General features: G+C 40.1%; 2 protein-coding genes across 3 annotated transcripts; both read right to left on the bottom strand.

Moving 5' to 3' along the window:
• Nucleotides 1-8,379: 8,379 nt before the first annotated feature.
• On the bottom strand, nucleotides 8,380-9,669 carry LOC134207131 (odorant receptor 10a-like). Its single transcript, XM_062682853.1, has 3 exons — nucleotides 8,803-9,669; nucleotides 8,655-8,744; nucleotides 8,380-8,592 (listed from the first exon to the last, which is right to left on the bottom strand). The coding sequence occupies exons 1-3, from the start codon at nucleotides 9,667-9,669 to the stop codon at nucleotides 8,380-8,382; spliced, it is 1,170 nt and encodes a 389-aa protein (XP_062538837.1).
• Nucleotides 9,670-52,071: 42,402 nt separating this feature from the next.
• Nucleotides 52,072-112,144, bottom strand: LOC134205212 (protein obstructor-E). Of its 2 annotated transcripts, none has more exons than XM_062680259.1 (5): nucleotides 111,867-112,144; nucleotides 76,369-76,578; nucleotides 64,097-64,285; nucleotides 63,815-64,025; nucleotides 52,072-52,188 (listed from the first exon to the last, which is right to left on the bottom strand). In XM_062680259.1, exons 1-5 carry the CDS (start codon nucleotides 111,907-111,909, stop codon nucleotides 52,134-52,136), a joined length of 708 nt encoding a protein of 235 aa, XP_062536243.1. In that variant the 5' UTR covers nucleotides 111,910-112,144; the 3' UTR covers nucleotides 52,072-52,133. The 2 variants fall into 2 exon arrangements, with proteins under 2 accessions (XP_062536243.1, XP_062536242.1); XM_062680258.1 differs by lacking the exon at nucleotides 52,072-52,188 and adding an exon at nucleotides 62,805-63,578 and having other exon boundaries at nucleotides 111,867-112,143.
• Nucleotides 112,145-144,179: the final 32,035 nt, after the last annotated feature.

Genomic DNA, 144,179 nt, shown 5'->3' with positions numbered 1-144,179 from the left:
ACACTAAACATAACACTATATCGAAATGGAAGCTTTGAACAAGTTCATGCTTTGATAAAGTTCATTCGTTGCCAATCAAGAAATGATATAAACACTTTAATTAAAAGTGAGATTGTCGGATTAAGGCAATAAGTCCAACAACAGGTTAAACCACTCTGTGAAAATGCATTGAAATGAACACGTTAATGTCTTAAGAACAAATCGGTCATATACGTATTTACCTGATGGGCCACAGGTCCTCTTCGATGGGCTTACGCAAAATGGAGTGATCTGCGACAATGGTACCGCTTCTTCGTACACCAGATGTCCTAATCAGTGACGGGAAATGTCATTTCGATGTCATGGGACTTATTTGCTAATAACTTTTTTCACACATTATTCACAATTTCGTTTTATATATAAACATGTAGCCCTCAAATGACCCTATAACTTTTTCTAATAGGTCATTTCTCTAAATCTGATACTGGCGGCGTGAGTGCCGAATTAGTGTCAAATGACATTAATGTCATGACATTCCGTGACATTATTTTAAATTCACTCCCATGGCTAAGACTTTGTATTGAGAACAATGATCTGTTCTACAAAGTTCTAGGATCTTTTAAGCATTATATGTTAATCAAAAAATCCGAATTGTTAATAACTTCTGAAAAAAGTTATTAGCAAATTAGTAATTGCAATCCCACGACATTTTTTTGACATTTCCCGTCACTGGTCCTAATCACTCCCTCGAACACTATATTGAACAGTAGTTTCATGAGTGAACCGCCCTACTTTAATCCATCTAAGATTACAAATGATGTAGAAAAGAGCATGAGCATGAGCATGAGCATGATTGACCGCCCACGGTTGCTACTCCGTTATTGCCAGGCCAGCTGCAATTACACAGAGAACCAACAGATGATGTTTGGGGCTAACATCATCCTCAATGTGTAAGAACTGGTGACCCAATATAAAGCAATACCAGCGCCGGCCGTGTCCGAATGCAGGTCAATTAAGGAATGGGTAGGAAAATGTTGACGTGATACTCGCTTTGATGGAAGCCGACGAGTCATCTGCACTTCCACGAGAAATCACTGGGATGTTGGAAGATATGGGGTAGGGCATGTAGCGGGGTTCGTCTTGGTAAACGGCATGCTGTGTATAACGTGTAGTTTGACTATCGCGCATTAATTAGTTCAATTACTAACCGCACTAAGTAGAACAAAAACAACGTGCTCTCGAGACCGTTCTGTTTTAAACAAACATAAAAATCTGTGGCCTCGAGACCGTTCTACTTTTTAAGAGAACACTATTTTAAAAACTATTTTACCTTCATGGTATCGCGACAAAGAAAAACTAATACAATGCTAGCCCGGTGGCTTCTGCATACTGAGGATCGCGCTTCTACGACCGAACCGACACACTCTCAAGAACTGTATCAACTTTCATTTTTACCTGGATTGTCCCGAGAAAATCTCGCACAATGTAAGCTTGGTAACTTTTGCATACCGAGATACGCGTAACTTGAACCGAACCGACGCGCACTTTAACACGATCTTTCAAGCACTATTTCATGAGATAATAAAAATCTATCATAATTACTTATAATAGCTTCGTGATATATTGCATTATCTCAATAACCCCGTGAAAACTCATACACAACTTATTTAAACCAAGAAAATAAAACTTTACATAACAACGTTACTGACACCACTTCTAGACAGAATGTTTATAAACACTTAACTCATTTTTAAAACATACTTTCTTTTTTTGTATAATCCTACAACGACCACAAATCAGGAAAATAATCGACCTTTAATTGTCCAGAAACGTATTCATAACAACGAAACCTGTTGGGTTAACAATTCTTTGATTAACTTATATTTTAAAATTTTTCGGTGTATAAGGTGACTGGTCAGATCACATGCACTAAAAAGTAATAATTTGCAGTAATGATTTTTGATTATCAGAAAAAATTCAACAATTCGGAAAAATAGCGAAAATCACAAGATGAGTACTCAGAGTTATCTAGGGAGATGAGAGAGCATTGGGTTTATATTTGTAAATATCAGAAGGAATATATCAGTTATTTTGTACCTACTATTTATTGGCGGTTTGTTGCTTTTTAAGCATTTTATTTGCATAAAATTCTACCCATACCAAATACTTTACAACAGAGTCACGATCAAATAATGTGTTGAACTGTGTTTAATTTTACATTTCGTTAGAATTTATTTACTTCCTATTGAATAATTATGGAAACTAGTAGTTTCAAACTACAATGAAGAATGGCGCGGTTGGAGCGATATGTTGTGTGCCAAATGTTCTGTACATTTTAGCGAATCCAGCCAGCTATTGATAACAACATGGTGATATTTTGTAGCAAATCTTGAATATGAATAAAACATTGTTGATTGCTGTTTAAAGTCGGCCAGGATTTAAAGTATAGCATTGATAGCCAGACAACGGGTCCTGTTTGCTTTTTGGTCGTCTTAAATTACTGTTTTACGATTTTTTTGTGTTTCTTAATGAGATATTTATGATTTTAGATGTTTGTGATAATAAGATATAAAGTAGACATGAAGTGCGTTCACCTTTTAATGAGTGTTTTATGTATGAAACTAGTGTAGAACATTATACCGTACGAAGATGATTATCAACAACAGAAGGATCCTCCTGTATGTATTCTACTATATATGACGTCAGTGTGATTTTGGATGTTCAAATCTAGGATTGAGCTTTATCCGTTTAGTATTTGTAATAGATTGAAATGTAAATTTTAACCCTCTAAAAAAAGCGTTTGTTATCAGAAAAAGATCTGATTTAAAAAAAAAAATTAAACAAAATAGAGAATCGCTGGATGCGGGATGTATGATTATATGTTGGATTTGAAATAGATATGTTGATTATCTGACCGGTTCAAATAAGCAATTATTCAATTATATAATGATTGCATTCTGATCAGATCAGACTGTTGGGAATTTTTAAATTGTATCGGGTGATAGTAAAACTTTGTCACTTCTAAATGGTTCCAATACGGAAAAGATTAAAGAAAAAAGCAATACATATACAATACAAGAAATAATATGCACATAACTTGAAATAAGGTTAGCATGTAAGTCATTAAGTCAATCATAAATTATCCGACCAATCGAAATAATTTTGTATATACTTGATCTAATATGAATTTAAAAGCACTCACCGATGCTCATAAATCCTTTTCATACCAAACCTCTATCCGTACCTTTTCGTCCAATGGCAATGATTCCCAACTCACAGGTTCGTTCATTCGGACTCCAGTGCACCACGATGCCAGCCTTATTGGAGAAACGCTCATTCCCAACGGACAACCGACGATGCTGGGATGATGTTTTCAAGGCCAATAAAATAAAATGGCACGAATGGCATAACCGTTGCTAGATATTCCATAAGATTGTTTCGTTTATTCTAGGCAGTATTTCCGCTGGACGGGTTCTGCCAAAATCCCTCGAATTTCGTTGATTCCAGAGACAGAGGTAAAATGAATTTAATCTTCTTCATTTTATTCGAGTAGAGCAATTAAAAATGATTTGATTCTTGAAGTTTTGTAAGTTTGATAAGGATCAACTGCTTCGGAAAAGGCTTGCAAAATTTTGAAATTTGGCGGATCAAGAATAAAAATTATCAGCAGCAGAAAAAAACGTCAAGCAGCAATCGTTGCCTACTGTGATCTCGATTACAAATGATGTAGAAAAGAAAGGAAAAAAACATCTGCAACCCTTACACTGGATTTCGATCAGGGATTGAACTTATCATTTCATTATCATTTAGTATTCAGCCAATAACTTATTCCAGAGGCGGAATTTCAAAATGCGTTGTATGGCGGACTTCTAGCGCTGATTCCCCTCTACAACTTTGTCTAAGGGTTCTTTGCTCTATGTCTAATATTTACAGCGTGAAACGTTAGGAACACTCAATATACTAAATGATAATAAGTGTTATTATCATTTAGTATATAAAATGATACTAGCGTTTCCCGCGGTGAATATTAGACATAGAGCAATGTGCACTTAGACAACGTTGTAGAGGGGAATCAGCGCTAGAAGTCCACCATACAACACTTTTTAAAATTCCGCCTCTGGAATGAGTTATTGGCTGAATACTAAATGATAATGAAATGATAAGTTCAATCCCTGATTTCGATCCGTTCAATGTTACCCAAATCAGTCGTATTCGTATAAGCTTCGCCCGGAAACCATGTTCTATCATATTTTGCCATGATACTTTTAGTTTAACTAAATTCTATGTTGCTATGTTGCAAATCAAGTGATGTGCCTGTATGTGGTACTACCAGAATTCATCAAGGAGTTAAACATTTGATCCGTCGTTGATCGACTGTCATGAAAGTGCCTTTTCGTGAAGATGGGGTAAATGAGGTAATTTGACATAATATTCTCAATCCAGTTGAAAACCGGAATTGGGGGATAGCGAAGTTGGATTTTTCTCAAAATCCGTACGTTAAACCTAACTTCGGAAGTGGTGCGCTGTTTTTATATCGCGATGCGCTATTCAGCGCACCACTTCCGAAGTTAGGTTTAACGTACGGATTGTGAAAAAAATCCAACTTCGCTAGCACCCAATTTCGGGTTTCAACTGGATTGAGTATATTGTGCAGAACTTCGTAACGCTGCTCATTAAGGTGGTCTGTCCCCGCAGCTTTATTGTTTTGACGTAAAGTACGTCTAAGGGGAAGACTCGGATACCGGGTGTAAAACGGAAATTTCCCAATTTGAGGCCGTCACGAAATTAGGAAAGATTTCAAACGCTTATAGCGTCTTTATCTTTTGATCAATCCATTCGGAAACTTTCCAGCAGTTTGCTAATTCAATCGATACTATTCATTATCATCGTTAAGCTATTGAAAATGTCTTTTCAAACCTGATTAAAAAATCTGAAATAGTCAATCCCGTTCATGCATCCCCAACACGGACATCACATCAGATTGATGTAAGGCAGCGGTTCTCAACCTTTTTCTTGAGAGGTACCCCTTCGAACTTTTGCCTATATTGAGGTACCCCCTATTTTGTTCGCTCTTCAACAGACAGAACTAACTGCGCTCCAAAAAAATGTCTGAAATGTTCGTAATTCCGTGAAAGTTTCCAATGTAATTTACGTTTAGACATAATTACAACTTTGATGGCATTTGGAGTCTTCCGAGCCTCTTAAATAAGGCTTCCGAGCCTCTAAAAAGGAGGCTCAAGATCATCTTGAAAAGAGGCCTTCAAGCCTCTTGAAAGAATAATTTCGAACCTCTTGAAAGAATGTTTCCAATCCTTTTGAAAGGACGCTTCTAAACCTCTTGAAAGGAGGGTTTTCGAAATCCTTGAAAGGAGGCTTCTGAGCCTCTTAAAAGGAGGCTTCCGAGCCTCTTGGAAGGAGCCTTTGAAAGGAGGCTTCCGAGCCTTTTGAAAGGAGGCTTCCGAGCCTCTTGAAAGGAGGCTTCCGGGCCTCTTGAAAGGAGGCTTCTGAGCCCCTTGATAGAAGGCTTCTGAGCCCCTTGATAGAAGGCTTCCAAGCATCTTGAAAGGAGACTTCCAATCCTCTTGAAAAAAGGCTTTCGGAGCCTTTCGAAAGGAGGCTTACGAGCTGCTTGGAAGGAAGCTTCCAAGTCTCTTGCAACGAAGCTATTGAGCCTTTCAGAAAAATGCCTTCATGCGTCTCGAATGAAGTCTTTCGAACCTTTAGATTCTATATTACAGATCTGAAACATATTCTTAACATATTATTCAACATTTTGTCTCGAACAGGTGGATTACATTGAAGATTGTCTATTCTACGTTTTGTCCCTTTGTTTATTTTGTCTCACAGCCCTATATTTAGTGTACTGGTTGGGGTAAGCAGGATTCAAAAGTCTTTGATCGATCGCCATTCATGTTATGTACAATGCAAAGTTTTAGAATAAAAAATTATTGAAACTTTATCAACAAGTTTGTATTGAAATTGTTATACGTCCGCCATTACGCATCTTTTTCCGGGGTACCCCCTAGGGCCAGCGAAGGTACATGTACCCCAGGTTGAGAACCACTGATGTAAAGTACGGGCTTTTTAAGCCCACTGCATCGTTTCCATGTGTATAAAAAGCCTCGTGTTGCGCTACCGCGCGTCGTTTTTATTCAGGATTGCACGGAGAGCGGACCAGTGCATCCAGAAGTGGTCCCACCGACAATGGCTGGCGCAGCGGTGGTAGACCGGATGAAAAGTGGTGGAGCTCGGTGGCGTCCGTAGCGCCGAATCATCGGATGGCGGTCACTCAGTCCAGTGGTTGCTGTTAGTGAGGCACATAAGTGGAAATAAATCGGTTCTTTTCAGGACCACCATTATATTTGGGAAGAAGGTTAAGTAGAAATAATTTTTCTAAAGTGCAACTGCAAGGAAGTAGGAACTTATTTCCCCAAATGATCCACTTATTAGTGTTATTTAAGACTTCTCGTATATTTCTTAACCCTTCTGAACGAACGAGAAAGGCACCATCACCGCTAGATGGATTAATCAGGGTTTTGTCTAATAGATGTTGATTTGGATGTAATTGAAGAATTTGCTCCGTATTCTCAATACACAGATCCGTTACTACGAAACCATTTTCATGCTCTGTATTTTAATGCAATGTTAGTCGTGGGATCCACGTGTCTAAGTTCACGTTTTCTGGATCAAGGCCATCGGACTTCTTGGAAAGCGGCCGCATTCATTCCAACCTTCTGCAGTTCACGAGGAAAAAGGCTGATTCGTCCAGGTTTTTTTAGGATCCAAGCAAAACATTATTTTATCTTCTTTCTCTAACTAAAGCGATATAGCGATATACCATTTATTTGTCGCAAGATACAAAACAGATGATGCTTCAGCCAGTCATCTGACGACCCATGGAAACGTGAGATAGGAACTTGTGGGGACCAGAGCTGTATTGGACGCTTCTTCCTTGAAATCAACCCACAACAGGACCTATCGCAACATTTTTGAAATAACAAACTTAACATGGTTTATGTGGAAATCCTCAAGTGGTCAAAGTGAAACCAGCAAGCTAACATGTTTTTGCTGAACATTGTAACTTTCTATCTCTTATAAAACAAAAGTTATTCAAATATTATGATTTTTCATAGGTTTACAAGTTTTTATCACAGCATTCGAGAAGACTCTTGTCGACGAAAGTTTTCAATGTCAGTAGAAAAATGAAATGAGCGATTTTCAGCATATCGTAAGAAATTTGCGACTTTTTGCAATTAAGGGAGTAATCACAAGTGGAAATACCTCTAAGAATATGTATAATTTAAAGAACTTTTGTTGTATGTGAGATGGAATGTTACAATGTTCAGCAAAAACATGTAATTTTGCTTGTTTAACAACTTTGTAGAAGAGACGGAAAATAGTAAAAATCATTGGAAAGAGTTAGAATGAAAAATTAGATTTTTATGGAATTTTTACATAAAACGTCTTAAGTTTGTTATATATAAGAGATCGAAACTCGGGATGTTCAGCAAAGTTGCTCATATTAACATTTGCTACAAGTTTGCGGAAGACACTACGTGTCTATCTCATTCTGGTGGAAAAATAATTTCCTCAGCTAACTTTTAGGGGGATTAATCATCAAACTGTTTTTATCGAAAGATGCGCTCCTAAATATCTTGAACAAACCCTATATCCAAAATCAACAGTTTTCGAGTTTTTGTATTTCGATCGTGAAAATGATGAAATAAAACACTGTGCATAGTAAGAAACAGTTCTCCTCAAGGGCCATGTTGCTATGATGTAACGCTCTTGGAGAAGATAAGAGACGATTCAAAGTTGAGGAGCTCGGGTGAGATCGTGGTAAGACCAGTGGTGGAAAACTGTGAATCTGTTCCCCAAGACAAAAGCCTAGCGTTAAGGCCCTTCGACCAGCGCGCAGCAGTGTCTATAACGTGGATGTGACTGAGCTAACAAGAAGGGTGGTACCGGATAATGACTGTACAGCAACGAAGGGTGTCCAGTCCATTGACATTGGCCATTGCAAAAATAGCGAAGCTAAAAGTGAAGCAAGCACTATGTCCGGATGGCACATCTGGATTAGGCCACAGCGCAATCCGCCGTCTTTTAAGCATATTGGTATGCAAGTTAGATACACTGAAAAAGAACTACATTTTTAACGGGCTAAAGATACAAACAATGGCAAGAAAAATGATTTCCAAAACTGTTTTCAAGAATTATCTTGATTGTCCTCTTTCCGACGTTCCGAGTATTGGAGTATTATGGCTTCAGCCTCACGACATAAGAAATCGAAAATGGTATTTAACTTCGATTAGAACCATCTTTATTTTCTTTTAAGCTTTGCACTCATTGGTAGACATAAGTAAAATAAGTGATGAACCAATGCAATCCTGAAAACCTATTCTATTCGACTATGAAACTATACAACATAGTGAAAGACGAATAGATCATCCGCATTATTTCGGTAAATGTTTCCACGTTCAGAGGACCCAAACCTCGCACAGACATTTCAATAGGCATTTGGGTTTTGTACAAAAGGAACTGAAATGTGCGCTTATCAGAGTTTGGAAGTAAATGCCATGGTGCATCGTATACCAGAATACGAATTCTTTCATTCTAGAAATAAAGTTTGAGTTAAGTTTAAATGTATTATATACTGTGTGTTAAATGCATTTTACCATTAGCTGAATTAGGGTTCCTAGAACGGCATAAATGAAGAGCTGAAATACTGATGCAATGAGAAATCCATACGTTGCGTACCAATCAGACTAAAATGATGAAAATACGGAATTATCTAGAACTGCAAAATTATATAAACGTATATACCATTAATGCGAGAAGTAAATTCAATGAAATAGTTACAATGCAAGATGCTACTTGCACTACACAAATACTTTCGTAGCACATTTTTAGGGAAGTTAGGAAATCAATAATGGCCCTATGACTGACATATAGTTCACGCATCTCACGGCGACAAAATGCCGCGTAATCCTTTGTTCTGTACTTGGCTTCGATGGAATGAAGTTTGGTAGCGAATGAATCGAAATGAATTTGTAGGAGGTCTGTGTACGTCAAAATGTGGAAAATAAACATCATGAATGCCGTATCAGAGGAAAGAGCGCCAAATAAGCCATACACTTCAAGAAAAATGTGAACCATATTGGTGAACCCATAGCCGTATGCTGAGTAGATATCGATGCCAGGTACCAGAAGAGGGAATATGGTAACCTTGGTATCTTTCAAGAAGTACATGTAAGCTGGGTAAAGCGAGAAAAGGAAAATCGAGGATAAGTACAACATTGAAGTCACTTTCACCAAAAGGAGTAGTTGGGTAACGTTTTTTAAAACAACACTTTGTTCTCTTTCTGTTCCATGAAGATATTTGAAATAGATTGATTCCTTCAAATTGGTATGATTTATGTGGTACTGATTTCGGTTAGCCATAGTGAAAATCAATTTCAATAAGCACTGGCAGAAAAAACCGCCAAATGACATTGCCATCAAGACTTCCGTACTTCCTTCAGCCGTAATAAGCGAGTTCACGGTTAACACAACGTAAAGCGCCATCAGAAAGAAGGTGAAGTATGTTCGGAAAGACTTTTTATACTCTGCACCCAATACGTCTAGTCCAATCACTGAGCAAAGACCCCGTACATATTTCGTATACAGCATGAATTTGTCCAAAGCTTCCATTTCGTGAAAGTGATATGTTTACTGCGTAGTTCGACCTGTTGCACTGGATACGACCTGAAACAAACTGCATAGTTTGCGTTTGAAGTAGAAAGAAATTGAAAAATAATGAACTTTTTTGCTGGACATGTTTCAGTGGAATGCAATTAACCGTATTTAATATGCCACAAACGTATAAACTCGCAGAATATCATGAATTTCTAATGAAATATCATGGCTCAGATTAGAATTCGTTATTTACGGTGCTAGCCACAGTATGTCCTTCGTTAGAGTAACATGGTGGTGCTGAAAATTAAATGAACACTTATTTTTATTGAAAGTGTCGTTCTGATTCGGATTACAAATATCGATTTGATTCGAAAGCGGAAAGATATAATTTTAGTGCAGAAAGGATTCCTTGCAGCTGATGATCTTTGTTGTCTTTTGCAGCGCTGACATGATTAAGCAGTTCAGTAAAGCATCCATCATATTTCATCAACAGAAGCACATACACTTAATTTCACCAACATAATTTTTTTTTTATTCTTTGTTTGAGTGATTCTTAAGGTTTACAAAGTTCCTCACTTTCCACCAACATCAGTCACCAACAAAAAAGTATATATGGGAGATTGGCAGCGAATTGTACTGTTTTAAAATAAGATTTTCATTCAAACGTATCTGTAAAGTTACTGTAATGTACAATAATCTATTTTTCATCTTCCTTCCATCAATATCAAAAATATTCTTGAGTTCGGGACTTGAGATGTAAAAAACATACTTCCTGATGGTCACTGGAAGTATACCCCTCAACCCCACCGCGCGGTACTCTGAGCGTTGACGTTTGGCCTGTTAGTAAACCGGGATCCAAAGTCAATTGCCCACGCGTTGAAGTCACCTGCTACTGCTAACGATTTTAAAGCAGTTAAGACCACCCAAGTGTACTAAACTGTATTCCATCGTGGAGTACAGTAGCAACTTCAAAGGAAACACCGTTTACCTTTGCTATAATGAAACCCTAAACGTCAGGACAAGACAAGTCCAGTCCACAAGTCCAGATGGCCACTGTTCTGGACTTATCCGCAATCCAACTGCCGTTTCCAGCAGGGATGGGGTATTGTTCGAACAGTAATAGAACATCAGCTTTACACTCTATAACCGACTGCTGTAGCAGCAGTTGTGCTGCCTCGCAGTGGTTTAAGTTTGGGTGAGTTACTTGCATATCTGGACCCTTCTAGAAGCCGAACAGGCCTGAACACTGGTGACGTGTATGGGGAACAGATCAGATGCCTCGGTGCCGTCTGACAGGTGCGAGCTTGATGGTCATCTGCTCTACACCTATGGCATAGCTTACTACGATTGGGTCCCATACAGTCGAATGACTTATGATTATAACCAAGGCACCTGTAGCAGGCCTGTGGCGTATGTTCAACAAACATACCGACTAGCACACCTTCAGTTCAGATTTTCCCAGCATCTTCTTGGCGTCAGCCAATGGTACATGGAATGAGGCCAGCTGCACTCCCACAAAGTCTTCCCACAACAGAATCTTGGAGTCCTGGATCTCACCGTTACCCTGATCTCTTGACGCGCCTGTCAGAAAGACCTTCGCACTAGAAGTCTATCATGCAACACATTTTGGAATTCAGCTTCTGGAATGAGTTATCGACAAACTACTAAATGCTTATAACTTGTTATATAAAACACATTTGATCTGTGAAATGAACGTTCTTTTCGTAGTTAGAATTCTTTGCAAGTACACCGGTTTTCTAACTAATTATCCTCTTCGCCTGGTTAGGGTACTTTTGTAAAAGAAACTCCCTCTAGGGTCAACAGAAACTGTATGCTAAAATCGTGCCGCGAACCTGCCGAATTTAACCAAGCTATTGTAAGGGCTCTCACTTGAACCCCTTCTTTCAGTACTTCCTCAGTCAACTTTTTAAACTCAGAACTTTTTTGAGCAGCGAAAATCTACCACCTTTCCACGTTCAACGGATGCAGTTGGCATCCCCTCCTAGGCCAGAAAGCTTCTCGTCACTTCTCATCTCCTTCAAGACATCGGCGTAGCTTTTATCGTCAGACTTGCGATAACCGCTTCACCTATGACACTTGGAAGGCTCACCCTGTACAACAATCCTGGTCATCTGCTGCACCTCTTATGGCTCGATGTTCCCTCCTCTTTGTCTTTTTAGGGCTTACGACCTCTCTTCAAGTATCTTCTCTTCTCGGAGGTACTATCTTCGGTTGAGCTTACTTAGCTTCGGAGTTGCACCGCTGGCTGGTAGCCAGGAGTTTACGAAGTTCCGCAGTCTTGCTCTCTCTGCCAGCCGCTTATTTTTAGTAAGGAGGCAGATCTATATTCCCAACCCCTTACTGGCCTCCAGCAGTTAGATCACTACTATAGTTAGAGCGGCTATCCATAAAGGATATGATTGCGTCCGTAACGTCGGCAATCACCTCCATTTTCTGTCCCCCGCTTTCATCGTGGTTGATCATCACTGTCTTGATGACCCTAGTTAGAGTAGTGCCGTAACTTTCCTTTGATTTACCGGACGTCACTCACTAACGCAGTTTTTCGTCGAGAAATGGTTTTGCAGAAAAAAAAAGTCTAATGAGAGATAACTATTTTTCCCTCACTACCAATTCCGAATTCTCACTTTCTTTGTATTTTTCGTGCCATCACCAATTGCAAAAAGAGTAGCCGTTATGAAACAAACAACGTAACTCTCATATACAGTCGATCTGGGGATTTAGCTTTAGTGACCGATTTAAACTCCGTTGCGATTATATTTTTTTTTGTAATTGTTTACCGAACATTTTCGCGAACAGTGTGAATGTTTTTCACTAAGGTACCCCGGGGCAAGTGGGACCTAAAAAAACGCTAGTTCAGCAAAAATGTCAACGCATACTTTGAAAACAAGGTGTTCCAGAACTTCAACCATGGATACATCATTATATGCTTCCGTTGTTGATGTGTAGACGTGTTGGAAGCCATATATTCAATTACAAAACATATTGATAGGGAATGAAATAAACTCACCTGTATGGCCCACTTACCCCTTAAAACGGGGCAAGTGGGACCTATTCTGTTTTATACTGTCGAACCAAACTATTTAAAGGAATATATAATGTTCATATTTTTTCTGAGTCGTAGTATTTTTTGATCATGGACGAAGGTTGGTTGCTTGTCGATCTTTTGTTTTTGTAACAAGAAAGAAAACATTATATAGCAGATATGAACACAAGGCAACAGCCGATGTACTGTTTAATTGGCTCTTGTCTTGCTTCCCATTAGATATCTTTTGTACCAAATGTTTTAGGTGGAAAGGATAAGCAAATCTTTATTCACCATTCGAATGAATATTTCTCTGTTTGGAACACAAATTTTTACATAAATCAGTACTTCAAAAGAAACGTTTTTATTAAGGCGATGCGCAGGTTGTAATGCAATATACACATAATGCAAAGTACACATTTGTTAATTAACTATACAATATATTAACAACAAAATCAACGATATCAAAATGCATCTGATTCAGATCTATGTGATATATGAATGTTGAAGTTATTTTTCACTAGACTGCGGTCTAAAAACAGTTAAAATGGCTCTATCGAAAATGTTGTTCACTTGCCCCACGTATGTTGAAACTCGAGGGCAAGTGAAAATTGCAGATTTTGGCTTTAATTAAAACGTTTAAATCGTTTTCGACGTCAATCAATTATTTAATTGCTCAAACTATTCACCTTCCACATCTATAATAAATTAAGAAACGACTATTCTGTTGGAAATCCATTGAATAAAAATAAAAGCAATAGCTTTTACCGATAGTATAAAGTCATGATCATGCAATAGCACTAGCATGGTGTCTCAAATGGTTTTAATTCCAAATATTTTTGTGTCGGCTCTATTCGTTGATAGTCCTGCTTCATCTTTCTAGAACATTGTTACCACTAACAACGTTTATCGATTCATTGGCAGCCATAGTACCCACTTACCCCGTATTTTCACTTGCCCCGGGGTACCTTATATACTACAAAAAAATATTCTCCTTCAACCCGAAAATCGCTTGATTTTATTTCATCGAGAAAATTTAGATTTATTCAGGAGATCGTAACCTTTTTCAGGCGCTAGATTGCACGTTCTAAGATTACGATAGTAATGACGACTTTTTTTACCAGTTCATTTATTTGATAGGCTCAGTCGTGTGTGACACTTTTCGGAGTCACAATTCTCAAGTATGATATTTTTTACAACGCATATCATCTAATTTTAACAGTTAGTTGGGAGGGAACATAGACCATAATACTCTCAGCGACTCAAGGTTAAACATTACTTAATACAGGATGGAAGGGGTAGGAATTCAACTTTAGGTTATTTTAGTTGCTTGGCGTTTGACATTGAAAACAGTTTTGCGTGGCGTCGCGCTCGATTTTGGTTCGTCAGGGAGCATCTTTCGGATGGCCAGCAAGGATGTTATCGATCATTTAGTAATTTGCGTTCGATCAATTAGTAGATTGTCAATAACTCATTCCAAAAGCTGAATTTCAAAATGAGTTGAATGGTGGACTTCTAGTGCGAAGGCTTTTCTACAACTTTGCCCAATAGTTCGTTGTTTGAATTCCACTAGTAACGGAGCTATAGCTATAGTTAGGGTAACTTAAACTAAATGATAACAAAATTCCAATCATTTAGTTTAAGTTACTACAACTAGAATTATAACTCCGTTAATAATCGAAATCTAACAACGGAGTATTAGGCAGAGTTGTAGAAAAACCTTCGCACTAGAAGTCCACCATACAACACATTTCGAAATTCAGCTTTTGGAATCAGTTATGAACAAACTACTAAATGATCCAACGCAAACTACTAAATGATCGATAACATCCTTGATGGCCAGAGCTTCGTGGTACACGGTACACGGTACAAAGAAACAGAAGTAATGAAGACTTCGTCATGCATAATGTGGACACAAAATTACACTTGTTTAAAAATTCTAAATACAGTGCCTATCTGTTTTAGCAAACAAAGTAAACACTAAATGTTCGCTTCAGAAACAAACATTTCATCGAAGCACAGGAACTTTTCCTTAATCGTTTTGATCGCAGCAAATTGAATTCGACGGAGTTTTTTTTTCCATTGTCTCTTATCAGTGCCATTTTTTACCTTCAAAGTGGATATCAAGGTTTATATTTTGGACTATGTACGTATGTTAAAACAGGATCGTATTTTCGGGTCTTGAAACTCTAAAACATTCTTGGTACATACTATCAAAACCGGGTTTTTACAAGTTTCAATTTCGAACTGAACTTATTCGAGAGTTAGCGGGTATTTTTCTGAAAAGCTTTTATTATTGGCAGTCAGTATTTGACTGAACAACGGAATGAGGAACTGAATATCGTAACCAGAATTCACGGTAATATTGATTGGGAAATTTAACTGAACATTTTCTTGATATATTGTCTCAATTGAATCCTTACTATCAATGTAAATTCATCATTAATGAAATAATTCTTGCTGTCTGCACCATTGGTAATCTTTCATTTAAGAACTGCTAACTTACGTTCCCGATATTCAATTTCTCTGCCTGCCATTAAGCATCAGTTGTGCTGAATGAACATAATTGCCGGGATATTCTATAACATTTTTTGAAAGTCTTCTTGTAGATTTTCACGACCTGACAGTGAGGGAAAATAGTAATATCTCACCAGGCCTTTATCTGACCCGCAAAATGATTTCTCGGCGAAAATATGCATGAGAGTAAGCATTTTCTGCTCGTGAGTAAAAGTGAGCATTAGCAGTCATTAAAAAAATTCTTCAAGTTTCATTCAGTCTCAGTGTGTCAGATTCGCTGGATGGTAATGCGTCATCCGTCCTTCTACACTCAATTCCACGCACCAAAAGCATAAAAAGGTTGGAAGCAAAGATCTAACAGCTAAATACGGCAATCTAATCTCATCACTTGCTTCCCATACAGGCTAACAAGTCTGTTCACGTTTTCATATAGCAGAGATCACCCAAAATACGTGTTATCTTTCCCCCACCTATTTGTAAGGACGTGGCCGTGGCTCTTGTTGATAAATGAAATACACAATTGCAATGTAAAAATGGTGAATCAATCTAAGCAGCGAACCATAAGACTTAGTGTCCGCTTTCATATAAAGCTTCGAAAACTTACCATACTGGCCCTAATTTGCCCCATTGCACCTTAATAAATATATAATCAATGTAAAATATGACGTAGAATACTCAACAGCTTTCCAAACTCCTTAAAAACCATCTGTGTTTTAGGGTCAAACAAATCTGAAAAATCTGTGATCTGCATAACTAATCTTGAATTAAATCTGTGAATCCTTTCAAAGTACAAATATACAATGACAACAAAAACTTTTAGAAATATTATGAAAATCAAGCATAAGTATTAAATTGCAATCTTGTTGTATTTTTGCTATGCATGCAAGCATGAAGTATTTATGCCCTTATTGGTGGGGTAATCTTCACTTCCTTAACTTTTCAATGAGGGACCGACTGTTTACTTCGATGACATTTACTTCCAGGGTGCAGCAGCTGTAAAAAGTGTAGACATCAACCTTCCGTACACCATGTTTACGGTACTCGTGACTGGGTGGCGATACTGGCATTTCTATCTGTGTTGTTAAACCTGCTACTCTATGTTTTGAGATTTTCATAATTTTCACCATGAGCTCATGGAAGAATGGTAGTTTGAAATCGATAAAATGTATGGAAAAATCAGGTATTTTGCAAATTTATGGAAAATGGTGGTGTTTTAGAAGAAAGTAGTGATAAGGAATGAAGTATGAGGTGAAAAGATTATCTCCTGCACTTAGTGTGCACTGATTAGTAGTTTTATAGTGATGAAATTTCGATTTTACTACCATTGAAAAAACGCCATCTCTTGCATTGAACGTTTTGACTGCTACCTTATTGGACAGAGCTTCAAACCAAGACAATTTGCTTTAAAAACACGCATGTCATAGCTAAAGTACGAAAGGCCCTCTATATTATTCATTGAAAACCAGCTGACGTGTACTTTTTCTACTGCGATGCATAGATTTATGGTTCATATCCTGGCTAATACGTATCGATAAAAAAGATTTTTGATTCCATGAAATGCGTTCTCTGTATCATGACGATGTTAATCATCTTATTTATTTATTTATTCAGACTAAGGCCGAAGTGGCCTGTGCGGTATATAAGAGTCTTCTTCATTCGGCTCGGTCCACGTCGCCAACCACGCAGTCTACGGAGGGTCCGCAAGTCATCTTCCACCTGATCGATCCACCTTGCCCGCTGCGCACCTCGCCTTCTTGTGCCCGTCGGATCGTTGTCGAGAACCATTTTCACCGGGTTACTGCCCGACTTTCTGGCTACGTGCCCGGCCCACCGCAGCCGTCCGATTTTCGCGGTGTGAATGATGGATGGTTCACCCAGCAGCTGATGCAACTCGTGGTTCATTCGCCTCCTCCACGTACCGTCCGCCATCTGCACCCCACCATAGATGGTACGCAGCACTTTCCTTTCGAAAACTCCCAGTGCGCGTTGGTCCTCCACGAGCATCGTCCAGGTCTCGTGTCCGTAGAGGACTACCGGTCTAATGAACGTTTTGAAGATTGTCAGTTTGGTACGACGGCGAACTCGATTCGATCGGAGCGTCTTGCGGAGTCCAAAGTACGTAGGATTTCCAGCCACTATGCGTCTCCGAATTTCTCTGCTGGTATCATTTTCGGCAGTCACCAGTGAGCCCAAGTACACAAATTCTTCTACCACCTCGATTTCGTCACCACCGATGCAAACTCGCGGTGGGTGGCTCACATTGTCTTCTCTTGAACCTCTTCCTATCATGTACTTCGTCTTCGACGTGTTGATGACTAGTCCGATCCGCTTGGCTTCCCTCTTCAGTCTGATGTAGGCTTCCTCCATCTTCTCAAAGTTACGTGCCATAATATCTATGTCGTCGGCGAAGCCAAATAGCTGGACGGACTTATTGAAAATTGTACCACTCGTGTTAATCCCTGCTCTTCGTATTACTCTTTCCAAAGCGATGTTGAATAGCAGACACGAAAGACCATCACCTTGCAGTAACCCTCTGCGCGTTTCGAAGGGACTCGAGAATGCCCCTAAAACTCGAACTACGCACATCACCCGATCCATCGTCGCTTTGATCAACAGTGTGAGTTTATCCGGAAATCCGTGTTCGTGCATTAGCTGCTAGTCTCGATCGATTGTATCATATGCGGCTTTGAAGTCGATGAATAGATGATGTGTGGGCGGGCACGTTGTATTCGCGGCATTTCTGCAGTACTTGGCGAATGGCGAACACCTGGTCTGTGGTGGAGCGTTCGCCCATAAAACCCGCCTGGTACTGCCCCACGAACTCCCTTGCAGTTGGTGCCAGTCGACGGCATAAAATTTGGGAGAGTACCTTGTAGGCGGCATTCAGCAATATGATTGCGCGGTAGATGTTAATCATCTATGGACCTTATTTTCATTCTCAAACTACGAATAAATAATTGAAATCAGTGTCTCCTGCTGATTTACAATATACAAAGACCTCTAATAGTCTATACCCCTAACCAAAAGAATTTTCATCTGTTTTTTTTTTTGAAAATTTGTATTTTTAAGCAACTCATCTGAAGAATGCATGTAAGTATTCAGTGTTTACTACTTAAGTTTTTAAATCTCATTTGAAAATGATCACAAACTGCGCTACTTGGTGCTATAGCTTTATGTATTTTATTGAAAAGTGTATGAAAGTATCAAAAGTTACAACTCAATTCGCGATATTTAAATATTAAATATCATTGTAATAATTTCACAATACTACAAACTTAAAATAAATCGCAGATTTCTGTGAAATTTCACCGAAATCTCAACAGCAGAACTTTTCAGTGAATAATTTTACAGATTTTCGGAAGGAAAAATCGTGGAAAATTTGATGAAATAATTGCCGAACAATTCTGCTGTTAAGATTTCGGTGAATTGAAGCAAAATTCACCGAAATCTGCCAAAATTTTTAAGTGTGTAACAAAGATATGTTGATGTGGTGGTTTGATAGTTCAACAGGTTAATATGTTTGCTTCGGAACTGCATAGATTATGTCCAGAGTACACTTAATAAGAATAACTTCATCATATATAAATTTAGAACAATAGAACTGCACTGTGAAACAAAAAAATCTTTCTTTGGATTTATATAAAAGCAAAATTTTCAGAAAAATCTTTGAAATCTATTATATTTTTTCAAAGATATCTGTGATAAAAAAATGTCGAAAAATCTTTGAAATTAAGATAAATCTGTGAATGTGGTAACATTGTTTGGAATAAAAAAAAAACATAATTTGCATCATTGGTTTGCCATTTTGACTCAAGCCTAACTTTTGACAAGGGCCGAAGCAAAAACACCATGACACTTTAAAAAAATAGAACTTGAAAACGGCTTGTTTTGATGTCGTCGGCAATGTTTTAGGTAATCATTGGGACTATGTGAATAAAATAAAAACTGTGAAAAAAAGATTGATCAATCATTGAAAAACAAACTTGAAAATTGATTTTCTCAAAAACGAATTTTTCAATATTTTTAAATTTTCATATATATGTTGTAGCGTGTTATCATATGTGTACTTTTTGGACTATAAGTCATAATAGAGAAATTTGGACAAAAAAGTTATATTTGTTTTAAATAAGTTGGTTTTTCAAAAAAGTCGAAATATTTTTTTTTACGTTTTTATCGACTTGATTTTACGAAAGTACGTAAAATTTTCCATGGAAAAGATGAACAGTATTTTTTTTCTAAGTGTTACCGTTTCTGAGATTCAGCGATTATTAATAGAATCTTTCAATAGAGGCACTGATCAATTGAGACGGCATGGAAAACGAAAGGGGCTGACTAGATTTACTATTCGGCGTTCAAAAGAGTGAGACGAAATTTATCGGCACTGCTGGTTGCATTTCGGTAAATGAGTGAAAATTGACTATCTGCTCACAGAAAAATCTTTCAGATAACATTGCTTGCCGATGTAGTCGGCAATAAATTTATAATTAAAATTTGTTGTCATTGCTACTCATCCACTTCAGCCGAAAACCCCTCAATAAAGAATGTTCGTGTGAATACTGTCAGGTGGTTCTTCTAGTTGGTAACGCAGCAAGAGAAAAGAATTAATAATCCATCCACTGCAAACAACGCCGGGATCACCTGGTCTAGCAGCATTAGCACTCGATTTCCGGCACACGGAATCGACGGTTTAACCTGAACGGATTTAGCAAATAAAATAATCATCTTTCCCGACATGTAATGGATTTTTTTTCCCGAGAATCTGGGAAACCGAACGAAAACTCAAGTAAGGCACAAGGGAAACAGCGGTTCGTGAGCTCAGCCATACTGAACTCGCTCAAAAGGAGTCGTCAAATATTTACTAGCAATTTTGATCAAATGTAAATTTGCACACTCCGCGTCCTATAGAGGTAAATGTGAAAACGCTCACGAGCGAACCGAAAGAAATCCAATTGATTCTCGGCAGTTTTGAAACATTCCGCTGCTGTACTTTGATTTCCATCGGTACAGCTTTGGTGCGATTCCTCTGATGGATTGGTGCGGTAGTGCATCAAGAAAAAGCGAATGGCGTGACGAATGGGAACAAATTGAAACGTAAATAGCATTTACCTACTGATGTAATGGACTGATTCATTTTTTAATCGATTGGTTGAAATGAATTGAAGAAACTGTAGGTCTTCATAACGTAGGCTTCAAAAGCAATCATATAAAAATTATGGAAAATTTGAATTCAGCTTGTATGAGTACGAAGACAAGTGCAAAGCAAACACGTGGCAAATGCGGGTATTTAAATCTGTAGAATGGAGGGTCGACTTCAGTCGTTATATATAACGTCAAAAGGGATCTCACAGTTATCATTAGGGGATACTTTCATTTTGGTTGCAATGAGTTTGTTATCGAATTGTAGAGCAACGGATGTGAAAGGATTATAGTTTTTTTTTCGTCTCTTAACTGTGAGTGAATGCCGAAATCCCTGCTTGTTGCAATTACGACTGAACATAATCAAATTCAATAGTGATAATCCAGCCTTGAATTCAGTGCTAAAATGTTTTCTTTGCATAAAAATGTGCAATCATGCGTACGCCAAACAGTACGAGTAGAATAAAAATACAATTCATCCAACCATGCTCCAGAAAGACTGTTACAATGCTTAGATTCTAAGAAAAGTGGTCAATTCGAAATAAAGAGATAAAGCAATGTTATATACACTCAGAAAATGACAGAGGTGTAATGGAATCACGTTTCAAATTTAAAGCGTAGAAATTATTCGCTTTTCTTTTAGTTAACTGAACTAACTCTCTTTTATTCCACTGGCTATGTGACAGGTTAAGTTTATCACTGGCTCCCCTTTTTTTCTGTCCCTTGTCGCCGCAAATCTTCGTCGTGCAATCCAAAACCCTTTTCTTGCTGCAAGAGCAGAAAGATTTCCGGTTTGCTAGCGTCGTGTACGTGATAGTTTGCTTTATGGACAAAACAGAAACAAGATATTTCCGTCGAAGTGCAAAAGTTGAGAGTTGTGCTAAATGGATTTCCGAGACAAAGATTCCAGATTTAAAATAAACTTTTTTTTCAGAAATACCAAGAACAGTACAATAACCTTTGAAAATGTTTAAATTGAAGCAAACTTTGATAAACACGCAATCTGTAAACACAGTTAATCAAAAACATCGTCATTCAACCAAACAAGATTAGTTAAAAAGTAAATCATGCTTTTAATAATTCAAACTAAAAAGCTAACAGATCCATTACATTTTCCGATGAATATCACCGTTACCATGGAAAATTCGCCGGCGATTCTCTATTACCCATTTCATTTTATTACCACTTTACAAGCGGATCCCCAGAACGAAACGTTTTTTTAGCCTCCCAACCGGAGGCCGCCCATTTGATGCCCGGCATCAAATGGACTAGAAAAATCTTCCCATCATCGAATTCAATGAAACGCGATACACCCATTAATGTCGGTCGGTTTGATTATTAACAGCACAAAAAAGAAAAATCACAATAAGGCTTCCGGGATCAGCCTAAACGGACCTGGTCGTTAGCATTTATGGATTCTATGATTGATATTTATAGAAGCTTTCTTTTCTTCTGCTTTGTGCACTCCTTTAGGGTTTTTTTTCGGCTCCCATCTGGTAAAAAAAAATTTCAAAGACGGGTGATTTTGATTGAAAGGTTATGAAGGATTATAATGGGTGAATTGTGTTAAAAATGTGTGGAAGTCTACCACTTGGAAAATTGGCTATTCATTGGAAGTTACTACATATTTGATTCCTTTTTCGAAGGTAGTGTGTGTGTTCAGCCAGACATTGCTATTATTGGTGTTTAATTAGGAACAAATTCTACAATTAACACCTAACCAGAGAATGCAACATTTTATTTCAATCTTGCTTTAATTCCACGTACAGTTTGCCAGAATTTACGACACTTGCACAGATTGCATTAAGTTAACGGCAGGTCCACGGTCACGAGAAAATAAGAACTGGTTATGTGTTTGCGTCTACATTGATTCTATTCTTACATTCTCATCAGGGAACGATTCATTATATACAGTGAGTCCAAAAAGTATTCGTCTAGCTGTGTGTTTTCTAGAAAATGTCAAAGATAGAATCTAGTAAGCTCAAAAAAATAAAACTATCGATTACATTGTGTAGCAAATTAATCAATCCATCTCTATTGTTAAAAATCAAACAGAAAAATAAAACAATAACAAAAACAAAGGTAACAAAACATAACAATTCATTAAATACGGGCTCAAAAAGTATTCGTCCATTCATGTTTAGCGCGCATTTGAAACGAAAACAGGAGTTGTAGAATGGTATTCAATATTTCGTTGGATTCCCCTGTGTATCTATTACGGGCTGTAGTTCTTGTGGCATGGAATTGACCAAATTAGCCGTAACGGGGGACGAAATATTCTTCCATTCTTCTTTCAATACTAATTTCAATTCGTTGTTGTTGGAAATATGACTTTCACGAATTTCATGAAAAGTTTGTCGTCCAGAACCTTCCAATGGAGTTAAATTGGATTCATATCTGGGCTCTGAGGAGGCGTTTTGAGTTGATTGGGGTATTATTTATAGAGTAGCCACAGTTAATACTTTGGGCTGTGTGCTCGAGGTAATTATCACCCCGTAAGATGTATGTTCCCTGTAAGCCCAATTTCTCAGAACTGGCGTTCAAATTACTTTCAAGATGCGGATGAACATTTTGTGATACGTAATTCCTTCAATAATGTGACATTTTCCCACACCGGTTGCACTCAAGCACCTCAGAGACTATGACGGAGCTCCCAACATGCTTTACTGCTCAAAAGAGATTCTGCGGCTATATCTCAATATTCCTTTTCCGCCATACCATACATCGGCCATTTGATCCAAATATGCTGTACTTGCTTTCGTCAGATAACATGACTTGATTCCGAAAGTCATCCTTCTTCCAGCGATATTTTTAGCTGAAATTGAGCTGTTTTTGATAATTTGATGGCTCACTTGAATTTTCTTCCGTGATACTCGCCCATTATACCCATACTTTTGACAGGTATTTCTGTTCGAATTGGTTCATATCTGAGCACTTCTTCTCTCCAACTCACTTGCCTATATGGGTGAACTCGTTTTTAAGGATTTATTTATTTTCCGCACAATAAATCGCTCATCGTTATCAATTTACCATCGCTGACGACCACTCTGTTATTTGTTTTGATAGATTTTCTGTGGCGCTGATGCGATCAATCACCCATTAAATGGTTGAATTTTTGCTACCCTTGGTCTACCCGCATTTCTTGCATAGTCATAAGTCAACTTGTACTAATTATGCAGGCGTAGATTTTTTTTTCATTTGGACTCATCTTTTTACTTTTCCCACCCATGGTGCTTCTATTTTCCGCGCCAAGTTCAAACAAAACAAAAATATTATTTGATCTGTCATTGAATATTGACAAAAATGTTGCTAGACATCACTAGAGTGTGCTAGTGTAACTACATGCGAATAAAACTATTATATTCGTGTTTCACTCGATTATTCTCTGAATAGACGAATACTTTTTGAGTGAGCGAAATTGACGAAATTTGGATATTCTCTACATACCAGAAAAAGTAATTGAAATTTCTATTTGTTTATTTGTTTTTGAATAATAATCATGTGTTGATAAGTTTTCTACCAAATTTAGAAGAAAGTTTTTTGATTTCACTTCTATCACGCCTAAGTTTTACATTTTGCTAAAGAATATGCAGCTAGACGAATACTTTTTGGACCCACCTTTCTGAAATAAATGATAACAAAAAAATGGCCAAAGGCATTTCACAAGGAAATTAATGTTCACCACGCTAATCAGTATGCCGCCTCGAAAACGGCCGCCCTAGAACATGACGTATGTTATGGTCGGCCTATCATTTCTCCGTGCCTTGCACTTAATGGAAAGAAAAAACACTCTTTTTATTATTGATTTATTTATTAAGACTCAGAAATTTTTGAAAACCTTTTATAATACACGATTATCTACGATACGCATCTTCTTTGACTGACCTGATGGATGTAATTCTTCTACTTGGAGATTTCAATCAACCTGGTCTTAATTGGTCACCCTCTGGCCACCGGTTTGCGTTTCTTGATTCGGGAAATTCGACGACTACTCCTGCCAGCCGTCTTCTCATCGATGGAACTGCTTTGCTTGGATTAAGGCAGATTAATTTGATACCAAATTCTCAATCACACTTCCTGGATTTGGTGTTCGTGAGCGAAAATTCAATTCCTGACTGTACGGTCATCGAGGCATCGGATCCCATCGTTCCTCTTGATAATCATCATCCTGCTCTAGACATTACTATTGCAAATAGCTGTCATGTTAGCTTTGACGATAGCTCAGATATCGATGGCTTGAATTTCCGCAAGACTGATTTCCAATCACTCCGACGCAGTTTGTCCCGATTCGACTGGAGCGTATTGAAAGACTTGGACATCGACTCAGCAGTTAACCGTTTCAACTGTTTTCTACGGGACTGTGTATCTGCATCCGTACCGAAGCGCCAACCTCCAAGAAAACCACCATGGACGAACGCTACTCTACGCAATCTAAAACGGGCACGCGCTAGGGCTCTTCGCGCTCTTGCTAATCGTCGTTGTACTATAACTAAAAGGAACTTCTCAATTGCCAGCAATTGTTATCGCCGCTATAACATGCAACTTTACAAGCAGTATGTGTGTCGTATGCAGCAGAATCTTCGGCGCAATCCCAAGAGGTTTTGGTCGTTTGTTAATACTAAGAGGAATGAAATCGGTCTACCGTCAAGATTATTCCTTGACGACAACGTTGCATTGAATGCTGAGGACAAATGCAACCTTTTGCTAAGCACTTCTCGTCCGTCTTCGCAGTAGCTTCGCCGTCTCAAGCTGACATTTTGGGTGCATTAGGTGATGTACCTGACGGCGCTTTCGGCATCGACCTTTTCACGTTGAGACTCATATGGTTGTTTCGGCTATTAGTAGAATCAAATCATCATTCTCTGCTGGTCCTAGCGTAATTCCTTCAGCAGTGTTAAAAATGCTCCGATATTTTGGCCACCCCTCTGCGCATACTATTCAACTTATAACTTCGTCATCAAAAATTTCCTACTCAATGGAAATGCTCCACCATGTTTCCGTATTTAAAAGGAGACAAAAGTGACGTAAGAAACTATCGGGCATTACATCACTCGGAGTTGAATCGAAAGTGTTCGAGTCGCTGATCTATGAGAGATTGTTCGCTGCATGCAAGAATTATATCAGCCCATGCCAACACGGATTCTTTCCTGGTCGATCTGTGGAAACGAACCTTGTAAGCTTCACTTCGTTTTGCATGGACAACATGTGCAAAAAATTTCAAGTTGATGCCGTGTACACAGATCTCAAATCAGCGTTTGATAAAGTCAATCACGACATACTGCTAGCAAAATTAGAAAAACTTGGATGCTCTGCAACATTCTGCAACTGGCTACGTTCCTACCGTTGTTTTTCGAATGGCTCCGGAGTCCCTCAAGGAAGCACGCTTGGTCCATTACTTTTTTCACTCTTCGTGAATGATGCTACCTTCATCCTGCAGCGTGGAGGACTGCTGTTGTTTGCGGACGATCTTAAAATTTACCTCGTTGTTCGAAACCTGGCGGACTGCCTAGAATTGCAAAAACGTTCAAATATCTTCAATGATTGGTCAATGATTGCCATCGCTTTCGTCGCACTGTAGATACCATGATCTTCGATTATAATATTGCAGGTACTACTCTACAACGTGTCGACCATATCAAAGACCTCGGTGTCATATTGGATGATAGGTTAACCTACAATCGTCACTTATCTACTACTATTGACAAAGCGAATCGCCAGCTCGGATTCATGTTCAAAATTTCCAGTGAATTTCGAGATCCTTTGTGTTTCAAAGCACTCTACTGCTCATTAGTGCGGTCTCATTTGGAATTTGCTTCAGTTGTTTGGAATCCTTATCAAGCCGTATGGACGGCTCGTTTGGAAGCTGTCCAGCATAAGTTCGTCCGCTACGCACTACGCCATCTCCCTCGCTCAATCTTCCACCATACGCTGATCGTTGTCGCTTACTAGGACTGGATACTCTTGGCAAGCGGAGGAATGTGGCTCAAGCAGTTTTTATCGCTAAATTATTGCTCTCTGAATACGATGTGCCAGATTTGTTGACAAAGATACAACTTTACGCACCCTCTCGTACACTCCGGCCTAGAGATTTATTGTATGAAGCAGTTCAAAGCACGAACTATGCCGCCAACAGCTGCTTCGTCGCTATGATTCGTCGCTTCAACGAAGGAGCCATTTATTTCGACTTCAACATCAACGCATCTAGATTTCGGTATTGTTTGACAAGATATTTTAATGATTGACAATGTTCCAAATAGTAATTAAGTTTTCATGTAGACCATACAGTCAGATGAAATATAAATAAATAAATAAATAAATAAATAAATAAATTAGACCGGGACAAATTTTATTTTTTTCTTCTGTCTCGATTTTTGTGACTTTATTTTATTGAATGGGGGGGGGGAGTAATAAAATATTGGAAAAATAATAAAATATCGAGCTTTCCCAGAAAATTCTTTCAGAAAACTAGTAAGTTTTGCGATTTTATCAATTTATTCATTTATTTTTTATTTTCCACTCCCTTCGTTATCGAAACAAAGCCTGTCTACGTTAAATTTTGGACACCCATCTTCCAACGTGATATTTAAACATTTTTACCAACCACTTAGACGATCTTTTTACATGACAGCTCAATCTCTTCGCTTTACTGCTGCTTTCAGTATGTCTTAGCTCTCGTCCAAATTGACGAAATGGCAACAAATGAATTGAAGATTATCGAAATGTCCGGAATTTAACGTGGACAGGCTTTACTAAAAGGACAAAAAAAAAGAATTAATATTTGTTCCGGCCTTATTATAAATGAATAATTAGTAAAATGTTAAGTTATTGTTAATGCGAGAACTTTTCTGCCTAGGAGTGTTTGCATTGAATGATAGTGGGTGGAATGTTGGATTGCCTTCAAGTTCACGGTTTTACAATCATTCATCAGTAGCGAGCAGCTTTGAATTCCGTAAGTACGCTGAATGAAATCGGTTATCTCGATCTGTAACGTTTTTGCCCTTCTACATTGATTTTTTATAAAGCAACGTTCTTAGCATTCACTTGTTCGCTATTTTGGTCTAAACTCGAGCAGTTCTTGCTCTATTTTCAAAACATTGAATGTCAAAGTGGAGGGTATTCATTATTTTCAGCCTTGTCGTCAAAAAAGAACATTAAATTACATTGATAATGTTTATAGGAAAAAATTTCATATAAAAACAAGTGTATGCTCAATTTCGCGATAATTTTCAAATAACTACACATCGGAACAAAATTTCAAACTTATTGATAACAGAGTGGAAAAAACTATTGAAATACATTTTAAGAAAATTTGAGAAATATGGAGCGGGACCATTTGGGCAGCACCCCCTATTCCCGTCCGCAACGTTAATAACTCGACCGCGTTCCATCCAAATGGCTTGATTTTTTGTACATCACTAGATATCGACAGAAGCTAACCATGTACTAAAAGAACAAGTAATTCGGTTGTAATGCGCTCGAGTGAGTAATGACTGTTGTAAACGGGAATAGGGGGTACTGCCCAAATAGTTCTCTACCCTATCTGATTGTCTTTGAAATTGTTAATATATTCACACAATCCAAGCTGTATGTTGTATGCTCAATTTTGCCATTGACTGTATGTCTCCTGCTAATCAGTAAGATCTTTCATAACTTTTTGACGTAGGATTACGTCTTTCCGGAACATTGGGGGGTCATTCTGCAGTTTTAAATTTGAGACCGTCACGAAAAGTGGTCAGGAAGTATGGGCTTATAACTCAGCCGTCTTTCAACCGATTTTAAGGATTTTGGTGTTAATCGATCGACGAACTCTTTAAGATTTTGCTCAACTATCGAAAAAATGCATTCAAGGTGCTGAACTATTGAAAAATGGAATTTTACTAAGCACTGAAAATCGGTAAACCAACCAATCGCGTATGTGCATCGCAAGCACAGACATCGAAATCGTGCATCCTACGGGCTCGACTCCAATCCTTCAACTAGATTTTCTCGGATAGCGGGCACAACGATGACGCCCGTAGCAGCAGTCTCAGCAGAAAGTGGAACATCGAGAGGCCATCGCCAAAAGCAACAATCTTCGGACTATCGTTTAGTTACTGTTAGTGGCGCATTTTGGAAAGAAAATCGGTTCTTCTCAGGACCAAAATTTTATGAGAAGAAAGAGTTGATTGCAAAAATGGCAGCGATTACGGTCCCCGGATACCAGTGGCGTCACGAAAGGCGCATTGTGGATCAAAATCGATTCTTGTCAAATGTACTATTGAGAGGTAGAGCCAAAATATTTTCTTCAAAGTGCACATCTTAACCGCTTGGCGACGGTAGAAAGTTGGAATCTGCTATCTATTAAAAGTGCGGGAAGTAAACAATGATGACGTCTCACATCATTGAGTTGCGTCAAATGAGATTTTCCCAAGATTCTGATTTCGGTGTACTTGCTGTTTATTATTGGAAAGGCGCGTCATTGGAAACAAAATCATCTTTTTACACGAGAGAAGGTTGAGCCGAGACAAAAATCTGCAAAAAATGCAAATCATAATCGCTTGGTGACGGGCAAAATTCTTTGTCTGTAGCAGCCGATGCGCTCCTTGCATGGAGACGTTGCAAAACAATGTATTAGAATGGATGACGTCTATCGTGTTCCAGCGGCAAATCCTTAATTGGCTGACAGTGGCATCAGTAGTGGAAATTCATTTCGAAATTTTGATTTCCGGCGTGCACGGTACTCCTCTCCTCTTTGAGTGAGACTGTAGCCCTGAAAAGGACCGTTTTAAGTGAAGCTACTTCCTCGTTCATTCACTAGGAGCTGACTTACTTGGTGACGACTTTGGAACTCTCTGAAACGGCGGGCTTGGGCAGCTCGACACGCACGAAGATGTCGTTTATGAGGCTGTTTATAATACTCGACGCCTTCGATGAGACGCCCATGATGATGTTTCTCCTCAGCCTTTTCACCGCTGGTGATTTCTGGTTGGCGCTGCGATGTAATTGTCCGGCCGATTTTCCGAGAAAACTAGATTTCGGCTGGTCAGAATACGTTTGCATGGAGTCTGAGGCCCCGCTCCTTTGGAAGCCGTATCATTGGCATCGGCTTGCTTGCTCCACCTTTCTTTCGTTCGATGCCACTGCTTTCGTACATAACCAGGGTCTCTACTTCTCCTTCTTCTTCTTCTTCTTCTTTTACTTCTTCAAAGTGCAAATTATAATCGCTTAGCGTCACCAGCAGCGCAAGCGCTCTTCGAAGGGGGATGCTGTGAAAATTGATTCGCATGGATGGTGTCTATCGCGTTTTAGCGGTAACTTATCGAGTGGCTGACATTGGGGTCAGTGGCAATGAAATGAAATTTTCTCTAGATTCTGCTTCGGTTTTGTCGCTGCTTGTGATTAGGAAGGTGCATTACTGGAAACAAATGGGTTGTTCTCAGAATCATAATTTCACACGAGAGAAGGAGCCGAGACAAATATTTTTCAAAGTACAAATCATAAGCTCAAAGTACAAATCATAAGCAGCAACACGCTTGTGATTGGATAGGCGTATTGTGGAAAACAAATTGGTTCTTATCCTAACCATCATATTACATAAACACATGCTACTTGAATTTTATATTATTTTGCTATTGTTGTTTATAGTACACTTGGTCATAATTTTTCATTTAATCTTTTATGTTTCAACATGTCTTAATGTACTTGGTACAGTCATTTTAAATGCGAATGCATCTGTCAATTATGTATATCTATCTATCAATAAGGATTAATGTTCCCGTGTTACAATTTCTTCGAGTAGAATTCAACTTAATCCGTGCTGATACAGTTGTTAACTCTGATCATGAAGATTCCGACGCCCGTGAAAATGTTGTGATGCAGTCCGCAAGAGCAGATGTCGATGATGAGCGTGGTGACGTTGAAGAAAACGTGTCTGCTGTCGCTGATGATGGCGAACATATTTTCTTCACTTTTAACACAAGACAAACCCAATTTCGATCGGGCTGATCGGGAGTTCCAGAAACGATTCGTGGAAAACGATTTTGGTTGCGCATGTGATGTGTGAGCTAGAATCTGGTTCAGAAATGATTTGAAACCAATCTCCAGCTCAAATGCTGCCGTGTTACTTACGACAAATTATTTCGAAACGGTGGAAGGATTTTCGGCGTGTGCTACGTGTCGAACAAGCCTGAATCGCGGATCAATTCCCACATTGTCGCAATCAAATGACTTTACATATCCCAAGTTTCCGAAAATTTGCCTCCGCTGTACTCACCCACCACAAGACTGGTGTCTCCCAGGATCAATTTCATGCAGTTTCGTCGTTTGCGGCATACTGCAGGTTTGTGGAAAAGTTATTTTACTTAAAAATTTATTACATCAAATAAATATATGATTTTCCTAATCTATTTTCATTTACTTGCAACAGGTAATTTGGCAATTATCGGCCAAATTATCAACATTCTAGTCGACGTGGCCCAGATGGTAGGCGTACTTCCTCGCAAACTGGATGACGACTATGCTATCAACGTGTGCATTCATATTACACAAATCAAGTTACTTGTCCGGCTACGTGAAGAAAGGTACCGTTAAAGCATGGCTGGACTATCTGGTTACTACACCGCTCTACAGGCGGAATGTAATTGTTTTCAATGAAGAAAACTTGGCTTCGATCGGACAAACAGAGCAGACGGATATTTCGGAGGACCGTAAGGCAGTATTCCTTAAAGTCGTCGACGAGATGAACGAGATAGAAATGATGATTGGCTAACAACATACACTCATGTGGAATGAAGACAAGTGTCTGGAACTTGCACCGGCACAAAATCAGAAACCGCTTTCCATTATCTATGATGAGTTTGCTGAGGAGTTGTTTTTCCCCGATATTGTCGGTGTAGCACCAACTTAGAATTCGGAAGTCAGGACTTCCGAACCGAACTTTCTTCCGAAGTTTTATATGTCAAACTAATTGATGCGTTGTTTAACGCATCTTTAGGCGAATCCAGCGCACTACTTCCGAAGTTGGGAAAGTTGCCTGTATCTGGAGAAAAATCCAACTTCGGTATAAACGTTCTAACTTTGTTCCGGATAGACAATATTTATCTTGGACATCCGAGATGCTTCAACCGTGAAGTCATGCGGCTGCGGGTATCGGAAGGATTAAACAATACCTTTAAATGCATGGGCACTGCCAACATAACAAGGGCACAGTCCGCAATACCGCAATATCAACGCCAGGGAACATATTCAGAATTTCAAAATAAAATCTTTTACACTTCACGCAATCTTACGTCCAATTGGCGGTCGTGTCTCAGATACAACCTTCGACTTTTTTTTATTTCAATAATTTCTTCTAGATCCTAGTGTTGTCCTACACTCAGTGCAACAAATTCTGCTCTTTGATTTTACTCCATCTAAACGATTTTATAGTTATAACTAAATATGTGAAACTAATAAAGAGATATTTGATTTTTTTTAAATGTCACGTCAAACCATAAAAAATGCACGCCAGAGCCGCATGAGCGCGCGCACTGATAAATACACTGGAGAGTGAGAATCATGGAAAGTGTAATAGATTAGACTGCTTCTATCACCTTTCTTGTCGTGATTTATGTTAAAAGCACACCATAAATGTATTTCAAACATAAAAACGCCAATGCCTACTTGGCATCGTTGTTGAAAATACCTGTGAGAATCAATTCTCAACAGCAAACTTGTTTGTATTGCTAAAATTCACCATTTTTCTGAACATATTTCAGTCTAGGGTAACCGTAACATTAGTGGAGGGAGCACCAATAGTGGAGGTAGTGGGTGCTTTTTGTTAGCAAATTTATTAGTTTATCTATTGGTAAAAATATTAAAGCTGTAAATTTTCAATAGTTATCAATTTTTAAAAAATATTTTCTTTTGTGGATCTACTAATACCTCCACTATTGGTACCGTTACCCTATAACACAATTGACTGTACCCTACACAATAACGTTCAATGGTTCCTTAAACATGTTTTGATTTCGAAAATTTGTCTCTGATTTCACAAGATAGTTCGCTCTGAAGTACCTATTTCCTTTTGTTTCCAAAGTCGAGTATGTATTTTCCAAAACAACAATAGAATCCTTTATTTTTAATAGAATGAATTTGGGAGTGGTGAGATAAAGCACCTCATCATGAAGGTTTGTCCATAAATTTTGTGAATATGACGGCGAAGTCCTCATTGATGGAACTTTGAAGTTCACTTTTCCCATTATCTTCAACAACAAACGGTCGTTACCATTTCTCGAGAAGGTGATGTGTTTTTAACGTTGTGCAAACAATAAATATAAATACAGGAAAGTCCTTGGCAGGCAAGAGTGCTCCGCATACGAGGAGGGGCAATTTTCCAACCTGGGAATAAAATCCTCATCCGAAATGTGAGTGCGTGTGATATGTGAATTGATGGCAAAGTTTATGAAAAGTAATAAATTCTACTCACCCGCATTTAATGCGCCGTATGTGTGAAAGAAGGAAGATAATGTAATACAAAAGATTTCCACCAAACGACACCAGTGAGTGGTTCATTTCGTTACCTTCCTTGTCGACGGTCGTGCAGTTAACGGTGGTTTGGATTGTACAAGAAATACGCAGTCTGGCTCACCACTTTTCCAACCATTTGTTCGTTTTTGCCAGGGTTGTGCGATATTTATGCTGCATAGAAAATGCTTGAATTCATTCAATGTTTCTTTCTTGTAGAACTTTGGTTTTTTCTATGATTAGAGAGGAATATTATGTAAATGGTGTTGATGATTTGAGCTGGACGATCTATCCTCATAATGATTAATGTCAATTAATTCAAATTAACTGTTTTGTTTTGAAAGCAAATGTTTTTATCTAGTGAAAAAGACTTATTATAGATGTCTTAACAAATATTTTTAATTTGGTGGTCCGACAACATGTTAGCTGCCATCCATTTTGAACTGAACTAAGAGTTCAAGCAGGGCAGCAGGGACTATGTCCAAGGGCTTAACGATCCCTCCCCAGGTCATCTGCGAGTTGTGGGGCTTGCCTAGGATGTGGTGGGGTTTGACAGTGAGCCCTGTTAAATTCCTATAAAAAGCTGCATGTATCCGCAAAAGGCCTCACCAAAGCGACCATGTGCCGCTCAAAACGCACAAGCCCAAGTCCTGGTGTTAGGTGGGACGCTAAACAGCCCTGACACGACGGCCCTCCGACGAGACAGTAGGTTTGCGCAGGCCCAATAAGCCGCCTGGAAAACCAATAATTACGAACAATATAAGAGATAATGCGACTCGATATAATCGGCAAAGACCTAGGTGACGAATAAAGGATCACGATTGAAAGCTTGGAACATGGAACTGCAAGTCGCTAGGTTTCGCAGGTTGCGACAGGATGATCTACGGTGAATTACATCCCCGCAACTTCGACGTCGTGGCGCTACAGAAGATTTGCCTGACAAGACAGAAAGTGTGGAAAAGCGGGCATCGAGCGGCTACCTGCTACCAAAGCTGTGGCACCACCAACGAGCTGGGAACCGGCTTCATAGTGCTGGGTAAGATACGCCATCGTGTGATTGATTGGCAGTCAATCAACGCAAGGATGTGCAAGCTGAGGATTAAAGGCCGTTTCTTCAACTATAGCATCATCAACGTGCACTGCCCACACGAAGGGAGATCCGACGACGAGAAAGAAGCGTTCTAAGAAACAAAAAATCAAATCGACCACGTTCTAATCGACGGTAAATGCGGTGCGAATATTGAATCCGACCACCTCGATGCAGTATGCCTGCGCTCAAAACTCTCGATGGTGTACAACACTTGTCGAAGTCGGACGCCGCAGCTTAACATTGGGCGGCTACAAGATGGTAGACTAGCCCAAGAATACGCACAGCAGCTGGAAGTGGCACTTTCAACGGAAGAGCAGCTAGGCGCAGCGTCTCTTGAAGATGGCTGGAGAGATATTCGATCCGCCATTGGTCGCACCGCAACCGCTGCACTTGGGACGGTGCCCCCTGATCAGAGAAACGACTGGTATGACGGCGAATGTGAGCAGTTAGTAGAAGAGAAGAATGCAGCATGGGCGAGATTGCTGCAACACCGCACGAGGGCGAACGAGGCACGATATAAACAGGCGCGGAACAGACAAAACTCGATTTTCCGGAGGAAAAAGCGTCAGCAGGAAGATCGAGACCTTGAAGAGACAGAGCAACTGTACCGCGCTAATAACACACGAAAGTTCAATGAGAAGTTGAACCATTCACGTAAGGGCCACGTGCCACAGCCCGATATGTGTAAATACATAAACGGGAACCTTCTTACGAACGAGCGTGAGGTGATCCAAAGGTGGCGGCAGCATTACGAAGAGCACCTGAATGGCGATGTAGCAGACGAAAATGGCGGTATGGTGATGGACCTGGGGGAACGCGCGCAGGATATAATTCTACCGGCTCCGGATCTTCAGGAAATCCAGGAGGAGATTGGCCGGCTGAAGAACAACAAAGCCCCTGGAGTTGACCAACTACGGGAGAACGCTCCATCACGAAACAGGTGTTCGCCATTCGCCAATTACTGCAGAAATGCCGCGAATACAACGTGCCCACACATCATCTATTCATCGACTTCAAAGCCGCATATGATACAATCGATCGAGACCAGCTATGGCAGCTATTGCACGAACACGGATTTCCGGATAAACTGACACGGTTGATCAAAGCGGGTGATGTGCGTATTTCGAGTTTCAGGGACATTCTCGAGTCCCTTCGAAACGCGCAGAGGGTTACGGCAAGGTGATGGTCTTTCGTGTCTGCTATTCAACATCGCTTTGGAAGGGGTAATACGAAGAGCTTTCAATAAGTCCGTTCAGCTATTTGGCTTCGCCGACGACATAGATATTATGGCACGTAACTTTGAGAAGGGGAGGAAGCCTACATCAGACTGAAGAGGGAAGCCAAGCGGATCGGACTAGTCATCAACACGTCGAAGGCGAAGTACTTGATAAGAAGAGGTTCAAGAGAAGACAATGTGAGTCACCCACCGCGAGTTTGCATCGGTGGTGACGAAATCGAGGTGGTAGAAGAATTTGAGTACTTGGTCTCAATGGTGACTGCCGAAAATGATACCAGCAGAGTAATTCGGAGACGCATAGTGGCTGGAAATTGTACGTACTTAGGACTCCGCAAGACGCTCCGATCGAATAGAGTTTGCCGCCGTACCAAACTGACAATCTTCAAAACGCTCATTAGATCGGTAGTCCTCTACGGACACGAGACCTGGACGATGCTCGTGGAGGACCAACGCGCAATTGGAGTTTTCGAAAGGAAAGTGCTGCGTACCATTTATGGTGGGGTGCAGATGGCGGACGGTACGTCAAGGAGGCGAATGAACTACGAGTTGCATGAGCTGTTTGGAGAATTATCTATCGTTCACACCGCGAAAATCGGACGACTGCGGTGGGCCGGGCACGTAGCCAGAATGTCGGACAGTAATCCGGTGAGAATGGTTCTCGTCGAGGAACCAACGGGCACAAGAAGGCGAGGTGCGCAGCGGGCAAGGTGGATCGATCAGGTGGAAGATGACTTGCGGACCCTCCGTAGACTGCGTGGTTAGCGACGTGTAGCCATGGACCGAGCCGAATGCCTAGCAGAAGGTGGAAATTGTCTCGACCTCCCTAGGCATAAAAGTATCATCGTGTTAGCCTCATGATATACGAATGCAAAAATAGTAACTTGACTTAGATAGAAACCTTGCGGTTGATTGCTATTGTGTGGCTCCAAATGGCTGGAGCGAAATGCAACGACAGCAGCTCTCCATCGCACGCCACCGAGATCTGACATGAAGAGGACGAGTCATGGTTTGCTGCTCACCGATTGACACGCTGAGGTGTTAATTTAATTTACTCAAAACCCACATTCTCAGAAACAGATTAAGATTAAACAGAAGAAACAGATTAATTCCTTTAAGGTTCAAGGATTTTCGGGTAGCAAAACCCCTGCGAAATCGGAAGTAAGTGAATAATGAAATCAATCATTATTGTTGCACACTTGTGCTTTGTAAAACACTGAAAAGGATATTTGTATTTAAATCTGCTCACATCATGGGCTGGTAGGGTGGTTCAAAAAATCTATTTTGCTCCACAGTGCTCATCTGATTCTTTACCATGTTCTGCGTGTCCTCTGAAAATTTGAGCTCATTTGGATTGAAACTGATTTAGCACAAGCCGTGGCAAGTTTGCATGCAAATTAGTATGGGGAAATTTATTTTTTCATTATACTGTTAATGACGCTTCCCTATCAAGCGCATGTTAAAAGAAAACCTACATAGCTAAAAGGAATACTCAACAGCTTTCACTCAGTGAAAACCGCGTCTTAATTAATCGTTCCAATAATTAGTAATCGAATTTAATCTATACCGTGGTTTTCTGGAGCTAATTGCATAACTCATCAACAGGCAACATTGCTGCTCGTGGCGCGAAAGATAGCACACACAAATTCAGGCTACTATGTTGCACTGCACATTTCAGTGATGCCTTAAAGAAGTTTAACGATCATGACTAAAGATTCGCAACCTGTCTTAAAATCGATTACTAATTATTGGGACGATTAATCAACATGCGGTTTTCGTTGGGTGAAAGCTGTTGAGTATCCCTTTTAGCTATGTAGGTTTTCTTTTAACCTGCGCTTAATGGGGAAACGTCATTAACAGTATAATGAAAAAATAAATTTCCTCATACTAATTTGCATACAAACTTGAAACGGCTTGTGCTAAATCAGTTTTAATCCAAATGAGCTCAAATTTTCAGAGGACACTCAGAACATGGTAAAGAATCAGATGAGCACTGTGGAGCAAAATCGATTTTTTGAATCACCCTAATGGGCTGGCCTTCTGTATTTTGAGACCTCAAATATGGCAGAATATCGCACATCCTTGCTTCCAATCTTATGTGCCTTCTGCTTTGTGTGTATTGGGACAGCCAGCGGATATGGAACAGGAAACGCAGGGTGGCGTAATTGTAAACCCAATTTGAAACACATTTCCCGAGCATATTTTGATAAACAGCACACTTGAAATAATAAACAATGTGAGCGCAAGCATGGCGAAGAATGGTTACGGCGACGATATGCACAGAGAAAACACAGTCATCAGATACGTTTTCTTACGGAATGTTTTGCCCTCGCCATCAAAGAGCCATATCCTTCGAGCGGCGGCTGCGGTTTTCCAGAGTGGTACTAGAGAAAGAGGCAGTATCGTTGAGCATTTCTATAATTTTGCGGTTATGTAACGCGGTTTCCGTAGAACTGACTAGACACAAGCAAGCTCATACGGTTTGGGATGCTTGGATTCTTGGATGAAGTTCGTTCGATGGTTCGCCTATAAAAGGTAGATTTTTTGGAAGTTTACATAACTATTGTTTGTGAGGAAGCTTGTTGGCTTTATTAGATGCTTTTTACATTTAAAAAATCTGCATGTTGTGAAGTTAGCTACTAGAAGTGAGCTGTACCCTGCGGCATTTAAAATTTCTATGCCATGGATATTGCCACGTTGAAACCTGTTCAGGACTCGAACTTCAGAGAACACCGTTCAATGGTTTTGAAAAATAATACAAGCTAAGTGTTACTAGTATATGGTTTGTTGAAACATATGTGATTGTAATTAGTAGTTAATAGTAGTTAATCAACACAAAAATAAATCTATTATGTTTCATATACTTTAAAAGCTGTTAAGAATTAAAAAAAAAACGTCTTAGAAAAACTTGTACATCCGTTCTGCAATTCAGCGTTACTTCCGATGAAAGCGAGGCAATTCCGTACCGATGCGAGTTTTATTGGATTTTCAAACTGCAGACGAGTCGTACCTACGATGTGATACGATGATCCGCTTTCTGGTTTGTTTTATTACATTTGGTTGTTATTGTTACCAGCTTGAACGGCGTGGAAGTGCTTCTCGTGGAGTTATGGTAGCGAGTGCAGATCGGGCCGGGGTGCATGATTGGATGACGGTGCGTATAATCGAAATAAAATACGCCCGTGCTCCTAGGTATTCTTCCTTCCATTCTCAACCTCGATTTACCGTGGAAAATTCTTCCACATTCTTGGATCAGATTGTTTCACCAAGTGCTTCCAGAGCGCTATAGGCGGTTTTCATATGTGTGAGCTTAGGTGACGGCTGCCAATCGAATTACGGCAGCAGAAAACGAACGGAAATGGATTTTGCTGTAATTGTTTTTAGAACTTTGTACGAGAAAGATTGTGCGGGCGTTCTGCGAACAAGCAGTTGTGAAAATTAAATCTGATTTACAAGTAAGGCAAACGATAGACAATCGCATCGGTCGGAAATCGGTGTAGAGCGGTTTGTTGATGTTATTTTGGAATTTGATTCTATCAACCGAGTTGAAGAACTTAATTAGAAAACGTGTCAATCGATAAAAGCGAGGAATGTTATTTTCATTATATCAAATTTCAAGAAAATCCATATATGGTAGTCATTATACATTTTCGAGGTGAGTTTCTTCGTACTTTTTGTTAAAGGTGATTTTAAGTTGTTTTATGCGCCTATTTATAAATCTACGACAAAAGGCCGAAAGACAAAAGGTCGAAATGACAAATGGTCGAAAGACAAAACGCTGAAAGGGACAAAAGGCCGAAAAAGACAAACGGTCAAAAATGGAGAGAATCAATTTCGCACAATACAAATTTTATTCATTTCTTAAATAAACAAGCTTTTTTATCTCTATTCATAATATTGTTGGTGTGGCAACACCCTCGCCAGTGATAAAGGCTCCCCCAGACCTAAGTTTTATTTATCTAATACATGCATTCATCTCTAAGACTAGGTGTTCCGTGTTTTCTTACCACTAGCATCATTATTTGCTATGTTACATTTTTAGTTATTATTAATACATTTCAATTGCCTCTGGCAGTTAGGATATTTCCTCTGGTTGAATTGAACCATGAAGGAATTACAATGTTTCTACTTAAACTAAACTTAACCTAATTTATACTAAGGGTACAAGGAGCTAATCGTTGCAACAGAAGATTGCAACGATTTTTGTCTAAAATTGGAAATTATTTTGTTGGACATTCGCTGCAATGTCTCAATATTAGAAATTCTATGAAGTTCATTGGTACTATACCACGGAGGCAACTTAAGAATTATTTTCAGAATTTTATTTTGAATCCTCTGAAGTGCCTTCTTTCTGGTAACGCAGCAACCAGTCCATATTGGCACAGCATACAACATGGCAGGTCTAAAAATTTGTTTGTAAATCAAAAGTTTGTTCTTAAGACAAAGTTTTGATTTTCTGTTTATAAGTGGATATAGACACTTAATATATTTGTTACATTTGGCTTGAAGACCTTCAATGTGATTTAAAAAAAATAATTTTTGGTCCAGCAGAAGTCCTAAATATTTGGCTTCGCTAGACCAATTAATTGGAACGCCATTCATAGTGACAATATGTCTGCTAGAAGATTTCAAATAAGAAGCTCTCGGCATATGTGGGAAAATTATAAGCTGAGTTTTGGAAGCATTCGGGGAAATTTTCCATTTTTGCAAGTAAGTGGACAAAATATCTAAACTTTTTTGCAAGCTACTACAAATGACACGAAGGCTTCGCCCTTTGGCTGAGAGGCCTGTGTCATCTGCAAACAAAGATTTTTGACACCCTGGTGGTAAATCAAGTAAGTCAGAAGTAAAAATGTTATACAATATGGGCCCCAGTATGCTGCCTTGGGGAACACAAGCCCTTACAGGTCATCTATCAGATTTAGAATTCTGATAGTTTACCTGCAGTGAGCGATCTGATAAATAATTTTGGGTAAGTTTAATAATGTACAGAGGAAAATTAAAATTCATCAATTTTACAATCGAACATTCATACCAAACACTGTCAAATGATTTCTCTCTATCAAGAAGAGCAACTCCAGTTGAATATCTTTCAGATTTGTTGAAGCGAAATAAATTCGTAACTTTTAATAACTGATGAGTGGTTGAATGCCCATGGCGAAAACCAAATTGTTCATCAGCAAAAATAGAATTGTCATTAATATGAACCATCATTCTATTTAAAATAATCTTTTCACACAGTTTGCTTATTGAAGAAAGCAAACTGATTGGGCGATAACTAGAAGCCTCAGCTGGATTTTTGTCCGGCTTCAAAATTGGAACAACTTTGGCGTTTTTTTCCATTTATCGCGAAAGTATGCCAATTGAAAACATTTGTTAAATAAATTAACCAAAAAGGATAAAGAGGAAGTTATTTGATAAGTATGTAGAAAATACCATCATCACCCGGTGCTTTAATATTTTTAAATTTTCTAGTAAAAGATCTCACTTCATCCAAATTAGTTCCCAATTAGTTAGGTCAAAAACATTCTCTTGGTTGAGAATGTCTAGAAGCTCCGTGTAACCTGATCCTCAATTGGACTAGTGAGACCTAGACTAAAGTTATGGGCACTCTCGAACTGCTGAGCAAATTTTTGAGCCTTTTCGCCATTTGTTAATAAAATTTTATTTCCCTCTTTAAGCGCTGGAATTGGCTTTTGAGGTTTTTAAGAATTTTCGTTAATTTCCAAAAGGGTTTCGAACTGGAATCCAACTTCGAGACATTATTCTCAAAGTTGGTATTTCTCAGAATAGCGAAACGTTTTTTAATTTCATTTTGCAAATCTCGCCAAATAACTTTCAACGCGGGATCGCGAGTTCTTTGGTATTGCCTTCGCCTCGCATTTTTAAGACGGATCAGTAGCTGAAGATCATCGTCAATAATAATGGAGTTGAATTTAATTTCACATTTAGCAATTGCAATGCCTCTGGCTTCGACAATTTAATTAGTCAAAGATACGAGAGCATTATCAATATCACTTTTGGTATCGAGAGGAGTATTAACATCAAAATTCCTATCGATCTACGTTTTATATAAATCCCAATTAGCTCTATGATAATTAAAAGTAGAGCTGATTGGATTGTTAATGGCTTCTTGTGAGATTTCAAACGTCACAGGAAGGTGATCAGAGTCAAAGTCAGCATGAATTACCAATTGGCCACACAGCTGACTTGAATCCGTTAAAACTAAATCAATTGTAGAAGGATTTCGATGGAAGAAAAACAAGTAGGGCCATTGGGATATTGAATAGTATAATATCCCGCAGAACAATCTTCAAATAAAATTTTACCATTGGAATTGCTTTGAGCATAATTCTATGAACGGTGTTTGGTATTGAAGTCACCAAATACGAAGAATTTAGATTTGTTGCGAGTTAGAATTTGAAGATCAGCTTTCAACAAATTCTTTTGCTGCCCATTGCATTGAAAAGGCAATTGTCCAAAATTTGTTTCAACAGAAACTCCCAAGGTTTCAAAAACTTTGGTTTCGAAAGTAGAATGTAATTTATGTTTGATACGTATATTAATGACAATGGCAACCCCACCACAGGCGCTGTCAAGACGATCATTTCTTTAGATAAATTTGAATTGATGAAGACCCTAGGTTTTAAATAAGTTTCAGTTATAATGGTAATATGCACATTATGAACTGATATGAAGTTGAATAATCCATCTTCCTTACCCTTTAAAGCAGTGATCCCCAACGTGCGGCCCGCGGGCCAAATGCGGCCCTCCAAGCATCTTCCTGCGGCCCGCGAAGTATTTCAGAGAATACACTACATGTGGCCTATTGTTAAGCATTTCATGACAAGAGAAGCTTTTCATTATGCCCATTTTTTCGTTGCATTTGGGAATTCTGTAAGTATATATATATTGTTAAAACACCATATAAAAATCATGAATCGTGCCATCATCATCTCCTATAATCCGCATAACTCGAAAAGGGCTGGATGGAATTTTTATTCCTTCATTGCTAGATTATTAATTCCAGGAAAAACCGGAAATTATCAAGTATCATGTCATCGTATTTAAAACTACGAAAATTATAGAAAAAAATCAAGATTTTTTCAAACTCCTATATTGATGAAGAAAAGGTTTTAGAAAATTCAATTGATAGGCAAAAATGAAAACAAGGCTCAAAATGCAGATTTACTCGATTTCTATTCAACATTGCTGGCATGTTTCACCTGGCTCCGAAACCATTATTGAAACATGCTGTCGTTATTTGCGCGACACGCGACGTTTTAATGCATAAGGTTATATGATCATTAAAAAATATGTAGTTTAGAATACTTTCTGCCAACTGAACCGAAAAGATGGAGTTGCAGAAGAATTTTCTCTTGTCAAGTCTGAAAGAGCAGTCGGAAACGTAAACATGCCTTTTCATGCAAATTCATCAACAACTAGGACCGCACCCAGCTAACAACCACTTGGAACTGGTGGCGCTTCGCGCCTTCTATCGAACGGAAGTGGAAAATACCACCAGAAGTCTCTAATCTTCCTGAAATCAGCAGAAGAAGTCACTGTTTACGTTTGCGACCAACTTTTTGCATATACAAACCTTACGGCTCCCAAGATGAATCGATAAGGGCGGAAAAATGCAAATCGGTCAACCCATTCGTGAGTTAAATCGTCAGGAAGGGAACCTAAACTCATTTTTATTTATATAGATTTTGTACTATGCTTTGAAATTCTGCTTGAAATATTGAAAATATATTGCAGCCCGCTTCAACAGTTCAAAATTTCAATGCGACCCTTGATAGTAAGCATGGTGGGGACCACTGCTTTAAAGAGCGGGCATTCCAATTTAGAATTTGCAAAGAATTATTTGGATCCATTAAAACGAAGTCCAATAACAATTCTTTGAGTAAATTTGATACCAACCTGAACCTGCTTCAGTTTTGGTATTTGCTTTGAACATTGCATCAATCATGTGATGCAATTGTTCATTTAGAAAATCAAAGTCGAAAGCAGACATGCTACCTGAGTCGTCAAAACGAACGTTATTTCCCGTTGAAGAATGGGTTTGAAAGTCATTCATATCATCGTCGGTAAATTTTCAGAAATGAAATTTTGCCTGCCTGCAGCGATGCTAGCATAGGAGGGCGTGTTTGAAAAATTAGAATTCGACGAACTGCTCGTTACCCGGTGAGAGGTAGGAGCAAAATTTGTTCGTTGATTGTGGTGGGTATGAATTGCTCGACCGGTAAATGATTGCGGATTTTGAGCGTTTGAAATATGTTTACCCGGCGAATTTGGGATCCTATTGGAATTTCCCGTCATCAATTTTGCACGGGAATTCAAAACTTTTTTGCGTGAAGGGCATTCCCAGAAATTGGATTTATGATTGCCCCCACAATTAGCACATTTAAATTTATTGGAATCTTCTCTCACAGGACAGGCGTCCTTGGCGTGAGAGGTTCCACCACAAATCATGCATTTAGCATCCATGTGGCAATGTTTAGTTCCGTGACCCCATTTTTGGCACTTGCGGCACTGAGTGGGGTTTTGGATATTTCTCCCAGGCCTGCGGAAATGTTCCCATGTAACACAGACATGGGACATAATACAGGCCTTTTCCAAACTTTTCATATTATTTAGTTCACTTTTGTTAAAGTGAACTAAATAAAATTCTTGAGAAATACCCCTCTGGGAAGTACCAGAGCAGATTTTTTTCATCTTAATTACTTGGACTGGTGGAAATCCAAGTAATTAGAAATTTCAATTTTAATCTCATCCAGTGATTTGTCATCACTGGGGAGTCCTTTCAAGACGACTTTGAACAATCGCTCAGTTTTGTCATCGTATGTGAAGAATTTATGGCGCTTCTCAGTTAAATACTGAAGAAGACGTTGGCGATCGTTAAAGGATCCCGGCAAAACGCGGCAGTCACCATTCCTGGCAATCTGAAATAAAACCTTGACCCCCTGAAAGTTACTCAAAATCTCATTCCTAAAGCCAGAAAACTCGGCAACATATACCACAATTGGCGGAATCCGTTGTTTCTTCGCATGAATCGAATCACCTGGGCTAGAGGTAGATTCGATTTTCTCAAATTCGTCATTAATCAAATCGAACTGATTGCCGTCATGCCGAACGTCGTTATGGATTCGGATGAAAACGCGAGTTTAAGTTAGTAGAGAAGAGCTGCTTTAGTTAAAAGCCCGTCGCTGCTAGAAACAATTAGAGCCTTGTCTATTGATGATCATCTTTCGAACCCCATACAGTTTTTTCAGGACTATCAATTATGATTCAAAAAGTTTCGTCAACCGCTGAGTTTCAGAATTATTCGGTGTTTTGTACTTTGCCGAAAATATCTCTTAAATTAAAGCGACCAGATATTTTTTGGGCCAATTCGGGACACCCGTGCATTTTTTTTATTTCAATGCATATCAAATCGTTTCAAAAGAGATTTTGCTCCTACCTTCTTACAACATCCAGTATGATGCTAGCTACTCGATTTCATAGAAACAAATTCCCTGATGAAGGGTTTTAAAAAAATATTTATTGAGAGATATTTCACAATCTGATCTCGTGGAAATGCTGTTAGCTGCGACTTCGACCGAGTGTAAGTATTATGTACAGGGTTGTGGTTTAGATAGTGTCGGTACCGAAAATTCCGAGAATACCGTTAATTTACAGTATAGGAAATATCGGTGCCGAATACCAATAAGAACCGGTACTAATGAGCAAGAAGGGTTCATTATATTGGTCGAAGGCAAACACAACTTGGTTAATAGCAGAGTTTTTGATTTTTTCACACTGATCAATATGATAACCACAATTTGATAATGTTAACTGGATTTCCAAACGTATCTTCTTCGGTAAATTTTCACTCAAGCTTTCTAAACTGGGAATATACTGATCTTTGACAGACGAATAACTTAACTCCAATAAAAAAAGAAGATATTCAGGAATGGTGGAGGAAATACTGAATATTACATAATCGATAAATTGTTGGACACAAGCCGATGTCAGCAATAGATTTTGTATGTTGATTTGATGCACAGTCGTAAAATACGCAGTTCAAATTCCATCATCGATAAAAATACTCCAGTACCGGTACTTTCCCGGTACTACCGGTACTCGATCTCTCAGTACCGTAATACCGGTACTACGAAAAAGGAGTCGGTACTAGGAACTCTAATTGTGTAGCTGTTCAATTTCACCTCCAGACGGTGAAACTCTTCAATAAGCGAAACATTTTACCTAGTATTGTCCGTTTTTACGTTTTTTGTTTAAATTGAGCATCAAAATCTTTGCAACATGTTTAAAAAAATCCTGAATAACAGTGTAATCCAGTGTAATTGGTTGAAGACGGTAAAATTGTCTCGTCCCTAATGTCCCATTTTTGCTAGATTCTGTGGCTAACTCAGATCCTTTCGACTCAGATTGTCATGACACGTACTTTTCAAAAAATCTTCAGATATTTTTGACTTGATATTTTTGATGTTCACACATTTTCAACACCCTCTAGGTTATTTAATTATTTTAGATTCTTAAGATATCAGCATTGTCCATGCTAAACATTTGATGACCCTTCAGAGTGCTCAAATTGATACTTGTAAATAATTTCCTAAATTGTCTAGATTTTTTAAATCATTTTAAAGTTTATTCTACTACTATCGAAGCTCTATGAAGAATTCTCATACAAATGGATGGACAAAAATATGTTTTCAATAAATACTGTTTCTATGCAACATATACTGTGTGAAGGATCATTATAGGACTCTTCATAACCCTTTGAATCATTATGGTTGAAACTATGGTATGATAGAATTTAAGTTATATCTATGCTTTGGTTAAAATTTCAGCAAAAGCGGTTCACGTGAAACCGAGATTTAAAGACAAGAACACCGTCTTCGACCAGAGGTCGCACAGACTAAACACTTAAACACCTAGCATAAGACAACGGACAGGACACATAACACCCAATTGACCAGTGGAGAATTGTTCCACCACGAAAAGTTTCCTCCTACGATTGATCTCGCTAACCGCACGGCCACGAGGCCCACCATCTAGAGCTTTAAAATTCCAATTATTTTATCTAGGACGGCCACGAATAATTTTGTACGATTGTTTGTTTTGTGTTTCGGTGTGTTTTCTCCGGTATTCTCCTCAAGGTAACTTCAACATTCACACAAATTATTTACAGTCCATTACACATTACATTTGCTACCAGTGCAGTGTTGTAAAATGTCATTTGCATTCGTTTGTATAATTTTCCCAGAACTTTTTTCAGAAGGTAGCTATCAATTCATGTTGTATGACGAACTTATAGCGGTTAAATGGGCCTACAACTTTGTCTAACGAGACTTTGCTGTAAATATGTAATCTGGGGCGTGGGAAGCAAAATGTCATTCAAATGACATTATGTCAAATGACACGTGACATTTTGGAGAGTTTTCACTCTCCAGCCTTTGATGTTATACTTAGAGCAATGTACCCTTGGACAAAAATATAACCCTACTCAAGCGTTATGAGTACATTCAAAATTATGGAAGAAATTTTGCTTCTAAAGAAAGTTATGAACAAATTAGTCAAATGACATGCAGATGACATTTTACAAGCCTGTTTGCTACTCAAACTACACTTTATTGCACGATATTACATTTATTCTTACTAATTAAACATATATTCTTGGGTCAAGTTTCCATAACATTTGGTTTCAGACTCCGTCTGATCCGATCGGTGACTATTATGGTTGACTTCGTGTCGTGATAGCTGATAGGAATGCACATTTGTTGCATTGCTCCAAGCGAGCTCATTTGCAACGAGGGGTGCATAGAAGATCCATAAACATTCTCGCCCGCCCTGAAATAGCTGGGATTTCTGAAACAAAAAAAAGACACTCTTGCACAGATGGACGGGTTTGGCTAGTTCCGCTATGATCTGTTCTCGGGGTATTAGCATCACTGCTCGCTTGACACTATTTTCCATTGCTTGACAGAATCCACAATCATCTGATCTAATCATTCCTTCTCTCTTTCGATAGTCTTGGGTTTACCGGCTTGCCATCTTTGCCACATCCGGGTAGCGTACTTGTTTAAGGACATGGTAACGTAGCTTGAGCAGGTTATATTACGGACATACATCACTGCTTCTTGCAGTGCACTCTTTCCTTTGTCTATCTGTTGGAATGCTGAAGCTTGTCCACACTTCCACACACAACCCATCCGAACACAGACTCAGTGAGCGGCCGAAATATGACCGTTTGAAGAGTATCACATTTTCGTGACGATTTTCGATTTTTCGCATTCACTCAGTGTACCCCAATGTAGAAAACACAGACGTAGTGACACGACAAAAACTTGCTCTGATACACATCCTAAATGCACATCAAATCAACACGTAGGTTTCAAAAGGTTAATTCAGTCGACCACCAAATTGCAAATAAAAAAAAATCGCGGTCTAGAATATGTCGACAAGTCTCGCCTTACTTTATGTTTCACGCAAGCAACATACTGATGTGCACAGGGTGGCATGTAGTGAGTGAAATGAATATGCATGTTGCGCGACAAAAGCGTTAATACATTATTTTATCTATCGCCAAAGAAGTGAGTGGTTATTTTCCGAATTTACATCCTGATCACATTAAAGACACGGGCTGGAACTCAAATAAGCCAAAATTAAGTTTCTGAGGGTGATCATCAATACTTTCCCAGGATACGAACTTCTGAGGTCCATTATATGGCCCGGATAAAAACCCTACCCTAGAGCGCTTTGGTGAGTGTAAGTAGAATTTTAGGGTTCGTTGCTTATTCTCCGACCAGCCAGCAATTCAGGCGATAGTCCCAAACTAGGTTATCACATTTTTCGTAGTTTTAATAAACTACCTACTACCTACCTACTAGAAACCTACACCCAACCGACGGATGTTAGATTTTCCAACAATTCTGTATAAGAATCTACCAAAACCTGTATAAGAACTGGGCATATGCAAAATTGTTAGATTCTTATACAAATATTGTATTAGAATCTAACAATTTTGTTAGCTTTTCATACAATATTTATAAGAATCTAACAATTTCGCATATGCCCAGTTCTTATACAGGTTTTGGTAGATTCTTATACAGAATTGTTGGAAAATCTAACAACCGCCGGTTGGGTATACTAATTTCTGTGAAAGGCTAAACAGTAGATTTTGCATAATAAAAAACAGATCGCTTAACTTCACGTAGAAGTAACACACTCAAACCATTAATTAGTGAAACAGTTTTTTTTTAATTTTGTTTAATGGAAAATTGAATTTGAATTGTTATTTTTAATACATATATGTACATAACGAACATAAACAAGGTGGGAGGCTTACGGGCAAACACTTCAATTGTAAATCGACAATGATTCTTGATTTTGATTGAATTGATTTTGAATTGACAATAACTAGGGCTGGTTGGTTGGTCGAAGGGGCAGGTTACCCGAGAGTCTTTGTGAAAGGGCTTTTGGGCGCAGTGATTACATCTATAGTTATTTGGTGGGGTATTAGGTCAGCCATGTAGGTAGACACAATTTCTATCTGATTCCCCAATAAAAACAGCATTGAAGTAAGAATAAACGATATCAAACGTAAGCGTACGTTGGGGTGGATAAGAAAATAGTGAGAGTTATAAAAGGTCCCCAAAAATGTAAAAAAAGTCTGGAAACAAAAGTAGAAATTATTGAACGTTCTTAAATAATACAAAATTATTCACGCTCCCCTTTTCCACATATGAACATTTTCCACTGATAAATTTCATTCATCGACCGAAACAGAAAGCCAAAGGTTTAAGCGAAGCTACTTTATCTACATCGACGACTACGATGAGAATCCTGCGAGTTTCGTCATCGACCGCCATGTTATCCGTCGACCGAACCGTGAAGCAAAGCCACCCATTGCATTGGTCAATTGATCGAGCCGAGACCCCTTTCCTATTGTTTATGCAGTCGAATAACTATTTGGCATTGTAGGCAGTCGGCCGTTGTCAATCACTATACTTACCGTGGGTAAATAATTTATAATCTAACCTCCAAGCTTCCTCGATCGACTAAAAGAGGCCTTGCGCGCCCACCCCGTTGGCTATAGACCAATGTCTAGTAGGTTCCTCTTCTAAGACCTGTCGACCGGAAACGGTGTCATCCGAAAGCAAAAGTAGCTCAACTAGAGCCCCAGCCTCTCCTACTAAAATAATTAATAAACAAAACTCAAGATCCGACACTCTGGAAAAGACGCAAAACAAACACATTTCTTACACGAAAATAAAACATTGTACTATCGATTTATATCGCATTTGTCTGTTGATTGTTGATACAAGAATCGGATCAGGATGTGTGATGGAAGGCAAAACGGGCGCTAGAATTGTACTGCCTTCACGGTGCCCCGGTAGACCGTTATTATAAAATAAAAATGTCCATCAAAACCAAGTACAGGGCTCGATTCCTGTGGTAATTCTGCACCTCCGGACCAATTTTTAAAAAAATCCTTAGAAGGAATCTCGAGAAATCTTGATTTGAAGTTTTTAGTTAAGAAATTTTAAAAGAATCCATATAAGAATCCAAAAATATCACCAAAAACCCTGATTAATCCGCCTAGATAGATGTCCTTCAATTCTTCTTGAATCTGCCAGTCGGAAGTAACCACCAGCTTTGCAGGGTTGCTGTCCAGCATTCTTGAAATATGCCCTGCCCATCGTACCCTTCCAGCTTTAGCTACCTTCTGGGTACTGGGTTCGCCGTAGAGCTGGGCGAGCTCTTGTTTCAACCTTCGCCGCCACACACCATTCTCTTGCACAACGCCAAAGATGGCCCTAATCACGCGTTGCCGTTATTAGAACTATAAATATTTACAACTGACTTATCTTACCAAACTGATTTAAGTATGTTTTTGTATGGCGAACTTGCTCGGGTTTAGTATAAATGTTGCTTACAATGTTTAATAGAATGAAAGGTAAAAATTAATTTTAATTTAGTGTTTATGTTCATAATGGAGAGAAGTAATAGCAGAGTTCGTGTAGAATAATAGTAGTTAGAAGCTGTTATACTCGATCACAGCACTTATTAACCGATCTTTGCTGCCAAATCTCGTCAAAGTTCCAATCAACGGACTAGAAAAAGCATGTTTGATATGTAAGCCGAAACCTATTCCTGTACCTCTACAGAACTCAGAAACATGATAATTCAAGATATGGTACTTAGACGTGCATGGAAGCTGCGGCTGCTAGCAAATCCATCAATTGCTTTTTTAAAACCATGCTCGTGTTTCAAAGAGCTGTGCTGCCGCTAACCGCAAGTTAGACTTATCTGGATATGGCGTCCATATACAGATAAGTCTGACTTGCGGTTAGCAGCAGTGTATCTTGCGTACACTTTTTTGAAATCATTCAGAAACTGCGGATTGAAATATTAATTAGAAAGTTGTTAATGTTTAAGCAGAGTAATGCCGTAATCTGAAAGATCGGGATTCTAGTGAACTCTATGTAACTTGTTGATACCTCATCTGTACTTGGTTCACCCATAAATTTACTCAACATGGCTCTTCTCGAGCAACTTTAAAATCGTATTAACAATTCCGAACTAGATGTGTAGTGACGGAGATAAGCGAAGGTTCGTTTTGTTTCTTTTTAAAAGTGTTTTTAAAAGTTCAGAAATTTAATATTTCTTCGTCGTAACCGAAAACCCAAAAGAATATGCACAAAGCTTGTCATTTTTTTCTTTCTCTTATGCATTTTTCCTGATGTTTTCCTTGGTTCTCGAGATCTCATTCTATATGCCGAGCTTACCTTACCGCCATATTTGGAGTCATTACTAATCCGATGATTCTTTTGCGGGGAAATCTCAGAATATGATAATGCTCCGTCAATTCAATTGTTACAGCATCTGCCGAATATATAACCTGTTATATAATGCTAAACAACTACACTACATTAAACAAAAATTTAAGCTGTTGGTTTTTTCATCAATTTTTTCCATACTCCAATCTTTGCTTCTGATGCTCGAATACATTTGTGAATACAATAAAAAAAATACAAACTTTAATCTGAATGGCATTCAACAAAGAATCTGCAGCCTGCACGTGAATTCATGAATGGTTTTGAACATAGCATTCTTGAAGATAGACGGCTTCCAAGCCATACAAAAACATACCTAAGTCAGTTTGGTGAGCTTAATCAGTTGTAAAATTTATAATTGTAATAAAGGCAACAAATGCAAACTGGTTGAAAACAACTTGGAACACTTTTTTGGACGGCTTTGAAGGTATTTTGGGGATATTATTGAATTAAAATATAGATTCTTTTGAAAATTCTTGATTAAAAACTTCAAATCAAGATTTCGAGATTCCTATAATTTTTTAAAATTGGTCCAGGGTGCAGAATTACCACAAGAATCGAGCCCTGTACTTGGTTTTGATGGACATTTTTATTTTATAATAACGGTCTACCGGGGCACCGTGGCCTTCCTTATGCCAAGGGCTATTCTTTAGAGAAATTTATGTCTAACTAACGTCAGTTATTCCTGAATTTCTTTATACCAAACGTATTTACCGAATATACCTAAAAGGGGTTAATTTGTGAATGCTGCATAAAAAGAGAAGTCTTGCCCCTCGTTAACCGTCTTTCATTATCAATTGAGAGCGGATTCTGGAATCCTTGTACATGATCTTGCTTTGTAGTCGTGTTACTTACCGCTGGGCTAAGAAGGGGCCCTAGAGAATGGTTACTTGTATGCTTAAACCTGGTCCTAAAATAAAGCAGAGCTTACGGATAGGAACTAACTATGCTTAGAATGAAAGACAGAATGATTCAAAGGATTCGACAGTATTTTTCAACGGTTTTCGGTTTAAATTTGGTAAAAAACATAAAAATGGGACGTTTCGGAATTTTCAGTAAAAAAGTTGAACAATGGTTTTTAAAATTTTCTGATATTTTACAAAATAACTTAATTTAACTTAAATGTAATGACTTCTAGTATCCTTTCTTCTGTAATGCCTTGATGTCTTGATCTCCGTAGTAGTCCTCACTGGAAATACAAATGGCAATTAATTATCTCAACTTCAATAGAAATGAAAACATGAAAATGAAAGACTCAATCGTTTTGCGTTAATTAAGTATGATTAAATACCAAATACCAGTTAGTCGCCATCAATTTACTGTGAAATGCGTGCCGATTAAGCATTGCATAATAATGCACATAATCAAACGAAACCATCGAAAGAAATTCATCCCACGTCGGTGCAAACTTTTTGTTTCCCGCGATGAACATCACGCGATGAGTACCCTCCAATCGCATCAAGTGCATCCGAATACCTTTTGATTTGTTTGGAAACAAACATTAAATAATTCATACGCAGAACGGTAATTTAATTACACCCCACACGCTCGGTTGTGCGAAATTAGATTAGCTCTCGCTTTCACACAATAAACTCGTTTGTTGCGCTAGCTTTGAATGAATCGGTGTGCATTCGTGCCTCCGTCACTCTTTGCAACAATATGCAGCCTATTTTCATTCGGCGGCGATCTTCCACCGCTGCATACTACCGCCATTGATGCCCAACGGATGCTAACTGTGGCAATCCTAATAAAGTGTTATTCCCCATAGTTTTCAGGTGCAATCGATATAAATAAAATATGATTCCTGTTTTTTAATGGTGCGAAAATTTCAAACTAACATTTTTCGTAATGTACACAATCATGTTTCGTGGTGAGGTATCACAGTTATTTTTTTTTTCGTTTTAATAAATGCTCTTACGTTAATACGAACTAAACGCACTTTAATGAAAGCGACTGTACTGTTGGCAACGCAGCAACGCGAACCGAATGTGCACTACGCCGAAAACAGATTTACATTCCATTGGTGTGCACATGTGTGCTAATCGAATTTCGGCACGTTTCTCAAACAACATCAAACAGCATCAACTTGGGCAAATTAATTAATTTGATTAGCAGAGAGTGAAAGCCAACAACAATCGAACCATAACGTGCATCAACACATGCTCCTGGGAAAAGTGAATGAATTAGGAAGAGATACAAAACAGTCGGCGCGCAATGGAGATTAGGAGGATTCAAAGTGTATTTTGCTGAACAAACATATAAGGCTTATTGGTAGCGTTAGCTGTATGAAAATCAAATAATATCATGACAAAAACACACATTTCACTCTGAGGTAGATGTGGGACATTTTGTTTTTGAAAGTTTTGGCAGTTTCGCAAAAGTTGCCCAAACTTCTGACAGAAATAGATTAAAAAGATAACCAATGGATAAGTGCATCATTTAGAAGAGGAAGTTTGGAAACAACTCCAGAATTGTGTGACTCGCCCTAATCGCAAACACCCGAGTAGAGCGAACATGAATTTCACACGGTCTCTGTGGTGAGATGCACAGATCTGTTCAGTGAACAACAATTAAATTAGAAACGTTTACATCTACGCAAGGCTTACCATAAACTCTAAACCCAATGTGGTGGCAGAACAGAATTGCAAAAAACCATGAAACTGTTATCATGCCAATTGTTTTTATTGAAGCTCGTTTGCGACAAAGCTACTTGATAGATTGATAAGGTGATTTTCACACATTTGATCGTTTAATCGTCAGGAAACCGAGTGTTTTTGAATATGATGTACTTAACACATAGCTATGTAAAGCACGATGAAATACTGGTTCCATGGCATCTTTTGGTGGTAAGGTAGCCGTCCCCTAATGGAAGAACACCTGTAGTAGATGTAGTGGGGTTTCAATGAGATGTTCCGATTTTGTTTTAGAAATTATTGAAAACAATAATGTTCCTCAATAAAATAAGGAATCCTACTCGATATCAATGGGTAGCATTATTATGGAAACAGTTGTAAGCGTTCGCCCCAACTAAAGTAAAAGTATACCTACGCAAAAAACTGTATGTTGGATATTTAGCGTCACGTAGAAAAGCAACTTTCCCCGTAAAACAAATATACATTCGTTATTCAATTCAATTTGGTTGCATTTATTAATCTATTGTAGTTAATATTAATTGCCATTTAAAATAACAGAAAATTCAACTAAATCGGTTACTGTACAAAGTAAATATTAAAACAATATTTTTATTGATTCTTGTGTACCTGTTGCATTTTATCTGTGAAACTATATTGAGATATAATTTGTATTTGACATGTAAAGAAAAAACCAAATTGTTGGAATCGCTCATTAGGAAGTGAAGAAACATTTTAAGAAATAATCAAGCAGTAAAACTTAAGATTTGAATAATCGAATTAGCATAGACGATTCGGTACGATCGGTAGATTAATAGATACTGGATGGACAACAATCTCAGTATTCGAAAAGTTTGACTCATCCTTCTGCTCGTGAGGTTTGTTGACACAATCTCAATCGATCTGTGTTCGACACACCTACACAAGATATTTTTAAACTTTTTTGCTTCGAGGCAAAGCTATCCGTCGCTTCATTGTTGAAAATTGTATATCTAGAACCATGAGGTAATTTCAACATCGGGCTATGATTCATTTCACCTGAGAAAAAGGCAGCATGTATGGTAGGAACAACAAATAACAAGAATGTTTTCGGGTAATCGACAGAACTTGTTGAACCCGGAACCTAGCATTTCTGTGTTATTGGGGAAGACCAATGCAATGTACTAAACAAGACGTTGTGTCATGCGCACATACACATCATTCCTGCTAGCACTATTAGAACACAATATCTATAGCATTTAAAATATTCTGAGATACTTGTTATATTCTTCTTTGGCTTTATTAGGGGTTAGAAGTGGTCGGTTCTTCAAACTAAATCACTAAACACACTAGGGCCGTTTGGCCGAAACCATTCGGTCGAATGCCACTAGGCCAAAGATACCATTTGGCCGAACAGACCATAAGACTGAAAGTTATTAGGCCGAACAGGTCATTTAGCCGAATACGTCATTTGGCCGAATAGTTCATTTGTCCGAATAGGTCATTTGGTCGAATAGTTCATTTAGCTGAATAGGTAATGACCTCACTTCTCAATGTGAAAAGTGACTAGAAAAAAAATCTGTGATCTTGTGGTCGTTCTGTCATTTAAACAAAAACTGTTTAACCTTAATGGCCACGTAGTGAAGAGAAAACTAACGCAATGTAAGTCCGGTTACTTCTGCGTACTGAGAATCACGCTTCTATGACCGAACCGACGCGCACTAATGAGACACGATCTATCAACTTTTATTTATTACCTGGATTTTCCGGCGGTGAAGAGAAAATCTCACACAACTGCAACGGTGCATACCGAGAGTCGCGTAACTTCGCACTTTAACACGATCTATCGAGCACTCAGCAAATTATAAACTGGCACAATCCTTACTAATAACTGTAAAATCAGGAGCGATGTGATCAATGCTGTTTGCATGATGATGATGATGATCTCACAGTCGTTCGTTTGATATTTGACTCATCGTTTGATATGTGCCGAAAAAAAAGAACGCTGACGTCAAACTCACATTTCATGAATGAAACCATGTGCGAGTTTTTTCGTGATGAACTTTTGTTAAATTAAAAATCACGTAAATAAAGCAAAAAAAATGTGTCAGTTATCAGCCGATCAATTTGTTTACACTTTTTGATCTTTTAACACGAACAAAAGGCACACTCAACTGGACCTGTAGTGAATAAATTGCATTGAATGACACACTACTCTCTTCCTCCATAGACCCTACGTTATTAGTGTTAAGGGCGACCTAAATATTGGAATAAATCCAATTCATTCGAAATGTTAGTCCATTTGATTTTGTTAACGTGAACGAAATGGGCATCAACTTTCTTTCAACATTCAGATGACTTACAAAAAATCCAGATTCATCCACCTAGCGGCGATGATGGCTTTCTCGTTGATCGTAAAATGTATTAAAAAAATCCCATAAGAAGGTCAAAAAAGTATTTTGGGGGAATATATGGCATTTATCCATAATTTTCAATGCTTTTGCATTGATTACTACCTATTCCTATTTTTTTATGTAAAAGTCATTTGGCCGAATAGGTCATTTGGCCGAACAGGCCTTTTGGCCGAATAGGTCATTTGGCCAAATAGGTTATTTAGCCGCATAGCCGCAGTTCTTACTGTGGACATATCTCTTTATATTTTGTTAATCCCACTTTTCAAAGTGAAAAGCGATAAGCGAGAAAGGAGTCGCCTCACTTCTCTTTTCTCACTCATTATTTCCATAGCACTTCACACTTTTCACAGTGAGCAATGAGGAGTGAGAAAAGAGACGTTTCTTTTCTCACTTTACACTAATAATTTCTCGCTTCCCACTTTTCATTTCGCACTTCTCTCTTTTCATAGTGAGAAGTGTGGTGAGAAATGATAAGTGAGAAATGAGACGTCTCACTTCTCTCTTCTAACTGATCATTTCTCACTTATTACTTTTCACAGTGAGATGTAAGAAATGATTAGTAAGAAGTGACATGTCGCACTTCTCACTTTTCACTAATCATTTTTCGTTTCGCACTTAATACTGTGAAAAGTGAGTAGTGCGAGGAAAGATGTGAGACGTCTCACTACTCACTGCGCACATTTCACTTTTTACAGTATGAAGTGAAAAATGATTTATGAGATAAGAGAAGTGAGACGTCGCACTTCTCATTTCGCTCACTAAATGACTGTTATAAATGAGTAGATGTCTCACTTTTCACAGTGAGAAGTGAGAAATGAGAAATGATTAGTGACAAGTGAGAAGTTAGACGTTTTTTCTCACTTATCTAAATTTAAAAGTACTCGCGCTTTCAATAAAAAACTAATGAGGAAGCAACGGACGACTGTCATTTTGATTACTTCAGCTTTTATGCGTTGCAGCATGCGTGAAATGAGATAAATTACAGTTCGGCGTTACTCTGTATCGAGTGGTGTGCTCTTGAAAACTCGAGTACTGTTAAATTTGGATTCCGCGAGGCGTGTCCTTAAGAACTCCGCAGACCCCACCTAAATATCGGGAGGGCCCATAACCAAAATTGTGGGAGAGGCGTGTATGCCCGATTAGAAGTCTGTGAATGACTTGCTGTGCATTCAAATTTTACCTTTCGCTCTATGAGCCGATTGTCTCTTTTGCGTGGTACTGGATCTCGTCCATTGGAAACGGAGGTATGGAGGGCACAGAGGTGGTAAAAGTCTGGCATTGTTACCCTGTCCCAGTCAGCAGATCGGTGGTAGTGTTTTCCGGATTTCTGCAGGGCACAGATATCCAAGCAAAGGTGGTGGTACACGGTATATTTGTGATAATGCTTTTAATTCAGGATTGTTTCGGGTGGTCAGACCCCCGTTACGCTGGGTACACACCTTTGCGTGGTGAGTTATGGTGTAAGATATACCACGGTCACATTGTCAGCTACAGGCAAATCCTGACCCAACGAATACCCTTCCAAATATCCAACACCGCGGTACTTATGAGAATGTCGCTGAGTCGGAGGCCTCTCCCAAGTTACATCTACGTTGATTTCTGATAGTAATCTGAATGGTGATTTCAAAAGAAAATCAAAAGTATGACAAGTGTCTAATCTACAAAGTACACCGTAACTTTACTGTTACACCGTACGTTTCTACGGGTGGTCAGGACCGCGTTCGCACTAGCTGAGTCTTGTTGCATTTAGGCGATAAGCTGTCGCTTTCCAATACTCCTATTCCGACACTATGATGTGAACGAGAGCTGTCAGTGTTTCATGTCCAAAAAGACTGTGTTGAGCAGCTCTGCTACTGACCTGCGTAGAACGTCGATATGTTTCCCCTTTTAATGAAGCAGTTTACATTGGCAAGGGAGTTTCAGCTTCTTGTTCAATGCCAGTGGAATCTGCATGGGTTCGGATTCTGGATCGTGAGGGTGCATTTCCGCAACCCCTAAGCCAGATGTCGTCGCCGGAGTTATCACCAGAACAGATCCCTACCTTCTCCCTGTATGTCCTTTACCAAATAGCACCTGGAAGGATCGATCAGAAGGAATGTTGAAGCCAGAATATTCTCAAAGAGACTCACTACCTAAGCACCACAGCAGGAGTTTAGGCGTGGTTTAACGGACTTTGAGATGTTCAGGGAGACAAGGACGGCATGTTTCCTTTCCTCGAAGGCGCCCTGGAGCACACACCCTTGGTTGGCAAATTACGGGCAAGTTCCGTAGCCGGGACGAAACGCAACACAGCCAAGTCGACGGCTGACGAACCTGTCCTCAACCACTTTTGATACACACGATGATGGAGAAATCGGTCTGGAATTAGAGAGATCCCAACCGGGAACCTGGTTTTCCAAAATCGGAATCACTAGGCTCCTTGTCTAGTTGGCCGCGAAAGTTCTCTGATCCCATATCTTGTTGATGAGGTCTGAAAATAGTGTTTCACCTGAAAGGGGCAGACGCTTTAGCATTGAGTACCCAATTCCATCAGCCCCCGTGGATTTTCCATTGTTCCTAGCTAGAGAAAAAGTTAGCTCTACAAATGAGAAAGGGTGGTGAACGACCTGGGGGACCTGTGAGTTCTCTAAGGTCAAGTTTTCTCATTTGATTGGCTTTTTAAATTCCTGGGGATAGCCGTATGATGAGAGTGGATACAAGTGTCATATATGACTGGACATAGGTTGCAGTAACTCGTTTATGACAAGTGAATCTGACCTTCGTTCACAGTTCTGCTGCTGTTTGCGAGGAATTCATCGGGTCGAGGAAATCCTCTCACTGCTCCTATCTAGCGAGAACTGGCACTTTCAATGTTTCTTTTTATAAATCTCCAGAGCACGTATCTTAAATGTATGGTCGCCTTTTTCCTAGCTTCAACAGCTTTTCGAGTATCCTCAGACTACCATCTGAGGGCTCGGCGTTCGTGTATGAGACTGATTTGTGGAAACGTGGCAGGAATAGCGCCTGAGACCACTCGAGTAAAGGGAAAAAGGCCGGGACGATAATTCCACTGATTCGAGAACTTCAAACACCTTACCAAGTGCTAGCCAGAATCCCACAACTTCGGCACAATATGCCTATTCCACATGTCATTACTGGAGCTGCATCTTTGTAAGGGATTAAGATAAGTAAAAAATTAACAGTCGTGCTAAAAGCTGACGCATCTGCTTAATTATTGCTTTATTTATATCTCAATATTGTGACCAGCGAAACATTCTTCGTTTGATCAAGGGGATCCTTCAGGTTAGAAATTTCCCCGTCTCTTTTATTCGTTTAATGTTATCGGTGAACTAACAGGAAATTAAAGCAGACGGAAGCAATCGATAGTGGAAGAGTTTATTGGCCAAAAGTCATTGGGACGTAACACGTCAGGCCGAATTTCATTTGACCGCAAACGTCGTTCGGCTGAACGGGCCATTTGGCCGAAAAAGTCTTTTTGTCCAAAATGCTGTTTGGCCGAATGTCGTTTGGAAGAAAAATTAATTTGGCCGAAAATAATATTTTGCCAGGTCATGTGGCCGAATAAGTCGTTTAGCCGAATAGGTTATTTGGCCAGAAATGCCGTTAGATCGAATGGTCACTTAACAAAAAACGGCATTCGGCCGAAAAGGGGAAGGGCAGTTTGACCGAATACCGTTCGGCCGAATGTTGTTTGGCCGAAAGAGAATGACTTCTGTCTACCCACTTTGCACTACTACTTTTCACTGTGCAAAGTTAGAAATGAGGAGTGATAAGTGAGACGTCTTACTTCTCACTTCTCACCGTGAAAAGTGAGTTGTGCGAAGTGGGTAGTGAGACGTCTCACTACTCACTTCACGCTTCTCACTTTTTACAGTGAAAAGTGAGAAATGAGAAATGGGAATTGAGACCCTTTCGGTCAAATGACCCTTTCGCCCAAATGACTCGTTCGGCCAAATGACCCTTTCGGCCTAATGACCCTTTTGGCCAAACAACCCTTTCGGTCAAACGTCCCTTTCGGCCAAATGACTCTTTCGGCCAAATGACCCTTTCGGCCAAATGGGTTTCGGCCTAATGGTTTGTTCGGCCTAGTGGCATTCGGCCAAATGACTTTCGGCCAAACGACCCTTCCCCGATTTTGTATTTACTTGGAGTGTGGAAAGTTGAAAACAGTTCAATATTTAACGTGTTCCTGAAAATTCATAAAGAGATAAACATTTTTGCATGTATTTCCTCGATGTTTCCGCAAACTTTGTGTAGAGTAAACCTCTGATACTTTTCATATTTGCCGACTCCCTGTGAATTTCTCTAATTCTCCTTCGGTTACAATATTTTTAGTTTTGATAGCTGTAAATAAGTGTTATGACCATATGCAATGGATTTAGTGTGGGTATCGATGAGGAATTTAAAGGAACTACTTGAAACTGTGTTGTGCAAACACCTCAAAACCGTGCGAAGGAAAAACAATACTAAAAGATAACTTATATTCCATAAAATCGACAAAACTCAACACTAGAAGAAAGTAGACAAAACTATAAACTATATGTAAACAAAAATAGTTTCTGGAAAAGTCCATACTTTTGTATGAATTGCACCTTAATCGTTTTTCATCAGCCTATTTAGAACTTTTTCTGGCACATGCAGTCAAGTATGTGGCGTCCTTGCTCAATAAAAAAATGTATTGCAGTATTTGGTCAAACACATTATAAAAGAATAGTTTTAGAATCTCCGTTTCATATAAAAGTTTCCAGATTCGGTAGATATTATTTGACAAAATTAGAGCCTTTCTTTCTTGAACAAGATTTTTTTTTCTAAGATCAGCATATAACTATCATATGAAACTGGTTTAAAAAAGTATTATGTTCCACAAAGTTTTCACAAATTTAATACTCCCCGGCTTCTCTTATTCGTTTATTTTTATTTGTGAACTAACAAGAACTCAAATCAATGCAGAATTAAGCAATCACAAGGAAAAGGACTTTTGGCCGAAAGTCTTTAGGCCGAAAGCTTTTTGATCGAAACACGTGTCATATGACCAAAAAAGTCGTTTGGTCCAATGGTCGTTTAGCAGAAAGAGCCAGGTATATAATATAGCCAAAAAAGTCGAATAGGCCATTTGGCCGGAAATGTCATTTGACCGAATGGTCGTTTTGCAAATAGGGCAAATAAAGTGGATATATGTGAAGATTGCATGGCGAATAGCGTATATGGCATCCACGTTGGCATCTTATGTTTTTTTTAAATTTAACCACGTTATTCCTGAAATTTCATAAAGAGGTAAACATTGTTGCATGTTTTGCCATGACTTAATGTGGAGTAAATCTCTGATATTTTTCATATTTGCTAGATTTATTTCTTGCTCCCGTATTATTTTGTTCATATAGGGGAAAAGACGGCTTTGGCAGGTTTTGTTTTATTATTGGCAGGGGGGTTTTGTCGACCGAATTTTATGAAATTTGGCCACAATATTCTTTGATATCCAAAGAATGTTTATTTGAGCATAATCAGTCATAAAAAACCCCCTGACAATAATAGAACAAAACCTGCCAAAGCCGTCATTTCCTCTAGCGTTTTTATTTTTCGTTCTCCCGGTCACACCCACACTTTCAAGTTTTGGTCGGAAGCTAGTTCTTCCCAGTGGTTTCAACGTTTTTAAGCTCCTATCAGTTTTTTACATAGCTCATAGACCTTACATCTATTTTTAAATAAATTTTCCATCACCAGAATTTCTAGTTTTTCAGCTGATTTTTGAAATCTTGATCTGTAGTAATTGTACTCGTCCTGAATAACGTATGCTCAAAACTTGTTCAAGAATTACACCTCAATCGTATTTCATTGACATATTTAGAGCATTTTTTGGCACATGCAATGAAATACGTCAGAAAGCACAACACATTGGTCATTTGGATTTTTTTTTACGAAAGCTGGAATATTTCAGTAAAATATGATTTAAATTCTTCGCGCTATTATCTACCAAAATATTATGCACGTATTAACACTACAAGTAACAGTTTTGATGTTATTCTTTAAAAACATTCAGTTGCTATTGATTGATTGAATTAACATTCGAGAGGTTAAAAATGATTGCATTCTTATTATGATATTTAATTTTTTTTTCTTATGTTCGTGAGAAAACAGGCAAAAACCTGCATATTATTGGTACTTGTTCACAAAGTGCAGTTCCACAGCTTCGAAGAAGAATGGATTATTAAAGTGCGCTTCTGCAACTATTGATGTTACTTAAAATTGGACTGATATGGCGATTTAATTATCTGCACACGGAAAATGGAAACTAAGCACGTAACGGCAATATAGACATACATATAAAGTAATCACCATTGTGGATAAATAAAATTGTCTGATGATGCCTTTCTAGAAAAAAAAAAAAAAGCTGACATCACATGTCACCTCAGGTTGTTTTCCGATTCACACTTTACAAGACAGACACTCATCTGACACACCGGGTTCGTTTCAATATGCCCTGCAGCCTCGGCGCATAATGTGCTCCCATACCGTTTCAACGCACCAATCAATTTATTTTTATAATAGCTTCGATTACGACCTGCTTGGTTAGCTTTTGTGGTTAGGTACATTCCGAAATGGCTTGGTTCGTCCTTGAGAATTTGAAAGCCATTATGCCACAGTACAGACAGACAGAGAGTGGGAGGAAGAGTTTCTTGGAGAAGAAAGATGTATCAGTGGGAAAACATAACACTAGGAATGATGGGAAATGTGACAAATTGGTTAAAGTTACGAGAAAACGATGCAATGAAAACTTGGTGGAGTTTACTGATTTTTAAGATTTTTCCTTTATTTTTCTTTTCTTAGGTTTCTTCTTCTGTTGTATAAGGCATTTGATTGTCCAATTTTTTACATACAAATGAAATCTCTCTTTTTCATAGAAAAGTTGAAACTTGTTTTATGAGGGAATGTTCCTCAGTCGGTGTACATAGTAAATTGAGTGGTCCCTATGGAGAGCAAGGAATTGAAGGACGGGTGGGGGACACTGTTTGTAGGTAGATTAGAGTCGGTGCTTCACGTCTCCTTAACTAAGAGGAAAGAAAATAAATAAATTAAAATCGTGTTCTCTCTGATCGAGCGAAGCTCACTACTCTTGAGTGTAAAATTACGAAAATACTTTTTTTTTCAGAAGTCAAGAGTATCCTTTAGATTTTTAAAAGTTTGTGTAAAATTCTGCAAATTTGAGTATTCCTCTCTGACTATCACTTATCTAAAATCTTTACTTTAATAACAGTCTATGGTCCTCCTGATCAAGGGGCAGAATGTTCGTCGGAGGATCTTTTCATTGCTTTAAAAATACTTCTTAGATACTAGCTTCGCTACTGTCCCAAGCGTCTAGGTCTCTAGGTCTTCTAGAAGTACATTTCTGTTTCTATTTTTGTGTGTGTGTTATTGTTTAGTTTTCCTTTGCAGCTGGGCGGTTGGATTTAAAAGTGGATTTGCCAGGTTGGCCACTACCCGACTGGACCTGTGCGAGACCGGCGAGGAGTTCGCTCTTACGGATGCTTTTCAAGTCCAAATCACCATAGTAATCTTCACTGTAGGGGGTGTAAATGAAAGATGTGAAGTTAAATGTTTTAATGTTGTGAAATGATGAAACTTTTGTGATTTTTGATTGCATTAGAGACAAATTTTGGAGAAGGGAGAGGGCATGGAATTAGTATAGAGAACAGAAAGAGGTTACAAATACCGAACACTTTGGAGAGCCAATCATTAGGAGTGCTTCAGGAGTGTGTTAATTGTTTCCGAAACGATCACAAAAGCAATATCTTACCATCCGGGAACATCTTCTGGGTCTTCGCAGTTTCCGGTACCGTCAGCATCGCCGATCTTGAAGACAGTGCCGATCGGGCATCCGTATTCGCGGGCGACTCCCTCCAAACAGATGTAGTATTTACGGCAGTCCTCTGGGTGGGCATGTCGCGAGAAGGATCCGGCGTTGGAGATTTCACCGGCAGCTGGGCAGGCGAAGCCGTTGGCCACTTCTAAAACATCAATCAGAAGACAGAAAGTTGATAAACTGGACAGGGGTTGCTATTGCTTGCATCGATAGTACCTTCGTTTTTGCACTCTGGGACCTGATCGGCCCACATGCAGACGCGAGCTTCGCGATCGTAGGCCAGTCCAGGAGAGCACTGGTAGCGAGAGGCTTCGCCGCTCCAGCAGTTCCAGAATACGTCACACTTGGCGGGATCAGCGAAGATACCGTAAAGACGATCGCAGTGTGGGGTAGAGATTGGCGGTTCTGTAAAACAAATGAAAAGGCGTTTTTTCAATAAGAATTCTAGAATCGTTTTTTTATTCTTTAGTGATGTTGTGATTTTCAACAATTACTTCATCACTTAGGAAAATAGAATAAAAAAGTACTATTTATTCTTCAGTCATCTATTTGTATTAGAATTATTTGTTTAAATAAGTGCTGCACGTTAAACCGTTTATCAGATCAGATCAGAACACTGCTAAGCGCATGTTTGATTTATTCAACTATTGCCTAATTTCGCTAGTAGAATGATTTATTATCCAAGTAAATTTCGCAAGGAATAAATAAACGATCCATTACATTGTATATCAAATGGAAAATCTACCTCTTCGGTTCAATGCATACCACCACAAAAGGCGCAAGCAAACAATTACGGCATTAATTTCATCATCGTGAAACATCATCCAAGCGAATTGCTGCAGTTAATTGAAGTTAGATTGCAACAGTCAATAAATTGATTAATACATTCGTAAATATATCAATAAACGCAACAGTCATAAAGTAAAAGTCAATATCCATATGTACGCAACGATCTACGAGTAGAATGCAAATATGAAAACCGCCAACGTGGGAGCGAGGTAAAAATTAAATCAAGCAGGAACGCGAAATACGGGACGCTCGTTGCACCGGCAAAGCGGTATTTCAATTAAAATATTTCGCCATTCTTGAAGTGCTTGCGGTTCTACGAATACCTGATTTATGGAAACCCGCCCGGTTGGTGGCGCGGAGCGGCATATGAGTTTGGGTGGATTTTCCCGGAGCTTATTCTTTCTCGGTGGGGATTCATTTCAAGCGTTTGCATGTAATCACGGACACATTTCTTTCTGAATGAATGTGTGGGCCAATAGAAGTGATTTTCAATAGAAGAGGAAAGAAAAGACTCAATATAAAAGGAAGGAACTCTTCGGCAAATGGATCGAACTGTATTTAATAAATTAACCTTGTTTTCTGAATAAAAATTAAAAAGAAAATTAAGCTCTACAATCTACCAAAATCAATGTTAAAACTGGGATCATACGAAATTAGTAAATTTTTATTCACATATTTTACAGACTCCATTCGATTATGACAACAAAAACAATGAGACGATCAAAGTGTGCCGGGGTGTGTTTATTTTTGCTTCCGTTACAGTTTTCCAAATTGTTCAATTCCGGTGTGATTTTAGTGTACACCGTTTATGAATATAGTGTAAGCTTTCGCGTAGGAATTGTGAGTGGCTTGTTTGACATGGTCCCAGATCTGTCGGAAATTTGTAAGTAATGTTAAAAGTGAGATTCGGCGGAGATTCATCGATCCATTTCGGCGGTGCGGGTTTACTGTGTTTGGTGTGTCAGACAGTTTGACCCTTGAAGATAATTTCAAGCTAATGGATCCACCGTGAAGTTTCAGTCCTCCATTTGTGCATTATTTTGTTGAGATTGTTTCAATTTGTTTATACACCAAATTAAAAAAAAAAAAATACGTGCTGGATTGGTTATCCCAGGAAATTACTTATGACTCCATTATCTTAATGATAATGGTAGCATAAACAAATAAGCTTATTGTGAGTGAAATTTTTTGTGTAAGTGGCTTCAGGGGTCTCCAGAAGCGTTGCGAGCAAAGGCGTAGGACTGCCAATCCGGAGATGGCGAGTTCGATTCTCGCTCCGGTCTAGGATGTTTTCGGGTGGGAAACATTCTCGACTACCTGGGCATAATGTATCCATTTTACTTGCCACACAAGCTATATACTCATGCAATGGCGGGCATAGAAAAGCTTTCAATCAATAACTGAGGAAATGCTAATAGAATACTTCAGACTGGTCATATACTAACAGGCAGTCTAAAATGGGTCACTGGAGCTGCAGTAAAGCGAACCTCTCTTAGCTCTCGGACTGAATTTGACTGTAATACGGTCAGATTTTTTCCATATCACTGCCAGTCAGTGGAAACCAACAGATGGAGCGTAAATCAATTGGGAATTTATCATTCGACGATATCGCGGATCATTAAAGTGGCAAAAATCGAAACAGCTTTCTCTATGAGGATCAGGAAGGCAGTCTATTCAAGCCTCGACCAAATCTTCCAATTCAGCACTCCTAGGGACCAAAACTTGCGCCTGGAATCTGTACTGGGAGTGGTGGACGAAACCAAGGTGTTTTGTAATGGATGACGAGACATCGGGGTGGACACGAAGAACTTGTCCGAGCAAATCTGCCACGGCTTTCAAAAGCAACACTAGCTCTTTCACAAATTCAGGGAGGCGCTGTTTCGTGCCACTACGTCCGGCTGTTGTTAAACAGGTACCGATATAACGTTTTTTATACCAAAAGACGGCAACCAACCGAACTCGCCGTAATTTCGCCTAATAAAATTTTAGAAGGCGCATAATGCATCAGGGCCAGTTCCCTGGACCCCAAAATCAGGCCCTTATAATTTTTATAATTAGGTGAGCCTGTCACATTAGTAAGCTTGCTCTATTTCAGTACGCAGCAAATAGGAATGGTTACAGCATTCATAATTATCCTAACCCAAAAACTTCAACGCAAAAATGAACAATTCCCTCTCGCATCACGCTCCGTGTGACCCTCGAACGCGCCCACAACAACCGTGCGGAACCTCATTCTGTCTGGCTGAGTGTGAAATCGTGTGTGTAATCGGCGACTAAATAGTTGCAATATTCATTGCAGCACTTCACGAGAGCTGACGCGTAGGTGGAGTACTGTACTCCAGCTGAGTGACTCCCGCCTCCATCATCACCGGTAGCATCACGGGGAAGAAAATGCAGTAGGGTCCTGTGCCCGATTTGATTCTTATGTGATGTCTTTTGATTGGGCTTTTTACTTTTTGATGATTACGAGTACCGATCAGATCTTGAAAACCCCCAACAAACTTTTTAACCAATATGTGTATGAGTTTGCTTCATGTTTTGCCACCGCTATACCAAAAATGAAATCGAACTTATTTCAGTCAATAATGGAAAATTTATGTTTCCTCATTAGTTTAATTGATAGTAATGCAACAACAAATTTAATAAATCTAGTTAAAATGTGTCTTCATCTTTCACCAATAATATGCCTCCCACCCTAACCGAGCACGCCTGCTAGAAGGGTACGAAAAGCCCACCGTTCTCACCCGGGGACGAATTTAATATAATTTATGAAATTTAATTTATTGCATCCATCTCCCCTTTACGATTGAGCTAGGCAAGCAGATTAGCAACACAATTTGTGCAGCCGAGTATGGTTGGTAAATTGTATTCGCTTCGCAAACCCCAAGTAGTGCCAGCTGTGATACTGTTTCCTGTTGCGCCCTGGCGCTACGCCCCTCCCGAATCCTCCTCCCCTTCTGGCATCGGCATCCTTCGGCTTAACTGCCTTGTTTGGACTAGAAATTGGGTGTGGAAATGATCGGTGCCTCTGGTCGGGTTAATCTCACGTGCAGCTCGTATCTACGACTACGACAATCCTTTACCGACTGGCGCAGCGCCTAGTGAGTCCGGTGAGCTTATACCGTCGTCGTAAATGTGCAATGTAATGGGTGTTGTATGCAACTAACCCGTTTCACACCACGTGGGAGGTGTAACGCAGTTTTATTACCGAGCTGCAGATAATAAATCCGAAATAGTCAATTAACTTTACGGCGAACGCTAATGAAGACGAAACGTTTCCGGTGAAGCTGATTGTCCAGTGAATGTCATTGTTCCGACATATTTGCTCGCTAAATATGTGTGGAACTCGGTTAACACCTTCTGTCGTAATGCGGAGAATTATTTTGAAAGGGTGATTGCCGGCTGGAGCAGAAGGTATTCAGGCGTTACATTGTGGAATTTGGCTATATGATTCGGGAAAATATGATGACTATTCAGAAATCGATGGCTTCGGCGACACGTAAGCCATAATAAACAATGGCGTGAGTTTTTAAATGCAAAGCTCTGAATGTGTTACCTTTGTTAAAACTTTTCATTCAAACATTGTTTTTCAATTACAATGTGCCACCAATGGCACCACTTTCGAAATTATTTGTTCATACCGTTTCTTGTGCTCTGAAAAATGTGGGTTTAATTCGATACCATTGACGGATAAGAATTAGGAATCAGATCAATCTTTATTCTATCTATTAAGATCAACCTGGTGTTGATTTTTTTTCTACACGATACTTAACAAGAGCTGATGCCAACAGCAGAACGACAATATACTAACGTGATCATTGTGACTATCCATGGATCAGTGACTGCAACGGGGAAGGTTCGTTTGGCCGATAAACATTCGACTGAAAGCCATTTAGCCGAACAACACGTTAAACACGTTAAAATGTCTTTTGTCGGAAAGGTTTTTGGCCGAAAAAAAAAACGGTTTAATCAAAAATGTCATATGGCCGAGAGGTACTTACATCCGGTCGAAAATGCTATTAAGTCAAACTGGTAATTTGGCCGAACCGTTTCTCCTCTTTGGTTCGTGAAAAAGTTGTTTGGCTGAAAAGGGCATTTGACCGAAAATGCCATTTAGCCGAAATGATCGTTAGACAGAAAAGGCCATTTGCCAGAAATGTCGTTTGACCGAACAAATCATACGACCGTTAATATCGTTTGCTAAACGACATTAGTAAATAGGACATGAAAAGTATGAAGTGCTTAATGATAATTTAGAAGTGAGAAATGAGTAATAAGAGGTGAAATGGATTGTGAAAAGTTAGAAGCGTGATGTAAAAAGAGAGAAATTAGAAGTAAGAAACGTGATGTCTCACTTAGCACTCCCAACACTTCATATAGCACTTTCCATTTTTCACTGTGCAAAGGGAGAAGTGCGTAGATAGAGTGAAACATTAGAATTGAGAAATCAAGAGTTTGAAGTGAGTAGTGAGACGTCTCACTTCTCACATCTCATTTCTTATTCTTTCCATCTCTTTTTATATTAGCTCAAACGTCTGACTGTGGAAAGTGTGAAAAAAATTAACCAGTTAGAATTAAGAAGTGAGAACACTTTTTTCGTTCATAAATTCGGCTATATGGTTCAGCAAACGACATTTACCATCTGGTCAAATGATTTTCTCAACCAAATGGCCCTTTCTGTCAAACGACTATTTATTATGCCAAACGGTATTTCCGATATAAGAAATATCTATGTCAATTGAGCACTTCGACTCGAATGTGAGCCTAGCTTATGTAGATTTTAATTGAGTATCTCATGTTTATGCAACTGTTAGCAGGAAATGCATCCATTCGATTGACTTTTAATGCATGTTAAGTCAGTTTGAAAACTTGCCGTAAAATCATTTTTTGGTGCGACATTTACAACATACATTTTTGATCAGAAATAAACAATATGTTTTCCCTACAATTTAACATTTTTACGACCACCAGTGGAAATGGAAAACGATAGTTACTTACGACTACCAGTAATGGGAAACGACAGGGGCAAAACATAATAGATTAGGTTTACTTTCCAGCGTTCATATGACTGAGGCAAAATTTATCACCACGGTTTTCGGCTAAATGGCCTGGCCAAACGACATTTTCCACCAATGACCAGTTCAGCTGAACTACATCTTCGACCGTATTTCCGTTTCGGTGAAACGTCATTTTTGGCCAGATCGGTTTAATTCTAATGACTTTTTCGGAATCGTGCAATCTTGGATAGCGTAATTTGCTGACAGAATTTGTTGAACAATTGTACCGTTGTGTACAAATGTGAATTAAACAGCAGGATAAATTAAGTCCAACATTTGGAAGTGACGTATCAGTCAAAATTAATTCTTTCCGGTTCTTTGTCTATGTATTAAAGGAAAAATTTGTCCATCGAATTTTAAAAACGGATGGTGCTCAAAAGTTTCATCTCCTCGAAAAAAGTCCCTATGAAAAATTTTAGTTCAATCGGACTTCGTTAAGGGTTTGACCAAAGCGGTAAAAGTTTGACTGTTTTGAAAATTTTCCAATGGGGGTGGGGAGCGGTTACGGTAAAAATTCGAAATCGCTTTTTTTATGCCAAATGTCTTAAAAATGCATGAAAAACACCGATAAAAAAAAGACTTTTTGGGACTTTGAAAGTTTTTGGAACTAAGAAAATTTCTCGAAATAAAAAAAAATGATGCCAATTGTCTTAGAAATGCATGAAATGTCGAGATCTGGTGCTACACCGAAAAAAAAATTTTTTTGGAAGAAAATGACTTTTTGGGACTTTAAAGATTTTTCGAACTTAGAAAATTTTTCGAAATCAAAATTTTTTTGATGCCAATTGTCTTAGAAATGCATGGAACGTCAAGATTTGGCGTTACCCAGAAAAAAATACTTTTCTTTGAAAATATTGAATTTGTGGGACTTAAAATTTTTGGAACATAAAACATTTTTTGAAATCAATTTTTTTTCGATGCCGAATGTCTTAAAAAAGCATGAAACGTCGAGATCTGGTGTTATCTCGAATATTTTTTATTGACTTTTTGGGACTTGATTGACTTGATTTGAAAACGGGCTTGGTAGTCATATGGCTACTGCTTCTGTCTCATACGCAGAAGGTCGTGGTTTCAATCCCAGGTCTGTTCCATTCTCCTACTTTGTATCTTTCTCTATATTTCTCATGTTCTAGCAATCGCTAGAACTGAAAATGGACTTCCAAACCGTTTCCATTACTATTCCTATACCTTCAACTTGAGTATTCTAACAGTAATCTGCTAGAATTGGAAATGAACTATAGAGCTCGTTTCCTACATCCAATTAGAAATTCCATCAGTTGCTTTCTCCTATCTATCACATTGGCAGCTCGTTAACTAAGACGGACCTCTGCCTCTCGAACCTAACCCAAAAATTCCAACGAATTCCGCATGAATTCGTGGCAAGTGCAGAGGTATATTCGGCTTGCAGTGGGCGAGTGATTGCATCATCATTTCCTCCCCCTTCCCTACATTGACTTGCATTCTGACGTGGCAGGCGCCAGTATGAACTAACAAATGAGATCACCAGTACTTGCACATTGAAGATGTGTGCTAGTCCCATGCAAACATCTGTTGGTTCCCTGTGCAAGAACAGCTGATCTGGTCATAATGGCGTAGCAACTACGAGCAGTTAATCAAGCTCAAACTCAAGCTTAAGCTTGATTGACTTGATTTCATTTTTGGAACTTGAATTTTTTTAGAAATCTATTTTTTTTCGTTGCCTTATGTCTTAGAAATGCATGAAACGTCATGACAACACCAGATATCAACGATTCATGCATTTCTAAAATATTTGACATGAAAAAAAATCAATTCAAAAAATAGTCCCAAAAAGTTTTTTTTTAGATAACACCAGATCTCGACGTTTCATGCATTTCTAAGACATTTGGCATCAAACAAAACAAATTTTGCTTTTGAAAAAAGTTCCAAGTTTCAAATATTTTTAAAGTCACAAAAAGTAATTTTTTGTCATTTTTTTTTAAATAACACCAAATAACGACGTTTCATTCATGTCTAAGACATTTGGAATACAAAAAAAAATCGATTTCGAATTTTTCCCGTGATGGAACGTACACACGGTCAAGCAGTTTGAACAACATTGACTCCACCTCTTGTTTATTCAAACATCCATCAAGTTTTACCAACAGCGGCACGAACAATCAATTTATTCGACCAACAATATCACACACGAGCGACCGAATCACCAACTTGAGCACCAACCATCGAAAAATATATAGGGGTTTGTGCAACTTCACTACAAATGCTCAAACATGTTCGGCGAACCTTGACTCCACCCCCGACAACTCAAAGCAAAATCAAACCGTTTTATTTTTTTCCAACCGAGCCGCCAACTGTCAAATGGTTGTTCGAACAACTTCACACACGTTCAAACAAAGCAGCAACCGAAGCGTTTTCTTGGGGGCGGAGTCAATGTTCGTCAAACTGCTTGACTGGTGTGTACGTTGCATAGCACCCCCCCTCCCACCTTTTGGGAATTTTTTTGTTTCAAAACAGTCGAAGTTTGACCGCTTTGGTCATACTCTTAACGAAGTCCGATTGAGCTGAAATTTTGCATAGGGACTTTTTTCGAGGAGATGAAACTTTTGAGCACTACCCGTTTTTTTTAATTCGAAAAGTCGATTTTCATTGGCACCCTAAAAGCTATGTAGATGAGGAACCGAAAAGAATAAATTTTGGCTGTATGCCCTTTTCACATGTTGGTCTAGAAATATAACCCGGTATAGCTAATTGTCCTTCCTATTCTTGCATGGAAAACACTGCACAGCGGTGGAAAATACTGTCGGACTGCTAACTCAAATTCGAGAACATCTTCAAGATCGCCAAGCTCGACAAAGCCTGAAAAAAACCGTGGCCAGTTAGACCTCAGAAGGACCTCAAAAGCCACAAAATCATCAACTACACTGTGGTTGAGTGGCAAAAGTGCAAACCGGTACTTCAAGGCTTGACGTAGTGTCGGAATTGATGCCAATTCGTACACGGTATAAGGAACTGTCATATGGATCCGTGGAACAACATATGAAAGGATGGATGAAGCAGACATCAAGTGTGTAAACTTTGGGGCACAACATCGTGCGACCACCAGGAAGTGTTCGAAACGAGCAGACTTCAGGGAGATTTGCATGGCATCTACACGAAACTAGTCAAGGTCGAAGTTAGTACCATCTGCGGCGCTCACTCAGCAGAACTCTCAGAACAGATCACGGTTCTTCCATCACTTCAGCCACAACAAGATTGACCGCTGATACATCTTCGATTCCAAGCCAGTAATCGAGTACACCCGATTCTTTTTTACACGAGGGATGCGTTCCGTGTAAAAAAAGTTTTCAGTTCAAAATTTGAAAAACCGTGTAAAAAAAGTTTTATGATTTCTCGACGAATCATGCAAAATGGAGCAACTTTGCAAAAAATTTGTATGGGATTTTTTTTTACACGGCCGTGTAAAAAAAATCCGTGTAAAAACAGAATCGGGTGTACAACCTCCATCTACCAACTGGTGGCTAATACTTTCTCAACATGGATTCCGCCGGCAACATGAAAACGACCCTCCCAGGAATTAAGCTCTACTATGCACATCAGATCAGCTGGCGCTAATTTTCATGCAGCTTACCACACGCTTTCGTGAATTTTAAATCGAATTCGACTGATCATTACTCTGGGTATCATGAAGATCGAAAATGGCCACCAGAGTGGGTCTGGTCAATTGGAACGCTTGTTCTTTTAAGGGCAAAGTCATCGAGCTGGTTTTTTACTCAACGAAAAGGATATTGACGTAGCATTCAGCACGGAAACCTATCATAAGTCAAGGTTAAGTAAACACATTCAGGTGGTAAGAATTTATCGGCCAAACTCCAAGGGATGAGTCGTTGCTATTGGTTTTCAAAGAAGCTTCAGCTGTCGCCTGCTATCGAGATAGCAGCTGAAATATATCGAGACTGTGGCAGTAGAAGTCACTACTTCTGTCGCGTTATTTCTCTCACCGTAGTATACAGTCTCCTAAATCAATGAGTGCTCTTCGAAGCTTGGGGAAATACGCAACAATCGGAAAGTGGAGTTTTGGAGCAATAACCAAGAAAAAGTTCATTTTATAATTTTGAACTCAGATTCTTTCACCCGGTTGAGTCGATCTGGGGCTTATGCCACGCTATACATGTTCGTTATCAACATGGACAGCCACATATCGTGGCCAGTCGTGTATCAGATTCGGACCGCAGCTCGGTGGGACATAAATTGGCTCTTCAACCGTCTACAGCTTTTCCGACGACACTGCCTACGAGTAAACTGGGAATGTTTCCAGCAGGTCGTTCATTCCAACAACCATTACGATGCGTACCTTGAGGATTAGAAGGACATCGATTTGCAGCTGCGCTTCATCAACAGGCGATTTCGGTGACTCGAGGGCAGCAATTACTAAAGGTTTGTTAGGTAGACAACACTTTGACCATCAATACACGTCATACGCAGACTGTGCCAGCGGGCTGCCTGCGCTTAAGACATGTTACAATCGCATGAACATAAGGTTAGAATGGCGGACCTCAGAAATAGCGATATCTTTAATGAGATCAGTGTTCTCTCAGACTGCGTGGAGCCGTCCTGGAGATTGTTCAAATTTCCTAAATTCAAGCCATGTCAAAACAACAGTGACTTTAGGATCACTTAGTAACTTCTGCAGAGGTGGATTTTGAATCGGTCGTCACTTCATCAGCTTGCAAAATCTTGGACAGAACATCGTTAGTCTACATGAATTAGCATGCTAACAACATCCATATTAGTCCCAACGACTTCTCGGAGAAGTTGTAAATCTCAGCTGATAAATTGACGGTCTATATCGAAATATCGAAAAACATTAAGGCCCCAGGTTTAGGCAACATCTTAAACCTCGAGCTCAAGCACAAGTCAGCCAAGCAGCTTTCTTTTCCAAAAGTTATTATCCCATTAGTGTACCCTCATTGATTCAAATTATTTGCAAAAGCAATAAGCCACCGGCTACTAGAGTTTGCCGAAAATCACAAAATGTTGCCCGAGGAGTAGTTTGGTTTCCTGAACCGAGTTACCTACGTCCTCGGGCGGAACAGGTTTGTCTCCAAAACCTCTGCCATGGCGTTACTGGGTGTTACTGGGTGAAAAGGTGTTACAAACTACAACGCTTCAACCTTCCCAGCTACCTGGAGAGAATCATCCACAACTATCTGATCATATCATAGTGGAAAACTCCAACGACGCCTTGATGATCTGACAGAGTACCTCACTAGGTGGAAGATCTGTATAAACGTGGTGATTACCGTGGTCATCATCTTCCCCCACACCAAATCCACATGTTTCGCCTGTAAAATCACCCTAAATGTCAGGCCAATAAAATGGTCAGGGTCCACCGAAACCAACTACTATTAGATTACTGTATTTTTTGGGTTGGAACTCAAAAATTTTGCTGGCAACCGCTGTGTCGATTACATTACAAATTTATTCGATGCATTACATCATTTGTTGTCATAATTATTGTGAATCCGATTATACAAATCCGTGGCTAGTTCTCCCGCAACTGGGTTGTCATAACTATCGGAGGCCTCATAATACAGCTAGCCGATCATTATGTTCCGCTGGCATTGATTCAAGTCAATGTTGTGCCCGCGGGCAGTGACCAACTTCCAAACTGTCATAATCAAAACCCACTTGGAATGGAACATCATTCTTACAGCCTCCCAACTATGGGGATGAACTAGAGCAATTAATTCCAGCTCTATAAATGAATCTGTGCGTGCGTGTGTGTATTCCTCTCGAAACCATCAAACACCCACCAGCCAGGATGGCCCTGGCCAGGGTGGACATAACCAACCATATGCCATCCCTAACTGATTGCAACCGGCCAAAGTGCCGTGTTGTTGGCTTAGGAAACACAAGCATATACAAACACTCGCGAGCGTGTGTTCATTCACTTTCACACACAGACACCCATCGCCACACATCGACCCTGCCTGCCGGGGGAGTCACCAGTGTATAATTAGCTAGATTTGGTACAGTTCCAGGAGCCGCTGCTGATACACAGACAGAATAAATAAACAAACAAAATCACCGAAAGGCTGCACAAAGTCCACAAACGATGGCGGCCTTTGGTCGCAATGTACGGTTTCATGATGGTCGGATTTCATTTGGGAAACGGAAGTGATAACATTTGTGGGACAGAACATGACTAATCGTGTTTTATAGATGGATTTTTCAAACCCTGATGCCTAGTGCTTCATATTGCATTAAATACAAACAGTTCGTTCCATTTTTTTTTTCATTTTCGTAGTACAACTTTTAAAATAAGTTGGTGGATTGAAATCTATGATAATTTTTAAGTTTTTCACTGGAAAAATTATGAAGTTTCCCGAATTCGGGTTGTTGGAAGAAATACTGTCACCGGATGCGAACCAACTATTCACTTGCTTTCCGAAAGACAGTCACCCTTAATATTGGCCAGCAGTACGGGTCACGGACGAAAAGGGGTTTTGTATTCACGGCTGCTGCTGCGGGTGGGAGGGTTGACATTCATTGGTGAGCCGAGGGAAAAGCTCAAACCGAAGATACTTATTTATTTTCGGAAATCTGATAGCCGCGCGAACGCCATTGATTGTGTTCCGTTGTGGGGGGAAAGAAAAAGCTTACCAAGCTGCGTGCGGTCACCGCAGTCCACGTTGTGCAGGTAATCGCAGTTCTCTGTCAGATATTTGGAATCCGTCGCGTCGAAGGCCAGACCGTTTCCGCAAGTTTTCAGCTCCGCCACGTTGTTGTCGCACTTCCAGTATTTGTCGCAGGATGTGTGATGTGGATAGAAACCGAAGTCGTCTGGACATTTGAAGCTTTCCTGGGCCATTGCTGTTGAAGGGAAGAGGGGGGAGAAAACGGAGATTATTAAAATGACAAAACCGTAAAACCACGTTCGGTGGCGTGGCGAATTATAATTCGGTGTAAAATTGTGCTGAAGAGAATGGGTCTACAAGCGGCGACGGGTGAAGGGAAGCGTAATTGCTTGCCGGTGCGCGGTCCCTGTCGTAAAATTTAACTCGCCAACTTGGTGTTCGGGAAGTGCAAAACTTTTGATTAAGCTCAATTTTTTATCTCATGAGTGCACCCTAGTTACGAGAATACGATGCTCGCTCGTATTACGAAGAGTGGATGGACGAGTGGAAATGGATGACCCGGCGCGAACGAAAAGTGTGGTTTTGTTATTTTGCCGTGAATGGCAAAACAGTCGTGTTATTTGTTTAATTTCATGAGATGGAAGGAGAAATGGCTAACTTTTGATTCGCTTTGGAAATGACTTCAATCGAACTTATAATTATTTTAGGTATTTGAAATTTATTACTTGTGCCAATTAGCTTATTAGCAAATCCCAACAAATATTCTGTATTTGGTTTGACCAATTCACGATAAAGATTTTTTGACATTTTTGGTATCTTCTTCTTCCTTTTATTTTTCCTCTACATTTCAACTGGAACTTGGCCTGTTTTTCTACTTAGTGTTCTATTAGTATTTTCACAGTAATTGATTGAAACCTTTTTATGCCCGTCAATGCAAGATTATGTATATCGCATGGCAAGTACAATAGATATACTATGCCCAGGGTGTCAACAAATTTTCCCACCCGAAAACATCCTGAACCGGACCAAGAATCGAACTCGCCATCTCCGGATTGCCAATCCTACGCCTTTCCACTGAATAATTTCCAGCTTCACTAGGTCGAATAACGCATGATGAACTCTCCACAGTTCCATTATGTACAATTATATAGAAATACGTCTGTTTTGCCAAATAATAAGTCTGTTCAAACACTCTTTTTTTTAAAATTTGTTGTTTAATAAACCTAAGAAGTTATTTTAATTTGGATAATGGCATGCGTTGCTTTTTATGTAGAAACAAACTTCCACACTCTAACATCCTTTTGATAGAGAAACGTTAGTAATTTCCATCGCACCGAAATCATTTTTGGCATCTTCCGAGGTGAGGGCCAATTTTATGCCGTTAAAATGCAAAAATCACTAACTGAACATTCAACACCCATATCAGAAAATGAACCGAATATTGCCATTTTATATTTTGATTTTCTCATATTTCTATTCAAACCAAAATCCAATTCAAACGTGTAATTTTATCCTCATTTATACAACAAAGGAAATAGCGTCAAATATGTATGCATCACGGAGCATTCGGCCCCTTTCGAGTACACGCTTGATTTACGTTTACAGTGGAAACCTCCATTTCGTCACCGTCGCGCGGGCGACGACAACGGAGCGGAACATCCCGCACTTTGCTGATGAAGCTGTTGATGGCAGATAGCGAAGAAATGTTAGGCGAAGCGTGGTATTGCGGCTCACTCTCACTCTCGGCTTGAGCGGGGGCTAGCCGAGCCTCGGCATAGGCGTGAGTCGGTAAGGGGCTATCGTTAATCAAAAATGGAATTTTGCCCTGTTCAATGCGGATTTTCGATATCGAGCATATTGTAGATACCTTTAAACATGGTTCTCGTGTTGTATTGGAATTAGAGATTCGGGAACTAATTGACAGCAACTGATCTATTTAATTACAACCTCTTTGTATCAAAATTTACAAAAATAAACAAATTCAGATCCAATGGCTTTTCAGTGCATAGCCGCCAACATTCGAAAGGTTTAGAGGTTTAAAGGTTTAGTCACGTAGGAAATCAATGTCCAGAAATTCTGCTCATGATCATGATGCACACAAGATCAAATTCGGAAGACTTAAAATTTTCGAAATCTTCGTTGATAACTTGATTAATTGTTGTTTTGGATTGTGCTTTGGAAGTATTTTCATATAAAATATAAATATCAACGCATGAACCCTTGAGCCGAACACCCGGAACGTCATTGCTTCCCACATTTCCCTACATCTTTCATCCTGGCAGGGCCGTCACTTCACGGCAGCAGGGACATCGACTGCCAAGTGGCGGAAAACTTCATCTGCCCTGCGCCTTTGTCTCACCATGGTCGCCGCCGTGTCTGATAAACTCGCGGAAAATTAAACTTGCCAGCAATGAAGGGAACAGAAGCCGGGGAAAAGCGAACCGAGAGAACACGTTGCGGTACCGCCGGAACGGGTGCGGGCGGAATGGATGGGCGACTGACTGGAACATAGATGATGATGGTAGAAATGATTGATTTCTGTCTGGGTTATTTGGTGAACTCTTGTTATCCCATCAAGCGGCAAAGCAGAACCGAATGGCGCGGACAAAGAAAGTCGAACCTCAGCCGCTGCTCAGTGTAATTTGTGTCAATCTGAAATTAATCTTTATTGTTTCCTGGCGGCGCCGCATCACCGACCGGAGCCGCTTCCTCCCGCGGAGATAGATGGCTTATGACATCTAATAATTTCCTGGCCCTGTGGAGCGGTAGCGTTTAAGCGTTTAGTTCCTGATAAAAAAAAAGTGGTGCGAAGATGTTTTCACTTTACTATGTTGGCACAGTTGGCACAATCGATTCTTCTTTTCAAATTTTCGATTTCAGCTGAAGTTTGGCAAACGGGACTGAAGCTTGATGATTAAAGCATTTCTCTATAGAAAGACTCAAACACGTCAGTTTGTAGTTGAGCATTTAAGTGATCGTATACAAACGGATGTCGCGTATATGTTTCGAAAAATGTTATCTCCTACAATGTAGCAATAAATGTTAAAATTAGAATAATTCTAAAAAAAATTAGATCCGATTTTTTTTGTTTATTCAGATGGAAAATGTTTCTGAGAATCTTAAACTATGTTACTCATCAACTGAGTTTCTATTAAAGCAAATTGCGGCTTCCACATGCTTTGTAGCCTGGATCCATTTTTGCCTTTCTCGTATACTAAGTATACGGTAAAGGCTATATGATCGCTCCAAAAACAAACTTTTTATAGAAGGCCCGGAGACTCATAGTGTTATATACCAATCGACTCAGTTCGACGAATCGAGGTGATGTCTGTGTGTGTGTGTGTGTGTGTGTGTGTGTGTGTGTGTGTGTGTGTGTGTGTGTGTGTGTGTGTGTGTGTGTGTGTGTGTGTGTGTGTGTGTGTGTGTGTGTGTGTGTGTGTGTGTGTGTGTGTGTGTGTGTGTGTGTGTGTGTGTGTGTGTGTGTGTGTGTGTGTGTGTGTGTGTGTGTGTGTGTGTGTGCGCAAAACTACTCAAAAAATGTCACTCATTTTTCGGGCACTTATCCTCAACCAATTTGCTCGCAACAAATTGCATTCGACGCAGAATCCTGTCCCATTGTTTCCTATTTGAAATTGGCAAGATCGAACTATGGGATCGAAAGTTATGGCCAATATACAAATCCATACGAAAAAATCGCGTAAAAAATGTCACTCATTTATCGGGCACTTATCCTCAACCGATTTGCTCGCAACAAGTTGCATTCGACGCAGAATCCTGTCCCATTGTTTCCTATTTGAAATTGGCCAAATTGAACAATGGGATCGAAAGTTATGGCCAAAATACAAATTCATACGAAAAAATCGCGTAAAAAATGTCACTCATTTTTCGGGCACTTATCTTCAACCGATTTGCTCGCAACAAATTGCATTCGACGCAAAATCCTTTCCCATTGTTTCCTATTGAAAATTGACCAGGTCGGACGAAACACCATTTTTGCCTTTTGTTTACAAAGTATACAAAAAGGCTAAATGTTCGCTCCAAAACCAAACTTTTACAGAAGACCTGGAGACCCATAGTGTTATATACCAATCGACTCAGCTCGATGAACTGAGATGATGTCTCTGTGTGTGTATGTATGTGTGTGCCCGCACCAAAAGTGCGAAAAGTTTAGCTCACTTTTTTGGTAATAATCCACTTGCAACAAATTCCATTCGACGCGGGATCCTGTCGTTTTGTTTTCTATTGAAAATTTGGAAGATCGGACTATGGGCACAAAAATTATGGCCAAAATGCTTTATGTTATAAAAAAGCGCGTTAAAAGCTCATTTTTAATGCACTTACCCTCAATCGATTTACTCACAACAAATTGCATTGGACGCGGAATCCTATTCTATTATTTTCTATTGAAAATTGGCCGATTTTCAAGTTTTTCCGGCCTAGAAGTTTTTCTTTTTTACTCTTAGCTACTAGCTCATCTACTTTCAAGCAAACACATTTTACGAAGGTCGAGAAAGGCACCATCACCGCTAGGTGGATTAATCTGGGTTTTAAGATTTAAAAGTGTTTTTTCTCCAGGTACGAGTAAATGTTTGTCAGTCGTACATTGTTTAGAACAGACCTTCATGACGAGCCAGATTGATTAATTCAACGGGTTAAGATCGGGGCTGGATGGCCGTCGCATATCCTTCGCCCAGAACGTCAGATGTTCTTGCAACCACTTCTGAGTGCAGTTCGAGTTGACGTTGGACAGTATTTGGCTTCGAATTGCACTGCTTTTGAACAACTAAAGAACAAACTTAAAACCCTGATATAGACTTCCATGTTCACATTGTTGATTTCTTGAATGAAAACCGAATATTTTTTGCCATCAGCCACAAATCGAAATATCATAACAATAGCAGGGTGCTTGATCAGATACACGTTTCTATGCTCGTCTTTAACCGGGAGAGGAGAAATATAGCGATGGGTTCTGGAATTTGACACGGGATCGACGATAAACATGCTCTCACTATTGAGAAAGTCTGCTTATGTCGGTCGACTCGTAGCTTCCGGATGTGGCGGGTAACCATGTAAGCTTTTTCCTGTGTCCTCGACTTTACCCCACATTTTTCCCTACGATATTTCGAGTCGTAAAGTAACTGATTCCGTTTCCTGGCGCCATTTTTCTCACTGAACCCACTGGATTCTCCCGAACCAGACGACCTGTGGCCATCTTGGCGGTTAGTTTTTTTTTCATTTCTTGATATCATACCGTGGGGACCGAAATCTGTATAGCATCAAATTCCGTCCACCCTAAGAGATATCAATGATTTAAAGGGGATTGAAAGTAATTATTTACAAATAATTTATCTTATCCTGTTCATATACGATGGAGACGGAAAGTAGGCTTTGAAATTAAAACAACAAAAATTAAAAACAAATCGCCACCCACCAAACGCGGAGTTTCTGACGCCATATTTAAGCGTGTAGAACATGATTGCATCAAAAGTAAGTGTGTTTTAATTGCAAATTGTGATTAATAAAGTAAGCTAAGCGGAATACAAATCGAAGGCATCGCTTCTCAAGGTACACATTTAACTATTTACAATGGTAGTTTAGTCAATCAGTCTGTTTCAATTTAAATTTCTAGTTAAAAATTAGCTGTACGGATTTTGATCCTTTGATTTGAAATCCGGTGGACGGATTTCGGTTCAGGTTAATTCATTATTTTATCATATTTTTAGTAGTTCCTAATGTGTAAATGCGCAACGCTTCAAAAGTAGAGACCTTCGTGCTCCTGTATCAATGATAAACGTTTCATTTGCATTCGTTGGCTATTTTCTAGAGCCTTTTTCACATACTGAGGTGCTTAAGTATATAGATTTCGATGCCCCACTATACCTTTTTACCGGTTTGCTGGCGATTGAAAATTCTTTCTGCGACATTTGCGCGTGGGCGTGGGACAAATCACGAATACGCTGTCACTTTGACATGGTGCAAATGTCAAACAAACAAATACGGCTTCTTTTATTCGCAGCCTACTATGATATGAAGTATAGTTTGCGTGCATGCAAATAAAATCAAATCATTGTAGCACAGGTGAAAACATTAACACGCATTCGGTAACTAAAATCTACCTATCGTTGTTAAACAAACTTAGGACATAATCTCTGAAAAACAGAAGAATCTATGCTCAAAATACAAACATTCTCAAACCAAACTGCTGACCTTCAATGCGCATCGGTTTTGAACAATGCAATTGCTGTCTGTTTGGATTCAATTAACCCAGTTAACTCAAGACATCTTCACTATCGGGAATGATGATGTGAAAGTGCAGCTCAGCGAATTTGCGCCGTGCTGCTGTATATGTCACTGGGGCAAGGCCAGTCATGGGTGCCTTTCGTTTTATTTCCAATCGATTCACATCGAATCGAAGTGAGTTAATCGTTTGGTATCCGCAAGTTACTCACTTCGAGTCCCAGTAGATAGATATGCAGTGACTCATGACTTTTCGATGCGGGACATCTAGAACGATCGTCGTCAAAGTCAACACGAACATAAAAAAAGCTGAACCACTCTAGTTTCGCAGCTGCAATTTGCAGCTCCAGCCTGTAGCTTGGTACCGAAAAAAAGTAACTAAGGACAAAATGGAGCGAATTGAATGGCGCCACAGCACGACGGTACTCAATGATTCAGCCGTTGCCTCGAAGTTGTTTCCAAAAGGTGAAGGGAAACTAATATGTAATCAAATTAAATTGATTGAGCCCAACATCCCTTGCAGATATGTAGGGCGAACCCTAGATTAAGGAACAATCAGAAACTTTACAAATTGGATTGAGTGTCGTAATTTGTTATTGACAGTAATAGAGTAGGTATAGTGTTGTGCTACATTTTAAACAACTGGTGCAATGACATGGATATAAATTTAAAGTGTCCTTGAAGTTCCAATCCCTTTATCAACTATTCTGCTTGTGGTTTGCTAATATCATGCATTGTCTTTATTTCAATGGATAGTGATTCAATTTTCTCACTAGCCTCCATTCGTCTACCGTTTTCCACCCCCGTAACGACGTTAGCTTGGTATCCTCCCAAAAAAAAATCCGTTTGCAGAACATCCAACATGCTTTTGCTCACTTCAAACACGCGCTTATAACAAATGGCATAAAGCATTATCGAAAGGTGATTGCTGTTTATTGTAAGCGGCAACCTTCAGCCAGTCAGATTTAGCTTCCTTTCACTTTGCGCTCGTAGCACAACAGCCAGTCGGTGTGTGGATTGTGTGTGTCGGGTCCATATATAGTTGTTGCCATCACTAACTTCCTTCGAAGAACGTTCCCACTCGGATGGAACAAGCAGAGCCACTTACGTATGTAGGGGTATATGAACGGTGTTCTAGGAAAGCACGGCATGAATTTTCGATGCCGTTGCATTGGGTGGAAGGATAGAGCATTGATGGTAGAGATGGATTCAATTATATATTTGAAGAATGAAAATAGATTGAAGTTCTATGAAGTATTTCGCAATTTAATTTTTTTAAATGTGTATCAGTTTTGTTATTTAGCGAAATATATGGAAACAGTTTTACAGCAGACTCAGAGAGGCCCCTTGATTTTGTCACAAGAAGCTTCTTAGAGTAAAATGATGTATGAGCTTTACGCACCTGTTTTTCTACGATAACTAAAATGCTTTTGAATCCCACAAAACATCCTCAGCAGTAAGTGAATTAATCCGAATTACATTTATGTATTGTTGTTATTCATAAGCATTCATAAGTTTAATGAAACCCACAGCTCTTGGAAATCCAGCAAATCATCCTTCAGCGGAATACATTCCGCAAAATTCCAGAGAATAAGCTGTCCGACTGCGAATGTAAAAAATGAGAACTGCTCCCCATCATTCAACCGGTCGAAATTCACCCACCATCGTTACAATATTCGGAAGAGTGCGCCAAGCTTCAACATAAACACATCCACACACATGCACAAACACTTCAGTGAACCTCAAACAATAAAAGCGTTGAAGCATGTAATAACAGCGTGAAAGGAATGTGTTCTTGTTGCGACGATCTCATCATCGTCAGAGTGCCATGACACACAAAACACGGCATGCAAGCGAGCCCGGCTTGCACAGAGAGACACCGGGCGGGGGAGAGAGAGCGAGTGAGTGTGTTGGGCGTCAAATGCAATCCTTTCGGCAACAATGAATCGAAGGAGGTGGGGGCACGCGAAGCAACCAGGAGTGAAGGGCCAAAGAACAGGTCATACATATAGAGAGCAAGATTCGTTTTCCTCTCGAGAATATGGGGTGTAGGAGGTAGTAAATATAGTAGCAGCAGCACAGCAATGGCAGCCGAAGCTTCATAATGGGGCGCATATATTTGCCCTCGTAGTTGTAGCTGTCGTTGTCCGGGAAGTACTGGTACGACAACGACCACTTGAACTGAGCTGAACAGCTCTAGACGAGTTGGTGCGAAAGGGTGATGACGGTGGCCTGCTGTCCCAAAACTACATTGACGCGGACGCATGGTGGTAAGATGCTGGAGAAACACGAACCCCTTCCTGTCGCCAATTGAGGGCAGCGGTTCGTAGCACACCATCGGTGCTCCGTTTATGGCAATCGTATAAATCATTCATAGGATGATTTCTCATTCGCATCGAACAAGATTCGGAATTCCACCAAACCTTGAACTCATCTCTATTTCATAGATGCCGCTTGACGGTCATGTCGTGGGTGTTTGCAGCTGGTACACCAATTCGGGAACCACTGCACCACAGCAGCCCCCAGTAAAGGCTTATAAACATTCTATTTCGGGACGCGAGTAGGGGAAATGGGGTGGAATACCGGCTGCACACTGTAGAATGCAGGTTTCTGTGTTTGTATAACAAGAACAATCTTGTTTAAAGCCATAAACACGAAAGCCAATCTGCTGGGGCCCTAATTGGCGCGCGCGAGCTGCTGCAGCCCTATGGCGATCGTAGTAGTGACGACGATGTAGTGAATGGAGCTACCATTCGGCAAGGTGTATCGAGTTCGCACCACTCGGCTCGCCGTGGCGTTCTTGCTTGCGCACCCCAAGTGTGGGATCCAATGTAAGCACTGGAGATCCCCGTAGAAAGCTTACGAGAGCATGCAGGTAAATGGCGTCATTTTACGATTGCGAACATTCCGATCCGATCTGCAACTAATAGTGGCGTGGAAATGGCGTATGATCTGACTTGATGTTCGATGATAAGAATTTAGCGCTGTCGTAAACAGCAGCGTGGGAGCGTTCTCGCGAAGCTTGGTTTGTTGCAAGGTGTTTCGAAATTTAAAAGCCAATTTAGAGATGCTGCTCTCCGCAGCAATATAACGCCATATATCAGAACTCCTGTTTTAAATCTAACCGTGACAAAAAAAAAAACAAGAAGTGCCATTAGGTACACTATTTATGTACGCCTACGGACATGGTTTTAATTTGTGGAAACAAAATCAGCTCGTTTCAAACAAATTAAAGATATTGGAAAAAGAAAACAATAATATTGAATCAAGGGTTTAATTAAATGTCAGAACATGAAAATTCTTTCGAAAATCTGAGCTGATTTTTATAATAAATGAAAAATTCAGAAGATTTCATTCTTGTACTTTGGAGCTGGAAAAATAATTTTCAAATATCTCAATTATCAATTGATAAAAACTTACTGATGAGTTTGGGACTAAGCTGAACACTCTGACAGCTATAAACACCTACGAGCAATCATTTGTCCGCAATTGTGGTAAGTAACATCCGCATGGGATTACGCTTAAGATGTTGACCACTGTGACCGCCTCAGAGCAACCATTTGTTCGCAAATTTGGTCGGTGATTCCCTCATAGGCTTAAACTACTCCGAAAAAAAAAGTAAGTTACTCCATTTTTTTAAATTTTAATTCAGTCAGCGTTACGAAGAGATTAGTCAGTGTAAAATTTTTATGAAACGCATTATTTGGCTTATACACCGTTTCAAATCACATCCTACGTGTGATTGTTCCAAACATGTAGCGTTGGACAAATTAAATAGTTAAAGTTCCATTCACGTGATTAAATGATTGAAAAAACATCTTTAATTGCATGAAACATTATATCGAAACTTGTTCATTTGTTGTAACACAATCTCATCAAATCACGCGCATTTTTTTGTTTGTGATTGCAATACTGTTGATAAAGTGTTGCAATCCGATTAAAAAAAGTCCATAAAATTCCAGTAAATGAGTTCATTCCTCGGCCACCGATGCCATCCGAAAGGGTACAATGCAATTCCCACGCAGTTCGCACACGGTTCCAATAAATAAACCCAACAACTCGTCGCCTATTCATCATGTTACAAAAAAATGGTCCCTTTGATAATAATTAACCAATAATTAACATAATTTTTATCGCAAGCCGCAATCTTTTATTTATGTCGGCTGCCGTCGCCCGTTTTGACCGAACGCTAATGACAGTATCGGTGGCAGCCCTCCCCGATGGCCCGGCCCATTTGCCCAGCTCCAGGGGAGGCGGAAATAAAAGCCCGTTATTTGCATCTAAGTTATGCACTTTTGATGCACGTAACCGACACATAGAGCATTATTGAGGGTGGCGGTTCCGCCGAAACTTTGAAATAGTTTATTAATTTTTAATGAGGTTCACGAGCATTGCGATGCGATGGTTTCCATGTCTGGGTATGGTTCGCATTGCATTGCCAATTGCTCAGGCAAGGGATGCGCAGATTGTTATTTAGCTAAAAGTTTTGCCGTAATCTGTCAATTTCGAAATGATGTATGGACTAGGAGTTTCATAGCTGTTGCACAGAACATGTTGAAAATATTCTCCGAACAATTTTACACCTGTAAATGATAGTGGCAATCATAGTGGGTGTGAGCTACTATTGTGGTGTCATTACACACTGTTGCTCAAAGAGGTCAAAATTCCAAATAATATAACACGTAAAAATACAACCTTCTTTTAACTTTAAAAAGCTGGCAAAAAACTTGTTTTGCTAGTGAATAGGTATATATTTATTTATGTTTTCGATTTACATCCACATTCACACCGCCAATGGCAATGGAACTACTGTGAACATCACCACCATGCCGCAGATCAAACTGATGACGATTATCAGATAATTATAAAGTGCATCGAGCGTGAAACGATATCGGGGATGAATTCCGAAAATGCCGTCTTTCGACCAATTGAACTGGTCGAAACAGTGAGGCTACCACATCCATGATGTAGTTAGGTTTCCTACTGTGGATACGGGTTTTGAAGTTGTTTCATTCCCATATCACCCTACCATCCATACTTGGTTAAGTCACTACTTCAGAAATGTCTTGGTTTCAGCCACAGATTGAAAAATTAAAATTTAAATACGGAGATAGCGTTTCACTGCAAATATTTAACTTGCTACTGCAAAAAAAAAGATCAATACAATGTAAGCGATGATAGAAAAAAAATAACACCCATTTGCAGTGAGACAACGCAAATTATGATAATTTCTCGCGCTACCTCCTATCCTAAGCAAACAAAGCATTTTATGTTGATGGAACGTGCGAAATTCCATCGCTTATTAGAGCAATCGATCGAACGGCGACCGGCGCGGCCGCATGTCTTGCCGTCCAATACTGCTGCTGCATTTATTTTTTCCTCACTCTCTGTCGCTCCCTCAACATCAACCAATTTCATTGCTTGTTAACACATGTTATCGATTGTTGCAACCGACCACAGCCGAAGCGCATATGGAAATTCGAACAAACGCGGGCGGGTGGGTGCTTGAGTTTGCAGTAAAAAACACCCCGCGAAAAGTGGCGCAAAATTGCTCAATTTATCGCATCGGAGGAGATTTCATTCTACGCGAGTGGACCCCCTCGCGAAATATGGAAAGGTGACCGGAGGTACTTACTTAGTGTGGTAGAACCGATTTCAATTGAATGGGGCGCCGTCGCCGTTTCTTGCGAACGAACTTTCTGTGATTTATTAAAAATTGAAAGTGAAACGGCACACGATTGTATCAGTACGTGCAAGGATATCTGTCGATGTTGAATTGGTATTGATTATTGGATTTAGTTTGTTTAGTGTTGGTCATAGGCGTTGGAATAGAACCGAGTGACCAGAACCGACGGAATTCCATGAGGTACAACCGAAGGAACTGCAGAAAAATTTAATAAATTTATCGACTTTTTCGAGGAAATGTCGAACAACTTTCCGATGAAATTTGGAACAATTTTCCAAATAAATTTCGAAAAAAACCTCAATGAATTTCACGAGTGTATTATGGAGAAACTTCGAAACATTTCCTGTGGAAATTCGGAAGCATTTTCCTGGGAAAAGGCAATACTTTTCTGCCTGTTTTGCCTGGGAGATCAGAAAAATTTCCCAACGAATTTCTGAATTTTTATTTGATTTTTGCCACAGATTGAAAAAATGACGTGCAAACGGACTTTTCCGAAGAGTTTCCAGTGGAAATTCGGAAGAGTTTCCAGTGGAAATTCGGAAGACTTTCCCGAGGATATTCCGAAGAATTTCCCGAGGAAATTCCGAAGAATTTCCCGAGGAAATTCCGCAGAATTTCACGAAGAAATTCCGAAGAATTTCCCGAGGAAATTCCAAAGAATTTCAGGAAGAAATTCCAAAGAATTTCCCGAGGAAATTCCAAAGAATTTCCCGAGGAAATTCCAAAGAATTTTCCGAGGAAATTCCGAAGAATTTCCCGAGGAAATTCCGAAGAATTTCCCGAGGAAATTCCGAAGAATTTCTCTAGAAAGTTTCGAAGAATTTTCCAGAGGAAATTCTGAAGAATTTCCTGACGAAATTCCGAAGAATTTCTCGACGAATTTCCCGAGGAAATTCCGAAAAATTTCCCTAGGAAATTCCGAAAAATTTCCCTATGAAATTCTGAAAAATTTCCCAAGGAAATTCCGATGAATCTCCCGTGGAAATTCGATGAATTTACCTCTGAAATTTCGAAGAATTTCCCGAGGAAATTACAAAAAAATTCCCGAGGAAATTCCGAAGAATTTCCTGACCTAGTTCCGAAGAATTTCCTGAGGAAATTCCGAAGAATTTCCTGAGGAAATTCCGAAGAATTCCCCGAGGAAAATTCGAAATTTGAAATCCTAAGAATTTCCTGGGGAAATTCCGAAGAATTTCCTGAGAAAATTCCGAAGAATTTCCCGAGGAAATTCCGAAGAATTTCCCGAGGAAATTCCGAAGAATTTCCCGAGGAAATTCCGAAGAATTTCCCGAGGAAATTCCGAAGAACTTCCCGAGGAAATTCCGAAGAATTTCTCGAGGAAATTCCGAAGAATTTCCTGAGGAAATTCCGAAGAATTTCCCAAGGAAATTCCGAAGAATTTCCCAAGAAATTCCGAAGAATTTCTCGAGGAAATTCCGAAGGATTTCCCGAGGAAGTTCCGAAGAATTTCCCGAGGAAATTCCGAAGGATTTCCCGAGTTTCCGAAGAATTTCCTGAGGAAATTCCGAAGAATTTCCTGAGGAAATTCATAAGAATTTCCTGAGGAAATTCATAAGAATTTCCTGAAAATTCCGAAGAATTTCCTGAGGAAATTCATTAGAATTTCCCGAGGAAATTCCAAAGAATTTCCCGAGGAAATTCCAAAGAATTTCCCGAGGAAATTCCAAAGAATTTCCGAGAAAATTCCAAAGAATTTCCCGAGGAAATTCCGAAGAATTTCCCGAGGAAATTCCGAAGAATTTCCCGAGGAAATTCCGAAGAATTTCCCGGGGAAATTCCGAAGAATTTCCCGAGGAAATTCCGAAGAATTTCCCGAGGAAATTCCGAAGAATTTCCCGAGGAAATTCCGAAGAATTTCCCGAGGAAATTCCGAAGAATTTCCCGAGGAAATTCCGAAGAATTTCCCGAGGAAATTCAGAAGAATTCCCGAGGAAATTCAAAAGAATTTCCCAAGGAAATTCCGAAGAATTTCCCAAGGAAATTCCGAAGAACTTCCCAAGCAAATTCCGAAGAATTTCCCTAGGAAATTCCGAAGAATTTCCCAAGAAAATTCCGAAGAATTTCCCAAGGAAATTCCAAAGAATTTCCCAAGGAAATTCCAAAGAATTTCCCAAGGAAATTCCGAAGAATCCTAGAAAAAATTCAGAAGAATTTCCCAAGGAAATTCAGATGAATTTCCCAAGGAAATTCAGATGAATTTCCCAAGGAAATTCAGATGAATTTCCCAAGGAAATTCCGAAGAATTTCCCAAGGAAATTCCGAAGAATTTCCCAAGGAAATTCCGAAGAATTTCCCAAGGAAATTCCGAAGAATTTCCCAAGGAAATTCCGAAGAATTTCCCAAGGAAATTCCGAAGAATTTCCCAAGGAAATTCCGAAGAATTTCCCAAGGAAATTCGAAGAATTTCCCAAGGAAATTCCGAAGAATTTCCCAAGGAAATTCCGAAGAATTTCCCAAGGAAATTCCGAAGAATTTCCCAAGGAAATTCCGAAGAATTTCCCAAGGAAATTCCGAAGAATTTCCCAAGGAAATTCCGAAGAATTTCCCAAAGAAATTCCGAAGAATTTCCCAAGGAAATTCCGAAGAATTTCCCAAGGAAATTCCGAAGAATTTCCCAAGGAAATTCCGAAGAATTTCCCAAGGAAATTCCGAAGAATTTCCCAAGGAAATTCCGAAGAATTTCCCAAGGAAATTCCGAAGAATTTCTCAAGGAAATTCCGAAGAATTTCCTAAGGAAATTCCGAAGAATTTCCTAAGGAAATTCCGAAGAATTTCCCAAGGAAATTCCGAAGAATTTCCCAAGGAAATTCCGAAGAATTTCCCGAGGAAATTCCGAAGAATTCCGAATAATTCCGAAGTGCTTCACGAAGAAATTCCGAAGAACTTCCCGAGGGAGTTTTGAAGAATTCCTTGAGAAAATTCCAAACATGAGGATATTCCGAAGAATTTCCTGAGAAATTCCGTAAAAAAATGAAAATTGTCTAAAAAAAATTCTTGGAAAAAGTCAAAGAACCAATGAAAGGCGAATAAGTTTTGAAGTTTTTTTATGAATGCCCCGAAGAAATTTCTCGGGAATTCCCGAATAAATTCTTGTGGAAATTCCAAAGATTTTCCCCCGAAAATTAAAAAACCCATGATAAAGCCGTAAAATGGAAGTTAGGCAGAATGTTCCGTGAAAAATCTCAAGAATGTTTTGGGAAATTCAGATCAATTTTATATATTTTCTGCATTTCAGATGTTAGCGAAATTCACGACATTTATGCAGTCGTTGCTCAAAAAATACTTTCTATAAGAAATAAACAGCCGCAATGATACTGACTTGAACATATTATTAATCTGGAATTTTCTTACTTATCTCCAAGGTTTCAGTTCCCACAAGAAGAAAATTTTTAGAACAACCGTCATCAGAGAGATATTATTTCACTGATGGACATGATCGATAGAAACAATATAGAAACAAGGGAAATGAAAGCTTATTCGGTATACTTTGCATCTGTTCCAGTCGTTGCTTCCTCGAAATATTAAAGGAACATATTTTGCTCCTGGGTTTGAAACATCATTGCTTCCAAATGATAGCTCGAGGAACGCCAATTTGCCAGAAAAAGGAGCTCAAGTAAGTATCAATGTTTATTTTTAATTCCTTTGTTCCGATTGGATTTTTCGAACGATTCCGATACGATGTGAAATATGTTCGCTCATCATCATAGGAATCAATACGATGATGACTACCACAACGTTATGACCGTCAATTTTGTTGCGCAGTTTTTTTTTTATTATTCCTTCCACTCGGTTACCGGACCCGTTCAACTGATTTGGAAGACAATCTCATAAAGAAAGGCCGGTAATCGTAATGATGATGATGGCGTTCGTTATGATTCAATCGAAAACATGAAGTAAGTAATTGGCTGTTTATTTTCAATTAAATGAAGGTACACATTCAGTATTGGGGCATGCTGTTGACATAGTCGTTATATATGAGCATCGAATGACGTGAAATCCGTTTGTTCAATTTTTGTCATTACCCAACTACTTGAAGTACTGAACTACGTACATATGTTCATTGATAACAGTATTAAAGTTATCCGACTTATACCAATGTACATGTTACCTATTTCTGCTAATCAGCATGAATCTCATATTTTGCGTTCATTCCTATAGGACAAATATTCCATATAAAAACGGCATACATAGCATAGAATACTTGACTGTAAGTCAAAATCGATCATATGGCATTTCTATATTCCAATTATACAAATTTATGAAATAATTAAATGATAAGTAATTTATTATTCACAAATAGCGTTGAACAAGCTATTTAAAACTGTTATCTCCATCCACAAATAGTTTATCATATCAGTGGGGAGAAAGAACGGCACCAACCATTACATAACTCCTCATTACAGAGCAAACGGTATGATTGAGCCATGCTACCCACGCCTACAACGATCACTCGACCATCATTGATCTGTTGGGTTCATTGTCCAATAAGGGTCGCTTACGGCCGCAAGGCATATACTATTGCGCAACTCGAATCCAAGGGATGACGATGAAGCAAAATGCATCATCCTTCATGTTTTCCAATGAATTCCCAAATCAGTTGGATTTTTGCATCTATCACATTTATCTTAACCAAATACACGGAAACCTTGTGAGTCACTTTGTGGTTTGGCCCTTCTTGACCACTGATGCATATTAAACCATTCTCCCCCTGTTGCATTCGAACTCGGATGATTCGAGCCAAACCTAGATCGAAACTTGTTTTCAGCTTTCCCTCTCAGTCTTTCACCACTCTCCCCAGTCAGTGGCCTCATTTGGAACGGGTTCGAATGTAGGTTTGTTTTTTTTTCGGTTATTTCTTCTCCTCATTACATCACATTAGGTTCGCGCGCGCGCTGCCCACCACGATTCATAAGGAAATACACGCATGGTACAGGAGGGTGGCTGAAGGCGGTGGCTTTCATTTGCGCGTGCTTCGGCGATCGATGGTCATTTCCAGCTGTGGGGATGCAGAGGAATCCGAAAAAGTTCGACGACTGCTCGATTTCGACACATTTCGACCCATCATGGGTTGATGAACGAAAGGCAAACAGAGCGCAGAAAAAAATGATGATTTTACGCACCTCAGAAGCGGTTGAACAAGTTTTGGACTCCAAGCGACTTCACGGTCATCGTTCGCCGGAGGCGATGGTGGTCGGTCGGTCGGTCAGTAGGCCGTTCACATCGGGGCGTATGGGTACTTGAGGTTGCACCGCACCGCGCCCGACCTAATGATAATTGAGTGACCGGTTGAAATATGGACGGACGGTTACTTTCTCGCCGTCAGTAATCCCGTGGCTCTAATCACGCTTGACAGTTATTTGCGTTGTTTGAAGTTGGGGCAACCGACGAAACCGCGCTCTGGAAGGTGACTCAATCGGCTCGAACGAACGGGGCGACGACGCTTATACGGTAGCACCGGTTGCCCAATGATGTTAATTAGTGTAAGCAACGGCCGAAGCCTGCGCGCCGCGGCATTAGGTACAAAACGGAGTTGAGTAACGAACAACCCGCTGCCGTTTGGCGTAAACGGCACAAACCATGCGTACGTACGGCTAAGACTTTTTGCGTCGCGGAGTTGAGATTTTTGCGAGTGCGCTGTTATTACAATTGGAATGGGCAGCCCAATATGAAGGAGTTGTAAACATCGTTGGCAAATTGACTGTTTGCTCGTAGAACCGCTGTTTACACTAATGATAAATTAGTGAACATTCACTTTGTTGTAGTAGGGCGATGTACTTTTGACTAATGCGGAAAACAATAAATTGGAACTGCATGCAGTTGAAGCGTCAAGGGGAATCACAACGGTCTTAGATTTTGGGCATCATTTGCTTCGAATAGTAGCTTATTTGAATTTAATTGGTGTGATTTAATGAAGGCGTTTTAATTTTAAATTATTTCCAATTTGTTTAATTTCAGTTTTGACTTGCAAATATTCCGGTGGGAATACATGACTATGTTTTCGGATATATAAAAACTGTACTATTGCGATTACTTTGAATCACTGCCAAAGATAACCATCGAATAGCCGCCCAAGAAAACAATCATCCAGGGAACTAATAAATTCAATTGTTTTTTTTTTTAACATATCATTAACTTGTGTAGTGATGAAGTGACCTACTGTGAATGCATTGAAAAAATTAACGCATGAGTTGCAGACGGAGTGTCAACCTCGTGATAAGTATAATGTTCAACATTTCGGCTAGGAGATCTGGCATGAAGAGGAACCGCACTATCATCACATGGCCGCATATACTCATGGGTTTTGCGGACGACATAGACCTTATTGAAATCGATCGAAGGAGTGGAGGCTTTTGTCCCACTTTCACAGAGAGATACGACGAGGATAGGCTGAATCATTAACTCTACCAACACAAAGTACATGGCTTCGGGTACTCAGACTTGATTTATCGAATACGAGCCGCAAGCCAATACTCGCAAAAATAGGTCGTCAAAATCATGGCTCAAGAAGCCCTCCGATGAGAAAAAAAACTCGATCGAATAGATGCAATTCGATTCGAAAGCTCAGTCCATCATGCATCATGTTCAGCATCAACCATCAATCAAGACCAAACCATCATGCAGAGATGTGACCAATCGCGAGAGGCCGTCCTTTCAAAATAATACCCAAATGTTGAGCTCACAACTGATCAACTGGTTGCTACACAGAAAAAAGCATGAAGTAGCGGGACAACATCAAGAATAGATTAACCATAGTTTGATTACAGCGTATTCAAGTTTGGTTATTTGATCATCTTCTGTAAATGTCAACATATTGGTTAAGAATAATAAAATCATCCGTTTTCCTTTTCCGTAGACTGCATAAATCAATAATGAAGAGATTCTGAGGTTTTTAGGGAACCAAAATAATGGGTTGGTCACTGAAGCACGGAGGATACTACAACGAAACATAAGAAACCATAAGCATATTGAACTCATCTTCACTGTCATCATGACTCAGCTAAAAACGGGGGAATATATCATAATAGATCAGGAAACTAGTCGTAGGGATGTATAAAATAAAAAAGTGTACAAAACAGACAACTTTACGAATCGTATGAAGACTTCAGAAGGTTGGTCACTTAGAAAGAAGAAAGAACTGCGGAAGCAACATAGAACCGGATGGAGGCCGGCGACTTCATAGCAGACCACTGCACGCTGTGAAATCAGGCCTGGAGACCCAAAACCAGGGGAACATTGCTCACGATCCATGGTTATGGAGAGTTCTACAAAACCTCAGACATAAACTGTAGTCAATCGGATCACCGGTTGGTAAGTTGTCGATTTATTGCAAATAACAATTAACGATACCTTGGGGAACCGGAATCTTTTTAATATCACTCATGGGAGCGAGTGAGAAAACTTCATACTAGTGAGCAGGGATCGTAATTCTAACTCATTCTCACGAGCAGAGAATGCTCCCTCACGCTGATTTTCGCCGAGAAATCGGTTTGCGGGAAAAGAAAAAAGGTGTGATGAGAGATAATCATTTCTCTCTCACTACCAGTGCCGCGAAAAGTTGATTTGCTCGTTTTCTCACTCCTTTCTTCCTTTTCATGCCATCACCAATTGCACCAATTATCTTCTAGGTTCGCTCTAGAGAAAAGAGGGTTGGAAGAGAGATGTTTTTCACTACAAACTCCGAAAAAAGATTCTCCCCTGACCACAAAAACGCTTGATTTCGTCTCATCGAAACGAAAAGTACGAACCCTGCTAGTGAGTTCAAAATTTGAAATTCGTACTCACAGTTAAGTTCTTTATACTTTTCTTGTGGACAATGCCATCTTTTCTGCGTGGACAATGCCATTTTATTTAACTGAAAGACAAAAACAGCAACATGCCACTCAAAGTCTTTTGTTTTCTGCTTGAGATTTCGTTTTGAATTTTGTTATTCTATTTTCGAGACCTACTTTGCATTTCAATATTTAACCAAAGGTAGGAGCCTCTCTATCCGTTTGGTAGGATGCCGTGCACGTCCAAGTGGTCAATTCTCAGACACTAGGACATTATTGGATTGGAACTTTTCTCGACTTCGCTGGGCCTACACACTTAGTTTTATTTCTGCAGCTTGGCAAAAATCCGCACAGCCGTGCGCCAGCAAAATAAAAAAAAACTGATATTCTGGCAAAATGTCGTTTTTTAACTCATTGTCGGCTAATTATTTGCTGATTTTCAGCAACTTTGACAAGAATTTCGGCAAAACACATGGTTGCTGGGGCACAGCTGTGCTAATCTCGGTAAAGGTTTAACATTTTGCTAAGATTCCAAAATCGGTGAAAAAAAAGTGTGTAAAAGTATCATCGTGTTAGTCTCATGATATGCGAACTCAAAGATGGTAAGCTGAGAATCCTCGCAGTTAATAACTGAGGATTGTAGATGTGTTGAACTCATCATTTCCCAATTTACGGAGGGTACCGAAGTCTTTGCAGCACTAATATCTGCCCACCTCATGAGATATTGATAAATTGAAGGGGCTTGAGGTAACTAGTTTGTAAAAAAAAAAACTTATCACACTCATATACCTACTTGTAAACTGTGTGGTCATTGAAGAGAAAAGTACTGCCCCTGATTTCATAAGTGACGTAACGTCCATTGCACTTTTGCGTCTATTTCGAATAATTTAGGGACAAACATCGGAAGTTTTAAACATGACAACCCGTAAGCACTTAAATGAGGTTTGGAACAAGAAACGTATCCATGTTGCAGCGGTTGAATTGTCTTAGTAAACGCCTAATAATTTAAATTAGCTGACATTTCGAATGGTTGATACGTCAACTATGAAATCATGGGCAGAGTAGGCATTGAAATCTACACAACACAAAAATCAAAAACAAAACACCACTCGGTAAACATGGAGTTTCGCGTGTTGACCATCATTGTACTAAAAGTGACTGTCTAAATTGCAAATTTGAACAAATAAAGTGAAATAAGCGGAATATAACTCCAAGCGATCGCTTCTCAAGGTGCGTATTGAACTATTTACAGTGGTACTGTAATAATTTATTGATCAGAAATCCGTCCACGGGGGACGGATCTCGATTCAAAAGCTGTTAATTTTGTTTATTATTTTAAATATCATGCTCTTCATAGTTTTTAAAGTTTGAAAATGGAACACTCCAAAACTAAATGCCCCACGGTATGTGCCGTCAGACTACAAGTTATGTCATTTATTAATTTTTTTTATGAGGTTATTTGTTTTTGTTTTATTTAACAATAAGTTTAACTCCAATCCAAGTAACTCCTTGAAGGATAACTTTATATCAATATTTGAACATCTAGACAAACACATATGCTGTAAAATCCTAATAAAAATAAAACTTTTCATGCATTTTTATATCAAATACTAAGATTTTAAACAAATTTTGCAAGGTTCTTACACAGAACTGTAACACAATCTGTCATTTGCTGATTGGGTGTATTTAGTAAAATCAATTGCCATTGGAAATAGATCTTGGTAGAAAATAGTTATCCGCAAAACATATCAAGAGTGACCAAAACATGAACTAATGTGTGTGGAGTGAAAAAAGCAGATGCAAAGCACTTGCCCTACCTATATGTGTGGGATGGGTGAACATTCCAAAGTTATCTACAGAAAACTGCAGGGTGTTCATTTACTTTGACATTTTGTACCTCAATGAACTCAACCTTTTTGGGCACTTCAAAGAATGTTATGGTTGCAAGTTGAATTTATTCCGGAATGTTGGGATGGCTATATCGGAAATTTCAAAAGACATTCACACTCATGAACCCTTCTCTGGGTGAATTCCAGAGCTTACGTTGTGTAAAGTTAAAGTTCAACTACCCTTTTCTTGAGCAAGACTCTCCGCTCAGCTAAAAGATTTTACTTCTTGCAAGTGCTGAGGAGAAACCGTTGCTTCGTACTTGAAATCAGCGATTGCTAACTTTACCTCATAAAAAAATAAACTTCATCATACTGCTACCAATTTTGGTGCTACGAATATTCCATTTTTTTTTAAAATTGGCATGCAATCGTATAATTTTAGGTTATAGCAATGACTAAGGTATTCCATAGAACAAACATGTCCTACACAATCGCAAATCTTACGTTGGAACAGATGTGACTCATGGCACAGCAATCCCTTGTTGGCCCAACCTCTTTCGGGTTGCAACTTCCCGCCAGCAGCCCACCGCCTCCCCCCAGCAACTGCAACTAATGTCGCCCGCCGTCTATTGTGTGTTACAGTTGATAGGTTCGCTCCATACTTGGGTTGCATACCGGTGGTGTCTCCGTGGCTCGTGGGGTGCATGTTCGGAATATTTATGCGTGACATTTAAACGGCGGTGTTTAACGAATCGGTAACCACCGTGTGAAAGGTAGTCGAGAGGTTCGGGCTCGGAAAGACACATCGCCTTGCCGGCCGGCCGGTCCGTCCTGCTACTTCTGCCGTACGAAAAGGGCGCGGTCGGAGGCAGGGCGGGCACATTCGGGAGGAATGTGGAGTGGGTAATTACGGGCATGGATAGCCAACGCCTGGCGGTATGTGAGCATTAATGGATAATAGAATTTAATTAACACATAAATAAACATAGAATGCACCACACAATGCATGACCAAACACACACACACGTGCACGGACCCGCGATCAACAATAGGACGGAGGTTAAGTTGAGAAATCACTGCGATTTGGAGAAGTGCTGGATGCACTGTCCAGAGGATAGTCTATAAATAAATCTCAGTCCAGCAGCCTATAAGGAAGTGATAGCTTTCCATCTGTGATAGGGAAACTGACTGGAGTGGCTATATCTCCATCAGTATTATTACCATCGGTGATTGGTGTTTGGAGAGTGGAAGAGAATGTGGACGCTCCAATCTAATTGAAAGCAACTTAATTTATTTAATTTATGCACAATCTTAAGCAGTGCAAATAACACACCAGAAACGGAGTTGATCTGAGTCTATGCACATAATGCCGGTACCAAATGTCAGATGTGAGCAATCTTAACCTTAATCAAATGATAGATAATAGTGTTCGGAGGGAATCAGATTGTTCGAATTTCCATATGCATCGACACATAGATTGAGCTGTCGAGTAGTGATTGTCGTGACGCTTCCGCAGTCCTTGAGTGCATAAACTGAAAGTGAAAGTTATCTAATCATGACCACCGCTAACGCGACGACGGTAAACTGAAACAAAACCGCAAAGATCATTTCGCTCGAAGCCGGTATGATCGCGAAAGGAACGATTTTGCAATCCACTCAAGCAATCATTCCGGGAGCGGCGTCAGCGACTGTGCAAAATTTTTCGCCAACACGCCAAGGTAGGTCGCTGCTCTCGTTTCACATGATAATGAATAACGAGCCAGCTCTCAAATTGCACGGCTATTGGCTCGGTTGCGATGACAAATGGCAGCCAACCACGCCAGCCACGCCAGTTGATCGGCATGCAATAAGCTTTGTGTCGCGTCATCATTTACTTTTGCATAAGCCCGTTTGATCGTTTATTACATGGTCCAATGGAATAATGATGGAAACATAAATTCATGTCTACTCTTGGTATCTTGAACAGTAACACTGATTGATTCAAGTTTTGTAATTTCCATGAAATTTCCAATTCGATCATGTCACTTAACCAGTCACGATGAGATCGATCCTGACATCGAAATCCCTCATTTAATAATTGTGGAAGTGATTCGAAAACACAAAGTTGACAGTCAGTAATTGCTGATTGTCATAAGTAATAAGCTTACAAATGCCTAGAAGAAGACCAAAATGCGGTTTCTGCAACGATTATCTTTACCAGGTTACTTCATACAGTCGCCATTCTGAAAAGGTGCCTCACATTGAGCTGTAGAATGTCAGATCACGGAAATCGACGGGTTGAAGCGGTGGTGCAACCCTCTCCAAGTTTAAGGCTAACGAGCTGTGACTTGAACCACAGCACGATCACGTCCATCGAGTTGTGCCAAGAAGCGACGATCGATGGTGAAATTGCGGCCAGAACGATCAACTCGTGCTATAATTCGCACCGTTGATGGACGTATAAATCAAGAGGAATTACTGTCAACGCCTTCAGCGTTTACCATAATTGCCTCTTCCTGATTGATGGAGACCGGGCGCCGAAGACGTCTGTCTTGAAAGCGTGGATCGCTTTCACTACCAGTCAGTCGTCGTTCCACTGAAGTGTCTGCGGTTGCCTTCGAGATCTAGCCTACATCGAGCGCTCTATAATTACACATACCTATCGAACGATGAAGGCCAACAGGTTCTCCGGAGCAACATTATTGCCTTAGATTCAGATAGCCACCTCGACTGACTGGTAGGTGCGGGCTAAACTTGATGACATTGATTCCCCCGATTGCACGCGGTGAAAGCAACATCTTATCCTATGCTAACTTGAGTACGACAGGCGCTTCTTGTTTCGTTGTTTTTTTTTTGTTTCCAATCTAACATGTAGGATGATGCAATGAATATTAAATAACATGGTGCCTTTCTAAGAAGCGAAGTTTTTTCGTGTGCAATGAAACTTCACTTCGGAGCTTTTTGCTCCTGTAGCCAAGATGCTGTGAAATTTGGCCCCCAGTTGGCGGCACCCGCTCGGGAAACTAGCCGTCTTGAGACTGCACTTCTTGCGAGGTTATGTCATTTGTAAGCTGCTAGTTTATCACTATTGTCAAGAGAGCTAATGTCGTTACTTATTTGTCGCTCCATCCAAACACGTGAGCATAGAGCAACACGGAACGGATGAAGTCAGTTTCATTTTCCATACACGGCAAAAGCAGATTGAAATATTAATACAAACTGGAGCTGACGGAATGGCCCAGAAACCTGGTAGCTATGTGTGTTGCGCGCGAGCCGCGAGCCGGTGTCAGAGAAGAAGTCAACACGGCTGTTAACAATGTCGTCTATGTATTTATAGATCTCATTTCCTGACATACCTTCGTCCGGCCGCTCTGCGCTCGTTCGCTGGGAAAGGAAGACGCGAGCTCCAGCTCCTCACACATTTTCATCATCATTCGAGCTGAGGATGTTATTAAAAGGAAAGTAGGTGGCGTGTGTCATCCTGCTTTCCCCGCAGTGCTGCAGCGGCAGTGCAAGTCTGTTGCTGGAAAATTTGTTCACAATTAGGATATTTGCATTCTTCCTGCTTCAGCTCAGGACGTTCTACATTGTACGTACTGATTGCAAATCTCGAAACTGGTAAGCACACGGGCGGCAATACGAAAGTGGGGTTATTTTTCCCTCTTGTTTTAAATATGTATGCATAATTTCGAAACAATGTGTAGCTCTGCAGTGTGAATCAGGCATAATCAGTATTTGTTCAGAATTGATATTTTCTTTTATTGTGCTGCATTATGTTGTTCAATGCACAATCGAACATTTAAATAATTTCAATTTACCATTTTATATTGCAATGACTTAGATGCGAAATCTGATATTATATGGTATTTGAAGAACAGATAAATTCGCATATAAAACAAAAACAGTTCGTAATATCCGACTTTTTGTGGTGATCATTTCGTTTGTTGTACTTTTGAAGTACAAACTTTATAAACCGAGCGGAATGGAGCCAACTTAATGTACTGTACATAGCGAATAATTAATTTAATTACCATCTGTATAAGAAGAGTGTATATGAATTTCCTCATTAAAATACGATGATATACAGAACAATTTTGGTTATGTAAAGTAACACGGGTTACATATCACCGAAGCCATATTTGCCGGATAGGGTCATTTGGCCAAAAGCCATTTTGTCAAAGGCCATAAAGTCAAAAGCTGGTTGGCTGAGTAAGTTGAAAGCATTAGAGCGAAACCCATCTGGTCGAAAATCACTTGGCTGATTGGCTGAAATGGTCATTTGGACGAAAAGGAAATTTGACCGAAAATATCGTTCAGCCGAACTGGTCGTTTGACCCAACAGATTATTTGGCGGAAAATGATGTTTGGCCGAAAAAATCGTTAGGTCAAATAGGTCATTTGGGCAAAAATGGCGTAATAGTCGTTTGGCAGAAAGAACAATTCAAGAACGAGTCATGCGGTCAAACAAGTTATTTGACCGAACAAGGGTAAATGTAAAAAGTGTGAAGTGACTAGAGATATCTACTCTGGCAGCACACATGTTCCACATAGGCTACTGCAACTCATATGTGACCAAATTGAGAAGAATGAGAAGTTGGAAATGGAGAGTAAGAAGTAAGAAATAGGAGGTAGAAGGAGACACGTCTCACTTATCATTTCTCTCTTCTGAGGAGGAGTGCAAAATGATATATAAAACGCCTCACTTATTATTTCTAACTTCTTATTTCACACTTCATACACCTTGTTTCCCACTTATTGCTTCTTGCTGGTTTCTTCTTATTTAACACTTCTTACTTCTTACTTCTCATGTATCATTAATTACACTTTTCACGTTACCTTTGATCAGCCATACCACATTTTTGGCAATTACCCTTCCAGCCAAATGTCATTTTCAGCCAAATGACCCTTTCTGCCAAACGAGCATTTCGACCAAACGGCATTTTCGGCCATATGACTTGCTTGACCAAACGACCATTTCAGCCGAACGGTTGCTTTCAGCCAAATGGCATTTCCTTCAAACCATTTTGGCCGAGAGCGAGTCAATTGGCATACAGTGGCAAACGCCTTCGGGCATAAAGCCATTTGGAATATCAGACATTTGGTATAATTCCGAACAGTATTCAAAATGTGGGTCATTTGGCATAACGGTTATTTAACATTTTTTTTTGCAAAATAAGTATTTGACTTAGATGAAGTACTGGGGTAAGTATCCTATTACTCTTCGTGTTTCCTGCATGACAGATGTCGAAGGCGAATAACTGTTACTAACTGATCGAAGACTCCTCTTTAAACAAATGACGACAACTAACAGTTGCCAAAATTGCTATATGTGCTCCTTTCTTCGGAAGTATGCATTTGCCCATAATATAAAGCCTGACAGTAAAAAGACAAAACAGACGTAAACCATTCGTAGATAGCATAAATATTTTTCATTGAAAAAGTGAATGCATCTATCTTTTGACAAAACGACCCTTGACTCTAAAATTGCTTGTCATATTTTCTTAAATTCTAAACATTTTGATTTCAAACTGGTTGTGTAACAAAACTCGAAATCCTGAATGGAGGGTGTTGCCAGGACTAATATAAAGTATTTCAATTGAGCAATTACAAAGTGAACCTTTTTATCTAGGGATATGCATCAACGAGTACAGTTCCGCCTAGCAGAGCCATGTAAGGATTGGTTCAACCAAGCATAACGTTCAGGTACGGGGAAGGTAACTTGTCGTTTGGTGGTGAAAGATGGAATTAATCTATCTCTCACGAAAATTAAGCACGTCACACTAGAGTTGATATGTAATTCAAATTGGCGCTTTGTCAGCGAAGACTGCATATATCCCGATCGGCAACATCGACCATTTTCTATTTTATATCTTCTATTATTGTTTTCTTTGAATATCATGTCAGTATGATTAATTATTTCAAATATAATTCACTGAGACTGGGGAAGCGTCTTCTGAAATAGTACATCGACAGATTTCCATAATTAAACCGATTTGCTCCACTTACACCAAAAGTCTTTTAAACACACAATTGATTCGAATACCCACATTGTAGCCTTTATGTGATCCTGCTATCTACGCTTATGCACAGGCACGCCAGAGGGCTGTCATATTGTTGTGTTGTGTCGTGTGTTGATATCTCCGGGGAGCTTACACCCGAGTGCGTTTGCAAGTGACACAATCGCGTCTCGTCATTATTGATTTTTGATATCGCTTTCCGATTAACTGCCAGCTACCGGCAGAGCAAAACACAAGCACGCCAATGGGCGGCGCACGGTGACCGGGCAGGAAGGCGAAATTAATTACAATAATTAAACATTTGACGGATTTGTGCCGACTGGGCCGGAGTCGGCCGGCCGCCCGGTGGGTATCCAACTTGGTGCGATCTACATAAATGATGAGATAGTATAAATTAGTGCGAGATGCGCTGTCTTCCCGCCAAACACAGAAAGGGAAGGCGGTGGACCGTCAGGTGCTGGTGTCTTTGCTTTGATTGAAGATTGATGCGGTTGATTAATTTAATTAGTCGAAAACTAACGGTCGATAGCAGTTATTGGGATAGTGCGTGTTTGTGGGTGGCAAATGAAGATTGTGAGCTGTTTGAAGTCGTTAGTATTTACAAATTGCTTAACGTGTGAGTTGCAAACAGTTTTGGCATCACGATTTCAATGCTAAAATTGTTGAAAAACGAAAACTATTTGAAATAGCTAATTCAATGAAAGGTGCGAATTATATATTACCCTCTAAATTATTTGGCCTTCGACCCAAGCATAAGTGCACCGGCGACAATATTGGCAAATTGAACTTCCAAAACAACCAATGAAAAGCAATTTGAGCCCGGCTGCGAAGAGTCACCCTGGAAGATATTGTTAATTAATCATTTTATCGCGATTATCGAGCACTAGTGCCGTCCAAAACTGACCATCGACGAGTGCGTCACTGTCACGGCGAAGGTGCTAATAGATTGCCCCAAAGAGCTGCACATTACCTCACAGTGTTCCAAACGTTGCTGGCTGCAAACCAACTATTATTTATGTTCAACAAAGTGTTACATATTGTGGCAATGATGACGGCTCGTGGCGCAAATGAGGCTGCTGCCTTCGGAGGTGGGTTGTGCTAATTTCGCGCGAGGACCCAGACGATGGTCAATGTTGAGCAAAGTGGAGTTTATTGCGTAGCAGGTAACGTCGATTGCCACCCTCTCCTCGATGCCGGCTATGACGAGTGGGTGGTGTGGGTAATTGGTTTTTGCCGTTGTTTGGATGTTAACCGAGGCCCATCACGGTCTTAGACAGGCACCATTACATATTGATGGCTCTTTGATCAAGAGAGCGAGCGGGTGATTTGCACTAGCCGGGGAAGCTTTAATACGGCTTGTTAACCGGCACAAATTTCAAGCTTATTGCTAATTGCTCCCTCGCTGGCCAAGTGTATCAAGCGGATCTGAGCCGAGGAGGACGACGAAGTGGCTGTTACCGCCTTTCCGGGTTCTCCGGCCATTCGTCCCGAAATTGCTGCTACTCGACTTGATTACTGCCGATTGGTTCGTAAACCAACGTTTCCCGGGTGCAATCGAAACACATACAGAGCGTTGTCAGAGGAAATAGCTGCCATACAAGTTAGATGCAAAATAATTTAATCAGGCTCCCACTCGATTCGTTAGTTACGAAGCAAATAAGTAGTGGATATATTTTTTTGATGGCGCCAAAAGATGGTTTGAGCCTCCTTAAGAGGAATTGACAGTAATCGAATAGAAGTAGCACTGATTGAGATGTTGTCCGGGAAATTATTGAAGCGAAAGTTTCATCGTTTCACTTATATGCCACTAACAATCGGTTTAATGGAAATTAGGATGCCAATAATAATAGTATTTTCATAGATGCAGGCGGAAATTAGTGCAATTAGAAGCATTTATAGCCACTTGTGTTGTACGACTTATCTGGGAAGTACTCGTGGAAAGGGCCTTCCTTAGCCGTGGATGGCTGGATTAAGGAGATAAGTCCTACAACTTCCAGAAATTTGACCCAGCTCCATCCTTCAACCCTCTCTATGGGTCCAGAAAACATCCTAATCTGACCATGCACGAGTCTCCCGTCGACTAGAACCCTCCTCCTCTGGTTTCTTCCGGTGACAACAACTCAGCGCATCATTTGGCTTCTTCTCACCTGATCAGTACAACACGAAACGACAAGTACATCGAACGATTCGTCCCTACTTTCCACTAGCTCGGACAAAGGTAGCACACTTGTTCCCTTGCCAACTCCCCTTCTTCCGTTGAAGATCAATGGCTGTCTCCAGTGGAACTTCAACGGCTGCTGGAACAAAGCTTCCCAACCTAAAGCTGCTCACGCACAATAGTCCACCGTGGATGATTGGCCTTCAGGAGGTCAACTGCACAAGGAGAGGGGGGGGGGAGTACAAGTGAATCATCAAGGTAGGTTCGAATATTCGGAATTCGTTCACGATAGATATCCCTTTGAAGTACTTCAGCTCAACGAAGACCTTCCAGTTGTTGGATTCCGTCTCTTAGGTAGCCAGCGTGGTGAGTCTGTACTTACCCTGAGGCTCTCCATGGGAAATCAAGAGAAAGGTAAGCAACTTCCAACAATTTTCCCACCTCTATCCTTCTAGTAGGGGATATGAATGCGCATCATCTAGTCTGGGGTGATCCCCGTGGTATTGTTCTTTTTTAATCCTTAGGCCCACTATCCTTCCCGACTTTACCGAACCGTCTTCGAAGTGGCCGTTACCATTATACCAACTAGTACTCGGCCAACAAGAAAGGCACTCCGTTTGTGGTCGGACCATACTCGTCGGGTGGTTAAGGTAAGAAGGAAGGCCCTCCAATCGCTGCGGAGACTGGTCATCCTAACAATGAAAGTGCCTTCCTTTTTGTGATTCGGCGGTTGCAGAACGCTGTCAATGACCGCAAGCACGTCGATCTAATTTCCTGGGATATCTCCAAGACATAAGATCAATCAACTGACGGCAGTGCAAAAGAACCGGAAAAAAACATCTCTAAGGACTTCAACAGGATTTTGACCTCTTCGTCCTACAACAGTTGAAAGAGTTGGCCATTTTTCGGCAACCTCTTTGCTTTTGTCCGAAAATTTCTCACAAGGCGTTATTTTCTAGTTATGATTGGTAATCAACCTCAAAAACCTTTCCGGAGGAAACAGGAGTTCCCCAGGACTCCGGTCTACTCGTCACGTTGTTCCTCGTGACTATGAATGGGGTATTTCGTTCCCTCCCCGCCAACATTGATATCTATGTTAATGCAGACAACATTCTGTTGGTTGTCGTTGTGTCGCCAGCTCGTACACGGATTACGGCACAATACGCTGTCAGTTTCGTTCCCAGTTGGGCCAACCGGCTTTACTATGACAGCCATCAAAATCGTGCGAGGACACATCTGACTCACTGTCTCAGACAGACTTCCAGATATGTGCAGCAGCCGCGGCTTTCATCGCAGCCACAAAACTCTTCCTGGTCCTCGTCAGACTCTGCCAGCGTCATCTTCCCACTTCAGAGCGATAATCCTAATTACCCTGGATCCAAAAAGTTTTATCGAACATGCTCCGGAGCACGACATTCGCTTGGATCCTGGGGCATTGCGCGATGCCTGGCAATATCAAGAGGGATCTCTTTGCCGGAGTTGGACATCAAGGCCAACGTTTCACGACATCGGTCCCGCTGGGTGATGTCAAAACCTGGATAAAGGAAACCATCCACAAAACGGGGAAAATAATTGGATAGCTAACATGTCCGGTTACCTCCAGAAAACTAAAGGGATCACATCAAGATGGACAGAGGTTCCTAATTTTCAAGAACAGCAGACCATCTTCCGGCTCCGTTCCGGACACACGCGTATCTCGCATAACTTTGGCGGGAGTCCTCTCCGTGCTATCTGCAACGTTTGTGAAGTTCCCAACACTTTGTCTGCCAATGTCTCAAATATCGGGTTTCTAGGGATAGCAATGGCTGCTAACATTGCCGCCCTCATCTGAGTAAACTCATCAACCAGATATTCATCACAAAGGAAAAATAAATTGTCATAAATATATTCGACAATCTAATTGAAAGCGTGGGAGAAACAAGCAGAAGATGACCAGCGTTGAGGTACATTAGGACTATTAATTACCTAAAATATTTTCTTTGTAACACCGCTGTGGACACACAGAACCTGATAGGAATCAATTTTTTTAATAATCATTTGAGATCGGAAAAGTAAGACCAAAAATTCTGGGAAAAGATTCATGTGACTAAATTGTTTGAATTATGCAAGTGGAAGGAATTACTGATTTTTAATTGTTGTAAATATTTTGCAATTCACAAATAATATTGGACAAATAGAACATAATCAGACTAATTACTCAGTCAGCCAATACTCAAACATCATATGCCAAATGATTTGAAGAACGTTGCACTCGTATGCATCTCGAATATGTCTTGATAATGAAGTGCTCTGTATTTCAATTCCGATTCTTCTCCAAATTTAATTCACTTAAAACCAATTGAAAACTCTGTGGCATATCCCTACTGCATAGCCACATGAACCTAAGAAATGATCAGATAAAATCGAACCACTGATAGGTGGAACCAAAACAAGCCAAGACAACAATAAATCCCCATGCTTCGAAGTGCGCTGATGTTGGTGCTGATGCTGCTGCTGCTGACTGGAAGAAAATATCAATGGCTAATTGGTGGAAAATTGCAACGATTTTCATTAGGCGAGCGATTATCTACCACTTTCCTTCATGTTTTGCAGTACTTTTTTTTGCTGCTACTGCTGCCGTTGTTGGCTGTTGGAAAGTGAATCTCCAGCGGCTGCGGTGAAGAATATCTTCGGTTGTCCCTTCCAATGGAGAAAGACGACGGACCAGAGACCGTACAAATCCGGTTCGAACACAAAATGGCAGCAGGCAGCCGCCATTGCCGCTGCCGCCGCCTTTCCGACGACCGTCCGACAACAATATCTTGATGAAGCAATCTAGTTTAGTAGGAACTGGTCGTAAGCAATTGAGTCGAGTGTTCTTCTCCCGTAAAGCGAAAGAAGAAGTCTGTGTACAGGTGATACAGTAATGAAAAAGCACTTTACCGCTTGTTGTCTCTAGCATGGTTTACGGAAGTGGAAAGGTTAAGTTTTGAGTGCCTGATATTTCCTGGCCTTCCGGCAGTTTGGCTTTTTATGTGTGTCGAGGTTCCAGATAGGTCGGATTGTGAATAGCGCCTTATTAGATTGAGCTGTTCGGTAATATTGAGGAAGCTTTTTGCCGGGGTAGATGCACAAGTTTTTCCATCATAGCTCAATCATCGTTTGAGGGAAAAGGGTACAAGAAAGCCTTGGCAGAAGGGGACACGATTTCAATCAGGCAAATTAACTAATTTGATCACGGGTTTGTCAGCACCATGCCAGCACACAACTGTGGCACGATGTAGTGAAAAGAAGCGGCGATAGAACTGTCTGCAAACTGCACGGTTCCATGGCTATGCCAGGGACGGCATTACCGCATAACGGATGACTTCAATGGGCGGATGGATAGCATCATGAATAAACCTAAACGTGCGAGGAATGCCAAGCAGTGGTGAATTTATTTGTCGATATAGCTCTACGCGTAGGGGAGAATGGTCGACTATGCACCCAAAAGCTGCATAATATTAGTTCTGAAGAAACGCTTGTCTGCTGAGGCAATACACGAATGTCAGAAAATTTCCTCATGTGTGGCAATGTGGCTGGCGCAATTCAAACCACGTTCCCCTAAATTCAGAGGAAAGTGTGGCACGCTGTGCTGTGGGGTGGGTGAGAGCGGGAAATTGCTTGATGGGCTCTTTTGTTTTGTGATACAACTTGAGCTGGCGTGACGACTGGAAGAGTGTTGATCCTCGATTTGATGAATACTAATTTGGCTGTTACTCAACCGAGCCGCGATGACAACGTGGGCAGTAACAGATTTGGAACGATTGCCTTCAGTCGTGATTCAAGGGGGGGCTAATACTATTAATGACATCGGATTTCTCTGGAAAGCTACAAATCAACAGTCGTACAACGAAATCTGTCAACGAAAACGATAACGCCTTTTGAATCGGTCGTTTGCATCTATCAAGGCCAGTGAGCCCCCACGGCACAGATCAAAACTAGTTTACTTCTCGAAATGTGTCTCCGGTTACATAATACCTCTGACTCGTGGTGGTGGCTGATGCTTTGATTTGGAATTCACTCGGCTGCCGTCAAGGTCAATCCTAACCCGTTTCGTAGTCAGCAGGGTGATTAGTTTTACCAATTTTGCAACCACGACGGTATGATTATCGCCGCGGGCAACGACGTCGAAACATAATCAGCGTAGCGGCAGCGTACGCATATCTGGTTTGCTTGAAAAGTGAATCACAGCAGGAAAAGTATGTGAATTAATAACGACACGCCCAAATTGAAAAACGTTCAGACTTGGAGAGCTGCTTCTTGGGACCTTGAATTAATTCTCTATCGGTATGAGTCACCAATTGTGTGAAGATATTTAAATTTAATATAAAAAGCGAAAAAAAATGTGCTCACGTGTTTCACATTTTACACACCCAGTCAGTGTTTGGCGGATTTTCTCATAATTATGAACGATAGGTGAGATTCTTTGAATGAAGATTTAATTGTTGTGTGCGTTTCATCTATATGATAGATTTGAGCAGAATTTATATATTATCCAATCTTTTCAAATTGTCTGGGAAATAAATTTTGAATTCACATATCCACAATTGTTATATCTGCCTAAAGAAACGTTTGGAAATTTTTCATCGAGATAGTTCTTTGTTCTTGACTAACAGTGATGTATTGTGGAAAGTCATTGAATGGTTGCAATACATTTAAAATGTGTTATTGTACGACATGACATATTGTAAATAGTCGAATAAGTTCAATTTAATGTCATTATAAATTGTTTTTAAGCTTTACAACTATCTTGTCTAATGTTATCAGTGAAATAAAATCTAACGTTTTTGTAGGTAGCTCACCGCTAAAAATTTAAAAACGTCCAACTTGATTTTTTTTTAATTCGCCCACAGATAAATTCTTTTCAAATATAACCAAGAGTGTATCAATGACTTGAATTAAAAGAATGTGAAACTTGTTCATAGTTTTTCATAAAGTACTACCACATTATTAAACTACTTGAACAATTATCATGTCGTTTTTTTTTCTTGTAGACAGACTACATCACAAACACCGTCTATTCATACTATGCGAAAATCCTATATTCTATTCCCATGCAATGAAGATGCACAATGTTCAAAACTGGCACACCTCACATCATCGCATAGACTAAACCCAACTGATGTGAGCACAAAACGAAAATCAGCAATTTGGCTCACTTTTGCATGCATTCACAATAATCATTCATCACTGGGATTCTCCCGCAACAATATTAACGTTCCATCGAAACCACCCCCAAAAACCGTCCAGACACATAGCGTTACCAAGCACAATCAACTACATTTCGCCCAGGTTTCCTTCTCCATAATCGATTGTTCTGTCTGAGGCGAAGGCGAACCCCTTTTCACAGTCCAAGTCACAAGCTGTTGCTTCCAGTCAGTTTACGAGTTTGCATTACACTCTGGTGAACTAATCTGCTCAATCTTCTGACAATCCCCGCGGTTGTGTTGCAGCATTTAAACAAAACCCGTACTCGAATGCCATTTTCCTCGTGTTGTCTCACTTCAACCCACTCTCTAGCTCCCGTCGCCAACTTTGTCAAACATTCCAATCCTGTCTACGACAATGGTGAGCTTTCGAGCAACAGTCGCAGTCCGAATCATGGCAAGAAAAAATCACAACAGCACACCGACAGCAGACTATACAAGCCAGCCAAATATTTAATCTCGCCCGACCAAACCTTGATCCTGGACAAACAAGCAGCTGTACCACACGCTTGTGCTACGGCAATCTCTTCAGCACATTTTTACAAGTTTTATCGAGTCCTTAGAACATGCTTGGTGTAATCTTTTTTTTTTCTACATACCGGCTCCGAACAGGGCAACCACGAACACTATGCTATACTTCATTTTGTCGTTCACACTATTTGCACCTCGAAAGAGAGTGTCCTTTTATCGATCTGCTCGATAATTTCAAATGTCCAACACTTTTTTCCACCGTTAACAACTGTCGCACCAAATTCCACGGGGGGACACCGATTGACACCGATAATCTCACTCGCTGCACGGTTACTCGCTTCTCGAAGGATATCCTCTATCCAAACTTGTGCACTCCGCAAAACCTCTAAGAAAACTGTATTAAGAGGTAATTTTACAATCGGTTTTTATACCCCTGTAGGTGGAAAAAGCGTTCTTTCGTTTACCACCGCACCAACACACCCAAGTCTAACGCGGGCAGCGGAAAAAACTACACGCGAGCGCGAACCGCCTAAGCAGAAAACTTCGGCGCAAAACGATCTCCCCGTCATGAGTTTCTTTTGCCGCCTGCTGCTGGGACGGTTTGCTGCCATGCATTCGGTTCAGGTTCAAGCTCTTGCCCCGGCAAAAGCTTCCTTCGGGTGTTGGATTTTATATGCAATGTGTTCCCAACCGGTTCGGCTCACTATTGGCTCATTGGGGGCTAGTAGTGTTTGAGCATTACATTGAGGATCAGATAAATTTTTGAATTACATATTTATCAGTGGCAACGTTGATAAGCGTTGAGTCCAAATATTTAGAAATAAGAACGTCCTTCTTTTCGTCAACTTGATTTGTCTGCTCTGTTCATACCATTCGATATATTCGTTCATTTACTCGTTTTATTTGCTATACTATTTCTTTTCGTTTTATTCTGCGTATTCGATTAATTCGTTCTATTTATTCTACTTGCTCTATTCGCTCTGTTTGACCTATTCGTTTCAATTGTTCTTTTTGTTTTATTCGTCATATTTATTCAATTCGTTTTATTTGTTCTACTCATTGTACATGTTATAATTCTTATACTCTTTTTCTTCGTTCTTTTCATTCTATTTGTTTCGTGTATTTAATTCGTTATATTAGCTCTGTTGGCTCTATTAATTTAATCTATTTTAACCGCCGACGTTCTTTCCCTTTTATGTTTTATTGTTTTTTATTCGGTTTATTAGCCTTCGTTTTATTAGTTTTATTGTTGCCAATTCATTCTATTCGTTTGATTCGTTCTATTAGTTCTATCAGTTATTTTTGTTAGATTCGTTTCAATATGTCTATTCGTTATTCGTTATATCACTTATATCGTTATATCGTCATATTACTATTCGTTCTATTAGTTATACAGGTATGTTCCGTTTTTATCAACACGGTCCGTGAGTTTCAGTTGATAAAATCGGAACAGTGACAAAATCGGAATAATTTTCTTAGACGATTTTTTTAAGCTAAAATTTTAGTAAAACAGATTTATTGCTGGTAAAATGTGAGATTTTCAGGTTCTAACATTTTTAAATGCTAAAGGACTATCCATAAACCACGTGACCATGCTAGTGGCAAGTGAAAGTGGGTTAGTGAAAAGACATAGGAAATATATATTTATCATCAATGGTGACTAGTTGAGGTTCCTGACAAGTAAGGAGTGCATCAAGGGAACGTCCATAAACGATGTTACGAAAAATTAACCATTGTCAATCCCTCCTCAATTAATTGTCCCACTTTTTGTATGAAATTTCATCTAAATTGATATGAGTAGTCACAATTTTAGAAACCCTCTCTCTCCCTCTCCTCCGCGTGACGTAATTTATGAACGTTCCCTAAGATGAGGTGGCATCCGTTGATAACATAACAATAAATTTGAAAATATTTGAGCTCCTTAACCCTTTCGGGACGGATGGGTCATAAATGCCCAGCGCTTGAGATTGGCTGTGAAAAATTACCGAAGAGAGCTAGGTCCCCAGTTTCTACAGCAAAAATGTTCATCAGGATGTCGGCTACCCAGAAAAAATATTGGGGGTCAAGTTTGACTATACCCTGAAGACCTAGATATCCAAAACCTTGGAAAGATTTTGCTTCTGACAGCTTGTAGATGAATCTTGTAGTTTAATAAACCTGAACACTCAATCAAGTTTAGTCATCTTGATCGTTGAGACAGTGATCAGTTTTCTGAAATACGAGATGCTCAAGGTTCTCAAAAACGTTTTCGAATTCAGCTTACGGTATTTACCGAATCAACGAAGGCTTATGCAAAGTCATCATCATCGTCATATACTCAATCCAATAGGCACATGCGCATCATTTAGATCCAGTTTTCTCAATGATGGTCAAGGTATTCCAAAACGTTCCCAAGTTCAACCCATAGTATCTACCGGACAACCAAGGCTTCATGCAATGTCCTCAACATCGTTATGTACCCAACATGGTTCGATAAGGATGTGCGCACCATGCAAACTCAATTCTCTTAAATTTGAGATGTTCAAGGTACTCCAAAACATTCTCGAGTTCAGCTCAAGGTATCTATCAATCAAAGTTTTTGCAATGTCTTTGGCATAAACTTAATATATCCAACAGGAATAATGTAAACACAATTTTCTGGAATACGAGGTTTTCACGGTTAGATCCGGTCCGGTGTAGAATATTATCGTTTGGGAAACATTCTAGATTCCCTGGGCATAGCGTACCCTTTCTACTTGGCTCACAAGATACATACTCATGCAATGGCGGGCATAGAAAAGCTTTCAATTATAAATGAGGAAATGCTAATAGAATACTAAGTTGAAAAGCCGGCCAAGTTCCAGTTGGAATGTAGAGCCATAGCAAAAGAAGAAGAAGAAGAAGAAGAAGATGTCCACGGTCATCCAAAATGATCTTGAGTTAAGATCAAGATATCTATTAGATGCACAATAACTAAGGAGGTGTTTGTGTCGAGCAATTCAGTTGCGGACTTTTTTGTTTAGGCGTATAACGGACTTGGATGATTACATAAAACAATACGACTTCCAGAATATTGTAGCCAACCGTAAAGGCCTGCAATGGCTAGAACAAGTGATGATTGAAGTCATAGAAGCTAAATGGTTTCACTAACATCATTCATAGGTTGGATCATTGGATAGGTCAAAACCGTTTTGAAAATTCGGTAGTGAAATGACCTGAGATCCATGACGTTTTGAAGAGATGTAATAAAGTCGGTATTGAGATGTGGAACAGAGATTCTTGGAAAATTGTTCGAAGAGACTATCACAGTAACCGTGAAAATGGTATCGTATGTCATCATTTGTTCCAACAACTCGATATCGTGTCTTAGAACATCAACTCATGGAGGAACCACTGTAGCTTAATAATTAACATTTAAAATAATTAAGTGATATCCTTCCAGCTCGATGGAACTGCTAGAATGTTTATGATGTTATGCACGTATATATCATTTAGGACTTGGTTGACCGGGTAGATCACATGTTCTGAACTCAAGGACGTTTTGAACAACCGAAAAGGTCTGTAGTAGCTTGTTATAATAATGAGTGAAATACTATCTGCTAAATGGATCTGCTGGGATGTTCAACGATGCACGAATACGTCGTTCAAGGCTTGGTTGATCGGGTATATCACATGTTCTGAACTCCTGGGCGTTTTAAAGACCCTGAAATAGTTCACGTTTATTCAAAACTCGATCAATTTATGTCTCTTGATCACATAGATATTTTTGGACATAAATCCTAGCTTAGGGTATTTTATTTGTAGACAAATTTCCTAATACATTCGAGGATATGTTCTCCAGAACAGTTTGGATGGCCTTCTTCTTCTTATTGGCATTACATCCCTAAACTGGGACAGAGCCGCCTCGCAGCTTAGTGTTCATTAAGCACTTCCACAGTTATTAACTGCGAGGTTTCTTAGCCAAGTTACCATTTTGCATTCGTATATCATGAGGCTAACACGATGATACCCAATGCCCAGGGAAGTCGAGGCAATTTCCAATCCGAAAATTGCCTAGACCAGCACCGGGAATCGAACCCAGCCACCCTCAGCATGGTCTTGCTTTGTAACCGCGCGTCTTTCCGCACGGCTAAGGAGGGCCCCTGGATGGCCTAGAACATCCGAAAAAGTTTCTCAACGATTTTTCGGTTATATCAAAACGCCAGACAACAATGTAATCCTTCGTCCTGAAGTAATAAAGTGCAAACAAACCCGCATCTTGTATATTTTATTTCGATGGGGAGAAGTCGGCAAAGAGAAACCTTGTCTTGTTAGTTACGGCTTTTTTACCGCTAGTGCTTGAAATACTATAAATACATTATTTGGCCACACACTAACGCAAGTTATTTAATTTTAAAAGCTAAATCTCTAAAAAAAATATTGAATTTTCTTGTTGATAAAAACGGAATAATTTTGTTGACGAAATCGTGATAAAATCGGAGTGTGACAAAATCGGAACGTGATAAAATCGGAACATATCTGTGTTAGCCCTCATTAAATTTATGTTGTTCATTTTATTCGTACTACTCGTTCTGCTTGTTCTGTTCGTTCTATTAGCACTAAATGTTGTATGTTTGTATTTGATCTTTTTTGTTTTGATTTAGTCACATTAAGTCGCTGCAACAATAATGTACAGAGGAAAATTAAAACATAAAACATAAAACATAAAACATAAAACATAAAACATAAAACATAAAACATAAAACATAAAACATAAAACATAAAACATAAAACATAAAACATAAAACATAAAACATAAAACATAAAACATAAAACATAAAACATAAAACATAAAACATAAAACATAAAACATAAAACATAAAACATAAAACATAAAACATAAAACATAAAACATAAAACATAAAACATAAAACATAAAACATAAAACATAAAACATGAGCATGAGCATGGTTGGCCGCCCACGGTTGCTACTCCGTTATTGCCAGGTCAGCTGTAATTACACAGAGAACCAACAGATGATGTTAGGGACTTCGCTTTGATACATATTTGATTCTACGTCCGTTTTTACGCGGGAGATACGTTCCGTGTATCTTGAAATGCCCATAAAACTGAGATAATCAATAAAATCAATAACCGAGAAAAAAACTTCAACGAAAATCGGGTTTGCGCAATTTTTGCCTATGTCCGCATATTAAAACTTCGGAAACAATCCGATAGATAAGGAGATTGTTGTCCCGATTTTTGCCGGCCATTGGTGGAAAATGGTTTCCTTTTTTCTGCGGATTTTTGGGATTTGCGTTTGTTTACGCCGTTTTTCAAAATGGTTGGGAGCCGAGACAAAACGATTTTTGTGGAATGTGATTTTTACATGTGATTACAATGTGATTTTTAAAAGTTAATTTTTGATCTAGCAGAAGTCCTAAATATTTAGCTTCGCTAGACCAATTAATTGGAACCCCATTCATAGTGACAATATGTCTGCTAGAAGGTTTCAAATAAGAAGCTCTCGGCTTATGTGGGAAAATTATAAGCTGAGTTTTGGAATTATTCGGGGAAATTTTCCATTTTTGCAAGTAAGTGGAGAAAATATCCAAACCTTTTCACAATCTACTACAAATGGCACGAAGGCTTCGTCCTTTGGCTGAGATACCCGTGTCATCTGCAATCAAATAATTTTGACACCCTGGTGGTAAATCAGGTAAGTCAGAAGTAAAAATGTTATACAATATGGGCCCCAGTAGGCTGCCTTGGGGAACACCAGCTCTTACAGGTAATCTATCAGATTTAGAATTCTGATAGTTTACCTGCAGTGAGCGATGTGATAAATAATTTTGCACAGTTTAATAATGTATAATGAGGAACATAAAACATAAAACATAAAATATAAAACATAAAACATAAAACATAAAACATAAAACATAAAACATAAAACATAAAACATAAAACATAAAACATAAAACATAAAACATAAAACATAAAACATAAAACATAAAACATAAAACATAAAACATAAAACATAAAACATAAAACATAAAACATAAAACATAAAACATAAAACATAAAACATAAAACATAAAACATAAAACATAAAACATGAGCATAATTGACCACCCACGGTTGCTACTCCGTTATTGCCAGGTCAGCTGTACAGAGAACAAACAAATGATGTTAGGGACTAAAATCATCTTCAATGTGTAAAAACCAAGAATTAAGCAATACCAGTGCCGGCCGTTAAGGAATGGGAAGGAAAATGTTGACGTGATTCTCGCTTTGATAGAAGCCGACGAGTCATCTGCACTTCCACGAGTAATCACTGGGATTTTGGATAAATGGGATGGGCAGTGTGGCGGGGCTCGTTTTGGTAAACGGTATGCCGGGTGTTACGTGTAGCTTCTTGATTTGAACTGAACAAAAACGCAATGTAAGGTGCAATAATTAATTTACAAAGTGCACAGAACCGAACAAAATTTTCCGGATCTCGTGATCGATCATATAAGTTTGCTGCAAATCACAATAGAAATTTATGCTTGCTTCAATTTCAAGTTCTAATTGAACAAGATGTCGTGCCAAGCGATAACACTCAATCCCTAAGAAGTTTGATAAAATATTTCTCATTTTACTCCACGTTCTATTATTTTCTAACTATTAACCAATATGCCAAAGTCTTCCGGAAAGCATAACAAATGAGGGGCATTAGGGTATAACAAGGTCTTGCATCTTCCTGCATTGAACTTAACCACTTTGCACGATTCCTCAGAAAGTTCTACGATTTGTGTCAAAATTACAGCGGAATCCGCCCGTACCGAACCGAAATATTGTATTTATTCGCGTTATGGACATTTTTCTCCCATTGCGCGACGTGTCACTGCATGGAAAATAATTCAAATTTGCTGTTCACGACGCCATGACGAAAAATCATCGAACACTACCGCCAGCCCCATAATGGCTTGCGAAGTTTTCGTACCTCAGCCACCAACCTACGTGTATTACTATTGTCTTAACTCATTTGACAGGAGCGATCGCCCGCAAAAGCGTATGCCTCCCCATAAAACATCCTACCGACTTTTCCCCCGATTTAGTCGGTTTTCGTCGGTTGGATCGGCCTACTTTGTAACCGACTAATCGGTTGTTTGTTGCACAGACGCTTATGGGAGCTTTACAGGGGCGTTTAGCGATTAAACAATATATTAAATCGGTCTACCAAATCAACGGATTTAAAGCAATTTAGTTGGCATATTAATCGGTTAATGTAATTTAGCACGAAAAAGCAATTAAACCGACGAAATCGAACGATCAAGTTCTAGAGAATCGCATGATTAGTCAACTAATTCAATTAAATAATAAAATATAGCCGACGAAATCGGTTGATTAATCAACTGATTCAGATTAATAATAAAATATAGCAGACTAAATCGGATGATGAAAAGAAAGTTAATTGGTCGATTAGTTATTATATTCTAATAAATAGTAGACGTTTCCCGATGAAATCGGTTGTTTTTGATCTACTAAAATAAGTAATAAAACGGAGGATTAAAACGGAAAACAAACACAACCCGATGAAATAGGGTGATATATTTTTATTAAATAGATCGATTTTGAATGACTACACCGGTGGTCGAGTGGTACTGCAGGGCAGAAGCTGTCTAACTTTCCAGTATGCCTGGATTCGATAACATCGTCAGAAAAATGTGCCAGAACCCAGAACAGTGGAGAGCGGTCCCAAGGCGTCGTCCAGAATTGCCGACATCCTACAACGAAGTTGGCGAATAGAGCAGCAGCAGGCAGCCTTTACGGATAGCGGATCATGAGTACTCCGCCGCGGAAGTCGAGAATATATATGTCGATAATGAATGGGATCGCCAGCGCCAGCTACCGCGCGTAGCCTCAGAACATGACGAAATGGCCGGTTTCGGAGGAGTTCCCTCTTCTCGTTGGAATAGGTTAGATCCGCCGTCGGGGGCTATTCGAGTCGTTCGCGATCACGACCGGGGCGGGAGCTAAATGGCTCAACGATTAAGGTGAGAGCTGAAAGGCTCAAGGCAATCAAAACTCGGTTATCGGAGTAGGCTAGGCCCACCGCCGGGGACCAGCTGAGTAAATCGTGGCGTGCGAATACACCGGCTCCGGGTCGTCGGGGCACGTTCCATTGAACCGGAAGGTATCTCCACCCGGAATCCTTGGTGACCTCGGCACTCGTCCGGTCACCCGTTGAGACGGGTCTTCTTCCAGCCTTCCACGGATGCGGGTCGTCGGGGGAGCTTCCGCCACCGGGGGACTCCTCGTCGGAGTAGCTCTGAATAGCTTGCGAGTACGTTTTTGTTCACGCCTGTGTTCACGTACAACGAAAAACAAACGCAAATAAGAAAAGTAGATTTATTAGGTAATACAAACATTAAAAACTATAATACACACGACAATTCACAATATTATTTTTGAAGAAAACATTAAACTTTAACTTACAGAGAGTATACAGAAACTGGTCATGACTAGTCCATTATCAACATATTGATTCTGTCCGAAGATCGAATGGCTTCGAAAATTGTTCCATTCAACTCCCATAATCTAGCAGAGATTTTTTTACGAGTTTCTAGAATCAAAAACTGTTTTTTTTTATTGCGAGTTTAAAGAGGTTTTCAGCCTGAGATAAAAATTGTTTTTTTAGTCATAGCTTCAGAGCTCATGATGCGGCTAATTTACCGCAGGAAACAATAGGAAAGGATGTATTTTGGCCATATCCGCTATTCCCATTGTCCGCTCCGGTCAATTTTAGGAAATAAGATTTCCCGTCGAAACTTGTTGCGAGTTAAGGATTGGTGCCGAAAAAATGGGCATGCATACATACATATACACACATACATACACTCACTCATATCTGCCATCGTATTATACTAAATTTTGCAACTTACGTGATAGATATTCACACTTTAACTAATGTTTATAATTTTGTTTTATGCAATAATATCAACTGCTTTATAAGTAAACAAAACGCTAAACAGCAAATGTAATCTATCAATCAATATCCCGATTAAATCTGCTATATAAACACTACTTGATCGATCGAATGATACGCCGATCGAAATAATGCCAAAGAGCCACCCGACTAAATATATTATCCATACCAATCATTTAGTCGGCACCAGATTTAGTTGGCAGTCATGAAGGTTGATTTTCACAACACCCGATTACGTCGGTGATAAAAACAGTTGGTTTCGTCGACCCCTTGGTTGACACCCGATTTCGTCGGTGATAAAAACGGTTGTTTTCGTCGACACCCGATTTCGTTGGTGATAAAATCGGTTGGTTTCATCGGCACCCGACTTCGTCGGTGTATCAGGAAATTTCCCAGCTGTCAAATGTTTTATGGGGCTGCTTTAGACTAGCCCAAGACTACGCGCAGCAGCAAAGGTTGGCACTCACAACAGAAGTGCATCGAGACGACAAAGGAAAAAGCGTCAGCAAAAGTTCGAGACCGTGAAGAGATGGAGCAACTGTACCGCGCTGATAACACACGGTTGATCTATGAGAAGTTGAACCATTCATGTGCCACGTGCCGCCGCCTGACATGTGTAAGGACATAAACGGACTTTTTTTTACGGACGAGCCTAAGGTGATCCAAAGGTGGCGGCAGCACTATACGAAGAGCACCTGGATAACGATGAGGCAGAAATCGAGGCATGGTGACGAACCTGGAAGCACGCGCGCAAGACATACGTTTTCCAGCTTCGGATCTCCAAGAAATTCAGGAGGGGATTGGCCGGCTTAAAAACAACAAAGCCACTGGCTAGAGCGCTGCACTGGATAATTAAAAATATTTGAGAGGAGGAGGTTGGGGTGCAGATGAAAGACAGTACATCGCGGAGGCGAATGCATGACGAGTTACAACAGCGTAGGAGACCCATCCATCACTCAAACCGCGAAAATCAACTGCGGTGGGCCGGGCACGTAGCCAGAATGGCGGACAATAACTCGGTGAAAATTGTTCTCGACAACGTTTCGACGGGCACAAGAAGGCGAGGTGCGCAGCGGGCAAGGTGGATCGATCAGGTGGAAGACGATTTGCGGTCCCTCCGCTGACTGCGAGGCTGGCGACTTGCAGCCATGGAACGAGTTGAATGGAGAAGACCTTCATTTACTGCACAGGCCAATCTGGCATTAGTCTGAGAAATGATAATAATAATAATATCTGCATAATTGAAAGGAAGTTCCATCTCATTTTTAAGTGTCAAAAAGTTTTCAATTACGAATTTTAGCATACAATCCATTGCAAAAAACATTCAGCTACTGTGATAATTTTTTGGCAAATAAGTCAAATTTGTTTGAATGACAATTTTGACAAATGAGTCAAAATGTTTGGCTGTGGGAATAACCGCAGCCTTTTGGAGAAGAGCTGGAGGGACTTAATTATAAGATCAATAAGTTTTCCACAAGTTCTTGAAATTCATCGATTTTATGGTACGATTATTGTACGTCTCCTTGTTGATCAATATTGCCTATCGTATGTCTTTTTCTTGTTGTTGTCTTGCAAAAAATGTTTGCTTATTTTATTATCGCGTCTGCCAGATGTATATAGTATATCACATCACGATATGCATTTGTTGGGAACCTCTGTAGATAATGCAGATTGCGCCCGTCAATAGCGCCACGTACAAAAGCGCAGTCGCGCAGGATTTTGTTCTCTCTTTCTCTTTGGCGCGTCCGTCATCGATATTTATCTGCGCCGCCACATGGTCGATCCTCGATTGCCAGTTGCGTCTATTCAAGTGATCCTGTGAGGGAGCTGGCGGTATGCGTGGGGTTGAAGAGAACTTGTACTGCTGCTGTACTAAAAAGGGGTGCACACATTTTCAGCAAGAATACGATATTGATACCTCATACGTCACAATAAGCCGTCATCCGTCATGCATCGCATATGTACAAGCATGGCGGAGAACAAGGTAGTGTAGAATACATCGAAATTAATTTCCTTAGTAGATGAATCATTCGTTGGTAGTAGATTAAATGAAATTTATTTATTGTAAGTCTGAATTAAATAAAAATTGACCCATGTTTGAACTTCTGTCGCTTGTTACAAATATGGGATCATATGCATGGGTTTGAAGTTAAAATTACAAAAATAATGTTAACTGTGCGTCCATCCTAACTATCTATGTCCTTGTTTAACCGCGGTCTGGTCTAAGATATTTCGGTTAAGATAAATTTAAGATAACCTTGTTGGCGATTTGGAACTACTGAGTCCAGGGGAAGCAAGAAATGTAGGAATTCATTGGAAAGCATGATAGTTATAAATTAAACGTGTGAGGACGGGGAAAGTGGAAATTGAAATCATTCAATTTAACGTGAATAATGTTCATTAATAATTTGTATGCTCGAATTACAGTAGCAAATTCTCTCAATGTCATCATTACTGAAAGCAATAATATAAAATCAATTAGCAATCTTATTCGACATCGTGTCCCATAAGCCGCTATTGAGAACATTCTCCAAAACTTACTTTCTATATTTAGTTCAAGAACCCCACATTTTCAACTTAGCTGCCCATTCAATCGAGCTAATGCCTTCCAAAATGTCCAAGAAACGGAATAAATTTGGAAGACTTCTTAAATTAAATGGGTATAAATTTATTGATTATGGTTGAGGGTTCATAAATAACGCAGTGATTTACGATCGTCAGTTGGTATCTCGCGTCGGCTGTTGTTGGTACTACCAGAGGCCATAGGCTGACACGTTGGCTACAGAACTTGACTGGAATTGATTTCTCGGGTACCACTTTTGGGTGGAGGAAACAGTTTTGCTTCGCTTTCAGCCATGCTTCGCGGTCGTGATTTCTGTGGAAAAGAAGACATAAAAACCACTTGACATAGCTTTTATTTTGAGTGAAATGCGATCAGATAAGTCAGTCAACGAGCGCAAACGACGGCAAACGTACAATGATTTGAATTCTCAATTGAACGCGTGAACATTGTGGAATATGGCCCGCGGCTTCAATATTGGCGGGCGGTTCTTTGTGGGATGGATTTGACGACTCGTTGTAATGAGCGTGAGGTACTGAGTTCAGTGTTTTGTACATTTGATGAGATATTGAGGGTTTGCTTCTTGTCCTTCTACCTACAGCACACCGCGATGAATAATAAATTTGTACAGATCAAGAAGTGTATGCGTTTTAGAAAATACGGGAAAAAGTGACATTGGAGAGTATTGAGATTTTCTTTAATCATATCTGCAAAGGAAAAATGCGTTCACTACTATCTGCAACGGAAATTAAAGTGATTTTCCTTAAAGGATTGAAGTTTTGCTGTAGAAAATAAAATAAGAGTAGAGGCAATAATTTTATATGTAATTAAAAAAAATGTTTGGAAGTATTGATACATCTTACTTTAAAATAAAACTTTTTTTTTAATGGAAAAATATAGTTTTTCTACAGAATAAATAGATCTTCAAAAGTTTTCATAATATTCAATAGATAAATTTGTTAAACAAATAAAAAACTATAACGTTTATGCTTCATGTTTGCTTTTGGTGGTTAAAATTTTCTTCTATTTATAAAACGCACCCACTAAAGATCAATCACTGTAAGACACTATGGTTCTACGGTTCTGCTATTGAAAATTGATTTTTGGAGTTATCCTATAACCTTTTCAATCTTAGTGTATAAGAAAGGTAAACATGACAGGCATCTTAAAATTCAAAATAACAACAAAAATAGATTTGTATTTTTTTTCTGGATATTTTCGGGAACACGGATTCGCTCATCATTACTGATGAATATCTAATTAAAAAACATGAATAATGTGTTTTGAAAATTTACCCCAAACGCATTGACTGTAAGATTTAGTAAGTGTTAATCCTTGTCCGAATTTCGTCATATGATTAGATTTAGAGCCTTTCACGCATCGGCTACAAACGTACCGGAACGTGTCAGTCTGCGTCGCAAAGACTTCGAAAACCAAAATACCAACCAACAAGCAATGGTTGGTGTTCCTCTACGTGGTTGGAATAAAAGTTTGCGCCCCGGTGGGCAGGTACTCGTATTCGTACTGCCGTACTGGAATCTGGCAACAGAACGAGAATACTTTGTCGTTGCATTTTTATTGCTACGGGCACTACGGCGAAGACCAACGTTCGACGACGACGCCCGCCGTTTGAAGTGTTCTCTCGAGTACTAAAAGTAATGATTGTTTTAACGGAATCACATCCTGCCTGACTCACGATGTTTCGGTGGCCATACTGCGGCGAACCATTTCTAGCCAGACTTAATTTATGAGCACCATAGAACGGCAATCCATTGATTATAGTAAAGCCATGATCAGCAACAAACTGTCGTCGTCCGTCGGTGCGCTTATTTGAAATCACTGACCTATTTCGGTTTCCAAAAATTGATCACAGCTTTGGAAATGACATGGAATTTCAATGCATTTGTGTCATCGGCATTTATTTGAGAAACGTGATTATGCATTGAATGGAAATTTGTTTTTATTCGATATGCATGAAACGATTTCTTTTACGATATTATTATGGGCAATGTTCTAGATTTTGAAAACATTTCTACTATGAATACACCCAACCAGCGGATGGCAGATGTTTATACAGTTTTGCATGACAACCTTACCGAAACTATATTTTATTCTAATAGAGTATTCCGTTTTCCATCTCACTGAACATATATTTATCTCATCGCAAAACAAAGAAATAAAGCATCAATATCGTCACTACCTTTTGCTAACATGCGTGCTCACTGCTGAAAAAATCACAAACAAAAATCATAAAAATATAAATCGAATGGTTTTTGGTGGAATTAACATGGAAGCTGTCCCTGGCAAATGCCATGCACAACATAACAAAAAATTATATGGAATTGATTGATACAACAGATACAACAACAGGCAACAACATCAAAAATTTGCACTGAAATATCATTTAAATATCGAGATATGCTATGGATAAGAACAAGCCAATAGCACATGATATTGATCACTTCCTATCTCATTTTGATATCTAATCAAGATTTGATAATATTGAGCTATTTTTGTCTGCTCGGGTTGAGATGAAGTGCCGAACGGTTTCCCTATATGCCCAGATTTTATACAATAAGTGTAATATTCGTTTCTTAAGTGTATGAACGTATGTAGCGATAAAAAATGTTTTGCTTCACTAGCGTTAGCAGCACAGATTTCACGATAGAGGTAAAAATTCTAATCCCTGTTTTTCAGATATTCCGTGCGCCTATATTAATCTTGGTAAATTCGTCTGACGTTATTTGGTTAACAAGATATTGGAAAATTTTCAACATTCTCCGTTGATTGCCCGGCTACTGAGTAGCTGGAAGGAATCGCCGTATTCACATTCTACGATACGGTTTTTCGACGTTGATGACTAAATCTGCCGAAGAGGAGCGTTCAGCCACGTCGTTAAACTCCTTTTGCAAGTTTAGAACAATTAAGAAGTCGTTTAGGCCAATAGCAGCTTGTGGCTTCATTCACTTGTTAATCACGATGGGGAACTGTATCGGTGATAGAATGACCCAGAGTATCCCAAAAGTGTCTTACGATATCTGTTGACCTGTAGATTTCAAGTTCCGAACTCAAGAACAATGTGGATGACCTTGAATATCCCAAAGTGTCTAATGATATCCGTTGATCTTGCAGGAGATGTAATGGACGCATCTCAATGCATATATATTTTTTGAATAACAGAACAAATTTTTCAGAAGCTGTAGATCACAAGTCCCGAACTCAAAAATACCTTAGGTGGCCTAGGACATACAATGAAGATTGAAAATAGTCAATTGTATATCACGGTAACTCTACGGATACGTTTGAATAAATTTATATATTACACCCTAGCATAGCATAGCATAGCATAGCATATGTGATTGTACAAATCGTGGGTGGCTATACAATGCTCAATTCAAGCTCCATCTGGAATAAGGGCGAATGTCGCAAGAGAAGACCCTCCCCGTCGACCCCCCCTCCCTTAAACAAAAGTGACAAGCAGCAGATCTCTCTGTGGTTTATCACTTCAGAACGAAAGAAAACAATGCGAACTTGCATTCTGAGGTGATAAACTGCAAAGAAACTCCCTGCCTGTCACTTTCATTCAAATGAGGGAAGTCGACGAAGAGAACTCTCCGCGACACCCGCCCCTTACCAGACAGAGCTTGAATTGAGCAATCTACTGTATATTGTCGCAAATTTGTACTTGGGATTAGTACCTTTTCCTATACAGTAGCAGTTGTATACCTGGCCACGTCCTTACAATCACGGAAGGAAGGGAAGGAATGTTAGTTCAACATCTACTAGTGAAGATGCAGGGAACCCATACTACCTTCATAGATGTCTCGGGAAGGAAAATTTGTGTTAGTGGGAAAGGTGAATAATAGGGAGCTCTATTCGACAATATAGAGCGTTTGTCAATAACAGTATATGCTGTAAAAGTAATAAAATATATTCATCAATTTACTTACGAACCGTCCTAAGGAAAAAACAAAACAAAACACAAAATTTCGGCAAATCGCGCGGTCGTTCTGCCGTCCGAAACAAGAGCCAACACGCACTGAACTAATTAACTTTATTACCGGCCGCGCAATGCAAAACACAAAATTTCGGCAAATCGCGCGGTCGTTCTGCCGTTCGAAACAAGAGCCAACACGCACTGAACTAATTAACTTTATTACCGGCCGCGCAATGCAAAACACAAAATTTCGGCAAATCGCGCGGTCGTTCTGCCGTCCGAAACAAGAGCCAACACGCACTGAACTAATTAACTTTATTACCGGCCGCGCAATGCAAAACACAAAATTTCGGCAAATCGCGCGGTCGTTCTGCCGTCCGAAACAAGAGCCAACACGCACTGAACTCTGTTCTACTTTTAGGCGAATCACCGCACAAAAGTAGAGCGCAAAAATCAACCGCACTGAAAGACGGTCGAAACGAGACTCCTGAATAAATGTATATATTACACCCTGTGCAAAAATTCTGCTCTTTGATTTTACTCCATCGAAATGATTTTATAATCTCAACTAAGTACTACTTGATACTTGATGGGCTACAGCTCTTCGATGAACCTACGCCGAATGGAGTATCCTTCTCCACTGGACTCGATCCTGGGCCAATCGCTTCCAGTCGCCCTGAACATTGAGCGCCCTCAGGTCCTCTTCAACTGCAAAAAGCCATCGTGTACACGGGCTTCCACGAAGCCTGCGGCCTCTTCCGGGTTCTCTACTAAATATTATCTTCGCTTGACGTTCTTCCGGCATACGAACAACGTGACCAGCCCACCGTAGTCTGCCGTGTTGTATAAGTTTAATAATATCCAGCCCTTTATACACCTGGTACAATTCGTGATTCATGCGACGCCGCCAGATACCGTTCTCCTGTTTACCGAGTATTGTCCGCAGCACCTTACGCTCAAACACTCCGAGAGCTCTCCGATCAGCCTCCTTTAACGTCCATGTCTCATGGCCGTATAAAGCCACCGGAAGAATCAGAGTAGTATACAGCGCGAGTTTTGTTTTCGTTTGCAGACTACGGGACTTAAGCTGGTTACGAAGTCCGTAATAAGCCCTATTTGCAGCTGCAATACGCCTTTTCACCTCGCGGGTAACATCATTATCGCACGTCACTAATGTTCCAAGATACACAAATTCTTTTACCACTTCAAATTTTTCACCATCCAGCACTATTTCGCTACCACCACCACTAATGAACCCACGTTGATTGCCAGCGACCATTTACTTCGTTTTGCTGGTATTGATCGTGAGTCCAATCCTCGCTGTCTCCCTCTTAAAAGGCGCAAAAGCCTCTTCCACGGCACGGCGATCAATTCCGATAATATCGATATCGTCCGCAAATCCCAGGAGCATATGCGATTTTGTGATAATGGTACCGCTTCTTTGCACACCAGCTCTCCTAATCGCTCCCTCGAGCGCTATATTGAACAGTAGGTTCGAGAGTGCATCACCCTGCTTTAATCCATCTAAGGTAACAAATGACGTCGATATTTCATCCGCAACCCTTACACTTGATTTCGATCCGTCCAACGTTATACGAATCAGCCGTATCAGTTTCGCTGGAAAACCATGTTCAAGCTTAATTTGCCATAATTCATTCCGTTTCACTGAATCGTACGCCGCTTTGAAATCAATAAACAGATGATGTGTCTGCAAGTTGTACTCCCGGAATTTATCAAGGATTCAAGCGGTCTTATCAAGCGGTCTCAATCTGTTGAACAGAATACGGGACATAATTTTGTACGCCGAATTAAGGAGGGTTATTCCTCGGTAATTGGCGCACTCCAATCTGTGCCCTTTCTTAAAGAGAGGGCAAATGAGGCCGTCCAACCAGCTAGCAGGCATTTCCTCGTCTTCCCATATTTTCGACATAATATGGTGCAGAACTTCATAAAGCTGCTCACTGCCATGTTTGAGAAGTTCAGCCGGGAGCTGGTCCTTCCCCGCAGCCTTATTGTTTTTCAGCTCTATGACAGCTTTTTTAACCTCATCTAGTGTAGGTGACTCTACAGCTTGTCCATCGTCGCTAATATTTATTCTGTTCACCGATGCACCGTCACTTCCTCCATTCAACAAAGTCTCGAAGTGTTGCTTCCACCTGGCAGCCACTTTAGTTTTATCTGTCAGCAAATTCCCTTGTTGGTCGTTGCACATGACGGGAGATGGCGCTGTCTTTCTCCGCACGCCATTGACAGACTCGTAAAAACTCCGCATATCGTTCTGCTCCATTTTTTCCTGCGCCTCACTAATAACTTGTTCTTCGTTCTCTTTATTCTTCCTGCGGTGGGTTCGTTTTTCGGCTGCTCTTGCTTCCTTGTACCGATCTCTATTCGATCGGGTACCCGACACCAACATCCGGCTTCTGGCAACGTTCTTCTCGTCTGTCACTCTCTGACACTCCACATCGAACCAACCCGTCCTGGGTCGCCTCTGTGCAGTGCCTACCACTTCTCGTGCTGTTGTGTTCACCGCTCCATGGATCGACTCCCATAGATCGTTGATGTTGTCGCTAACGTTAATTGCACTCATCCGTTCGTCGAGCTTCTGGCGGTACTCAGCCGATACTCCTTCCGCTGACAATCGCTGGATATTGTAACGCATCGTTCGCTGTGATCTTTCGTTCGATACAGTTGACAACCGTGATCGAATTTTTCTAACAACGAGGTAGTGATCAGAGTCAATGTTCGGACCTCTGAATGTCCGCACATCGATAACATCCGAGAAATGGCGCCCATCCACCAGAACTATCTGGTTGCAAGTTTCACCATTTGGGTGTCTCCAGGTGTGCTTTCGGATGTTCTTTCGTGCAATGTAGGTGCTCCTGATGGCCATCCCTCTGGCAGCAACAAAATTCACTAGCCGTAGGCCGTTGTCATTGGTAGTGGAGTGAAGGTAGTAAGTAAGCGACTAAGTAAGTAAGTAAGCAACTAAGTAAGCGCAACTAATAGAAGGATATTTGAATTTTCTAAATGTCATGTCACACCATCAACGAAATGCCCACCGAGCCACAGGGACCCGCGCAGTAAAAATACACTGCAGTGTATTTTCAGCGCGCGCGCTCCTGTGGCTCTGGAGTGTATTTTTTATAGTTTAACATGTCATTTACAAAATTTAAATATCCTTCTCTTAGTTACACATATTTAGTTAAGATTATATAATCGGCTAGATGTAGTAAAATCAAAGTGCAGATTTTTTGTAGTGTAGGTGTAGGACAACACTGCGATGAGTACTCCATTAGGTCAGTTTTTTAGGGCTCTCTTTAGCCGTGCGGTAAGACGCGCGACTACAAAGCAAGACCATGCTGAGGGTGGCTGGGTTCGATTCCCGGTGCCGGTCTAGGCAATTTTTGGTTTGGAAATTGTCTCGACTTCCCTGGGCATAAAAGTATCATCGTGTTGGCCTCATGGTATACGAATGCAAAAATGGTAACTTGGCTTAGAAACCTCGCAGTTAATAACTGTGGAAGTGCATAATGAACACTAAGCTGCGAGGCGGCTCTGTTCCAGTGGGGGATGTAATGCCAATAAGAAGAAGAAGAAGAAGAAGAACGTTTTACTTTTCATTCGTGTTCTCTTCAGCATTTTATGCTTAGAGTTCATTGGTATAACTAATCTAACGATATCCACTGAGATTCTTTTCATTTGGTTCGGTGTAATTCTTCAACTCTATTGGTTCAGAAAACGGCCTCTTCTACGCTGCTGATAATGCGTTCGCATAAGTGGAAAGCTACTCGATTTCAATTCCATTCATTATTTTTTAAATATATGATACAAAACCTGTTAAATAAATTACTTTTCCTATTCACATGAATTTGATATTATTTTCAAGTTCCTGTAAACAAGCCACTGCTAAATGCCGTCCGGCGTTTTCTTGGAAGAATTAATTTTAAAACAATTGATCTAAATTTTCCCATCCGTTGAACCGCCATCAATTTCTGATGCTGTTATCATTACAAGGGAGTATTAAACCAAAAGTACACAGAAACTAGAACAACGTAGCTGTAACAATCATGCCAATCGGTTTGTTTTGTGAATGGCATTGCCGAGGAAAACAAAGGACCCGAGCTACACATGTCTGGAAAAAAATGGTTCCAGCAACTTTATAGTGACCAAATCTGGTCACATATGAGTTGTCGTAACCCATGTAGAACACGCGAAAGCCTTTTTATGACAATCAGTTTTACGTGAAGTTAACGAAGGTTAGGTTAGGTTAGAGAAGTTATCGAAGGCTATTTATTATCAGCACCTCGTTAATAACACAAACACACAAAACTCATTCATAGTACATTTTTTTATGGCCCATTAATTCCCCCACACCAAGAAACTCGCACAGAGAGCTTTCTGGAAATGAACGCATCTAATATTTTAAACAACCAAGAAGACTAACAAAAAATACAAATCAATTAAAATGCTAGGGTATGTGTAATGAGCAATTACAGCAATAAATGTACCCAGTGTACCCAGTGGAATTAAGTTCCTTTTAAGGGATCCCCATTAGAGTAACAAAACAATAAAAATTAGTCGATATAGTGTAAAAACATTCAAATAAAATAGTGTTTTTTCATATTTATGACTGGCAATGAACCACCAGTTATAACAAAAAACCATTTATTTTTTAATTCATAAAAATGTTTTTTAAATATTCTGGTAGTAAATTATATGAAGAGGGACCGTATAAAGAGATACGCATTTGACCCAGACAAGTTGATGCTCTCGAAAGTAATAAATTATAAAGTAATAATTTATTCGAGTATTATGCCCGTAATTCATAGTTTTGTTTTGGTGCAAATTTTTATCTTTTAGCATGTCATACACGAATAAACAAGTATGTAACTTGCATAATCCGCGAAGCGGAAGGATACTATGATAACCGTTTGTATAGAGTCGACTGGTAGGATATAATTGCGGCAGTTAAATTATAATTTTAGGCATTTATTCTGTAGAACTTGTAGTTTTCTTATATTGGACTTGCCCAAGTAACATTTAAAGTTTTATTTCGCTCTAGGAATGGTTTTCAAGATCAACTTATAAGATCTAATAATAAAACCCAATAGTATACGGCAACCTTCTGATGACCACTGTAAGAATAAGATATGGCCAAGTGGCCCTCTCTAGAAAACCACTATAAATCTATTATAAGAGCATTAAGAAACCCTTTTTGAGCCACTTGCAAAAAAGGGAATTTGGCTGCGGCAGCTGTTCGAATGTTGATTTGAAAAAAGGGAAACAAAACTTTGCAGATAAATAATAACAAAATGGACTGTTGATGAAAATTATGATGATAACAAAATAATATTTTCTTTCAGGTTTGTTTTTCGATTTACTGCCATTGAAAATGAGGTGCGCGTCCTATTTCATGGTCAAAGCTGGTGAAAAAATAAGGTTGAACACCACGCGCCGGCAATATAACGTACTTCAGGGAAATAAATTGAAAATATTTATTACCACATTATCTAAGATGTTTGCTAAATTGATTAGTACTTTTGCCTAAATTATTAGTAAATAAAATTATTTGTCAGAAAAAGCATGATACGCGGTGAAAACAACGTTTAATCATAAATTTCAGTGATATTTTTCACTGACTTCGAAATGCATTTCCATTTTCAATATGGCCATCATGGAATTTGATCAGAAAAATTTTGCTTTTATTAAACACCGTCATAAACTCTTCGCAATGCAAACATTCTTATGGGGGTAATTCATTTGACCACATTATGACCAAAAATTGAAGCTTTATTCGAGCGTTGAAAATTCGATTTATTACGCTCTTTATCACAACCATATATCTCTTCATATGGTCAATAGGCATTTGACGTTTGAAGCTTTTTCAAGCAGATTTATGCGAGGTTTATTGATAGCAATAAAAGCACCAATAAAACTGAGCAATGAGCTATGGTGATTGCTGTCATAAGTCCGCAATACGAATTAGATAAATCCAAAAAGCATGGAAATTGTTACTTGGGTGGTAGCATGACCCCATACGATTATGAGGTATTGTAAAAGAGAATTGGCACGGCAAATGCTGGGTAAAGGGTACCATTCGTACTTCGCGTACCTTAAGGAATAAAATAATCCCCATCTTGTGGTCTTCAGCCTCTTATCCAGCAACTCCTATCCCTACCTCCCCGAGGTGCTGGCCGGGATACGAGCAACCTTAGGGAAGATCGGGTAACCAACACCGGTGGGAACTATGATCGTATGCTGCCAGGAAAGGGGGGATTGCTCCTCTCTGAAGGTGCAAATCTTACTGAGCGTCTGTTCTCCATGTCAGGATCGGCTCACAACAGCGTCTGTTCTCTATGTTAGGGGCGGCTGATCATCGTCCGAGTGCCAGCGAGGGGCTCTAAGTGAAACTGTGCACCATGGTCCACCGGGAATTAGGGGGTTTGGTGTTAGGCCCTGCAAGCCAGCCTTTAAAAAACATACGCAACGAACAATCAACATGAGAGTACGGAACGGAACCAACGGCGAAAACCACTGCGACGAAAAGGGACTAGCGATTGGAAACTCGGTTCGTGGAACTGCAAATCTCTCAACTTCATCGGGAGCACATGCATACTCGCCGATGTGCTCAAGGACTGTGGGTTCGGCATCGTAGCGCTGCGGGAGGTTTGTTGGAAAGGATCAATGGTGCGAACGTTTAGAGGTAATCATACCATCTACCAGAGCTGCGGCGACACACACGAGCTGGGAACAGCTTTCATATGTAGCGATATGCAAAGGCACGTGATCGGGTGGTGGCCGATCAATGAAAGAATGTGCAGGTTGAGGATCAAAGGCCGGTTCTTTAACTTCAGCATAATCAACGTTCATAGCCCACACTCCGGAAGCACTGATGATGATAAGGACGCATTCTACGCGCAGCTGGAACGTGAGTACGACAGCTGCCCAAGCCACGACGTCAAAATCATCATAGGAGATTTGAACGCTCAGGTTGGCCAAGAGGACCTTTCCATATCAGTACACCTGGAGATCACCACTGCAGACATAATCACAAATCGACCACGTTCTGATTGATGGACGGCACTTCATTATCGACGTCAGGACATATCGTGGCGCTAACATCGACTCTGACCACTATTTGATGATGGTTAAACTGCGCCCAAAACTATCCGTCATCAACAATGTTCGGTACCGACGACCGACGCGGTACGACCTAGAGCGACTGAAGCAACCTGATATCGCCACTGTATACACGCAGTATCTCGATGCAGCGTTGCCGGAAGAGGGTGAGATCGATGGGGCCCCTCTTGAGGACTGCTGGAATACAGTCAAAGCAGCTATTAACGACGCAGCGGAGAACAACGTCGGGTATATGGGACGAAGTCGACGGAACGATTGGTTCGACGAAGAGTGCAGACAGATTCAGGAGGAGAAGGACGCAGAGCAGGTCGCGCTGCAGTAAGGTACTCGGCAGAACGTGGAACGTTATAGACGGAAACGGAGACAGCTGACCCGCCTTTTTCAGGAGAAGAAACGCCGCCTGGAAGAAGCAGAGTGCGAGGCAGTTGTTAGCCGTCGCTCGTACTAATAAGACGTATATTTATTTTGCTACCGTGCTTCATATCGTAGAAAATGAGTACCGTCAACTGGGGGGAAGATGATCATTGAGGTGAAGATGATCAGTTGATGTGTCAGTCGAAAGAGTCAATTTTTTTTATGAAACGGTAGTCAACAATATTCTCCGTTCAAGTAATGTTACAGCTAGGTAGAAATCCGAGTTTTTCGATTATAATCATGAAAATGTATTTTGTGGACGAAAGAGAGAGATAGTCATAAATGACGCTATTTTCGTTTCAAATATTGACTTCTTAGACTTCTTTACGTAGTAAATTCAACATTCATACAAATAACCTAGTGTATTTTAACTACTAGGTCATAATGGTTTTAGTAGAGCTGTCTTGATCAACTTCACCCCAAACCAGATTATTAAAAAAATGTGTGATAATTTATTTTATTTTAATAAATGCGAACGCATTTCAGAAAACTAAAGTTGTTGATTATTGCAACGTATAGCAGTACATGTTTTAAAAATATTTGTTTCGATTTAAAATGTAAACACACATTGTTATTGCATGTTTTGTCTTAAAAATGATCATCTTCCCCCCAGTTGACGGTATTCGGGAAAATACATTGACGTTGGCAAAGTGCATAAATTTCTGGAGAGCGAAATAAATTTGAATCTCGCAGACGTTAAAAGTATTCAACTCCACAATACACGCAATTGTGTATTTATCGAAATGGTGGACAATGGTACTGCGCAGCGCTACGAAAAAGCGCATAACATAAAGCGAGTTTTCATTTGTAATGATAAGCGTTTCAAGATTCCCGTGTATGTGGATAGTGAGGCAGTAACCGTCCGGGTGCACGATCTCCCTCCTTCCACACCACACGCATCTATCGGTGAATTCATGAGACAGTTTGGTGATGTGATTTCGATCCAAAGTGAACGTTGGAAGCACTACTTCCCCGGCGTTCCAAATGGTGTACGAGTGCTGCAAATGAGGCTCAAACAACCTATACCGTCCTTTATCACATTCGGGACAGACGTATGCTTGGTGACTCATCCGAATCAGCCGAAAACTTGTAGACGATGTTCTAGACCAGTACATCTTCAACAAAAATGTTCGGAAATTACCGTATCGAATAGGATCGAATTTGCAACACCATCAACAGCCCCCTCACCAACAAGCGAAAAACCATTCTCTGACGCAGATTTCCCCCCGGTTGAAAGCAATCGTAAAGCACTATCTTCCTCTGATTCGAGTGATGGACTCCCGACAACGAGCAAAGGCGCGCTTGCTAAAGCAGACAATACCAACGACGACGATGACGACGATAAAGCATCAGCATCCAGCTCAACAACAGAATCTGATTTCATCGAAGCGACAAACAAAAGGCGGCTATCAAAGCGAATAGCAAACTTAAACAAGAAAGTTTGCGTGGAGCAGTGTGCCCAGGCTATTGGTCATTCCGACAATGGTTCTGGGAAAAGTGATAAAATGTTGTAATTGCTTAATATGAAATTGTAAACAAAAATTTCAAAGAAACTCGGCTCCGTTATGCCAGATGGCGCATGAGCCTATTAAATAAATAATAATTAAAAAAAAAATAAAAAAAAAGCAGAGTGCGAGGAGATGGAACAGCTGTGCCGTTCTCAAGAAACACGCAAGTTCTACCAGAAGCTCAACGCATCCCGAAAAGGCTTCGTGCTGCGAGCCAAAATGTTCCGGGATAAGGATGGGAGCATCTTGACGGACGAACGTGTGGTGATCGAAAGGTGGAAACAGCATTTCGAGGAACATTTGAATGGCGCTGAGAGTACAGGCAGTGTCAAGTCATGTCAAGTCAAATCAAGTCAAGAGTCAAGGCAGCGGAGGAGATGACTACGTCAGTTTAACGGACGATGGAGTCCACCCAGACAACCACACATCGCATAAGAATGCACGATCAAAATCGTTTACCGATCCAAGTTTCATCAGATTCGCATTGTTGTGCAAAGCTCCTCAGTTTATTTATAAGTTTTCCCGCACAGTAGGCTATTTTACGAGTTTATTCCAGCTTCATTTGTTGACATCGCATATTCCTGCAATCAAACTCACATGAAATCGGATTATCTGTCAAACAGAGTTTGTTATCACAAACTACATCGCAATGCATAACGAACAAACTCGCATAAAAATCGTGCACATCGCATACACTTCCGTGCAACGTCGGATAAGAAATACACTTATATCGCCTCCACTTTTGTACGTAAAAAGTGTTTTCGCGACTGGTAAGCGATGAAATTTGTGCGCATAGGCATCGCATAACAGAAAAACAATTCTATTATGCATGCATTCTGGTTGTCTGGGCAACCAGCCCCCACCTTGGGGGAAGTTAAGGATGCCATCCAACAGCTAAAGACCAATTAAGCAGCTGGTAAGGATGGTGTCGGAGCTGAGCTCATCAAGATGGGCCCGGAAAAGCTAGCCACTTGCCTGCACAAACTGATAGTCAGAATCTGGGAAACTGAACAGCTACCGGAAGAGTGGAAGGAAGGGGTTATATGCCCCATCTACAAGAAAGGCGACAAGCTGGAGTGTGAGAACTTTCGAGCGATCACCATCCTTTATGCCGCCTACAAAGTGATATCCCAGATCATCTTCCGTCGTCTGTCACCATTAGTGAATGAGTTCGTGGGAAGTTATCAAGCCGGCTTCGTTGACGGCCACTCGACAACGGACCAGATCTTTACTGTACGGCAAATCCTTCAAAAATGCCGTGAATACCAGGTCCCAACGCATCATCTGTTCGTTGATTTCAAGGCGGCATACGACAGTATAGACCGCGTAGAGCTATGGAAAATTATGGACTAGAACAGCTTTCCTGGGAAGCTTACCAGACTGATCAAAGCAACGGTATATGGTGTGCAAAACTATGTGAAGATTTCGGGCGAACACTCCAGTTCGTTCGAATCTAGCATTCTAGATAAGGATCTCAAAAGTAAAACATGAGTATTACTAGTGTCCAATCTACGAATTACACCGTAACAATGCTAATGCTAATGCTATGCTAATGAACACTCCAGTTCGTTCGAATCGCGCCGGGGACTAAGACAAGGTGATGGACTTTCGTGCCTGTTGTTCAACATTGCGCTAGAAGGTGTCATGCGGAGAGCCGGGGTATGATTTTCAACAGATCCAGTCAATTTATTTGTTTCGCGGATGACATGGACATTGTCAGCCGAACATTTGCAAAGGTGGCAGAACTGTACACCCGCCTGAAACGTGAAGCAACAAAAGTTGGACTGGTGGTGAATGCATCAAAGACAAAGTACATGCTTGTGGGCGGAACCGAGCGCGACCGGGCCCGCCTGGAAAGCAGTGTTACGATAGACGGGGATACCTTCGAGGTGGTCGAGGAATTCGTCTACCTCGGTTCCTTGCTAACGGCTGATAACAATGTTAGTCGTGAAATACGAAGGCGCATCATCTATTGAAGTCGGGCCTAGTACGGGCTCCAGAAGAAACTGCGGTCGAAAAAGATTCGCCACCGCACCAAATGTGTCATGTACAAGACGCTTATAAGACCGGTTGTCCTCTACGGACATGAAACATGGACAATGCTCGGGGAGGACTTGCAAGCACTCGGAGTATTCGAGAGACGGGTGCTTAGGACCATCTTTGGCGGTGTGCAAGAAGACGGTGTGTGGCGGCGAAGAATGAACCATGAGCTCGCCCAAGTCTACGGCGAACGCAGTATCCAGAAGGTAGCTAAAGCCGGAAGGGTACGATGGGCAGGACATGTTGCAAGAATGTCGGACAGCAACTCTGCAAAGATGGTGTTCGCTTCCGATCCGGCAGGTACGAGACGGCGTGGAACGCAGCGAGCGAGATGGGCAGACCAGGTGCAAAACGACTTGGCGAGCGTGGGGCGTATCCGAGGATGGAGAGATGCGGCCTCGAACCGTGTATTGTGGCGTCAAATTGTTGATTCAGTGTTATCTGTTTAGATGTAGACTAAATAAATGAATGAATGATTTTCGACTTGGCTGAAGGAAAATGTAATGATGTCGCCGTGCTACCAAAAAAGACAGAACACTGCACTATCAAATAACACAACATTTGTGGATAAAATAGGTATATTCATATTTGTACTAATTGTCGGTCAAATCCGTCATTAAAGAGAGATATTCCAAGGTCGTTATGATTAACATCACATTAAAAAATAACAAACAAGCAATCAGCTTGATTAATCTCATTACCATTCATAATCCGTAAAGCTCTAGACAAATAAAAATGGAGCATATCAAACACACAATAATTATACGCCGCCATACCGAACATTTGCAGTTTACAGAAGTCAATCATCAGTTATTTTTAAACGCTCAAAACCGAGCGGCACCTGTTTGCTTAATCTCGCCGGTGCGGTGGCGGCGGTGGCGTGGTGGTGGCCGGCGAATGAAGTTGCTTTCACGCACAAATGCTACCAACGAACATTCCGTAAATTTCGACTGCCTCATTTTGGTACAGCTGGTCTTAAGCTGTCCATTCATAGTTTTCACGCCAAATTTTACGGGCGGCTCTTTTAATTGCTTGTATTAATTACAAGTTGACTGTGAGCGGGAACCTTTCAAAAAATCGATTCAAGCTTGTTTTTTCGCCGTAATTTTAACAAGTTGTTCAAAATAAACAAAATTGTTCGCATTTACCCAGTTATTGAGCGTCGGTAGGTATTTATATGAGAAGGTTGCAGAAATGCGGTCAACATGTTCATTAGTGTGGCTGGAAAATCATTCAGTAGGGTGCCTAAAACGCATTCTTTTTTCTTCTGCTTTTTCAGCCAAATAATTTCTCACCAAGACATGGTCACCTACAAACTTTAAGGCTATTTTTGCTTACTTGCCATTGGCCGGTTGTTACGTCTATGTTCATTTCAACAGTGCGTGGGGCTCTATGGGTGAATCAACGGCCTTTGATCGTCAGCTTTTAAATTCGTTAATTGATGTCACCCGGTCGTTTGTTGATGGTGGATCTTGTCCTATATTTTAAAGCCAATTAGAGCTTTGGTGGAAGAGCTCTGATGCATGCTTTTCCATACTTTCTGTTCTGTACAGATAATTTGATTATCGTCAAGCTTCGAATCTTGATCTTTTTTCGACTGATCGTTTTTAGAACTAGTTCACAGGTTATAATGGCAATAGAGGATGGATTTGAAGATTTGTTTTTCGTATTCTTCAAATGAAAAATAAGTGGATTATGCTATCGTGTCAGAAGGCAACTCCCACAGGATAGTGAAAAAATGTCTCATCTGATAATCAACGCAAAAGTGACGACAAAGGATAGATTCAACAGGCATAAATTGGGCAACGAATAATTGACAACGATCGGGAAGGTACGAAAGCCTACATTCCGCTAACAAAAACAATGGCTTGTACAGAATCTATTTCGCAAGTAATAATATCCACAAATAATCTCGGTAATAACACTTGGCGAAACTTGCTCAATCAAAGGCACCGCACTGATCGAAGCGAGCTTCTTTGGAGGCTCAAAAATTGACTCGAATAACTTTGTAGTTGTAAAAATTCGGATGCGCCTTTTCAGTGTCATTAATTCAGTCAGATAACATTGAAAATGCGTTTCAGTCAAATTACGCAAAAAGTTCACGGAAGTCTAGTCATGATCAGAGATCTGGGCTGCAGAGTAACAGAACACACACCGGTAGTTTCTTGAAAGCTCACAATCACACTTAGTGAGCGTTTGAAGTAGATCTGGAGGAAAATGTTCGGTCTTAGTCTGAAGATAAATAAGCAAATAAAAACCTTATTTAAATCAATAAAGAGCCTTTTGTCATACTAGAGTTGCACAGAATATTTATTGATTTATAACAAAATCATTCGAAACACTGCATACTCGTAGCAGGAATTACATTTTTTATTTCATTTCGAACTGAATTCTAAACAGATTCACCATGCTTTTCATTGCGCATTAAATCGTGTGCCTAAATACTCATAGCCTTCCCAAACGAATCACACCATGACTAAAATTTTGCGCAAGAATCCTGTTGTATTGCATGTACCGGATTGTCATGAAACCGTGTCCCACTTTTTGATGGTTTTGTTTTTCTGGTTGGCACAAATGACGGCTATACGTAATACTTTTCCAAAATAAAGGGAACGGCCAACTGGCTGGCTGGCGGAATAGATCCAAAACCAGTTATGTGTTCGAGCCCTAAGGAACATCGGAATGGCTTGAATACGCATTCGAATGCTGATTCAAAGATATCAACGAGTCGGCGATTTCTGCCACCGCCCGCCATCATCGATTATCTAACCCGGCAGTGGACAGGGCGGTTACTCTCGGCCATCATCAAGGTAACAGACTGCGGTTGATGGATAACTGAATGAAAGCACTATCATTTTTTTTTGTTTGTCAACTAGTCCTATGCCATTATACTGTTTCGCTTTGCTCTTATTCCACCAATCAGCACTCCATTCAGCAGTCAATGGTGACCGACCACAGAGCGGCGAAGTAATTCACCGAACGAGTCAACCGGGCAGAGCTTTTTGTGTCTGCATTTGCACTTTTGTGCAGAGGACCGTTTTATGAGATTTCCGTCAACATCGAATTGATTGGTACTTGGCTAGCAGTGGTTGCCCGAGCAAGGTTATACAGCATTCCCCTTCTCGTTCTACGAGATCTGGTTTCTTTGGCGTAACTAAATCAGCATATATTCTGTGTACGCTTTTTAATAACTTTTATAAAATATTCCGTATTGAGTTCTCAGAAAACTACCTAAGCAAATAAATACGTTAGATTTATTTCCCAAATTGGGACACCTTTTTCCTTTATGGTCCTGATATCTTGGTCTTTCAATGTGATAATTTTTAATCCTAGGCGGTGAGGATAAGAATGAGATTATCTTTGCGGAACATGAAGTGATCAAAAGATAGGAGCAACACTTCGAAGAACACCTGGGGTGACATTGTGCGTCACGACCCGAAACGGACAAATCATGTAAACAGTCGTATGAAAGTGCTGTCGAGACAAGATGCGCAATAAGGGTCCTGATTGGCACTGAGAGCGGACAATGGAAATCAAACAGCTTTTGATGATGGTTAAGAATTCCATTCAACTGAAGCTGAGCTGTCGGAGCTGAACTCACCAAGATGGGCCCGGATAAGCTGGTAATTTATCTGCACAGATTGATAGTCAGAGTTTGGAAAACAGTGCAACTATAGGAGGAAGGAAAGGGTCAAAGTTGCAGAATTGTAAATGCCAAGATTTTATACATTAATAATTTGATTTGCTTTTGGGTGTAGGGAACAGATGTCCAAAACTTGTATTTTTGATTCTTTATTCTTCCACTCTCTCCACACACGGGTTGTGCACCGGAAATGATGGTGAGAGCGACCAAAATAGCAATTGATTCAATCATTTTTTATCGGGCACTAGCGTCGATAGTCAACTCTAGACCGGGGTTCTGAAGCTAAAGTTCCCTCCTGGTGTTAAGATCGTCAGTTTCGCCGATGACGTAACCTTGGAGGTCTACGGGGAGTCAATTCCCGAGGTTGAACTGACCGCAGTAAACGTGATCAGCACGGTGGCGGATTGGATGAGCGTTTAAGGGCCTGGAGCTCGCTCAACATAAGACGGAGGTGGTTATCGCCAACAACCGCAAGTCGGTTCGACATGCAGTGATTCTCTTGGGTGAAGTCGTGATCGCATCAAAGCGGAGTTTGAAGCTCCTTGGAGTCGTAATAGACGGCAAGCTGACCTTTGCCAGCCATACCGACTATGCGCGCAAGAGGGCTTCGACTGCTGTTGCGGCATTATCGAGGATGATGTCCAACAGTTCCAAGGTGTGTGCCAGTAGACGTAAGCTACTGGCAGGCGTTGCCGTATCTATTCTTAGGTACGGCAGCCCATCCTGGGCGAGAGCTCTGGGGTACCCAGTTACCTGCGAAAGCTGTAGAGCACGTACCGCTTGATGTGTTAGGCCATGGCTGCTTTCGGCAGTACCTCCACAGGTTTGGGCACGCGGAGAGCTCCGTCTGCCCTGACTGCCCAGGTGTTAACGAAACTGCAGAGCACATACTTTTCGTATGTCCTCGTTTCGACTTCGAAAGAAGAGCTATGTTAGACGTTTGCGGTAGGGACACAACCCCGGATACCCTTATCCAGAGGATGTGCCAAGCGGTGGAGATCTGGAACGCAGTTTCGACTGCAACCACTCATACTGCCTGTAGCTTGCAGAGAATCTGGCGTGCCGAGCAGCAGTCGACAAGCATGACTAACTTGTGATTGGTTAGTTAGAGCGAAAACAGGCTAAGCGCGGGAAGTGAATGAGAGGTTTGCACATGTCGAGGTAAGAGTGTCGCAGCGGGAGGCAACCGCAGTCGTCACCACGAGGCATGGAAGAAGAGTGAGCTCATAGGTGTTAGTACGAACTGCACATGCCGAGGTAGGAGGGTCATAGCGTAGAGCTGTTGGTACCTATCGCTATCGACACTTCGAGGCATGGCAGAGGAGAGTAGAGTGAGCATCCAAGTCAGCCTCACGTGGTATGTTAAGGGAGAACACCCAAGTCAGACTAGCATGACATGTCAGAAGTGAGAACCTTCGTAAGTCCCACATGGTGTGTAAGGAGGAGTGGCAGGGTATGCTAGAGTGAGCACCCAAATAAGTCTCAGATTGGTGTGCTGGAGCGTGAATCAGGTGGTAGGGTGAGCATCCAAGTAAGACTCATATGGTGCATCAGAAAGAGTGTTAGGGTGTGTCAGAGGGTATGTTAGAAGGGGAAGGGTCATTTGGCCGAAACCCATTCGGCCGAAAGCCATTTGGTCGAATGCCACTAGGCCGAACAAATCATTAGGCCGAAGCCCATCTGGGCGAAAGTCATTTAGCCGAAAGGGTCGTTTGGCCGAAAGGGCCATTTGGCCGGAAGGGTCGTTTGGCTGAAAGTCATTTGGCCGAATGGGTCATTTGACCGAAAGGGTCATTTAGCCTAAAGGGTCATTTGGTTGAAAGAGTCATTTGGCCGAAAGGGTCATTTTGCCGAAAGGGTCGTTTGGCCGAATGGGACATTTGGCCGAAAGAGTAATTTAGCCGAAAGGGTTATTTAGCCGAAAGGGTAGTTTTGCCGAAAAGGTCGTTTGGCCGAAAGGGTCATTTGGCCGAAAGGGTCATTTAGCCGAAAGGGTCATTTGGTCAAAAGGGACATTTGGCCGAATAGGTCATTTAGCTGAATAGTTCATTTGAAAAGTGAGAAATTTGGAATGAGAAAAGACGTCTCACTTCTCACCCTTCATTTTTCTTTTCTCACTGTATAAAGTCACTCAGACCGCATCGTGCTTTCGTGCTGTGCCGTTCTTTCTCTCGTTGCGGAAGGAAGTTTTTAATACTACCCGAAGCTATTTTAATTTCAACGGTGCTTCTTAGCGCTATTTGTACCCACTGATCCCGTTACGATCTTTG

This window comes from Armigeres subalbatus, chromosome 1 (genome assembly GCF_024139115.2).
Source record: "Armigeres subalbatus isolate Guangzhou_Male chromosome 1, GZ_Asu_2, whole genome shotgun sequence".
NCBI classification, from domain to species: Eukaryota; Metazoa; Arthropoda; class Insecta; order Diptera; family Culicidae; genus Armigeres; species Armigeres subalbatus.
The sequence above is the reverse complement of the archived record's forward strand: the minus strand, read 5'-3'. Positions and strand labels throughout refer to the sequence as shown.

Coding starts and splice junctions, on each gene's coding strand:
- LOC134207131 (XM_062682853.1), bottom strand. CDS start 9,669: ATGGAAGCTTTGGACAAATTCATGCTGTATACGAAATATGTACGGGGT. Junction 8,745..8,802: donor ATTTACTTCTCGCATTAATG/GTATATACGTTT, acceptor TCATCATTTTAG/TCTGATTGGTACGCAACGTA. Junction 8,593..8,654: donor GAACCCTAATTCAGCTAATG/GTAAAATGCATT, acceptor CTTTATTTCTAG/AATGAAAGAATTCGTATTCT.
- LOC134205212 (XM_062680258.1), bottom strand. CDS start 111,909: ATGAAGTATAGCATAGTGTTCGTGGTTGCCCTGTTCGGAGCCG. Junction 64,026..64,096: donor CCCAGAGTGCAAAAACGAAG/GTACTATCGATG, acceptor TTGATGTTTTAG/AAGTGGCCAACGGCTTCGCC. Junction 63,579..63,814: donor CCAGAAGATGTTCCCGGATG/GTAAGATATTGC, acceptor CACCCCCTACAG/TGAAGATTACTATGGTGATT.